Source organism: Indicator indicator, chromosome 16 (genome assembly GCF_027791375.1).
Source record: "Indicator indicator isolate 239-I01 chromosome 16, UM_Iind_1.1, whole genome shotgun sequence".
Taxonomy (NCBI): Eukaryota; Metazoa; Chordata; class Aves; order Piciformes; family Indicatoridae; genus Indicator; species Indicator indicator.
This window is the reverse complement of record NC_072025.1, coordinates 6,651,355-6,769,418: the sequence shown is the minus strand read 5'-3', so window position 1 is coordinate 6,769,418 and position 118,064 is coordinate 6,651,355. Positions and strand designations below refer to the sequence as shown.

Sequence of the window (118,064 nt, the reverse complement as noted above, 5' to 3'; positions counted from 1 at the left end):
AGACCGGATTGCACAACATGAGCATACACACACTTACAAATCAACTGTGTTGGATTGTGTCCCCCTTCTCCTTTCTCAGGGATGGATATTTATGTTACACAATAATTACAATGAAGACACACCCTAACTGCAGCCTTACTCTGTAAATGTATTTGCACTCAGAAGCTTTTTGTTAGGTTTTTTTCACACACTGGGGAAAACATAAAAACCAAACAATACAAAACACAAAGCAGTACTGGAATGTAGTGCCAGACTCTCCATTGTTTGCTTTCCTGATTATATACCTGCATTGGGGAGTGTCCAAACAGCAGTCTTGTCTGTCTTCAAGCTGCCCTTGTGCTCTTTGTAGCAAGCCGTCTTTTCACTTCATGATGAAGATGCTCCAAAACCAACTCCCTATGGCAAAAATCTCTGTGAGGTTGATAAACTCGTTTGTTTGTTTCATGCTAGGTAAAACTCTGAGAAAAAAATCCTAAACAAGATGCCTTAAGTAAATAACCTAAACCATGAGGAAACACATTGGGTAACATTGTATTGCAAGATGGCATGGAATCTTGGAGGTATTTTGTCGTCAGTCCTTCCAAGTTGTTAAGCTATCTGCATTGCTTCTTCAGTATGGGACCAAAAGAATACTCAAATCAAACCACACTGACTTGAACATTTTTTTTTTCCTGTTTAAATGAACCATGGAATTAGCACAGCTGAACCAGTGCCCAACAAAACTTTTATCAAGGTACTTACCTACTGTACAGCTGTATCCTTGCAAGACAAATCGGCTAAGACAGTTTTTGTATCCTTCTGCATCACAGTTGTGGTCACTGATTGAAGGAAGCAAAGTCATAAGGTATCTTCTGACTGGAAAAACAGAATAGGCATTTTGAAGTTTTAAAAGAAAATGTCATTTTAGCTCAGCACTACTATGAGTTTCTCAAAATTCCACACACCAGCATAAAGTAAGGTGATCTCATGCTTCATGACAAAAAGGGAATCTTGGCTAGTTTTCACATATTGGACACCAGAAGGTAGATTTTTGGTTTATATGGTAGAAATCATAGCAGAAGACCAGGAGCTTTGAGATGTACTGGAGACCTCACTGACAGCAAATATACTTTCCTTGACTTTGCTGGGTCTGATGGTGCATGTTATAACAATGGTCCTTTTGATTCTGGAATTTTGGGGGGTTTCTTGTTTTTACTGTAAGGTATAAATGCAGTTAAGTGTAGCATGTTGAGAAGAAACTCTCTGTGCCAAACCTGCCATTTGATATCAAGTGAATGCCTCCAGATTCCAAATGAACATGGATCCTACTTGCTGCTTTGCAGTGATCCAATTTCACAAGTTTTTATTGTACTGCATATTAACTGTGAGAGGCTAATATAAATTTCCAAGTAGTTTCATTGGTACTTCCATAACATTTACATTATTTCTAATACTACACATTCTATTAGTTGTGCAGATAAATATTTAAGACAGTTTGAAGTGCAGGTGTTTCAGTATTTTTCATTTTCATTTTCTCCAGATTTGACCACTATAAAAAGACCCTTTCTCCCCATTTGAAATGGAAGTCATGAGGCACAATTCTACTGTTTCATTTCACAGGAATGAAGGAACTTCGTAAGCTTTTTATGTGAGACAACAAATAGCGTTGAGTTCGTGTGATAAGTTTCTTAACCACTCCAAGTTAGGAAAAAGTCAGATCCATGCCTCCATAGATTTCCTCTCTTTTTCTTTCTTTTTGTTTTGGTTTGTTTTTTAAATCTCATCTACTGAGATATGTAATTTCAACAACTTGATATAATTCAGGTAGCAGGAATTCACATTCCAATCATTTCTGTGACTGCTAAAAGCGCTCTCGTGCTGTAGTCAGTAAAGAGGCATTTAAGATACCTAGCTAAAGGAATTCTACAGGTCAGTTGTGTCTTGAGCACAGACTTTGAAACAAGTCATAAACACATTTCTCATTATCATTGTGTTTTAAGTGGGGGCAGGATGAAAGGAGAACTAAGTATCAGCAAAAATCATAGGCTTCATGTTGTATGTTCAGTTTGTTGCAAAATCATCTTTTCCAACAAAAGTAGCAGCTGATTTGTAGCAAAGGAACAACTCCAGTCTAATTATTTAAGGCATAATAATATAGCATGAATCAGAAGATGGATTATAAACAAATTATTTTAATAACCTGGAGAAAGAATATTTGCACCAGGTTTTATTAGTACTGAGATTATGGGATATAGAGATTATGGGGCAACCTATTCTGAGTGACATGAACTATGTAATCTTTAACTCAAACAGTAAACTAAGGATTTTGTGTATATTCCTTATCTATTACTAATAACTCTCCAAGTTTAAACAGAAAAAACCCCACTTGGTTCAGAGTTAAATTTCCAGTTCAGCCAGTTCATCTAATGGCAATACTGTGAGACTATATATATCTCCGATACAGCTACACTTTCATGAAAGTCTTTGAAATTTCTTGTTGAAACTTTTTTTTTCTTTTTCTTACATCTTAGCTGTAAATACCTCAGAGTGTGTTGGGCTGACAGTCAAATTACTGTTTTAAATCCTAGCTAGAGTTTCAAATATCTCCATTAAATGTTTAATACATGACAGCTTTAGGATAAAACAAAGAATTCCAAACCACTAGTAGTTTCCAAAACTGAATGTGAACAAAACTTCTCAGAATATTTTCGTATGGAAAGAGAGTGTGTGGATTTTTGTAGTGTCTGCTAGATGCTAGAAAAGAAGCAGAAGCACCAGCAAGGTCATAAGCCTCCATTCTCATGATGGTTCCTCCTGGGTTGGCAGATATGAGAAGTCTGAATAACTCAAATGATGTTTTGAAATATGGGTGCTTATCCAAACTAACCTCCGATTTTTACCTTTTTGTTGTTTTACCCTAGACGTGTCCTCTGGCATAGAAACAAACAATGCACACTCAGGAAATACTGCTCCAGCAAGGTGCAGGTTTTGTTGCAGTCCTTCATTTGGAGGAGTGTGCACCTCTTCTTCAGCCTCCTCCTCCTCTTGCCATGCAATCTGTTGAGGTGAATCCAACAAACTATAAAACTGCCCTGATTTTTTATTTCCTTTTAATTTCAGAATATAACAACAGGTTTATTTAAAAAGCCCTGAAAATGTATTTGTTTTTCTCCAGCCCTGATTTTAGCTTCCTCTCTAAGAGTTGAGCTTATCTGCCTTGATACAGGAAGTGGGTGCAAGTTAAAATCATCACTTCACTGCCACTGCTCAACTGAAATGAAAGGTGCTCTTAGAGACCCCTTCCACTAACCTCATCCTGTGCAAAGGCCTGAAGTGCACTAATGGCCACATGAATTCAGTTTTCATCCTGCTTCTTAGGAAGCAGTTCTGGTAAACTCCTGGCAGATAGATGTTATTGTAAGAATTGTTTATATCTGCAAATTAGTTGTTCTTGCTTTTATAATATATGCATAGTATCTGTTTACATTATGTAACTGCAAAGGTATATATTTGTCACAAGTCATCAGAAGCCTCTGTTTGATGGTAACATCTAATTCCTCTGTGCATTCTCCCTCTTTACTGCATTAACCCTTAGAGTAACTTTGAGATGTGGGAGCCTCTGCACACCTTTACAGCCTCATTACCCTCTATCTTCAGTGCTTTCCATGTTTCGTGCAGCCAGGCAGTAAAAGGCTGTGTGTGGAGCTTACCTGTTTCAAGCTATTCACGTTCACAAAGGCTTTCCTCCAGTTCTTTGCCAAGAGTTCTAAAACTTGTCCTGGGTGAAGTACTTTGTTTTTTTGGGGAAGATGATTTGTGAAGGAAGAACAAGGACTGAACTCTGCATACTTAAAGCTGGCCTTTTCATTGCCATCTGATTTACTAATTTCATCAGGTGATGCCTACAAACTGACTTTCAGGTGCTCTTTTACTCCATCACACCATCCATTTGTGCATTGGGTGCTAACATACAGTCTGTCAGTGAATGGTATGGCAAACATCTGTATTTTTAACTCTTCTGGGGATGAAGCTATAGCCTTAGGCAGCAGAACATAACAGAATTATACTTGTTTACCCCAGAATATAGAATCCAAAAGCCCATCCACTGGTATATTTTATATATATATATATATATACACATATGGATTTCTATAAGCATATATACATATATATAAATACCTCTATATATATGTGTATATGGTATAGTATGTGCATGTGTGTATACATAAGCACACAACAGTGCATATGTACTACACACCAAATAATGAAGGGATGTCTGCAGAGCAAAAATAGGTATCCATTTCATTATAACTAGTGATAGGTCTGAAACAAAACCACAGATCCAAACACCATTGCATTTGGAAAGTTTGAAGCTGTGTTTTTGCAAATGGTGGTCGAGTTTCATCTCTGGTTACAACTGCGTTCAGGGGGATGCCTGCCGGCACCTGCGCTTTCTCACAAGCACATGCCTGTGCAGGTGACAGAGAATGTGTGTGCCAGTAAGTGTGCACGTGTTTACATACATGCTCCCAGCTTTGGTGAACTGTAGTGGAACTGGTGCCATCTTCACTTGTACAGTTTTGTCAGCAGCACATGAATGCTTCCATGGGTCACTTTTCAACTCTTTAAATCACTACATTGAAGTATTACAGTTGTACAGTTATATATTCATCTATTCTTGCTCTGCTGTAACTTTTTATGTATTTTGTACTGCATAGATTATATATTGTGATAATGTCCTATGCAACATTAAAAATGGGAAAAAAAAACAAAAAGGAAAAAGGAAAATTAACAACTGTAAAATACCGTCTTAACTTGTTTGCATGGTTAGTGACGTTTACATTTTCCAAAATAAAACTTATAACTATGAAATATTTGCTTTATCTTCTCTATGTAGCTGTTAAAACGCATCAATTGTTAAGAATTCTGCTGCTCATTTCAGGCTTGATATCTTGTCTGATAGTATTTTGTTTAAATTTCAGCCAGTGCTATTGCTTAGTAGGATTTTTTTTTTAAATTATCAAGAAAGTTTCTGTGGTGTTTGTTTTCTATTGTCTCTTGAACTGGTATTTTAACACTTGGATAGTGAAATTCCTTTCTCAAAGCTTGTATATGCTGTGTTTTTCTTTGCAAGAGAGTTATGGCATTAATATGCATGACTTAAAGCTCAGAGTCAACCATCCTTTCCTACAAAGCCCAGTTCTTTGCAAATTTCTGGTATCGTCTCCAGAAGTGGCAATGTCCTATCAAAACAGTAATTTAGTCTCACAGCACCCTGAAATGTTATTTCCTATTTTTGAAGATGAGAGAACTGAAGCACAAGAGACTTGAGTGACTTTCTCAAAGACATGAGGCAATGGCAGATGAATGCCTTTATCACAGAATCACAGAATGTTAAGGGCTGGAAAGGACCTTGAAAGATCACCTAGTCCAACACAAGCTGCCAGAGCAGGATCACCTGTACCAGGTCACACAGGAACACATCCAGGCAGGTTTTGAATATCTCCAGAGAGGGAGACTCCACAACCCCCCTGGGCAGCCTGTTCCAATGTTCTGTCACCCTCACAGTGAAAAAAATTTTCCTCATGTTTCCATGGAACTTCCTATGCCTCAAGTTCCACCCGTTGCCCCTTGTCCTGTCACTGGGCATCAGCGAAAAGAGCCTGACTTCATGCTTCTTTGAAAGTAACAACACAGCCCCAGGAAAAGTTTTGTATTCTCTGATGAATATCTGTCTATGGAACATTATAATTGATTGCAAAAAAAAATTTAAAGCAGTGGACTGCTGTTGAAAGATGGAAGCTAAACTATCCTTACTAAGCTAGGGGAAATAGTGGGAATAATTTCAAAATTAGTACCCTTTCTTGTACAGGGGTCATGAAAATCTATTCAGAGCAGATAACTTGGAGAGCCATTATCTTTAATAGCAGGTTTCCCCGTGTGTTCACTGCAGTCTTGAACCCTCAGTGCTATTCATTTTCTCTGACCAGGGACCAGTTATCTCGTCCATCTGTATGTGTCTATGATCAACTGCTATTTTGTACCTCACGCACTGGAACCAGCTAAATCACTGAAATGCTTAACTATGCTAATACAGTATTTAAGGGCTTGTTATCTGAGAATAACATTATCTTTGCTCATGCATTGGGTAGCCCTGATTGTTTATTAGCAAACCCTCACGGAAATGGAAGACAAAATGCTTCTGCCCAGCAGAAAACCGTAGGTTTGTTTCATTCTCTTCAACTAACATTAGCATGATGTGGCTTCACTGCTTATTCTGTGTTGTAACTTGGAAATCCCAGGCAGAGGACTCACTGAAACTTTCAGGTTGTGAGAATCCTCAGTTGAAAAACCTGGTAAATCATCTAATACCTGAGTCGAAGTTCCCTTGCAGACCTGCCTGTTGGAACTTCCTCTGTTTTAGATAGAGTTAACATCTACCCTTTGCACTCTTTCCCTTAATGCTTTCTCAGATGTGCTCTCACCTCATCTACAGTTTTTGCTCTTGAACAGACAGGCTAGGCAGCTGCTTTAGAAATCCAGCTGCTTTTTGCTAGTTTGTTCCTATGGAAAAGATATGACATGTCTAACCTGTGCTGCCACCCAGTCTTGGCCACTCTATCTGAATTCATTGTTTGTAACTAATTGAATGGTGGTGAAGGGTCTTCACTGATGCTGGAGAAAGTTGATACAGACTTTTGCTCCTCTTTTCTTTGAAGGAACATGTTTGAAGTTTCTTGAAAATACAGGTTGCACAACACTTCTAGGCACTGTTTGTGAAAATGGGTCTGAGGAGTAGCATTTCTTAAGTCTTCCTACATGAATGATCCACCTCAAGTTTGATAACAGAAGAGCAGTCAAAGATTGCTTTGTAAACTTTCTAGAAGAATGGAGAGAGAAACAAATCCTTCTAAAAGGATATGCCTTTTCAGTTTAAGTATGGGGTTGCTGTCTTGGTACTGTAATGTTATGCACCTCCCCACCCAGACACCCACACTCTGAGATGTGTATGTTAACACATTCTCACCTGCAAAAGAAACTTCTCTTGGGTTGCAAAATGTATGGGTTTCTGTTTTGCCTGTGGCTCAGCAATTGCCAGGAAATGTCTATAGACTCGGCTGTAATCCATCAGTCCAGGAGAGAATTGATAATACTGAAAGAATTAGGATGGGATTTTTCTATTTACATTTACCTGTGTATCATTTCTGGCTTCAAAGTAGTCCACCTTAAGGTTCATTGCCCCAACTTTTTAAGAAACCACACCCATGGCATGCTTTGCTAGCTGACTGCAAGAGAGTAAGGTGACATGAATATAAATAAACATCAATAGAAACAGAGAGAAAAGCAAGAGATGGAGATTGAAATTTAAAAAAAAAATTAAGAGGCGAGGATCATGAGATGAGCTGAATGTTTCTAGCAGTTGACCAGAAAGACTCATACAATATCAGAATATACATGAGGCTTCCAAAAGAATTTCAGAGCAAGCAGGCTAAGCAGCATCTCCAAAGATCACCAGAGACTGTAGCATCTTTTCTAAGAGCAGTACATCAGGGAGCTAAGTCAAACTACTTCAAGCAGGCAAGTGCACATGTCTAGCTAACTACAAGGCATTGTTGGCACAGCCAAGAGTATGAAGAGAGAGGGAAGGATTATTTTAACAGGTTTCTCAACTCATGCACTGGACAAGGGTGTCCAGGTGCATAGACATCGAGCATCAAGAGGGATGCAAGGGAATGCTGACTTTGGGAGCCAGATTGGTGCTTTGGTCAGTTCAGAACAAGATTACACTAAAGGAGTCTGGAGGAGGAAAAGAAATAAATAAAACAAGTGAAGAAAAGAGATCTGAGAAAACTTGAGTGGGATTTTAGGCGAGAACAGACCCCAAAGGTCCGCTAACAAGACCTAAACACTGAACTTAGTAATAACTCTCCCTCACCAGAAGAAAACAGCTCTAGAGTGTAACTGCTGCCTCGTCATAATTCTACACAAAGGATCAACCTGTCCTGCATGGTTGGCACTGTCAGGGGTTAGTTAGATTTGATCTTTGGCTGCTACTGGCTAGAACAACCGATCAGTAGGAAAAGAGGGCTTGGCATCAAGGGCTAGGCTGAGAGAGACTCTGAGACACTGTTACTGGCAGGGCTGTGCTTAGCTGACATTTCTTCTCTGCGTCACTGGATAAAGGCGCCTGCCCGAGCACACTGCAGCAGGCCTGAGCCTGCTGCACTTGTGAGGTACACTCCAAAGGGTCCCAAAGGCTTTCGCTAGCAGAGCTAGCCTGAGTGTTCTTCCCGAGGCCTACCCAGCACAACTTGGCTGTCTCCCAGAGGCAAGGCACAATGTGCCAAGTGGGTGGATGAGACAACATTGCGAAAAAAGGCACAGTTGAAGGACAAGAGAGATGGTGCTCATTAGAGAGTTTCAGGTGTATGGCAGCATAGTAAGAGGAACTAAATGAAAAAATGTAGGAAACAGATTAAAGGTACAATAAATGGGGAAGGTAACGAGGGGAGGGTAAGCAGAGGAAAATGAGAAAGCAGTAGAGGGTAGGGCAATTTTATGTAATTTTCTAGAGAGAAAAAGGAAGGACTAAGGTGCAAAATCCAAAAGCGGTTCCAGAGGAAGGAGTAAGAGCTCATGTGGTAGCATTCCCAAAAGATTTGAAGGTAAGGCATGTCAGTGCATAATAAACAGAACTGTGTGTCTTTAAATGACCAATGTTTGTGTTTTCCCATGCTTTCCTATTGTGGAAATAACTTTCTGAGTCATTTCTCTGATCCTGGAGACAAACTGAACAGACACAAAACATAACAAAACACAATAGCAACGGGAAGAGAGAAATTCCTCCCTCCTCCCACCACACACGCATTTTACATCGGCAATCTGAACACACTCAATGCCTCACGTGGGAGAGAAACGAAGTGCAGACCAACAACATAATTTGGTACACAGTTTTTGAATCAAGTTCAGCTTCTCCACTAACTGAGAAGGTGCATAAACAGCTGAAACATGAAAGCCACACTTCCACAGTCTGTTACTTTAAAACATGTTATCCACTCTTTTTGGTTAAAAGTCTTACCTTCCGGATTGTACACAGACAGTGAACTGCAAGAGGAATTTGCTAGCTTTTTAACACTTCAAAGCTTTGCACTTCAAAGAGTGTAAATTTTTCTCTCAAGCCTCATGCTCCACACTCTGGAAAAAAACAAACAAAAAAAAGATGTCAGTTTGGGATTCTCTTTCAAAATGCTGTGTTTGGAAGCTCACAACTAAAACCAACATCACAATTATGATCTTCTCAGAGGGGAGTAATGAGATGGGCATCCCCACAAGTGGCTGGCTCCAAACTCAAGCCGTAGCAAGACTTCCTACACCTAAACACAGAATCACCACTGATCAAGAACTGAGTACATTTTCTTTGCTTTTTCCTTTAGCCTCCATTGCTATGCTGAGAACTATCTCAAGGCTTTGATATTGCAGACAATAAGGATCCATGAAGTTGCCAGCTTTACAGGTTTGGTTTAACATGCAACCTTTGCTGACTTTAGAAGCCATGAAACAAATCCCAGGCTTTCCCACTCTGGCGCTGCGGTACAAACTGCCATTTGCAACTCACTGGGAATAGGATTTGCAGCAACGCTAAAATAGGATTTGACAGGAAGAAGTAAGTTTTGTCAGCACTGTCAGTCCTTCCTCCTCTGCCAATCCTCCCTCCTTTGCCAGCCCTGTGACACACCTGTGCAACCAAGCAGCAGGTGTGGGCTGGCTGCTGAAGGTTGAGCAGGTTGGCAGGTCCCTCACATTCTTCCCTGTGGGAGTGGAGTCACTCTCAGGGGCTGAGGGTTTTAAAGCAGCCACAGAACTCCCAGCTTTTGCAACTTTCCCTGAAGACATGGTAAGGTACAGTTTCCCCTTAACATGCCCTCACAAGCAGCTATACTGAAGCCCAGGAAATAGAAACTTTGTGGAGGGTGGGACTGCACAAACAAGACTGGGTGAATAAATCAGTCCTAGCTGTTGCCTTCCCTCTAAGAAACCTTCCATTAAGGCTCCATGGGATATTTTTGGACTCCACCTGTCTATTTTTAGGAGGGATAATTAATGCCAAAGGAAATAAGAGGAAAAAAAATCATCCAGCTTTAATTCCAAGAATGGAAAACTTGGTATTCTCCACAAAATCACTATGATTAAGGAGGACTAAAAAGGAAGGCTTACATTTCAGGAGTAAAAATATGCTACAAGTTGCTGTAAAAATTGTATGTTACACGGTGTTTGGTAAGAGAGGGGAAGCACTTCAAGAAGACAGTGTTTCACCAATTAACTGTTACTGAACAGGAGCAAAGGCACAGCTGAATGTCCAGCTCTAAAACACAGCTGTACAAGCTGTGGTTTTGTGCAGCTCTCAGCCATGCTCAGGCTGCCAGCTTCTCTGCGTGTTGTGATCTGACTTTGGGAGGGGCTGACTGGGACTTTGAGAACGACTGACACAGGCTCTGCCCAGTTCTGTGCATGAAGTTACGCAGTAAGAGAAAAATCACAGCCAAATTACACAGCACCCTCGTGAGGTCCTTTAAAATAATCTGCCTGAAGTACAGAAAGAAAAGTAGAAAGAAAAACCCCACCCTCTTGGATACAGGACCTGAAACATGATGGAAAAAAGTGGGCAATGCTTTCAAAATTCATCTACTCTTTGACTGATAGTTTAGATAGCAATAGTTTATATTCACATCCCTCAGACTTATGACACAGTCTTCAACCGGTGTTAACGTTACCAGTGCCTGTAGAACAAAAAACCTTTTCTTAATCATCTGTTTGTGTGTTCACATCCCATCTCACATCAGACAGTAACTGAGCAGAGCAGAACCGAGCCTCCTTGCTTGCCTGCTCAGCATCTTCTGCACGGCACCTTGCTATCAACACAGACATGAAGGGCATCTTTGCCCTCCTCCAAGGTAAAACACTGCCTAACTATCCAACTGCAGCATGCACTCATCATTACACACACAAATGTTCATACTACAGGAATCACCTCATCTTAGGCTGAGCCCAGCTTGTAAGTTCCTGACACCACAGGGATCTCGTGTGAAATACCTAACAGCAGTGGAATGGCAGCAGCCAGCAGTCAGTATCTAGAGGAGTCCGTCCTTAGGTGCCTCTAAAGAGAGTTGCCTTAGTTTTGGGAGTATCGTGGAGCCAAACTGGATGCTTGCTCTCTCTGTACCCCTGAGCTTGCTTGCTGCTCCTGCCTTATGTAAACGGCTTTTTCTGGTCTAGCTATGGCAAATACACTCACATACTTGCTAATTACAATGTGTTACTAATTGGGTCCTATACTAACCACTGCCATTTGCTCCACTTCCTTCCTACTCACTTCAACAATCAAGGGCTTTATTATAACTGGCAGACATCATCTAATGTGTGGCACTTTACATTTTAACAAAACATAAATATACCACAACTTACATACTGCAGAGCCTTGCATAAGACATATGGATGTTTGGGTCTGCTTTCCTTTCATTCCGCTCACTCCAACCGTTTTCAGGCTTCGTAGGTTTGCTCTATAATGAGGAAAGGAAATTCAAAATTATGCTGCACAGCACTAAGACACATGGATTTTCTCTTCTGATGGTTCTGTGACCTTCTTGACTGAATGGAGTGACTTTTTCAGTGCACACAGATAGTATTTTCATCTTGCAAGTGTAAAATGGGCCACAAGAGGGAGGTCAGTAATCTCTTCATCCCCCAGGAGGGCAGGCAGCTGCCTCAACTTTTGCATCATCAATCAGATTTCTCTTGGTTCTTATGCTGCATGTAGCCAGACGTTTGGACAAATGCTATGGTAATAATAATCATAGGTTTGTTTATTTTTCATCTTAGATTCATAGCAGCTTGTGAGTTTAGATTAGCTGTTTAGCAGTTTGTAAACTATTACTGTAGCCCTGTAAAGTCTTCTTTCACCTTAAAATCTCCATCATCCCTCTTAAGAGACATGCAGCTGGCATGTCAGCCACAGTTTCTACCTCTGTTTTAGGATCCTTATGCCCCTCTGAGTTCTCCATTCTACCTACCTGTGGCCTGTTTTTTGGTCATTTTCAGATGTGAGCTATTTCCTTGCTTTTTATTAAGAAATCAAAATTTCACTATATTCTATTAAAAACAAGCAACTATTATCAGTTTTCTGTACAGTGGTATGGGATACTAACTCAGCTCCCTCAATCCTCAAAGCAGATCTTAACTGGTAACAGTTGTCCAGGGGCAACTACAGTGCAGGTTAGTGCAGTGAGGAAGCCATCAGAGAAGGAGCTTCACCCCAAACAGAGATGTTTGACAGGATGACTCAAAAGGAAGCCATTACTTACTAACAGTTTTCCACTTTAAAACTTTCCATAAGAGAGATCAGCAACCAGCACAGTATAAACTAAAAAGCTCTTTTCCACATTTCTGGGTTGAAATAATCGTTGTTCTGAGCACACAGTGAAAAGGAAACAAATCTCTAGAACAAGCTGATGGCATCTGAATGTTCAGATTTTGGCCATGATGCCAACCAAGGCAAGGTTTCAACAAGTAAAGCCTTACATTGCTTTAATGTCTTTCCCCTGAGGAAGTCTCACAATGTTTCTTGATTGTAAATTCCAGCTTTGTAAGCAAGTCTGCCGTACATTTTCCTAAAGTCCTCCTGGAGTTGATAAAGATTCAGGAATGTGATCATACTGAACAAATTGTGTGACTATTACCTTGAAGGCAATACAAAAACATTATGCAAGAATGATTTCATGTACCAGTGCAATACAAGTAAAATAATTCCAGTACCAATCAGTCAGACACACAAGCTGAATAATCAATGCCCTTGTATTTGAGAACAACATACCTAGAAACTAATGGCAGTAAAGAACACTTCAGCAAATGCACACATTGGAGCAAGTCCATAACCTCCACTGAGGTGGGTATGCTTAGTTTCTCTTCTGTACAGTATGTTTGCACCAGAAACCTAGGAAATCCTAGGTAGATTGGTGTTTTTGATGGAAACCCTTGAGAGCTCCAGAATAGGCAGACATGTTTCACAGACTTTTTAATCTCCTCCTCAAACTATTTTACTATCTGATTTATCAATTCAAATTCAAGATGATGCCAAACAGCAACTACGGAAGGTAAACGTGCACTGTGAACACAGGCACAATAGCCAAATGTTTAATATGGACCTTGAATCAAGAATGGAAGATGAGTAAAATAAAAAAGGTCAATATTATGTTAAAAAACAGGCCCTTTCAAACCTTTTGAGAGTGCTTGAAAAGATTGTAAGTTTAACTGATAAATAATCATCAATCGACTATCAGTCACCAGGGGAAAGTGCTTAATTAGCAATATGAGATTAAATGATTGCATATTAACTCAGAGTAATCTGTACTGCTCAGTGAACTGGGTACAAACCAACCAAGTGTGTTTGATAGTCAGAATTCTCAGACATTTAGGGAAAAATTTGACAACTTGGCTGTACTCACCAGATGGAGGATTCTAGCTTAGGCAGCTCTGAAAAATGCTAGTTCAAAGAGCAGGTGAATGAGAGTTCCTTGTATGTTTTATGTCCAGAAAGACTAAAGACATCTTTGTGAATAGAGTTAGAAAATAAACTTGTGTTGAAACGGAGACACATTCATATATAGAACCTCATATAGAATTCTTACGTAGAATCTCATGCAGAGCTCTCAGATAGAACCAGGGACTAATTTGGAAGACAAGCTGTCTAATACAGTCTGCAGTAGTCTGCCTCAATTAGTTCCTATTTGAGCTATAGTGAATTGCACAAAAACCTGTCTGTCTATTTAGGTATCCACAGATCAAGGAGCAAGTTAAAAGGCTGGAGGAGACTTGAAACACAGGCATTCCAGGCACTGGAACATGCCTTCGCATCAGCTGTGGAAAGCACAATCTGCTTGCCCAACACAGTGAAGATTAAGGGTACCACCAGCCGAGTGGTGCACCCATTGTGCAAGCAATGCAAAGGCGACATCTCCTCTATTGGACAGGAGTGCAATGGGATCCAAAAGCTGCAGTTAAGCAAATTCAGGTTAGAAACAAATGTCTTTTTTTAAAAAATTGCTATTTAACTGTTTGGAACAACTTACGACGTGTGTTAACACGACTCATGCAGCACTCAGGATCTGTCTAAAGAAACTCTGTATTTCAAAAATGGTTGTTTGATAACTCTCCTGTCTACTGCCTGATTACACGTAGGCATAGATTTCCTGAGGATGGGAACAGTGACAGTCACAGCCCAGCCTCTGCTACAGCAGCACGGAGGGACCTGGTGCCTTTGGAGCCTAGGAAACTGGAATACTCTGTAGAAATGAAAGCTGAACAGGCCAGCAGTGCCTGATTTTTCCTTTTTGCCTCAGGTTGTCAGAGTCACCCAATTTATGCAAATTCATCACGAAATCAACATGAGTGAACTTCGTGGCAGCAGAAGAAAAGCTTGGGATGAACCAATTAACCCCCGCCCTGGTTTGTGGCAAGGCCCTTGCACCCTGTTTTTTTTCTAGGCTTCCGTGTTTCTTAGCATTACGCTGAGGAGAGCACACAAAGAGCACAAACAAGAATTCAAGCAAACGGATACTTTAGAAATAAGTTAATTTTATTGAATAGGCATTGTAGCTTCTCTCAGTTTCAAATAATAGAGAAGCCAATTCACACAGATTACAGAGCTATCAGTTACTTTGAGTAATCTTTCATAAAAGAAAGAAATTAAATACAGTTCTGCTATAAAAAGTGCAACAGTTATAACTGGAAGTTTCTCAAAACAAAAGCAAGTTTTACTACCTATTGCAAAAATTGGTTTAGTGCTTTAATACTTTACAAAGTAACGATCCAACTGCTAAAAACAGCTCTTACACATCATCTTTGTCAAAGTATGGATCAGATTAAAAATGACATTTAAATTGAATCTGAATGAAAACTGCATGTAGAAAAGGTTCTCAAGAACTCGCACTTTTCACAACAAAAAATATTCATTATCCTTTAATGTTAATTAATGCTCCTGTTTCTTTTGAGCAATGGATTTAAACATGATATGGCAGTTGGCTTACATTTGTCAAGTAGTTTATATGCAGATGAAAGTGACTGCAACCAACCGCATCTTTAAACTATGAACAGTGACGGGAATGGGAAAAAAATAAATTAACTCCTTTCATACAAGGTAAAAAACTTTTTGCATGAAAATGGTCAAGCCTGAAAAGTCACTTAAGCTTTAAATAAATTTCTGATATATCTATTATACTGTTTATTGAAATCCTAACTCAATCTTTGCTAAAATAGTATACATTTATAGAATACAGCAAGAAATTAAAACCCAGGCTTTGAAAAATGAGCGGGATAGTATGACTACCAAGAAGTTTAATCCTTAGCCAACAAAAATCAGTGAGACTTGCTGTATTCCTTATTAACATTCACTTAAGCCCTGGTGAGAGCCAACTGCTACCTTTCTTTGAAATATGGACTTCAAGTGCAAATACATTTGTTGTATATTTCTGTGGTTTCAATAATGTTGAGTTTGCCAGGTTAGTAGGAAGAGTCACAGCATCTGTCCAAATTTTTTAGACTTTATATAATGAACTTCAGATATAGTTGAACAGAGACCCTCAGTTAATGAGTAAATGAAATTCTGTAACTCTATTTGGTAAGACAGGCTACTTTATATGCAAACTGAATTGAGAAAACCCAACCTTCTTTACTGGAAAATCTACCACAGGCTTTAAGGATAAAGAACTTCAGAATTTGTCTAAGGAAGTAAAAGATGAAAGGGAAAAAGTTAGCAATAGCAAAAAAGATGTACAATTTGAGGAGGGCACATTACGTGCTAGTAATAGTGAAGCCACGATGAATTAGCTACATATAACTTTTGTTTATAATAATTTGGGCTGTCAAGATTTGCCTGTATCTAAGAGGCACTGGGCTTTAACAACAAAGCGTGTAACACACCAAAAAAAAAAGTATACCAATTGGCAGAAATACAGGTAAATAGCATCAATATTTTCAAGGTTTCATTCAACTCTTTCCTTACAAAAATGTTAGTCACAAGAATCAATGAAAAAGTATGAGGCTTTCCAAGGAGAACAAAGCTTTTTAGCCAAAAACCAGTCAACTTCAAGGCATTATGAAAGGTTTATAACACCATTTTACCTCTTAGAATCTGAATGCAAAATAAAAGGTCTAGATGGATCTTGGTAAAAAACCAAGAGCTCTATGTGGATTTGGAAAACTGCTTGATGGCTGAATCATGTGTAAGACTGGCATGTTACAAATGGAACAAGCAGGTAGCAGGCTAATAGCAATGGGCTTGAAAAAGACATAGAAGTAACTGCTCCTCCCCATGAAAGAGCACAAATCTAATCTAGATCATTGGGGAAAAGTTTTATACAGAACTGTCAAGGCTGGCATGGAATACTGTGTTTGGCAACTCCTAGTTGCTTAGGTCCCTGTGGCTAACACCATTCATTATTTAATCTAGGCTTAAATCCTGTTTGTTCTCCTTGGCTCATGCTAAATGGAGATTGGTATCATGTGCATGCAAAGCTCTGAGTGGCTCCAAGGGAAAAGCATTTTTTTGTACTGTACACACAGGATGTGCATTATAAAAAGACTATATTTACAGTACTCACAATCTTGAGCAAATAAACAATAAAATCATTAATTTCTGCTAGTATTAAAACATAAGTGCACATGAGTTGTAGAGTTTAGAGATGAGAGCACTTCTATCATGCCCACATGGCTGTGTGTCAATTCATACCTGATTGCAAGCCCATTAAAAAGGAGACATAGGGCATATTCTGAGCCTGAGATGCCTTGGGTTGCCGCTCTATCTCCTGCATATTGTAACCAAAAGCATGGGGAAGAGGCTTTGTATTACTTAAATCTGGAGGCAAATGACAAGAAGGCAGCATTCCACTTCATCTCTACTGCAAAACTACTGTTCAGACACTGTGGGCCACAATAAACTGTATCTGTTTTAAAGGCAAGAATGGCCAGACTTGCTCTTGTTTTGGCTAGGCTGCACATGGCTCTCAGGCTCCCAACACACTGTCAGGCTTCATCAGGTGAAGTTTATGTGCCAAGTGGTTCTAGTTTTATTCTATGGCAAAGAAGTTACAAGGGATTTCCCTAAAAAGGTGGCTTTTACTGCTCAGCTTGCCCAAGAGAAAAAGTATCTCCTGTGTAATTCCATAAATTTCAAGTTTATATTGATTTTGCAAGGAAAAAATGGGGTCACTATCACACAAGTTTACTCTTTAACCAACCCCCTCCCTTTTAAAAACAAAACTAACATTTTTTAAGGGGCAAAATGAAAATGAAACTCACATACAGGAGTCAGGCACTGGATCATATTTTTTGCAATCTTGGATGATTCTGCCACCACAGTAGAATTTGCTTTGTCTAAGGGAAGAAACTTTGCTACTTTTCTCTTCCTTCTTCCCCAACAGCAATCATTGCAACAAAGTAAAAGGCTACATTAGATGCAGAGATGAGTGGTCAAACAACATTTCTCTGTTTTCCCAGAATACAGGAAGATCTACACTAGCTACCATTATCTCTATTTTTACTCCTATCTCCTTTTTTGACTAAGGTTTCCTGACACACTGATGCTTACCAAAGAATGACAATTTTTTAAAGAACACTTTTTTTTTAAGATTAGAAATTATTCATATGCATATACATACAGTTATATGTAGACTGCAGTAGGCTGGAGTGTTTTACAGTCACGGTTAGATGAGGAAGTGGGACAGAGGCTGCATCCAGTTAAGTGACTCTCAGTCCCCAGAGAGTCATAATTTTAAGGCTGTTTGGAACATGGTGGCTTTTACCCATATCACGTGTTCCACAGTGCAAATGAGCATCAGCCATTTCAATTCTCTTGGTACAGTACGTGCATTCAGGTAATGGGAGATAAAACAGCAATCAGAACAACATATTCACTTTAGAGGAAAACCAAACAAACAAGACAGAATAATCATGATACTCAAGAAAAAAGAGGCCTTACCCCCTCTGCCCCCAATCAGTAGAATATACTAGCCCCCACTAAAATGCAGCAGTTAAATGGACAATTATGTGGTGTTTTGGTACAAGGCAAGTCTTTCCATATTCAAGCAATCTCTTTATTAATAAGCCCAGTTATTTGTTAACACATGGAAATTTGCTAAAGAGAAAACGTGAAATCCACTGACTGAAGTGTAGGCTAACAGGAAAAGCTCTGAATGTATGTTGCAGTAACACTCACTTGATTTGCTAAAATCTAGATAAAGAGCTTTTGCTCCCACAGAACCCAACACTCAGTTCACCTTGAAACCAGACTACTTACTAGGTGAAACCTAGATGCAGAATCTTAACTAGGCATCCAATTTTGAAAATTTCAGTTGCAGTACACACCTTGACAGCAATTCTTAAACAAACCAACCAACTCCCACAAACTACACCACAGAAGTTAGAGAATTTTAAAAGCTACACTGACCCCTAACTTAACACATGCATTAGTCTGCGAAGTTTTTTTTCACATAGTTCATCAGCAATTGGTATGTACAGTGCAAAGAACTAGGAAGAAATCCAATCTGCACACTCTAACCCGCAAGAAGCTAATGCATATTTAAGTACATGCTAGGACAGAATGTATCTGGCAATTAGAGCATGACACTTCTACAATCTAGAGCGATTTTCTTCCCACAGATGCTAAATGACTGCACTGGTTATTAATTCTCAATTTTAATTTTGAAGAAATAATAGATTTCCGATTCTGTTTTTTTAAAAAAGGCAAAGTAATCCTACTCCAGTGGACTCAGGTTGTGTTATGAATATCCCAGGTCAAGTAATACCTGTGCAGAAATGTTTCCTTTGGTAGGAGAACTTTCTAGATGTATGCTTAATCAGAAGCTGTTTATAAAAGTGGCCATTGCTAGGGACTGGAAGGAAGAATGGAATTAAACAGGGAGGGATAGTGTTGTACCAAAATACATAAAGAAAAATTTAAAGCTTTGCAATTAAAAAAAAAAATTGTATATTCACCTCACATTGGAGTTTGACGTACGCAACAGACAGAGCAGTCAGAAACAACACATACATTTACAAAGCTTTCTTTTCATGGTTGATTTCCACCAGCATGTCTGAAAGTAACCTGCTAAAACAATGACCCTGTTTATAATAAAGGCAAAATATTGCTTTGTAGCATATTTTCAAAAATAATATAAAAATAATTTCTATATTACAATTTAATCTTGGCTTGTAACATTCCAACATAATACAGCCTGAAGTCTGCAAACAGAACATATGTGCAAACACCTTTGTGTTGTTTTCCTCTCATTTTTTTAACAATATAGTATTTTAGTCATACACAGTGGAAATTAATGTGCAAATTAAAATACATAGTAGTGTCTGTTATGGCAATAATTTAAATTCTATGCTAGGTTCTGTTTGGAGATCCTCCAAATAAGCTGCCATACCTTAAAACAAATACTCTCCAAATACACTGACAGAGACTTAAAGTACTCTAAGCTGAAAAGCCAACTACAATCAGCATCAGTTATTTTGCTTCTCTGGACCTATGTTTATTTCAGATTATCGTGGTTTCTATGAACATATGGGTTCTCACCTGCACAAAGCACCCCCCTGTTACCAAGACCTTGCTCCCTTACTAGCTTGTACTTTACTTTCATGTTCAGCTTACAAGTATTTTGTGTGTCCAAGAAGCACCTAGTTTAAGGCCCCCACTACAAACAGAAATCTGTCCACAAATTTCAGAGGACAGGAGATTTAGCCCAAAGTGGCCTAAGGCTTCCCTTTACTCCTCAAGGAAAACTCTCATCGATTTTCTCATTGGAAGAACAATGTCGGGCAGCCTGAGGGCCACAAACACTGGCTAGTGGCTCAGGCCTTGATCCCACAAATGTTTATGCTTTTTCTTAACAGTTCTGTTAAGTTTCTGAAAATAAGCAGTCTCATCAAGTCAGGGAGACTATTCATGTTGGTGAAGTTGAGCACCAGTGTAACTGTTTGCAGAATCAGAGTTAGAGGGCAGTATTTTGTCAGATCTGTGCTGTGCATTTTTTGATATCTACACATTCATCACACGAGAAGTAGAGTACCCTGAACATGCCTGTATGGACAAGACCATGACTGCCTCAGCAGACTGCCCTAACCTGCAGCCAAAGCCTGCACAAACCTGCATTAAGCATCCCCTCAGTGTACCCTGTAGCACACAATACTGCTCACATCACAACTTCTGCAGTTGTAGAAGAGGACTTAAGGCTTCCCCTGGCCTATGTAGACTTACTGTGAAATAAGCAACACGAAGCTTTCCAGGTACAGCATCTCTGTTTCGCTGATCCTGTTTACATTGCCTTTGACTTTGGAAGAAGAAACTAACTACTAAGGAAAGCTCAGTCACACACTAAACTTCCATAAAGCTTAATGACCACAGTAACGTAGGTTAAGCCATTACTTTAAAAAGCCAAAATATCTGAAGTTACTTTTGACAGTCTACACAATCTTCTTCTGAATGAGCTGCTTGTTAGCCACATGCCACAAATGATACCCACATCTGAAAAAATACTTGTAAAGTTTAGCAATAGTTTATTAAGGCTTTATAAAGCATTCTAAAGTGTGACTGAAACCCATTATGTATTACAGGCATCCTCTGTTACAAACACACCTTTGTATCAGAGTTTATGAGCAAGGTAAAAAAATTGCATAATAGGTTTAAGCCTTTTTTAAATTAGAAAAAAATGAACATTCACACGTTAAAAAACAAAACAAAACATCTTCCTCCAACCTAAATATCTCCTGGTGATTTTTGGATTTGTTCTGGGAAGGTGTAGCAAACTCAGGATTTAATCTGCACTTTCAAAATCTAGATAACAGTGATAACTGTGGAATCACTGTTAAGGAGAGCTGGGGGAAAAGCACATGCAGATGCAACAACATGCATGAGTATTGCAGCCATTTGAGCTAAAACAAGAAATGAAGATGGTCCTCCAAAACCAGCGCTGATTTCTGTACATCCAGGACTAAGTGGTAACTATAACAAGCTCTGGAAGGTATAGAGAGGGCAGATCAGTCACAGAAAAGGACTTGCTACATAAGCTTTCAATGTAAGGAAAAACAAACCACAAGAGCAGTCAAAGGTTAGCTGTTCAGTACAACAGAAAAATACACCTGGAGATTCTTCTCTCTAGCATCAGTTAAGAAATGATGTGATTTCTTTCAGTGCTAGCTAATGCAACTCATGAGCAGTTGGGAATTCTCTCTGAAAAAAAAAGGCAGAAAATGTCATCTTACAGCTAGACTCTTTCTTTAGTGGGGCAATCACTTCCTCTGGAAGAGGCACTATTTCAGCATGTTTGGACTGTTTAAGACCAACTATGGTGTCCCTTTAGACAACTGCCAGAAATAGCTCAGAAATAAATATGAAGTCTAAAAAGTGATAGTATTAATTATCCAGGAGAAAAGGACACCAGTAGGAAAAGATAGGCAGATTTTAACTGGCAAATTATGTTGTAGGCCTGCAACTTCTTTTCAATATCAAATGCTAAGGGACAAGAGAATAGTGTGAAATTGAAGAGAGTTCTAAAAGAAAACAAATTAATTAAAAATATACCAAGAAAAGGATTAAAAAGAAACAGGTACAACTAGAAAGTGTGAAAGTTTTCCAAAGTATTCTGTCAGTATTTCATCTAACACATTTTAAAATGAGTAATCCATCAGTGGTTAAGTATTTATGGAAATATCTGAGTGACTTGAGCATGATAGTGAACACCAATGTTGGGTATCCTATACAGACAAGTTTGTTACTATTCAGAAAACCAATTAATTTTTCAAAAGACTTTAACATACAGGTATGATGTATTCCATAACTTAGAGCAAAGTACCTAAATATTGACCAGCTGTAAACCGCTCTCATTTGTGAGTAGTGGAATCTTAAAAACATTCTATAGAAACAATTCCTTTTGAAAATGGGAAACAGCAAATTCTCATGGTAATTGATTATTTTTCATCTGTGCTCTTACTTTTTTTCTCTCATTCAGAAAGGATACAACTGTCTGAAATGCATGGGCTGATGTAGTTTGCTGCAACTTCAGAGAGAAGTGATTCTCAGATCAATCAATCAATCAAATACCACTGCTACTCTAATGCTAAGAATTCTTAAATAGTTCTTCCTCTTTTTTTCCCCCTCAAAGTTTTATCCTGTCAGTTTTTTCAGTCTCAGTAACAAATAAGATCAAGTTTGAGATTGGATTTTTTCCTAACATCATCTGGTTTGTTTTAGCATAATCTGCAATTACAGATTTCTTTGGCAATGAGAGCTTACACATAATCACAACAAAAAGACACTGCTTACCAGTGTACACAAGTGAAGATGTGAGGTTTAGAATGTGCTTACCTTAAGGAGAGAAGTCACATGGAGTTGTAACCCCTCACTGCACACACCAGTGTTTCCCTTTTATGAAGGAATGCAAACTCAGTAACATTCAGAGTATGCTCAGTATACAAAGCACAGGTCTGGATTCATGCAACAGCTAACATGGCGAAGACTGTAACTGCTTAGGAGTGGCCAATGGACTGATTTTGAAACTATTCTTTAAACCTGCTGTTCAGCAAAAGAAAGGTAAAGATATGGTCAATTGTAAGTATGTAGTATGTGCTCAGTTCCTCAAACTTCACTGGGACCTTAGCAAAAGCTTTTGTGCTTTTCCAGTACACGTCAGCATAAGGTTGTGTATCTTGCTTCACAGAGTACTTTAGGCTTGGTTTCAAGGTTATCTAAGATTAACTGTACACAAGTGAAATGGTGACACCCATGTCAAGAGTAAAAACTCAGGTATAGCAGAAAAGAATCACAAACAGACTCTTTGGCAAGGCATCTTTCCTGTGCTGGACAGAAAAGTGCTATTCTATAATGAGTAATGCAGAAGTTGTGTTCTGCACCTTTAGGTGGCAGAGTAAGCAGTCCTGAGGGCAGTACTTCACCTAGTTGTGGAAAATGAGCTCTTTTACAATAAAAAATCTGGGTAGACAGCAATTGAGCTGTGCTTGCTAGGGTAACAACACTAAAGATCTATTCATACTACATTATGCCAGTTGATGGGAGAGGGGTGAAAACCAGCAAGTACTGTATTCAAGAAAACTTCCTAATGCCTTACCTCTGCTGTGACAGCATTTGCTGTGTCTGCTTTACAAAACGGTTTCTATGAGCAAAGCTTCATTTTCAAAAGTATTGCAAATACTTAGGCAAATATTTGGATATCAGACTTGTGCAAATCTCTGCTAGGAGTTGCCATTCATAGCCATCTTGGAACCTCCTAGTGGGTTTGTAACTCACTCTAGGAGAAGACTCAAAACCAGACAAAGCCAACAGTCTTCAAGATGGGCTCAGAAGCAATTATGTTTGCAATAACTATTGCTTAATAATGTTGAAAAAGGAATAAATAAATAATGATTACATTCATGCAATGGCTAAGAGATCAACTGAAGCAACACATTTGTTTTTACAAGCAGTTCATTCAGCTCTGAAATGATCCTAAATTTCCTAGTGGACTGCCAAATTTTCCAAATTAATACAATCTGAAATTTTATTTTACCATTTCTCTCAATTTGAACAGCAATGAAAAAGCTACTGAAATTCAGGTGATGTGAAGTCTTGCAAGTCATAAAATATTTTTTATAAAACCTGTTTAAAAATTCAGTACAAATAAAAGTGGCTCAAATCTACTTTTTATGGAAAATAGCTGGTAAGGACTTAAAATTCTGAAGAGCTACAGCCCTCATGAATTCAGACCTTTCATTCCCATTTTCCCAGGCTAATTCAATTTCAGACTGAAGTGAGTACAAATCTTAGTTGCAATGCAATATGCTGCCATGTTAAAAATGTGCAGTATGCAAAAAATTACTACCCTCCTGAAAAGAAAAGGCCATGAAAAGTTTAGGTTTCACTGAGGAAAAAATACTCTCACAATAGCTATAGAATTTCAAATGTCTGCAAGGCAGATACTACCCTTCTACAACACTACAGCTCTGGTATTATGACATTCCCCTATCATTCTACTACCTGAGTGATGTCAGTGTAAATTCAGGCACCATTAGTAAATTTTTGACCAAACATATACACAGCACTGACAAAGGAGTAAACAACCCTTCAGCTTACCAGTATGTGTAAAAAAGACACCGACAAAATGGAAAATAATATTTTTTTTTATGATAAATTAATCCTATTATTTCCTCATTGCCCCGGAAAAGTGAAAAGACACTATTTACTCATCAATCCTTTATTCTTTCTTTAAGGATTCCTTTTACTGCAATTCAACACTGTTTACTTTGTAAGTAAGAAAATGGTAAAACTAAGTAGTCATGAAAGAATCCTCAATGCCTGTGTCCCTTGCTTTCCCTCTCCCTGCGCTTTAACTCTTCTTTGTAGCAGTATGAACAGTAATTGTCAGTCTCAGGACGACCATAAAAGGAACAGTTCTCCTTCTTACAGCGGTTCTGCTGGATGGAGTATATTGGGCAAACTGTGCTTCTGCCTTGGTTTTTATCATTGTTCAACCAGGTCTGAGGAGCATCCTCATCGGCATATTCTAAGCAGTCTCTAATATCACCAGTATTGAATCCATTTGTATATGTCTGGGACTTGTGTTCAGTAGGCATGGCATAGCTCAGCGATTCCACAGTGTTCACCGTACGGATGCCAGATATCCGGGCTGGGCTATAGCTCTGAGAAGACAGTGACCTGTTTTGTTGGGGGTAGGTGGCACAAGTTTTTAAGGTGCCAACTACTGGCTTGTAGGTATCATCTTGGAAGCTCGATGGCTTGCAGTTGACATCATGCAAATGGATGACGCTTTGCCTTTGAACAGGTGGTGTATGGCTATAGTGGGCAGATACTGGAATGGGTCCACTTTTCTTAGCACCATTACTAGGTGAAGAAAATGACCCGGGAGTGGGACTAGTGCGATCTTTAAATTTTAAAACCAGCTGAGTTGTATGGCTTTGCGGCAAGATGGGTGATGCCCTGTCCTGAGGAGATGTTTCTAATTTTTCTTTTGAGTATGCTTCTGGCTCAAGTTTCCTATTAGATGACCCATTCAGTGCAGCCTTCTTTTCAGCATCCTTTCTTTTCTGTTCCTGTTCTGCATTGAAACGCTCCTGTGCACTGGTCAAGTAATAGCCTATCATCTCCTCATGGAACTGATGCCTATGACTGGTCAGCAGAAGGCCAGCAAAAATAAACTTTCGTTCACCCTGCATGGCAGCTCTCAAAATATTTAAGCTGAGTTTCACGTCAGTGCTGTACTTCCATGGGTCAGACTGCTTATCAGAGAAGGATTTGGTGTTCATCTTTTCAGTGGGCGAATTGCTAGCTCTGTCAGTTGGTGATGGAGTGGTCTTTTCAGATGGAGAAGTGCTTGCAGACTGTCCAGATTCCTCTTTGCTCCCTTTTCGAGACTTAGACTTCTTCTCTTTGACTTTCTCTACTGTGTCACCGTTTTTCCCATTTCCTGAATTAGCTCTGCTCATTTTGCCATGTACCAGGCCTCCAAGACCACCCATATTCTTTTTCAATTTGATTCCCAAGGTTTTACTGAGGCTTCCTATTTTATTGGCAACTGAATCCGTCCTGGTTTTGTCTTTATCTTTCCTCTGTTTGTCCTTTTCTTTTTCTTTACTGCTTTTGCCATTATTGCCGTTGGAATTACTACAGATGGAATCTCGGTCTGAGTCCATTGAGTCAGCCAGAGACTGAACGTCTTCCCCAGCTGAAGCTGTAGGGGATTCTGGTTGAGCCAAAGGGGCCTGCTATGGAAAAGTAATTACAATTAGATACAGCAAAATCAGTTTCATACAGGCACTTGGTGCAAAACAAACAAATCCAACATAGATTTTTGACATTGATTTTCAACGTACTTTTAATTTATGCACTGATATTTTAGAGTGGCTTCTTCACCAAATAAAGCTTGTCTGGCTGACTATGTATTTTGCTTGTTCCTACATTAGCTTCTGGCTCATGTCAAGCACATTTGTAGAACAGAAGTCATTCACTCAGAGGTTCTGTGAAAACTGGTGTCTGAATAATGGAGAGGTGTGAGTGTGTGCTCCTGTCGAGCGGGAGACTGCAGCACAGCCTCCCTGCTTGCCTTGACCAGCTGGGTAGCTGGCCAGCACAGAGATCAGCCCTTCAGCAGCAAGCCTCTGCAATACAGGCTGCCTCTCAGCCAGGGGGAAGACAGGAAACAGGGAAAGAGGCTGGTAACACTGATGGAAGAGAAATGAGGCTCTGCTGAAAGCTCTGTGAGAGGAGTGCAGCACACAAACCTGCAGGTAGCTACATTTCAAAACTGATTATGTTCAAAGCCCAACTTATTTAAATGGATTTCCTCACTGGCTGGCTCTCTGGTGCATGAAAAATCAAAAGGTACCACAGCTAAACATCCTGCCTGAAATATTAAACATTAAACTTTGGCAAGCAGACTGAGGGATACAATGAGATATATTCATTCTTACTGGAAATACAGCACAGACAAAACTAGTGGCAGAAGCCTGGGTTGCAATTTATGTTTTAGGTAAAGTGATATAACAACTATCTTGAAAATGCAATGCTGAAGGTCTTAGGATACTTTAAAATGCAGATCTGTTAGTTTACTCTTGCTTTCAGGCACCATAAAGCTAAAATCTGCTAGAGATAAATATGGAACATCTAACTAACCATGATGCGGAAAAAAACCAAAACCAAATCAAATAAAAACCCCCTGCTCTGGTGATGTACACACTTCCACTACAGAAATGCATGCCTGCTTCTTGTCTCTGGCTGAAATCTGTCCCTCTGAAATCCCTGTGCACCCCAGTCCCAGTCAGGAGCAGAGCTGTTGTCCCCATTTGGCAAAGGAGGAAATGAGTGTTAAAGTGACCTGACCATGCTCATGTGGCAAATGTGAAGCAGGGAAGGTAACCCAGGTCATACATGTTTCAGGCTCACAGCTTACAACCAGAGGATCGTTTTGCCTGTTCTTTTTTTGATGTGGTAGCTACCACTGTAGAAACTGCAGAAAAATGGATTTTTCCCTTTTTGCAGCTTGTTAAATGCTTTTTCCTTTTATATTCTGTTCCTCCTTTCAAATCCCATCTGTGTAGGCTGTCTAAATCACCTCCATCCTCTCCTAGCAACCTTTTGCCTCCAGACTAACCCCTCAATCCTATTCAGTAATTTGCAGAGTAATTTGCAGCTGACTAGGTGCCAGCTGGGCATGATTCTAAAATAGCTTTCTGAAAGAACCAGGCTCCAGTTCAGCACCAGTCTGTGGCCTTTTGTCAGCCGCTACACTGGGATCTGTCCAGAGGTGCGTATGTATTCTCAGAAAGACAAAGGACTTGGGATTGGTGACCCAACAGTGGCTTTAGGAGAGCAAGCCAAAGTTCTGAGAAAATAATATGGAGAAAAGGTCTCTCTTAAGGTTTTCCTGAACTACATAGACTACTCAAATAAGTAACAGGAAGATTAAGCTATGAAACACACTTCAAAACAGAGCATGAGCTGCAGAAAATATACAAGCAATTGCGTTATTAAAACAAATAACTGGAAAAATCTACAAGCCTGACTGCGATGATGAGCCAGGAATGACTTGTCCCTGCTGCTAGGACACTGAGGTGTTTCCAGGCAGCTGGCCAGTTCAGGCAGCCTACCCTACTCAAAAAGCTGTTGTGCCTTGTACCTCTCATCTTGTTGAGACCTAGGAGGAAGTTTACCTTACCCGTGTCTCAGATGGTATGCGTATCCATGTTACATTCATATAGCTGTGTAGAAGATTAAGCTTTGCCTCAAGAGACAGAATCAAACTAAGGATGAAAAAAGAAAGAAACAAACAGTCAAAAAGCCTGAAAGAAAAAGCAATACTTCTTAACAGGGATAGATTAACAGCAGCCTGAATTGTGACCATCAGCTGGAAACCCACCCATGTCTTCTCTCACGTAACCAGAAAACATGAACAAAGCCCTCTCTGTAAGTAGTTCTCCCAGTATTTCAATCAGGTATGGCTCAAGACATTTAACACTGAAGTTACAGAAAGGTCTTACTTGGCCAGTCTGGTGTTATCATTGTCATCTTTTCCCCACTCCCAGTCTTTCCCAGGATCGACTGCAAAGTGCAAAGGCAGTAACTTGTGTTCAGAGTCAGTCAGGGGGATCACCGCTGAAGCAGAGAAGAAACAAGGATTGGGGGGGAGGGGGAACAAAAATTACATAAAAAAAATCATTCAGCTGTGAAAAGCAACATTAACTGGTTGAAGAACAAGGGCAGAATTTGAGTGTGCTGCAGAATTCTCTCATTCAGAGCTCCACAAATGTTTTATACCAGGCCCTGTTTCTCTATTTTGATGGTTGTGCAGTAGAAGAGAAGAGGGAGAGGCTAAGACATGATTGCTCCTGGAGTGAAAGATAGTCACCTGTGCTGGAGGGGAGACCTCAGCTCAACGCTGCTGTTCTGTAATGCACAATAAACATTTCCTGGAGACAGAGCCAGCAGGACAGCAGAAAGTAATAAAAAGCGGAAACATCCCTGCCTGTCTCTTACACAGATGCACATACTTGTAAATTATTTTGTCTTTACAGTTTAGTACCTTTTTGTTTTCCACTGTCAGAGAAACAAACATACACTGATAGTGTTAAGAAAGCAAGCAAAACCCAGTTACAGTAATTTTGGTCTTAAACTGTAAATTCACATAATTGAGGAGTTATGGGTTAAGAGATCAGTTTGAGGGCTGTTTGGAGTGCAGTGAAAAGACCATTACTGCTGTTACATTACAGCATTAATGTCTAGCTGCTTTGGCTCTTCTGTCCTTTTCACTCTCTGCTAGGGCTCTGCCTTCTGACTCATATCTTAGTGATTCTGCTCTAGCCTCGGCATGCAGGGACTGCACTCTGATTTTATATAGTGTCTATCATTCATCACCAGTAAGAAACTAAGAGAAAACACTGTCAGCTTTAATTAAAGCCAGCAATTTGCTTTCATTTCAACAGGAAAAAAAAAAAATCTGGGTGGAATCCTCAGCATGGTGCAGGTCACTGCTGCTCCTCTGACAACCAATCAAGGAATTTAATTTTCTGAACCAGAACCCATAAGGACTTTGTCTAGGTATTCGTTCCAGCAAAACCAAGGAGCAAACAAACCTGGAGAAATCACTCAAACATCATGGTACCAAATTACTGAAAACTGATTGCACTTCCTGGTTATATGCCATTTACAATCTTTTCTGCAGTTCAGAAAACACATTGTCAAAACAAAGGTACAACATTTTTTGTTAAATATTCTTCCTCAGCTAGCAGAATGCAGGAAACTTAATCTGTGTTTTCAATTAACATGGTGAGGTCGGTATTTGGTTCAGACAGTTTGACAGCTGCTGCAGAAAGCATATAGCCAGTCTCATCTTCGCAGGCTGGAAATGAAAAGGTCAAACCTCTACCAATGTCATGGAAACATTGCCCCCTACTGCTAATAGGAGGGAATTCTTCAAATATTCTCCTTAAGTGCAAATGTAGTACAGAACAGCTAGGGATGAATTAACTTTGGTTGCAGATAACAGGATGGTGAGTATGTTTTGTCTCTTTAGATGCACTTACAGTACTGCTCAAAATTATATGATAAAAGATTATACGCTAAAGCAGAACTTCAGGTGCTTACATCAGCATTTACTCCCAGCAGGATAAACACGTAGGGATGAATATGCAGCAGTTCAGACAGCTTCAGATGCTGCTCATGTCATCCAGTTGCATATGACTGTAAGTTATGAATGGCTTGGCTGTTGGAGATGCTCCTTTTAGGGGCCCTAGGCCACACTCTGACAGTTCAAAATCTGGCTATGTACTGTGACACCTGGTCCACTGTTTTCTGACTCTTAACAATTGTGGGTCTCCCTTCCTCTGTACCAAAGCTTCCAACATCTCTATGCTGACAAGGTACAAAAAGTAGGCATTATTAGAGCATCCTTGTGCCAATCTATTTCCTGTTACAGTATTTGAAGAAGAATAGCAATGCTGTGTTAGCTGTTAGGCTGCTGCAGTCTCTAACAGCAACCAGCTTGGCAGCTGAAAGCTAAAGTATCCCCTTCATCCAAGACTCAATGCCAAGTACCCTCTGCTGCTGTACAGAACTAAAGCCTCTATGTTCAAGGCCCTGCAGTAAAACATATAGAATCAGATGATACAAAACAAATACTACTTAGATTCAATAACCCTTGTAATTAACCTGGATGAACTTACACATGAACAAAGCCAGTATCTAATTTTGCTGATGCTGTGATGGTATTTGGCAGTGTTTTCTCTCCCAGCAGTTTTCCTGTGTGACTACGTGTGTATGAAAATCTTACAGAAAGACATTTTCTAACCACAAAAAGCATATTTAACATTATTGCTAGCACTTGTTGGAGAAATCAACTATGTGACCTTCTTATCAAACCCAAGATTTTGCAGTGTGTAATTAACAGCAATATATGGCTTGTAACATTAGGAGTATTTCAGTAGGTGGCACCAAGGTGTATTAACAAATACTTTAACCCATACTGAAAGGTAGGGAGAGAGCAGCTGAAAGTCATTTCCCTCACTGCCTTTTGTCGATCCTGTTCCTTAAAGGATGCCACAACAGCAGAAGGTCTAGTGGGGGACAGTTATCCTATCTACAGAGTTAGTGCAGAAACACTTAAGTTCTGTGTATTTAATCAAGCTATTTACACACATAAGCTCTTTTAAGACCTGTGATAATGAATATGAAGGCAGATAGGTGTGCCTGAAATATATGAGGTTACTGACTCAGGACACTGATATTCCAATCCCAACTGTTAGAAATGAAGAAATGCACTCTGCCTACTCTAGAAATTGTCTTTTTTTCACCACCAACAGAACTGTGATCTAAAAGAAGATCAAGACCAAGGACAGGCAGAGTTGTTCTCCAAGACAACTCCTCTACATTTTGTAATTTAGATATACATGCATGAGCTGCTAACTTAATAGCATGCTGGCATTACAGTCCTGGTCACACTGTACCATCAGCAACCATCAACAGCATCCTTAAAAAGGCTCTACAAAACTTTATCTTCAGTCATATCACATTATTGCATTAGAATGATAGGAATTTGCTTTGCAGACTTTAATTTCTCACAAGGTATTTCCCATCACCTCAGTGTACTCTTTTGAAAATGGCTCCCACATGGAAAGCATTTTCCTAAGGGCTGCTCTCCTATAGGCTGAGCACTGGAAGACAGCTGCAGTGTCCGAGGGTACAGTGCAAAGGCCAGACCTATTGCCAAGCACCTACCTACAAATCCCTGAAATAGCTATGTGCCACTGAACATTTGCACTGGATTGATTTTATCATTGAATATGTGATCAACCTTATTCTTTCTGTCTTAACAATTCAGTCTCTCAGCAGTATGAAGTTTGCCAACACCACATGCCATCCTTTGTAGTGTCTTCCATCTTGCCCAACCTCATGTAAAAAACTCTCTGCTCCTTCCAAGAAGGATAGTTTAACTGGTTGTCAAATTCTTGCATGAAAATGTCTACAACAAAACCTGTTGTCCAAGAGTTTTATTCCTCCTTTGCCTCATTCTTTCCCTCTGTTTAGCACAGCTGCAGCATGCTGGCTCATAAGCATGGAAAGTGCCCAACACATCCAGAATCAGGTGAAATGCACATAGCGTTAGGGAATTCAATGAAGGATATTTAGCAGCCTCTAACTCTCTCTAGGGAGGGGAGCAAAACGAAATTCACTCAGGAGGTGGCAACAGCCAGCATACATTCCATATTTACATTACAGGTATATGCATTCATAAGGGGAACACCTCCACAGTGCCATCAGGCAAAACAAAGAGGACTCATACCTAACAGCAAAACTCTACTGGATAGTTGTAAAGCCTCATCACATTACTGACAAAGCACTTTTCCCTTTCCCACAAAGGAGCAAAGACAGACAGGAGTTCATCTCACAGCTTTCTGTTACTAAGCTGTTACAAATAAGGCCACTTATAGCTAGCACTTAGGCTACTGATACAGGAACAAATTCAGTCCTAAAGCTCTTGTCACTCCCAGTCCAGGAAACTCCAACTTGACACAGAAATTTTTGCTCATTTCTGTCATTGTTCCAAAGTAAAACAGAAGACAGCAAGAAGATTAAAATGCTTAAACTAAGTATTTTTAAATGAAAGAAGTGCATTTAAGCACACCAAAAGTGAGATTTTTCCATCACATGCCTTTTCAGTAGTAATCTGACTCACACTTAATCTTCTCAACACTTTACTAATCCAAGAACACAGAAGCACAGCAGGTAACTATGATTACACCTATTTATATATGGAACTGACAGAAAGAGTTTAAGTGCCAAAGACAGTGATAGCATAAGAATTAGGACCAAAGAGGTCTTGGCTCTCAGTCTTGTGATGAAGCCACTTAGACTCTTAAGAATGCAGCAATAAAATGTTAGTGGATATTGTTTCCTTTCTGATAGACGAATACATCTAGAGGTAGAAAGAAAGTCTTTTGTATGTTGTATTCAATATACACCCTTGGCTTGCTGTGTTTACAGCATACCTTGCTCTCTCTGTTGATCTTTTTGTTCCATGGAAACAAGAGCAGAGAAATGGGCCTGATCATAGGCTAGCACAAGTGGTGAGCAATGGCATCTGTTTGGTAGAACTTCAAGTGGCAAATAAATTCCTCCAAATGGTATAGGTGCAAATGCTGCAAAGAAAAATGAGATTTTTGTTATTTTTTACACTATATCAAAGAACAGACAGTGATGTTGGTTCTTCTGTATGTAACCACATACAATACTACAACAGTTTGAGAGCTCCAGAAGAGCCTAAGGTGGATTAATCAATGTAGAAATGTCATAACAACAGGTAAAATATCATTATAAAAACATCAGGAAATATCAGCCAGGTGGAAAGGGACCTGGGGGTACTGGTTGACAGCTGCCTGAACATGAGCCAGCAGTGTGCCCAGGTGGCCAAGAGAGCCAATGGCATCCTGGCCTGCATCAGGCATAGTGTGGCCAGCAGGAGCAGGGAGGTCATTGTACCCCTGTACACAGCACTGGTTAGGCCACACCTTGAGTACTGTGTCCAGTTCTGGGCCCCTCAGTTTAGGAAAGATGTTGAATTGCTGGAGCATGTCCAGAGAAGGGCAACGAGGCTGGTGAGAGGCCTTGAGCACAAGCCCTATGAGGAGAGGCTGAGGGAGCTGGGACTGTTTAGCCTGGAGAAGAGGAGGCTCAGGGGTGACCTCAGTGCTGTCTACAACTACCTGAAGGGAGGTTGTAGCCAGGAGGGGGTTGGTCTCTTCTCCCAGGCAACCAGCACCAGAACAAGAGGACACAGTCTCAAGCTGTGCCAGGGGAGGTTTAGGCTGGAGGTGAGGAGAAAGTTCTTCACAGAGAGAGTGGTTGGCCATTGGAATGGGCTGCCCAGGGAGGTGGTGGAGTCACCATCCCTGGAGGTGTTCAAGAGGGGACTGGACGTGGCACTTGGTGCCATGGTTTAGATAGTCATGAGGTTTAGGGTGACAGGTTGGACTCGATGATCTTTGAGGTCTCTTCCAGCCTTCTTGATTCTATGATTCTATAATAACAACAGTAATCACAGAATGGCTAAGGTTGGAAGGGACCTTAGAGATCATCGACTCCAACCTTCCCACCACTGGCAGGGACACATCTCAGCTAGACTCATGGCCTCATCCAACCTGGCCTTGAACACCCCCAGGGAGGAGGCATCCACAGCCTCCCTGGAAAACCTACTCCAGAGTCTCACTCACAGCCCTCATATTAGAGAACTTCTTCCTAAGATCCAGCCTAAACTTACTCTCCCTCGCTTAAAACCATTCCCTTTGTCCTACTGCTAGAGACCCTTATGAAAAGTCCCTCTCCAGCCTTCCTGTATGATCCCTTCAGGTATTGAAAGGCAGCTACAAGGTACCACCAGAATCTTCTCTTCCCTAGGCTGAACAAGCCCAGCTACCTCAACCTATCTTTATAGCAGAGGTGTTCCAGCCTTTGGATCATCTTTATGGCCTTCCTCTGGACTTGATCCAACAGCTCTGTGTCCTCCTTAGAATGGGGGCACCAGAACTGGACGCAGTATTCAAGGTGGAGTCTCACAAGAGCAGAGCAAAGGGGAAGAATCATCTCTCCTGACCTGCTCTTACATATATTTTCCTTGCTTCAGTTGTTTAATAATAAAGATATTAAGGTCTTGATGAGTCTCACACAAGTATGATACATAGATGATATATGAAATGTATGACTGATTCAATTGACAAACGTGTAGAAATTTCTTATGAAAAACTCTTACCTTCTCCCCCTGAGTCTCGTAACATAGTGTCTGCTACTACAACAATAGGTCTTCTCAAAATATGGGCTAAGACAAAAACATGGAACTCTTCTAAGCTTTCATACACTGGATCTTCTGAATTATCAACTCTGGAAAACACAACATTGAATCTTTTTGAACCAACTTGAACCAGTCATTGAAATTTTAGTGAACCAACACAGTGCAGCAGCTATTTCTTCTTCCTTGTCACTCGTATTCCTAGTCTTCTGAAACACATATGCCAGTTATTGAAATAAGGAACATAAGAAAATGGAAAGGAAAATATATTTTGGGAAGAGAATAACAGCAACAGAGAAAATGCTTTCACTTGTAGACACCACACTAGTTTAGTACTCAACAAAATTCATTACTTTCTGATATTGTTTGATAGCCTAATGGGAATAAAAAAGGTAATTCCTAGGCAAGCTCCTGCTGTAAATATGTTTGCCACAAAAAAATCGTCATTTCATATGACATCCTTAGCACACCAGACTCTACAATGAGATGTGTTTTTCTATCTCCTCTAAACAAAATACAGGTGTGTACCTTGGCAATGTAAGAAACACTGATAGCAGCTTGAGAAAGGAGGAATTTTTTTCCCTTCGATTTTTACCAAAACGTATTTTTTTTTAAGATGGGCAGGGGGTATCTCTGTAAGGAACTAGAGATCCATTTTCCTATTAGATTTTCCAGTAAGATTAATTTCACCTACTTTCAGGCATCTAAAATCAGAAGTCTAAACATTTTACCTGGGCTGCCTTGAAATTTAACTGAAATTAATTCCTCTGCTCATGTAAAGTTAAGTTTGCAAACAATGAAATCCACATATACAGAAGCATATAAATCTGTGTTGCAGAATCCTGCTCAGTCAGGGCAATCTAAATAATTTAACTTGACTGTAAGAATAAAAAAGAAAAAAAAATCTCAGTCTATCCTACAAGATCACTGATAATTTGAATCCAAACAGAGTGGTAACCTGCTCAACATTCCAAAGTGTGTCACTCTTAGGAAAAATCCAATTTGTACTGCAGTCAGTAATGAAAAAAAAAAATCCAAAATCTGAAAGGGGAAAGTCACCCACCCTGCTGTTCCACCTGGCTGTCTGCTGTCTGTTTTTCTCCTTTGCCTGTAAAAAAGTGACCAAGATCTGTTTTCATGTCCCTGTGGTAACTCTGCTCTTCTTTCCCATGCATACACTCCAGATTCTCAGTTTATCCAGTTGACTTGTAGCAGCTATTTCAAGTTTAAATTAAGTTTCAGGATTCAAGGAGAATAAGAGACCAATGCCTACAGACTGCTGAGATGCACTAAAACAACACAAGGATTAAGTTTTTCAACCTGGTGGTTAGACACAAGCATGAAGCCAGAATGAAATCTGAGTTCATATCTTGATCAGCCACTGTTCCATTTCTAAAACCTTCTCTTTTACTGCTTAAGAATTCCAAAATTAAACCAACATACATCACAGCTTACTAGCCAGTATAAACTTCTGCTGTAGGTAGGTGTAAGAACCTATCCATTGATTTCCTTACACAGTTTTCAGCAATGAGCTTCAACTCAAACAAAAAAAAAAAAACAAACAACAATCTGCACACTATTAGGTCATTTCCCTTCTTTTCTTCAGGAGGAAAAAATAAGCATACTACATTGCCTAAAAGAGACAGAATGTGAATGATTTGAGTTCCAATTTTTTAGTCTTAAAAAATATCAATATTTTTTTTCCTCAGGCAAAAAACAACATATAAGAAGCACTTTTGAAGGCATATAATAAAAGAGAAAAACTTAATTAACTTTCGCTAGGTTGTTTTGGTTTTATGCTATTTTGCATTTAATTTTGTGCGAATGCATACTTTTGTATAAAACACCTTCTGTGGTATGTGAGATGCAAACATCTGTCAAACAGGAAATATCTTGAATTCAACAAAAACTTATCAATAAGGAAAAAACAATCATTCCATAGGTACTAGCACTTAATGTGACATAATCCTGATCTCTCCTTTGTTATGAATTGTCTCTCTTTTCTAGACTCTAGGATATCCACTCTTTTCACATCTGAATAGCTCTCTGAACTAGCAGATTTGAATCACCACGGCATTTTGATTATTTCCAGGCTGTGTTTGGCTTAAGTACAATTTATATCAACTGAAAATAGGCCAGATGGAAAGATTTATTAGCCATCAAAACTTCAATAAGGAAAAGATACACTGTTACAATGAACCTTTTCCTGTCTACACCCTATAATTGCAGCATATATCAGACAACTGAAAAGAAGCAGCTCTCCTATACTAGACAACTAGATCAAAAAAAAGCAGTTTTAATGCAATGTCTTTGTTAAGTGATCTGAACTAAATTCTCTACAGGATGAAGGTCTTTGATGGACAGAGTGGTTCTGTATGAAGAATTGTCTGTTGAAATGCTCTAAATACCTAACCAAGCCCAAAACCTCAGAGATTACATGCATTTGAGAGGTACTTCCTGGTTTTCTTGCCTTAAATAAAACCCTAACAGCACATGGGAAGATTACAGCTGTATTCCCTCTCTTTTCCCCCATTTAAAATCACTTGACTTATTAATAAGACAATTCCAAAGCATATGAGGCAGCTAGCTAGAAGATGACAGTTAATACTAAATAAGAAGAGCATCCACTTTCAAGATCAGTATTAGCTCACAACACATCGTCAAGCTTTCAACTCTGCTAGGTGTTCAAGAGGTGAAGAACAAGACTGATTTTCCATTTTAGCACTAGAAGAGGTTTTGAAATCTGTTACTGACAACAAGTCTGCGAAATGAAGGAATGAGTTGGAATTTTCTCCTTAGCAGGACTGCGATGATAGGTTCTTAATAAAACCAGAGGGTATAAGACATTTACTTTTTTTTCAAAGCAGTTGCTGCAATAGAGATAAATGAAAAATTAGGTTAATCTGAAATTTAGTTTTTACATTTACAGAAAGATGTGCAAATCTGCTTCAAAACAAGAATCTGCTTAAAACTTAATTAGTTTCCTCAGCTTCGGGGCTTGAAGGATTTTACATGTTGGAAACAAGAACTTAAGAATGAGATTTTCTGTTTCCTTTTTTGTTTTTTTGACTTTTTCTTCTTCTAACTTCCAAGTCTCAGAACAAGAGAGCTCTCAAAGCAGAAATCTTTAGATTTAGTGACAACTGCAGATCTTCTTCACAAGTAGTTAATTCTGAAAGACAACTTGAAGGAACTTGCAGGTGAATGAGACAGCATAATTCCAGACTTAGGCTTGTCACTGAATTCTTTTGAAGCAGATACAATTTCTGATGCTTTAGTTAATTCTGACACCAAATGAGAAAGTCTCATCTACAATTCAAAGACTAAACTTTCTTAATAGAGAACCCACCTAGAGAATGTAACATACTCTACTGCAAAAATACTATTTTGAACATGGGTACATTAAACTGAGAAAATACATTATTCTGTCATATTCATTCTATCTTTGGCATGGCTGTAAAGAGAAATACACATTCACACATTTGATTGGCTAAGTGTCTTTCCTGATTCCTCTTTCACTATTTTAAAGAAAAAAAACCTCTGTTTCCTATTTATCCTTCCTTTATTTTGATTGGAAAAAAAATACATGGGAACCACAATGAGAACATCTAAATATTTTTTTATGTAATAGTGATGCTCTCTATTTAAGTATCTGGCAATTAAAAGATGGTTAATTGACTGGCAAATACAATATTTGAGGATATCTCTGACTGGTAGATACTGAAACTACGTTATCTGTGAAACATACAGAATGAAATGTACAGAATAAGGGCAGAGAAAATTGATGGTGAACCCCCAAATTTAACAGTGAACTGAACTGTATTACAAAGACTAAACTGTATCAACAGGAAAATATCTACAAACCCAAGAAACAAACTAGAGAGTAAAATGAAAACTGACATTTGGGGATTTTTTTTCCCCTCAAAGTAAACAAAAGTGAGACACATTATGCCTGATTTTCTAAACCATGTCCTCCTGCATTAATAGAACTGCCTATCCTAGACATCACAGGGTTAAAAGGAAAATACAGTAAGTCTTTCAAAGCCCAGAGAGTATTTTTCTAAAGACTGTGTTACTCCTCCTGCGTGCATGCCTTATTTTGACAATTTACTTATCACGACTTGCAATTTTCTTCAGAAGAAACAGTAACTAGGGGAAAAGATGAACTATGTAAACAAACACTAAATATTTTTACTGATAAACACCAGATACAAAACCTAAAGCTTATTCTGCATTTTAAGGCTGGTCAATAATTCTATACTTTGGGAATACCTGCACTGAAAGTGAGGTAAGGTTTAACATACTAGCTGTTTAAAGTAGATTTCTGTATGTGCATTGGGAGCGTTTTAATATGCTGTAGATATTATTTCTTCCCAATTTTTTTTCACAAACACGTTTCTATCCATTTTTTCCAATGTTTTGGTTATTTTCCTGCAACCATCAAATATTCTGGTACTTTTTATAATAAGCCAATTGATTGAAATGCTACCAATTGAATATAGTACAAAGATTAAAAATACTAAGCTAGTCTTCAAGAAGACAATCTCTTTGCTTACTTGCTTTTTAGCATGGGGTAGTAACTAGCAAACACTGAAGCTTTGCAAAGTGTAATCAAAGCAGCTGCTATCAGCCATACTTTTTAATGGAATCAATCTAGATAAACAGATATGAAATCAGGTAAGAATATAATCTGATGTGGTTCTTAGGAATACAGACACACCCTGTGCAGAATCTTCCAGCAACATCAGACTTTATTATGATGGCAGTGAATCATTTCACTTGAAATCAGTTTTACTTGAAAACCCTGTGTGATCATGAAATAATTCTTGTGTTTGAAAGCACTATTTATGTTACATGGGTTTAATAAAAGCTTAAAAAGTCAAAAGAGCGAGCAACTATTCCTACTGGTATGATACTAAATATGGATATTTTTAGTTAACTTTTTTTTTATAACTGTCCAAAGACTGTCATAGCATACTGGTTTTTCAGAGGAGTTTCACAAGACTACAAAGTGTAACTTGATATTCTACTTTCTATTTAAGAGGACACTACATACAAATAGTTCATCTTTTAATTTTAATGCCATAAATATCACTGCTGCCCTACCTCCCCATATGTTTAGGGTTAACAGCATTTTAAAAGTAGGAAATTGAAAGAATTACTTGGTGACTTGCCCTCCAAAAAAGATCTCTCTGACGATTTTCTGTTTGAACTACAAAGCAAAAAAGGACTGAAATAAAAGTATGACTAGTAGAAGAGGGCTTAAAGCTGTGCTAAAACACAGAAGGAGTGATATTTGGGTATAAACTACTTTCATTTAGAATGCTGTTAGAAGATGTGATGTTATTTTATCACTCCATGTCTTAGTGAAAATATCTGAGCAGTGGCTACCTTTTTGCTAAGTCTCCCTCAAAGGAAAAGCTACAGGTGTTCAATTAGATGAGGCACTTCATCTCCGTGAAGGTAAAATGCTACTGCCAACATGCTTGCTTCAGAAACCAAGGATTTATGTAACACAGTCTCTTTTGGATGCAAAGTAACCTCAAGTTAGTGTGGTAACTACAAGGAAATGTAGTCAAAGTGCTAAATAATGAAATGGGATGTTTGGATTATTACCTTCTACTGTGTGAAAAAAAATCGCAACCAGTTGAAAAGGCAGTTTGACAGTCCTATGGATATCTTAATTCATTTACAGTGCATTCTTTTCCTATTGATAACAAAACCAAAAAGGTTTTGTCATGCTGTAAACTTACCCACCACCAGTGCCTCCATTTTTGCTGAAGTGTGTGCGAGGCTCGCTTGATGCCAGTTTAAGCAGTTCATTCCACTCCCGCTCCCATTCTTCTTCTGTATACACTAAACCTGACTATGGGAAAGAATGAAACAGCTTTGACACCATGCTGGTACAAAATGTAAGCAGAGTTCTGTAGCAGTACTTCCAGCTAACTTGTTTTGGCCTTCACACATGATAGAGTTTAATGTCTCGGACTACTAGTGGTTCAACATTCCTAGTCAAGTGAAAAGTATTAACTAACCCACTAACTGTATACTGAATTATATTGCTAAATCTGGGTCTGCTGCTGGAGATTCAGTTATCACACCCATGTGAATTCCTGGCACCAGGCTTAGCAGCTTTACTGCCCATTTCTGGAGGTTTGCTTTCTTCCCTGATATCTGCTACCATGATGAATGCCTTCTTTGGCAGACAGGTGGTGCTTCCAAGAGCAGAAGGGATTGTGCTTGTATGCCCCTGTGTTTTCAGGTAGCCTGAATTAGCTGAGTCACTCACAGCTCACCTGTATTCTCTAGGCACTCTTTAGGTACAAACATCTTCAGAAAATAACACATGCTGAAGTACAACTTTAAATCAGCAGTCAAACCAAATCTGTGGATGATTTTGGTTAAGAGATATCCACTCAGCAGAATCCTAATTCACCATTCTGAGGAATCTCTCCTAAGTGGGGTTTTCTTTCTTTAGTGGATTTCATCCCCTCATGTTATAATGCTAAAGCCAAAGTATACCTTTAATTTTACAGCCCAAAGTTTTCTTAAGGTTCCAAACTAATTTTAGACTAATTTGTGGATGCAAAGCTATGTACATTTATGCACACAAAGCAACAAACACGTTTGCATTCCGATAGAAAAATGCAAAATACAAGTATCTCTTTTCCCCACGCAAAATGGAAGTACAAGGAAATTAACAGCAATTAAAACTTTTAAACCAAATTTCAGAAGAATTCTGTTGGCCCTGAAGACTTTTTTCAGGCCATACAGACCTCTTTATTCTGCTGAGTCTGTTGCCATCTCCATCTTCTTTTCAGTGCTTCTCTTTCAGCTCCTGTTCTCATCATAGTATAGAGTGCTTTACGTAAAACAAGGTCCCGGTCGTGAAATCCCCACATCCCTAAAGGAGCACAAGATGACATCAGTTTTAAAGAAATAAAGATATTGGAATAGTCAGTACTAATACAATTAATACTGCTCTATTAGCAAAAGAAGGAGAGCTTGAACACTATTTAGAACTCTCCTCAGCAAATAATTCACTCGTTCTGAAGGTTTCCTACAGAAGCACTCAATATAGATAAACTAATGAATTCAATAGGGAATTCTAGCAAAGTTTAAACTTTGAGTAAAGCATGACTAAGGATTTGAGTTGCTGCACTGCTTGCTTGCAGGCAACTTCAACTTTGCCGCAAGCAATGGAATATGCACTGCACAGGTTGGTTTCAGCTGCAGTTGCCAACAGAGCTTGCAGACACACGAATGCTAATGACAACTGCAGGCACTTTTGTGAACCGCAGATGATACTGGCACCCAAAGGCCTCCCGCTCTTATGCAGCAGGGTGGTAAATTTCCTTTGGCATTCCAGACGACTTGAAGTCTAAAAATACAACCAGCCACAGGGGTTCATGCTCAGTTTAAGATAGCAAAAGACCTTCACGTAGTTGAGAACAGTAACGTACAGCAAAAGAGAACAGAACTCTCACCAACACATGTACCCATAGACAGCCATGTTTCAGTTAAAATATTGCCAGCTATTGGCATTAAATATGTTTATTTAAAACCCTGCAAGTCAAAATAGTCCTAACATTTAGTGTAAATAATACAAAATTTCTCCTAATAAAAAATGGAGAAAGATAAAAGGATTCTTGGATACAATAAAAGCTTTTCTTACTACTTCTTACAAAAAGAAGAGTCTCTTCAATATATTTAAAATCCCAGTGTTTGTTAAAAAATCACTTTTTGACATTCTGGTGATAGAAAATTCTAGCAACTGCAACAAACAAAGTAAGTTTCCTTGTAATAGGTTAGGATATAGAATGCATAACAAGACTTTCAGCTTCACAGGTTCCTGTTTATTTGATTTGAAGAAAGGCTTCAAAGATCTTGTATTACTGGCTAATTGATCAATTGGAAATTATTTTAATTCACCCCAAACTCTGTTTGCTAAAGTTTTTAAAATCCAGTGAATTAATGCAATTTCTTGCCCACAATGAGGACAGTCCTGCAAAAGCACCTGGAATTTGCCTGTTTCAGAGCCATTAGGTTGGGTGGGCTCTGTAAGGAAAAATGCAGTTCACACTGGTGTTAATGATACATGGGTTTTACTGTTCTAATTATACTTCTTTTATTACCTGATAAAACTTTTACCTTTTTCTCTCAAGCATGCCTAAAGCAAGCAATACTTAAGTGAAAGTTGAAGATGACAGTGCTCCACAACCAGGCTTTTAACAAAAATCTTTACATCTCATGTGATTCTGAGCTTTTGCTGGGGACAGAGAAAAGCGGTAAATATTTTTCGCAGAAGGTTTTGTGTACAGACTGTCCCTTACCTAAAGATGCAGCATGCAAGAGACAGTTTCCATCACCTGTTGTAGCTAAGGGAAGAAGACGTTTACAGCTTGTACACACTGTGGACCACCAGTTTAGTCGTCCTGAAAAGAAAACATCTATTAAAATGGCAGAGTGGATACTAAAACAGGATGTATGCTGTGTGCAGGCATACAGCGATGAGGTGTGATGTTAAAGGTTAATCAGGAACATCCTTTCTAACATATAAACTTAAATGTACAATCAGAAGAGAAAACTGAAAAGATGTGAAATAAGAGGCAAATAAACTTTTAACTATTCTCTAAATGTATTTGGAATAAGAAGAGAGCACCTTTAATTAATTTGCATCTTCCATTCTCATATGCTGCATTCAGAGATGGATTTCCAGAGCTCATTGTCTGACTACCATTATGAGTCTAGGTATCAGTTCCCAAGCATAACTGACACTGGCCTCTCATGCACAGATGACAGATTATGTTACAGTAATAAAGTCTCGATGGACAAAACTAACATGAATATGTTAATTACGGTCTATTACTGTTAGGTAAGTATAGTAAACACTGTCGTTTAAATCCGATTGATTGTTTCAACAGCTGATTCTCCTCTCATTTACCATAAGCACAAATCATGATTAGACCTACTAAAATCAAACATCTACACTACCAGAGAATGAAAACGAGACCAAATGTCCTACCTAAAGTGTAGGGTACTATGTGGCTTTCATTTAAGAACGTTTAGAGAACCATTTAGCCATCACTACTACATAAAGCATGTTTCAAAGATTGTAAACCAGAGATGTATTATGATGACGACTGGCAAGAAGACATGGATCTAGATGAAGCAAAGAAAGCCATGAAGAATATCACTACCAAAGCCAGCACTGAAAATTATGCCATTCCTGGCACACAGGTGGCCACATGGTAGCTTATTGGAGTGTTAAGCCTTAGGTAAATGGTTAGGTGAACATTTCTAATACAAGGAAAGAGAATGTGACTCATGGTATAACATCTTTGGGGATAAGGAAGAGCAGATGATTAACGATGATGAGTAGAGCTGGTATACTTCCCAAGACTTCTGGAAAGTCTCTGGGTAATGCACAATTGAAAATTGAATGAATAATGTAATACACAGTCTGTGGTGACTCCATTTATTTGTTTGTCCTTTTTTGCAGGCTTTTTCTCTTGATTCCTTGTGAGCTGAGAGGAAATAGCACCCATGAACTTGTACAGTCAGTCTTGCATTTAAGCTTAAAACCACAGAAAAAAATAAGTTCAAGCAATGAAAAAAAACCTTTTCTCCATAAACATTTTCATTACAAAATTATCCTGGAGTTTCTTCATAACAGCAGGTAATATGTATTGTGGAAAAAAAATAATTTTAACATGAGCCCCCAGTTACTTGTTCTGGGTAATAAGAACTAGGAGGAACTTAAGGAGGAACTTCTTTACATGAGAAGGAACTTGTTTACTGTGAGGGTCACAGAGCACTGGAACAGGCTGCCCAGAGAGGTTGTGGAGTCTCCTTCTCTGGAGACTTTCAAGCCCCATCTGGATGCACTCCTGTGTGACCTGTGCTAGATTCTATGGTCCTGCTCTGGCAGGGGGATTGGACTCGATCTCCAGCGGTCCCTTCCAACCCTTAACATCCTGTGATCCTGTGAAATATGTAATTAAATTTCAATCAATTAACATGGGCTGAGAGTTACTGTAAAGGTAAAGGTGCAGAGCAGATCCATAACTAAGCACATTTGGTAATCCTCATATGATTTTAGCAGCTAGTTTATAAATGTCCAATATGTCAGAATAGGTTTATCGAGTTCTAAATTAATTATGCATTAAAGAAGCTCAATTTAAAGCACTATGGGACAGCCTTTGGGAAAGATAAATCTGAAGTAACAAGTTACCCTTTTTAGCAATTCTTGTGGCTGTGGGCTGTGAAATAACAACTTGCCACCTGTTTTTTGCAGAATGTTTTGGTGGTATCGTATTCAGTAATGAGTTATACACCCAGGCATTGCTCAAAGCATATTTAGAAGACCTAAACCAGACAGACCTGAGGACTTACATGAATAATGAGTGGTGTCATTTTGCAGATGAACTAGCAGTTATTGGTAATATATGGTAATATATGGCAAAATCTGATGTTAGTGAATCTTCTGAAAAACAGGAGATTTCTATAGAAGTAAGGGATCTGCTTTCAAGTAGATTATGCATAAAATGTTTGTGGGCTTGGTTAACATTACAAAGCTTATGGCTGACTGAAAAATCAGTGGAAATGCATTGGATTATATATACACATATTAAAAACAAGTGCATTTTCGTTTTTCAAATCTAGTGGTTATAGTTGATTCCTTTGGGAAACAGGAAAGTGGAGCTTAAATGAAAAATGGAAACAGTTTTGCCTCAGGCATATTTCTGTCTGCTTTGATAAGAAAATTTTTATGGACAAATTAGACCCATTTCTCACTCTCCCTCCCTCTGTTGGCGTCCTACTTGATCTTTCTTGCAAAATTATTTAATCTTAAAAATCCACATTTCCAATAAATTGATACATTGTTTTACAGCCATATTCTAGTACATTAAAAATTGATCTTAGTTTTAGATCAAGATTAGAAGTCCTATATAGGTTTATTATCTAGCAACATACAGTCTGAGAGGCAGACACAAGCACAAACTGTGGCCCTTTCTTTGCATGATACTTAAGACTTCAGGTGCAAACTCAAAATCTGAATCTGGGGTCCTTCATGGCTGAAATCTGCCAGCTACTACTGTATTGGTATTATCCTAGTCCTCTGCCACGTAGCATGGAGCAAACTTAACATATTCAGAACAGGTTGCCCAGAGAAGTTGTGAAGGCTTGAACCATGGAAGAATTCAAAGCCAGGTTGGTTGGGGCCTTGAGCAACCTGGTCTAGCATGACATGTCTTTGTCCATGGCAGGGCTGTTGAAATTAGGTGATCTTTAAGGTCCTTTTTGACCCAACCCATTCTCTAGACCTTTTACCAACTCTGTTGCCCTTCTTTGTGCAACCCTGTGCAAGCACTGGAAGTTATTCCTGGTGCTCAGCTTCCCTTGGCAGCCTTTCATGGTGCCAGCAAACCTGGGACTTCTACCTTTGCTTTAGACCCCCAGTCCACTAACCTTCGCAACATTCTGCCTTTACATGTGCCAGGGGCCCAGCTCCAAAATGGAAAACATCCAACAACTGCTCCCCCAGGGAAGGTGCCAGCATGGAATGCTGTTACTGGTCCTCACCTTCCCTTGGCAGCCATTTCAGCTCAGACTGAGTGTGGCTGTTTTTTAACAGACTCCACTGTGCTATTTACAGCACTCTTTCATACAGCTAAGTGAGCCAGTCCTGGGCCAACTCCTTGAAATCACCAACAGGGTAGACATTTCACTGAGGACAAGAAGTCAATCTATGCACAGAGGGACTCCATGTCCAGTCTCTTGCTCCTGTATGTGTGGCTACAGGTGAGACTTCTCACAGCTTTTCTTTTAGTTGTGGCTGAGTGTGCTGGATGTCTTTCCTATGTGGACACTGTAGTGTTTACTAAATAAGGTGCACCTTGCAAGTCTTTCTTCTATGGATACGCTAAAAATAAGCTAACTGCTTATTTTCATGAAATTTGTAGAAGCTTATTCACAAATGTCTGAAATGGGCAAAGTTAAACTTAAACAGTGTTACCATCTAAAGATAGTTCACTGCCACAAGCTCAGCTTCTTTGAGAAACTAGGCTAAACCTAGCCTTTCTTTCATTTCTCCAGCACACCGCATTTCCAGAAAATCCACCTCTCATCCATCCCCCAGGATGAGCAAATCACAAAAGAACATTTTCAACTTCCAAAGCAAGTCGAATTCCAGACATGCCATATATATTCTCAAAAGCAATGGTTCACCCTAAACACTCACTAACTTTTCCTCTGTAATCCAACAGCAGTAACTGCTCTGGGGTGTGCACAGGACTGATTTGGCTAAATTGAGAGAGGCTTACTCAACCCACTCAGAATAGTTAGACCATTAGAAATAGGTGCAGGAACCTCAAATACAGATTCCAGCAGAGCTACTTCTACCTTTTATGTGCTTCTTACATGACTAGCTGAGAGGATTTGTTTGTGTGGATCTTTTTTAAGTTGTAGTTCTTTGATACAATAAATGTGTACCGTCAAGTATTGCCGAGAAGAAAAGTACAACAGGTTTTCTGCAAGTGATCATTCAGTGACTACTTACTTTTAAAAAGAAGTGAATAAATAAAGCATTTACCAATATATTTTCTATACTTCAAAGAAAGGACCTTCTTTGTAGGAGCTCTCTCTTTTAGTCTAGATGATGAAATCAGCTTTGCAGTAGCATCTGCAAGGCTATTCATATCTAATGATGTCCTTGAAATGTAACATTGAGCTGTGAATGTAGAAACGAGTAAACTGAGCAATCAAGTAAATGCTTCTTTTTTAGCCTGATGCATAAGCAACACAGACTCTGTCACAGAAGCAAATGACCAGAATGTAAATTAAAGATCATTAAAGAGGAGGACACAGAAATATGTGACTAGGCCTAACTGGCTACAGATAACTGACACTGAATTCAGTTACTTGCAGAAATTACTGGTTTTCTTCATTTGTTCTTTTCATAACTCGAGATAGATGTTTTTCTATGACATTATTGCATTTCATCCTACTCTGTGATAGAATATTTTTGTTTATTCTAGACCTGGATTACACAACCATGCACTTCAAAGCTTGGAAATCAGGAAATTCATACAGTTCTCCTGTGATTGTAATGGTTGCTCTCCCAGCACCCTGTGTATGCTGTATAAAAATCTGTAAAAAAATCTGGGATAAGAAAATGTTTCTGCAACCTGAAAGGGTATCCATTTATTCTGTAACAAATCTTCATTTTTAGCAATCTGAAATCAAACAATTCCAGAATTGTGGTGGATTTAAGGGGGAGGAGGAAGAGAAGGGGCAGGAGGAGGAAGGAATGTGAGGTTCAGGCTTAACAATGTATTACTGTTTATTTTGCTTGTAGCTCTATAAAATGCTTTGTAGAAAATGTGAGCCTGAACACAGAAAATAGTGTAGAAGAGCAATGATCTTGAAGGTTCACACAGTTCACTTTTTATTTTTTTACTGAATTCTATTCCAACACTACAATAGCATTTTCTTTCCCCTTGAATTAAACGCACTATGTTGCACCAGCCATTCTTCTGCCTATACTATGGGTTCATGAACTCAGCATCAGAGCATCAGAAGTTCTTGTAATACGTCTCCTTGCATCAGCCTACACATTAACAACACACGGAGGAACTTGTGAATATAATGAAAATCAATGTGATGCAGCAAAATATTTAGAATTATAAAATTCCTTTCACACAGACTTCAGTATCTGAACCATCCTCTGTTGAAGGACCACACTAATTACTGCAAGAGCCCTCACAGAGATCAGTCTGCACATTACCTGCAAGCTGACCTCATTCCGTTTTAGGCAATACTGAACAGCTGAGTTTATAAGATACACAGAACCCCAAAATGCTTTTATGAATGTGGTGAATTTTATCCTCTAACAGAAATATTCAGGAAGCAATCACACAAAGAGTAGAGGATACATTGCAGCAGCAGGGAGTAAAATGTACTCTTTTTCTGGGCTTTTCCTCTCCAATCACACACAGCATTTCTGAGTAAATCAGGAATTTTGCTCTGAGTTTCTGTACGGCTAGGATGTAACCTGAACATACTTTCACATACAGACAGAATGGCAGCAAGTGTCTAAGCATACAAAACCAGAATATAAAAACCTTGCAACAAGTTTTTCTAGATGTCCAGTCTATATGGCCACTTTGGACAACACCCGAGACATTCTGCTAATAGTAATTTGCTGTCCCAATCTATGCTTTGTGAATAGTAAGCTGCTCTATGCTCCTAACAAGGCTCCTCCTCCTTTTGCTCAATCAGTTGCTTCTGTTTTTCTTCTTCTCTTGAAATCCGTGCCCTTATACTCAAGCTCCCATCTATTTCTTTAACAATAACCCTAACCCTCAGCTACCCAAGCTACTGTCCTTCCTGTGTTTGGTTTTGAAATAGATTTGAGGCCACCTGCAGGGAATGAACCTTATCTGTTAATGTTGTCATTGCCATTGACCAAACAGAGCACTAATGGTAAGAGACAGTTAAATCTCTATTGCTAGGTGACTTTCCTGCTAATTCATGTTTTCATTTCAGAAAACAGTATGTCTGAAATAGCCAGGAAATAAAAGGCTCTTGCAGTGTATCAGTGATAACTTCTTGATGCAGGTAGTGGAGGAACCAAGGAGAGGTACAATGCTGGACCTTGTATTAACTAATAAAGAAAGTCTGGTTGCGGACATTAAGATCAAGAACAACCTTGGAGACAGTGATCATGACATGGTGGAGTTTAGCATTATACAGGGTAGAAGGAGACCAACAAGTAGAATTATAACCCTGGACTTCTGCAGAGCTGACTTTGAACTCTTCAAGGACATACTTGCAGAAATCCCATGGGCTAGGACCCTGGAGGGTAAAGGAACACAAGAACGTTGGTTAATTTTTAAAGACCACTTCCTCCAAGCCCAAGCTAGGTATGTTCCCTTGAGTAGAAAATCAGGTAGACATGCTAGGAGACCTGCATGGCTGAGCAAGTAGCTCCTGAAGGAAATCTCAGGGAAGAAAGAAACTTATCATTCATGGAAGAAAGGAATTGTCACTTGAGAGAACTATAGAGAAGCTGTCAGAGCATGTAGGAAGGCAACAAGGAAGGCCAAAGCCCTATTAGAACTGAAACTGGCAAAGGAAGTAAAAAAGAAGGGCTTCTTCAAGTATATCAGTAGGAAAAGGAAGAATAGGGAAGGTGTGGGGTCACTGCTGAATGAGGAGGCAGCCCTGATAACCGGGGATGCAGAGAAGGCAGAGTTGCTGAATGCCTTCTTTACTTCAGTATTTACATCCAAGACTGAACTCCCCTAGGTAATCCAGTCCCTGGACGAAGGAGAGGAACCCTGGAGGAGGGAATGCTCCCCACTGGTCAGTGAAGACTGGGTTAAGGATCAGTTGCACCAATTGAATATTCACAAGTCCATGGGCCCTGATGAGATGCACCCAAGAGTGTTGAGAGAGCTGGCGGATGTTATCGCACTGCCACTCTCCATCATCTTTGCCAAATCCTGGCAGACAGGAGAGGTGCCTGAGGACTGGAGGAGAGCCAATGTCACTCCAGTCTTCAAAAAGGGCAAGAGGTTCCAGGGAACTGTTGACCAGTCAGCTTCACCTCTATCTCTGGAAAAATGATGGAGCAGCTCCTTCTGGAGAGCATCTCAAAGCACTTGGAGGAGAAGAAGGTTATCAGGAGTAGTCAGCATGGATTTACCAAGGTGAAATCATGCTTGACTAATCTGATAGCATTCTATGATGACATAACTGCATGGGTAGATTCAGGGAGACCAGTGGATGCAGTCTACCTGGACTTTGACACTGTCTCCCATGAGATCCTAGTGAGTAAGCTCAGGAAGTGTGGGATGGAAGAGCAGACAGTGAGGTGGATTAGGAACTGGTTACAAGATAGAGTTCAAAGAGAGGTGGTCAATGGTGCCAGGTCCAGCTGGAGAGCTGTAAGTAGTGGAGTCCCCCAGGGATCAGTGCTGGGTGTGGTGCTGTTCAACATCTTCATCAATGACATTGATGAGGGGACAGAGTCTGCTCAGCAAGTTTGCTGATGACACCAAGCTGGGAGGCTTGGCTGATACAGCTGAAGGCTGTGACTTGGACAGACTGAGAGCTGGGCAAAGAGGAACCTAATGAGGTTCAACAAGGACAAGTACAGAGTCTTGCATCTGGGGAGGAATAATAAACTGCACCAGTAAAGGCTGGGAGGTGATCTGCTGGAGAGCCATCCCATGGAGAAGGACCTGGGACTCCTGGTGGATAACAAGTTATCCATGGGACAGCAATGTGCCCTCGTGGCCAAGAAGGCCAATGGGATCCTGGGGTATATTAAGAAGAGTGTGTCTGGCAGATCCAGGGAGGTTCTCCTCCCCCTCTACTCTGCCCTGGTGAGTCCTCATCTTGAGTACTGCGTTCAGTTTTAGGCTCCCCAGTTTAGGAGGGACAGGGATCTGCTGGAGAAGGTCCAGTGGAGGGCTACAAGGACAGTTAGGGGACTGGAGCATGTGCCTTACGAGGAGAGGCTGAGGGACCTGGGGCTTTTTAGTCTGGAAAAGAGAAGGCTGAGAGGGGATTCAACAAATGTTTATAAATATCTGAGGCTGGGTGTCAGGAGGGGGGGACAGGTTCTGCTCACTTGCTCCCTGTGATAGGACAAGGAACAATGGATGTAAGCTGCAGCACAGGAGGTTTCACCTCAACACAAGGGGGAAGTTCTTTACTGTAAGGGTCACAGAGCACTGGACAGGCTCCCCAGGGGGGTTGTGGAGTCTCCATCTCTGGAGACTTTCAAGGCCTGTCTGGATGCGTTCCTCTGCAACCTGACCCAGATTGTATGGTCCTGCTCTGGCAGGGTGGTTGGACTCGATGATCTCCTTGGATCTCTTCCAACCCCTAACATCCTGTGATCCTGTGATCCTGTGAGTGTCTTTATGTCTTCTGTAGAGACAAAAGGTCGGTTTACATGAAATCTTAAACTAATTTTTCCACTGACTGGAAAAGGGGAAACATTACTCCCATTTTCCAAAAGGGAAAGAGGGATGACCCAGGGAACTATAGGCCAGTCACTCTCACCTCTGTGCCCGGTAAGAGCAGGGAACAGATCCTCCTGAAGGCACTGCTGAGACAGAATAGTGAAGAGCTGAGTGGGTACAATCACAGCTTCACCAAGGGCAAATTCTGCCTGACAAACCTGGTGGCCTTCTATGACAAGGTCACAACATTAATAGATGAAGGCTGAGCAACTGATGTCATTTACCTGGCACTGAGCAAAGCCTTGGACACTGTCCCACACCACATCCTGGTCTCCAAGCTGGTGCAGTCTGGGTTTGATGGATGGACCACTCAGTGGATAAAGAACTGGCTTGAGGGCCGCACCCAAAGGGTGGCTGTCAATGGGTCCATGTCCAAGTGGAGTCCTTCCAAGGATCAGTCCCGGGACCAGTCTTGTTTAACATCTTTGTCGGTGACATGGACAGTGGCAGTGAGTGCATCTTCAGCAAGTTTGCTGATGACACCAAGCTGTGTGGTGCAGCAGACAGGCTGGAGGGAAGGGATGCCATCCAGAGGGACCTGGACAGGCTGGAGAGGTGGGCCCATGACAACCTCATGAGGTTCAACAAGACCAAATGCAAGGTCCTGCATCTGGGTCAGGGCAATCCCAAGCACTGATATAGGCTGGGCAGTAACTGGCTTGAGAGCAGCCCTCTCAGAAGAAGAGGTACTTGGGGGTGCTGGTGGATGAGAAGCTCAACATGAGCCACCAGTGTGCACTTGCAGCCCAGAAAGCCAATCATATCCTGGGCTGCATCAAGAGAAGCGTAGCCAACAGGTCGAGGGAGGTGATTCTCCCCCTCTACTCCGGTCTGGTGAGACCCTACCTGGAGTACTGCATCCAGTTCTGGAGCTCCTATTACAAGAAGGAACTGGAGGTGCTGGAATGTGTCCAGAAAAGGGCCAGAGGATGATGAGAGGGCTGGAGCACCTCTCTTATGAGGACAGACTGAAAGAGTTGGAGCTGTTCAGTCTGGAGAACAGAATGCTCTGAGGAGACCTTATTGTGGCCTTCCAGTATCTGAAGGGGGCCTACAAGAAAGCTGGAGAGGGACTTTTTAGGGTATAAGGTAGTGATAGAACTAGGGGGAATGGAACAAAAATAGAAATGGGTAGATTCAGATTGGATGTTAGGAAGAAGTTCTTCACCATGAGGGTGGTGAGATGCTAGAACAGGTTGCCCAGGGAGATGGTGGAAGCCCCATCCCTAGAGGTTTTTAAGGCCAGGCTGGATGTGGCTGTGAGCAACTTGATCTAGTGTGAGGTGTCCCTGCCCATGGTAGGGGGGTTGGAACTAGATGATCTTTGAGGTCCCTTCCAACCCTAACAATTCTATGATTCTATGATTCTTAAACATTCACTGTCTGATCTAATCTCTTGAACTGAAAAACTGTTTACCAGGAAGTTCCAGTTTATTTGAGTGAAATGATTGCATAAGTAAACTAAGACTACGTAGTCTACAAGAATACCTGTGATCAAAACCACAAACTCTTCAAGTGGTCAAAACACTCTCCTATGCAGAGGCTCTAGGGAAGAAGGAACTTTTCCAGTGTGAGCCAAGTCATTGCCCTAATTAAAGTAACATGAAGAAAACAACAAATGCTCTGAAGCAGCAAATTCAGTAGTTTCTGCAGCCCTGTTTCAAGAACAAAGCCAGCCAGCTCTGTATCAGTTAGGAGATGTCAGCTCTAAATTCACATATTGCCTGCTTTTAAAGTCAGTAAACCACAGGGATCTAAGTTTGTACTCTTGCACTGACTGATGCACACAGGCCAACAAGGAGACTGTAGCAGGGCATCTTCTGAGACGCCCACCTGTCCTGCCAAAATACTGATGCAGTGCCCTGATCAATAACAAGCAACAGTTTACCAGATGGAACACACACACACACTAGGACTATGCACCAAATTCTAGGAATGAGCCCTCAGATGAGTATACAGTGTTACCAGGGCTAGTAGAGCAGTTAACAGAAAAGAGCAGCCGGCTATTTGATATTCCACAGTCAGCCGTAAAATCTGATTTTATAACTCCTTTATACCACCAGAGTTGAACATTTCACTATATAAGAGTGTTCATTTCATGGTTCATTAATGTACTTGCTATTTCATACTAATTTTAAATACATTCCTCTGTATCTTTCAAAATTGACTTAAAGCTTTAAACTACTAAAACATCTGAATTAAAATTAATTTTAGATTTCTTCAATTTTTTTCCATGGGAAAAATGAAATAGTACTTTTAAAACATATTTAATACGTAAAATACATATTTAAAACCAATGTTTTCAAGCTAAAACAGAACTTGAAGATGTTTTCTGTTAGTTATTGCAATGTAATTTTCTCATGAGAACTGTCAGTCCCCTCTGACCATCCAGACTCACATCCTTCTCTATTGTATGACTTCCCCATCAGTCCTCCTTTCCTTTCCCTTCAATTTCTTTATTAAGTAAATTTGACAGTTTTCTCCATAATACTTTAAGAGACAGAGGATCAGACTATGTGTCATTTTGCAAAGAGCACAGTATTTGCTTTTACTCTCTGGCATTTATTTCCCCTGTGGGATGTACAAGCTCCAGGAATGAAGCACAATTAGAAATGTCAACCAAAATGTCAGATTGCCCAGCTGCTGGCATCTGAAGTGTTTACCTACCTGCTTGCTCCAAAGCAACCATTGTTGCCTGCTCGATTAAGTCACGTTCAATGAAGCTTCTGAAGTCTTCACTGTACACACTAAGGTCTGGTAGCTGGAATGTGTAGATGGGCATTTCCAAAGGAAATTGTTCATTGTTGCACTCATTTGCTACATGTGATCGAGCAAGGGAGACTATGGCTGAGCTGGCATGAGAAATACCTCTGGAAAGACGCTTTTCTGTAGGGAAACCAAAGAGAGCCATTATAGCCTGCAAGACTACATAAAAGACCAATCAGCACTAAGTCTGGTGAATACCAATCCATAAATACTTGGCTCCAAGACTAGCGCTACATGTAGGGCTTTGGGTTCTTTGATCATGGCTGGTTTTACAAGACACCAGGCCTGACAGTAGTACGTGGGAAAGGCTTACCTTGCAGGGGAAAAAGGGTCCTCTAGGACAAAAATTAGCAGGGCTCATTAACAGAGCTTTAAACTAGATTTGAAGAGGGACAGGCTCATTGCTGGGTTTGCACCAGTGGAGTAGTGTTCTAGTATTAATGAAGACCAGAAGGCCTCCCAGCTCCCTAGGGTGGAATGGGTGAGCTCAACTCACTCCCTGAAACGCTTGTACACCAACGCACACAGCATGGGGAATAAACAGAAGGCATTAGAAATCTGTGTGTGGTCAACTGGTTATGATCTGGTAGCAATTACAGAGACATGGTGGGACAGCTCACATGACTAGAATGTGGTCATGGATGGCTGTGTGCCTCTTTGGAAAGGTCAACAAAGTGGGGTGGTGGAGTTGCTCTTTACATCAGAGAGCAGCTAGAATGTATGGAGTTCTGTCCAGGGATGGATGAAGAGTTAGGAGTTTGTGGGTGAGCATTAAGGGGCAGTCTAGCATGGGTGATACCATTGTGGGTGTCTATTACTGGCCACCTGATCAGGATGAGGAAGCTGATGAGGCCCTCTATAGGCAGTTGGTAACAGCCTGTCAGTTAGAGGCCCTGGTTCTCATGGGGGGATTTTAACTACCCAGATATTCACTGGAAGGCCTACTCAGCCAGCTATTCACAGACCAGGAGGTTCCCTCAGTGCACTGATGATCGCTTCTTTATGCAAATGACTTCTAACTCTACAATTCACAAGCAGACAAGCTAGAAAACAATTTAAACAATTTGTCCACAGAACACCTGAAGAAGAGCTCTCACCTTGAGCAATGTCATCCTGCCTTTGCAGGCAGGGCCGCTCAACCTTTGTCACCTGAGGAGGCTGCTCCGGCTCCTGCTGCTTGTAGTACTTGCCCTCGTTGAACACCTGTGGTAAGTTGGCAGTGTGAACCTGCCGGAGCTGCTCGTAGTCATTCAAAGCTGCTGTCAAGTCCCAATTTTTGCCTACCAAATAGCAAAAGGACATTCTGCTTACATCTGTATGTGACCAGTTTGACAAACTAGAAATTACCCTCATCTGCACTTAAAGTATAAACTTAAATAGAAATATCAGTCTTAAAGCACCAGCAAGCAAACAGAGATTCTTTGTACAAAAAGTCTTAGCAACCACTCCTCCCTTAAAAACATGCAGTTGATGAACACCTTGAAAGTACACAGCAAATGGACAAAGATAGGATTTTCTTTAATTTCTATTTTAGTTTTTTTAATATCAGGAAAGCTCTTGTCCAATCTCCTGCTGAAAGCAGGGTCAGACTAAATTGCTCAGGGCTTCATTCCGTTTGGTCTTTAAAATGTCAAGGATGGAAGCTGTGTTCCCACATCTGACTGACTTCATGGGATCTGTGCCCACTCTGAAACTCTCGTTTCAACTTGCAACCCACTGCCCCTTGTCCTCCTGCCACGCATCACTGTGAAGAGCCTGTCTCCAACCTTAATAACCTTCTTACTGGCACTGGAAGGCTGCCCCATTTCCAGACTGAACTAGCCACACTCCCCTTGGTATCTCTTCATAGGGTTTGTGCTCCAGCCCTCGACAACCCCTGTAGCCTTCACCTGAATTCAAACCAATGTCTATATTTGTATTCCTTGGACTGTGATTAGGGAACAAAATTGGACCAGGCATTATAGATGTCTAAGAAGTGCAGTTTCAAAAGCCTGCTAATGCTGAGGTAAGAGGTATCCACTGCTCTCCTCCCATCCACAAATCCCTTTTACCGGACAAGGACTTCCCTTGCTCAGATTCTGATCAAATGGCTCCAGAAACTGGCAATTTAAGATGAATATTAAATCCCACAGAATTTAACAAAAAAATCACGAAAGGCAGTAACAATGCATATTTGTATGGCTACATTAATAACAAATAATAATTAGCAGCAAGGATAGAAAGGCATGATTTGTAGTTATAGGACAAGAGAGTGAAGAACTTTCTGTTTGCAGAGCACCTCAAATACAAATGAAAAATACTCAGGTCCCTATATCAGAGAGAACTTGCTCTCTCAGAGATTTTAGAAGTCTTTTAGAAAACAGACAATATAGGACAGTGTTTTGTAACAAAATATACAGTGTGGTTCTGTGACGTTGTGAGCTGCTCATGGAACTTGCCAACACAGAATTGTCTAAAAAATTTGCTTCGAAGCTTCATAATATTGCCATGACCAGGATTAACAGAGCACAGGCTAATATCCTGTGTAGGACAGGTGGTGAAGTGGTACTTGTCACTGTCAAAAAAAAAAAAAGAAAAAAAAAGAAAAAAAGTTGACACACTTGTATGTTTTTTTCAGAACAGTTGTACATTAAAATACACAAATATCCTGCCATTCACCAAGCACTTGTTTTTGACTGGAAAACTTCAAATATGTAATAGCAAGAAAAAAGACCCCACTAGTTATAGAGACACAGAATTCCACAAGCAAAGGCAGCCTGATTCTGACTAAGACATGATTTATTACATCATGAAAGATTGTCACTTTATGTACTTGAAGAAGCCACATTACCTGAGTAGCAGTTATATTGAACTTACTTGCTTACACAAAGGTGAACAAGCTAAAAATAGTACAAGGCAGTTTTATACAGATAAAAGGAAGTCTTTTACTGTTACCATCCTTTCTGTGAAGAACAAAAATCTAACTGAAGTAGGAAAAAGCCAGCACAAATGGCTGTTACCTACAGGGTTGAACTGAACTGTTTCAGATTTTGAAGTACTAAATGAATTTGTGAAAGGACCAAAGGTATCACCAAGCAAGAACACTCCATACATCCTGAACAGTCAATAATATAAACCACCACGTCAGTGATATAGAATGACTATATGTGTCACTCTGCAATTTTCTTTTAGAAACCCTATAGGATAAAATGCAAATTCAGTGAAAATTGTCAGAGATTCTAGAGCAAGCACTTGAGTTACCACCAACATTGTTTCAGAAAAACTCCCACACAGATTCAATGGCTATAATCTAATCAGGGGCCTGCTCTAACTATGCAAAGGTTATGAAACTCAGAGATGTTCAGAGCTGATGATGTGAACAACGATTTGTAGCAGTGTAACATGGCAGGTTAGAAAGCTTCAGCTGGAAGTTACTGAAGAAACTAGCCTTATGATTGTGGAGATTAATAGAGCTAACTCTGCTCAGCTCTCCTTTAAACTTTGCATACCAAATGCTTCTGAATTTCTAAAGCTGTATGTTATTACATTCCAAAAGAAATTTTGAAAGATGAAAAAGCCTGAGGGATGCTGGGTCAGAAATGACAAAAATAAATGCATATAACATTGAAATCAAACCTATCCCAGCCAGTGCCTTGTGGGGTAAGTCCCTCCCTCCAGTTTTGCTACTTGCCCAATAAGTTTCAGGAGCCATCTGTTTTGAAGGAGACTGCATACAGTCACTGGGCCCCTAGAAAAAGACACTGTCTATTACAGAATCAAAGCTCTGTTTATATGTCTGTTCCATGTTCTCTAAAATCTCCTAGCCCTTGATTCTCACAGAAGTGCCTACACTGTCACATCTTTTTTAATCGTCATCATCTGCACAGGCCCTCAGAAGAAAGGAACAGTCTTTCCTATCCCACAGAGGTTACACCTGACATAGGCATTGACCTGCCTTCCATCACAAGCCTGAAGGAGAAGCAACAGGTAATTAATCTATTTTGAACAGTTTGATCAATGAAATTAATATCAGCAAGAGTTTTTGTTATAATCTGTTTTTCAGACTTTTTTTTTTTACTGCTACTTGTCTGATGCACCCTATTGCTCACTGACTGCTAACTTCTTTGTTTATATGACATATTACTGTCTTTAAAAGGTATTTCATAGTCATAATGGTATTTCAGTACACACAACCACATCAGATGACAAATCACTGGTAGCACCCTATCAGTTAGTAACAGAAGTTAGGAACTTCTCCAAAGCAGCATTGATACAGAGGGTTTGCATGAAAGGCTCTGAGTTTAGAAACTGTGATGGTCAGAGAACATCAGTCAACAAAAGGCTGGAACAGCACAAAGCTGGTTAAGAAACACAGGTTCATGATCAGGATGCTGGGATCAATTTAACTCACTAAATCAACAAAAAGAACACTCACTGAACAATTGTTCCCTTAACAGCTGCCTGTGCTATGTGAGTGAGCAGGTGTAAAATTTAACAGGACTGAATGGTCTCTGCTTTAGAACCAAGTGCCTCTAGTGTGGACAAAACCCAACAAAACAACAAAATAAAAAGTGCAGCTTAATAAAGAATGGAAGATGCACTCTAGCTTAGGGCTGCTACTGATGTTTTAGAGTCAGAGACAGCAGGCATCTACATGAAAGGGAAATTCAAAAATATACTCAATTATACTGTGAAGCTTCTGTCCTAAATAATAGTTGCTTGAATAGCAACAGAAGGCATCATCAGCCTGAAGAAAAAAAACAAAGACAAAACAATGCATAATTTAAGATACCACTTTTTCATTTTTGCCTTACCACCTCAAATTGGACTAAAACACAACAACAAAAAAAGATGCTGAAGAACCACAAGAGTAGGACTCACTCATCTCAGAAGCATTTGAGATGATTCAGTTTTTCCTGATCACCAGAGTGAACTGACTCTCCCACCTCTGCTCTATTTAGACAACTTGAAGAGACCAAGAAGCGTTCAGAAGTCAGTTTCCCAGAGATCTGATGCTCTGAGACCAAGCTGAGACATAAAATTTTCCAAGGCCTCTGTCCTGGATCCAAAAAACCTAGGTTTCCTGCAGTTGCCTCAACCAGGGACCTCACCAAAGAGCCAAGGGAAGAAGAAAGAAGCAAGGGATGACAGCCAAGTGTCCACTGTCAGGTTCACTGAACTCCCAAGCCCAGGCTAGAAAGAAGTTGAAACAGAGGCAGTGATCAAGAGCATTCTCTATTCAAGAGTACTACTATCTGTGGATCTATGGAGAGCACAGCCTCACACTGGCACACTGCTCTTTGGGCATCACAATGTGGTCCACTATGGGGAAAGCTGTTTGCTATTAAGTTCAGCTTTGGAGGGAGGGAAAGCTTGAGGTGACCTCATTAGGACTGACCATATTGTGATCAGAGAAGATACTTCATTCTTTCACCTTTCCCAGCCCTCCCACATGACGTTCTTGTCCTTCTCAACTTGTGGACACAAAATAAAAATTCCAAAGACCAAGATGTAATTTTTCAGCCTTGAGTGCTACTGCTTTCCTTCTGAGGCATGCTAGCAAGAAAATCAGTGTAGGCGTAACAACAGAAATTAGACAAACAAATGATCTAATAGGTTAGTCAGAAATTTATAAGTCTGATTTTCCTCAGACTACAGCAATAAAATTAGGTGCATGCCAATGAAGAGGCCAAACCAAACCAGAGTAAGCTTTACAAGACAAGAAATGTCCCCGTAGAGTCTACCACACTGCATCCATGCACTATGTACATACAGCTGGCATAGTACTGTAACAAATGTAAAACACCCAAGTAATTTCTTTATCCTAAGTGGAACTGGAAATGCCAAGAGTTTGGTTGCCCAGGGATTATTCGAAAAAATCACCACTTTGAATTTTCAATAAAGTAATAAATCGAATATTTTTTAACAACCCAAACCAATGTAACTATAGAATGCTCTCTGTTGGAAGCTATCTTGGAAAAGTTTCAGAGTGACCTCCTGTCAAAGTTCTCATTTCTTTCTTCTAATAGATGTATTTCCAACTTGCTCCACATTTTAATGAGCTGATCAGCTTGAAAGCTGAAACGTGAAAGCAGAAGAGCACTAGAAACTTCGGAAATTGCTTTAAACCATTTGCTTCAAGATGATCACATATTGTAATTCATTAGGTCAGAGCCACACTGCCTTCATACAGGTAGCACAGTTAGCACTGCTCAGCTCAGGCTGCACATTAGTTTTCCCAGTTCTTAGCTGTATTCACACTTGTTTTTCTGGAGAATAACAGCTCATCCTTTTTATTAAACTTAGCCTTTGTCTACTCAAATCTTCAACTTGACTGTGCTGTGAGGAGAAAGTGATCTATTAATGCTCTGCAGCACATGAGTAATCCTTTCTTGCTCAATGTTAAGCACATGCTTTGTCAGATCACAACTCGTACTCTCTAATAACAAAAACCAAGCACTCATTAAGCAGCCTACACTAGTTGTACTGATACCAGATTTTACGTTTCTCAGGCAGATAATATTCAGGCCACAGGGCTTCAGCATCACACTGTTATTTAGTCTTTGAGGTTTTTGCTTTTCATTGTTTTGGCTAAAACAGCATAGCTTAGTGGGGTTGTAACAGTTAATAAATCTATTATCTTTGACTTCATAATAAAACTAGAGGACATTTATCATGAATTAGTAGGAATAGCAAGCATGCAACTACAAAGCACTTCCCTCACTGAGCTTTCAAATATCCACCTACTCCAATATGTTAAAAAGAACATTTGAAAGGTTACCAGCAATTCTTGATTCAATGATAAACAAAATGCTAGAAAGGATGTAATTTGAGATGGGGAACTAGAAAATATCTAAATAGTATGGACCACAGTGAAGTACTGTGTATATGTTGCAGCAACAAGATATACACAGGACTTCAGCAAAGGAAATTTTAAAAGGGGCAGGAAATGCTGCCTAAAGCTGAATAGGACGAAAAAAGATGCAGAAGAGGAAGGTTAGACAGAACTAAACAAATGATGATGCAGTCCGTGTTTACAGTTAATGAACTGTTGGTGCATGTATCTACCAAAGAGAAGCAATTAAAATACTCAGAAAGGATTAATGTGAAAATATCACAAAACAACAAAGGATTGAAAGAAGCTGAAATGTTACACAGCTCACCGAGAAAGTAACTTGGACAAGATTACAAAATCAAGTATATCAGAAAATAAAAATAAGGTCTACAGAAGCACAAAAAGACAACAAAACTGAACAAGAAACTAAGCTGAAATTAAGAGAAAGTGTCACCATTCAATGTGACAAATATAAGAATGGGAAAAAAAAAGGTATTTTGTTGAGATGGCAATAAAATGGGCATACCTTTTGGATGTCTTAACCATTCTAATCAGGTATACAACATCTGCCCTGCTACTTGACATTTAATGCCAGTTTGTTGTTAATGAAACTCACATTTGAATACAATACCACTCAGTAAACATTTTTTTACAAAAAGAGATTACTGAAGAACCTGCACCAGCTATGTAACTTTCAAAGGTTTTGCCACCATTTTGTAAATATTTTAACAAACTTATCTGTATTTTTAATGCGCTAATTGGGAAAAAAGAAATTACAATCCTACTATTACTAAAGTTAATACAAAACATCCACAGGAAACAAATTCTCCCTCTATTAAAAAAAAAATTAAAATTCAACAAAGCATTCCTGCCCACAGAGTAGGAAAAGTCTTGCTGGCAGAAAAAGTCGTAACAACTCCTTCATCCCTGTCATTGTAATGCTTTCTGCAGAGAACAAGCCTCTGTGACCCAAATACTCCAGACAGCATATAGAAAGGTGCTCTTGGAGTAACAGCTCTTCCACAAATACAAAGCATCAGCTGTTAGGTGGGTGGCACATCATCTTCCCTTCTAGCTCATTTAGCAGAACCAGCATTTTACATGAGACTGCACTGTGGATCAGTAACAAATCAATTAATCAAGCACAGAAGTTTTCAGCAGGAATCCTTCCCTTTATGAGGTTAAAAACTGCCTGTAAGGATGTACAATCTGAGATGTTTACAAAAGACCAGACACAAATCCAGTCCTTGGCTGGAGGTATAACATACTTCTAAATAGAAAAACTAGGGACTCTATTTCTTCCGCCGCCTTCTTTGGCATCTTTCACCTTACATTTTGAGCAGTTATGCAAGTTGAAATGTAAAGCAGTATGAATCTCTACATCATGATGACTTCCTTCCAAGAACACAGGAATGAGTTCTTAGCTGAAAGTATTGGCTGCAAGGCTTGAGAGAAATGAGAAACACTCAGAGTTTTACAGTTAGGTCTGAATAAGACAAGTCTTCACTGTATTTCACAGCATAAATCTAGTATGAGTGTTATCATCTTGACTCACAAGCCACCAATTTAACTCAATGGAATACAACCATTATGGGACAATAAACAGAGAAGCCAGTAAGTTAACTTTCTGGTAGAGAAGAATAACCAATCCAAGGAAAGCACAGAAGACCAAGACATGACCTATGAATTATATCTGTAAATGTATCAGTATGAAGCCAACACATGAAGTAACACTACAGGCTAATGCATTTATGTTGATCTTCTGCTAATCTACTGGGATTCACACTTCCAATATTTTTACACTTCGATGAAATAACATGAAGTAACTGGGTCCCAAAACACTATATTAAGAGCTCCTCATGAACAGAATGTGCCTAAGACAGACCAGCTTATGGCCAGCTACAGCAAAAGAACAATTTTTGTTCCTAGGGCTACGTGGGTATTCAACTGCACAGGAGAATTCAAAAAAAGTTGTGAAAGTTGTGCACTAATACTAATACTCCCAGAACAAATTAAATCCTTTGAAATTCTTCCTTTTCCTGTCAACTTCAAATCTGTCTTGTCCAGATTTAATGTTAATTTCTGCGCACCCAATAGTCTTTATATTTGGGAAACAAAAATATTCACATTTGCCACAACAGAAATTAATATCTGTGCATGGTTAATGTATTTTGTCATTGACAGAATTCTTCCTGCACTCTTGTGTTCGGGAGGATGCTGTTTTGCGAGATGTTATCAGTTGAGAGGATTTGTAACTGCCAATAATTACATGAAATACTTAATTTTATGTAGGACTAGAAGGGAATAGTATTACCTTTATACTAGCAACATTGTCAGTCCTTCCAGCGTCTTGTCCAAATGTACCCAAAAGAATTTAAATGTCTTGGCTAAATCTACCTTCTCTGCTTCTGTCTTTTCAGCACAGCATATGTTTATGGTTCTATGTGCTGATGAAGTTGCAATTAACTGTTCTGAGCTAAAAGAGTTTAGACATTTCCCCCTTACAATTTCATAGGATTTTTTTTACTACAGGATTCTGTCCAAATATTTAAAATTGTGATTACAGGCACAAGGCAGAGTTACCAACTAATTAACTAGTAATTCCACCTTCAACTGCAAAAGCTCCGTTACTTTTTTAGCATAATAATTCTGGGAGATACTTTACTGGAAACAAGTTATTTATTAAACCTAGGAGCTTAGGGTGACAACGCTAGAAAGGCATTTGGAGAAATGATAAACAGCTTCTGTCTTTCAGGATTATTGATTAATTGTTAAGTTTTCACCAACATAAAATGATCTTCATTCTGTGCCACTAGGCCAGTGCACGATGATTACTTTTTACAAATATATATGTGCGTAAATGTAAATCCCCCAGACTTGGCAGTATCGTAAGATATAAAGTCTACTATCAGCATCTTTCCCATGTACGGAAGTCTGTTCTTACAAACCAACTGCTTATAAAACAATCCACAAGTTCAGCTTAAATACAGTCACTTCTTCCTATCTGACATGAAGTAGATTAGCAAATATTAAAAAGCCTAAGTGAAGTGGACCTCAACACCAGCCTTACTCCTTCTGAAAAGCTTACATGCAAAACCGGGATAAAGTTACACCACAGGTTTTAAAACAAGATTTAATTTTGGACCATGCTGACAGAGGAAAATAAGGTAGCAAGTTAACATCTGCCTCATTTTCTGCTACAATGCAAAGTCATTCGAAGTTGAAAAGACAGCTGGAAACGACAATCTTGATCTCTGTGTAACAAGACAGTGGTAGCAGCTCAGCTTCCTCTTCCCTTTGCCAAGTCTTCCACAAGAGAACTAAAAAAGGAACTGAGGAAGAGGAGAATAAGAGACTATTTGGGGGGAGTTAGCTTTGTACACCAAATCACGTGACAGTACTGTAAATTTCTCTCTCCCTCTCCGTTAATTTCATGCTTTTCTTTGAATTCTGCTTATATGCACCATTCATTAGGAGACATCTATCTACTGCCTCTCTGTCATTTTCCACAAGGTCAGTCTCCTTTACCGCATACACTTCATGACAGCAAAGCCAATCTATGATTTCAGCATTAATAGTGAACTACCTGTATCTCAATTAAGCACCACCAAAAAGCTGGAAATAACAATACTTTTAGGTAATGGTGAAACAATACATCAGTTACATAAATAAATGAAACCACTTATACAAGTAAAAAGGAAGTTTTCAAGTCAAATATATCACTTTTTATGCAGCTGGATGTTTATGTTTTAGTAATTATTATTGTCAGTGAATTTTACAAATCCTCCAGTTTCTGATAGTTGACTACACTGCTGGCATTTAAAATACTTAATTCTATGCCTTTTTCCTATATTCAAGTGTCTTGGCCTGCATAGCTGCTGCTTCCAGAAAACTAAGCTGTTTACTCACTGACTTATTAGTAACCTCCAAATTCATCCATGTCCACAGCCCTGGCACTATAAACCTAACACATAACTTGTTTTAAAGATGAAATTATTTTATATCACAGTTTTCTTTCTGCCTGAGGCCACATTTTTAAATAGGTTATATGTAACAACTCAAGCATTACTGCTCTTCTACGCATGGGAGACTCAAGGTGCCAGCCTAGACTATCCAGAAGGAAAAGGGACATGCCTCGTTCCTGGACACTGGGAAAGTTGGAGATCAAACACTGCTGTTTGTGTTTAAGAACGTTTCCAAAGCTTAGTGAAGTAAAAGTCTTTCCACTGATGTTAAGGTACCTTTGGGTCTGGGGTCCATTAACAACATGCTTATAGAAAGATGCTATCTGGAGAGTCCTGCAGGTGATTTCATGTTTTCCTGTGACACTAGTCTAATACACATCCTGACCTAATCCTATTCAAAGCAGCACCACACATGCCTACCAGTATGGGCTGCTTTTCAAACTATTTTGCTGAGATTGTTGTTTCATTCACCTGCGTCACATGAATTGTTAAACTGCTCTGTCAATATTAACCACTTGAACATGGGCTTTTATTTTAGCTTGCTTTTAGAGTAAAATTAGATTTTTGTGTGTTTGCTTGGTCTTTCCACTGTTATCCCCCAAATTAAGTGGCGGCTGAAATTCAAATCTCTATGTAACTAATGGAAATCTGGTAGCATCCAGGCATTCCCAACAACACATTCTCGTTTCATCAAAGAAAACCAAAAAGCAATACTAAACCTTCCCTTCGGCTCTTCCTAACTTCTGCTATGTCCACCTAGTTCTCATGTCTGAAACATCTTCAGTGTTTCTAATATAGGTGAGGGAAAAGGCTTGGGGGTTAGTACATAATGCACGACAGTGATATTCACGTTCCATTTCTTTCAGTTCTTTTGCACAGCAATTGATAGGTTAGTTTTAAATTGAAAAACGACATTTTTTAAGATCCACTTCTCACTTCCTGTCTATGCTTTAAATTTGGAAATTTATGATCCATTCACCTTCTTGAAAATCGAGGCACTGACATCAGCACATATGAGAATAAATACAAATGCTTCCTAGAACAGTCAGATCTCATCTCAGGAAAAGCTGTGCACTTTGATGATGCTACTTCAAAAGGAGTCCTTTATCTCAAGGAGTTATGTGAAAAATTGTTACAGCAAGATTTATAGTGATGGGAATGCTCTTGTTTTTAGGAAGGATGATTGAATAAATCTGCTGTGAATTTTTTTTTGGGGAGACAAACTTCTACAGTCTTCCTTCCTCTGGAATGAAAGTGCACAGAGACAAGATCTCAGATCTACAAGCAGATGTTTTCGATACAAAGTGATCTGCTTCAAGCAGATCTGACTCCTGAGCCATCACCCTGTGTAATTTCAGATCCAGCTTCCATGTCGCCTGAGTCAAACGCTACTCAAAGAGCAAAGCAACTGCCACAGTCACTCTCTACTCTATAATTTGCTGACATACATGGTGCTCATATTGTCCCCAATCTGCAATTTTATTTATTATCTGGTACAAACAGCAAATAGCTTTTGGTGCCCTTTTATTTACCCAGGGACATACTCATTCTTTGGTTGACTCATTATTATTAACGTAAAAGCATCAGGATTTATGATCTCTTGGAGATGCCACGAAATTGAGGACACTTATCTGTAGATATGCAGGCTCTCAAAAGGCAGTTCCTGCTGGGTGTTTACTTCAGTCTCTGCAAGATTAGAAATGATGGGGTAAATAGCTATCAAACAAGTGTCCACTTCCACCCTGGAGTCCTAAACAAGGATGAAAACTGTGAAGTCTTGTAATCATAACCAAGCTGAAAGAACTGTGCTTCTCATTTTAGTAATTCAGATGTAATAGTAGCTCGGAAGTGTGACAGGGCTGGCAGAAAGCTGTTCTTTCAACTGAAAAGAATGATGGAAGCAGTCTGGGTGGTCCAGGACAGTGCTCAAATGAAGAGAGCAAAGAGTGCTGAGTAGAGGAAGAAAAAGCCCTTCAGTATAAAACGTATAGAAAGATACCAAGACAAATAATCATCCAAAACCAAGTACAAAGTATTCTATGCACAAGACACTGCCTGCAACTAAGAGAGCAGACAAAGAGTACTGCAGCTTCTAATGGAAGACAGATTCTGATGTGGAGACAAGTCATCTGGAGAATTGAGCCCAGAAATAGCTCATTCAGCTATGGCTCAGGCATGCAGGCACAGTGTGGGCACATGAAAAAAAATTATACTAGTACCAAGAAGGGTAGATGACAGGCTCCTGAATTGAGACAGATAAGATGCAGTCTGAGTTAGATGTATTTAATACCCATAAAAGGCTTTTTCTCATGATCTTGGATGCTTTGGGTTCTTATCCTAGAAGTGGGCATGCAGTTATTGGAATGTTCAAAAGTAAGGGAAAAAAAGATGGACACAGAAAGGGAGAGAAGAATATTCACACTTTAAAGCTATAAAGTTATTCTAAGCTTTCATTTATCTGAGTTACTAAGCACCCATAGCACATTAGAGAGTGGAATAAGCTTCGATTACTCATATGATTGTGTATCTTTCATAGATGTGCGTGAGTAGTAGGGTAACAAACCTATGGCATCAAAACATTTGCTTCAAAACAATGCATGCTTTACAATATGCCTGTTATACAATTCTACACTATTCTAACAGTCTCTCTGCCATGCTTAATTACTATTTAACATAAACGGCGTACATTTACAAAATACATCCAGTCATAAATATTGCCGCTGTTACATTGAACAGTTGGGAAAATACCTTAGTTTTGAAACATTTCTATATGATCTAATGAAGGGAGAAAAAAAAAATCATTGAATCAACCATAGCACAGAGCTTTATGACATATCAAATCATAATCTCAAGTTTAAAAAGTTTTCCTTAACAGCAGAAATGGGCTGCTGATAAATGTACCATATTATCAGAATAAACTATAATAGAAGGGAGGTTCCTTACAATACTCAAAAAAATCTCAAGAAAACTCAAACAGTAAGACAGGTGACTTATGAAAGCATAGGTACATGTGCTACTGTTAAGTGCTAAGCCCCTTCTGGCTCCACATACCTTTCTTTGTACTTTCTCCAAGTTCCCATAGTTCTATCACATAAACAACAAATAGCATGTAACCTACCACTGGGCCTTTCAGACTAAGTAAGTAGTATTTGAAAAATATGAATGAAACACAAAATTTTGCATTGAGCACTAAGCAATTTCTAATGCAATTTTATCCACTCATGAATGGCTGAATAGATAGATAAGGCTTTTTAAAATAACAACATAGCAATGTCATGAAAATTAATTTTCTCTGCAGAACTCAGAACTTGGCTTTAGAAGTCTGCATACACATCTATTTTCAGATGTGTATGATGATGTTCTCATACTATTGAAATAATGACTAAGATTTTAAATCTGTGAAATCTGAACTCAACAGTTAAGCAACTGCATGGAATTCTAGAACTGGTAACTCTGAAACGTCAAACTGAGCATTGACTGGAGCACAAGCTCCTGTGCAATACTAAAGCAAACCTGGCCAAAGATACAAGCAGTACCATAGGCAACGTAACTGCAAAAAGACAATCTTTGCACTAGAAAGATACATAGAAAAATACCCAAAATATTCTGTATACATTATTTTGAAAGAGAAAAAAAATACATAGACAGAAAGTGAAATATGGAGCTCAGCATGTTTAGCTTATTGAAGTTAGACAGAAAAGCAATTGATTCCGGTATATTTTTAGGATACTAACACCTGCCAAAGAGAATCAGACACAAATAAACTAGAACTAATATGTGTGTATATATTGTATTTAAAAAAAAAATATCTCTATATCTTCATTTCAAATCAAGAATGGAAGAATGGATATTTTATGGAAGATATGTATCAAGCACAAGGAGCAGAATGTTTTAGTGAGATAAGCAGCTGTGCTCAACACAAAGTTCATGAGAAAAAAACTGCAGGGATTTTATCAGCAGGACAAGCAGAGTATAGAAACATCAACAGAGCCAATATTTAAGAGAGCTTCTGGCAGTTTAGAAAAATCTGTATGCAATACAGAGATTTTTTTTTTTTCAGCTACTGTAAAACAGTCTTTGTATTTAACTCACTGATTTGTTCCTGGGAAGAACACCACATACTGTGCACAATACTGTCCTGATGCATCCCACAGGACAATCAAAGCAAAACTATTAATCTATTACAATAATTGGATAAGGAAGCAGAAACTGGTAGCCTTGATGGTCTAGAAGATAGTGAAATTCAAAGATGAACAAAGGAAACAATATTAGAAATGGGTCTGAAAAAAAAGATAGTCCAGGAATAAAAAGTCCTGATAATGCTAGGAAAAACCTTCTAGTATTTTTTGCAAGACTAACAAACTAAGACAGTCTAGGCTAAAGACAGGTTGATCAAATCAGACAGAAGAGAGGTCTCATAAACATTGTGAGCCAATGATGGCAGCATTCATAGCTAGGTATTCTGAGACTTTATTGCAGATGACTTGGGAAATGCTGCAAAATTGTGGGCATCTCTGAATTAATAACATATTATTCCTTATTAGTGAAAACCCCATAGTTTAAAAAAAAAATAAAAATGAACATATAGCAGATCTAAAACTTTCAGCATACATACAATAATATGAAATTGCTCTTACATAAAAGGATATATACATACCATGTTGTATACTTTTAAGCCTGCTGTGGCTGTTCAGTAGTTATTTTTAACACACAATTTCTTAAAGCATATTAAGATTTAAAACCCCTCAAACTGTCAGGGAGAAAGACCACTAGTTATGTATCAAGGCCTCACAATTTACACAGATGTCACCACTCTTTTCTAATTTTCTATCTTCACAACTGTTGTTAGCCCACAGCAGATGGAAAAAAACCCAGAGTTATTGCGGAATGCCTTCAAATACCAAAGGTGTCTTTCCACTTATAAGCCTATAAACTTCAAACAACTACAATAAAATAAATAAAAAGATCCAGTTATTTTTCTGATATGGCTTCTTAGCTGTTTTTTAATCTAGCCATTCCACTCCCATACCATAAAGTTCTGGTACCCATACTAATCACTGGGCCCTCAAAATATCTCTGGTTTCTCTACCACTTCACAGTAAGTCTATTTCAGACCAAACTTAGTTGTTTTGACGTGAGACAAAACATATACAACTAATTTCAGGCAACCGAAAATGGCAAAACTCAGCTAAAGCCCCTCCCCTCTCTTGCTTGCATATATACCTTTAAGGCACGACTCTTAATAACAAAATACAGCAACCTAACACTAAGAACATTTTAAGGTTTTGCTGAAAACACTTTAATATAACCTATAGTCAGCTTATTAAAAGAGTTGACCTACTAAGAAATGTCTATTTTCCTAGACTGGAGTTGTCTTTTTATAATTGGTTCTTGCTTTAAGTGAGCAATGAACACAGGAAATATTTGTGACCTGAAAGCTTACCTTCCAGTAAATCTCTTGCCAGACCTGGTTCTGCCCCTGTGGACCGAACAAAGTCTGACAGGACTGCATCCATATCAAGAGTCATGTGATCATTCAGAGATGCTGCCAGACATGCAGCAGCAGGACTTGCTGGTTGACTAGAAGGCATCCATCTGCCAAGGAGAAAAAAAAGAGATAGGATTTTAGAATATACTTGAAAGTGATGTAAACCCACTTTTTTCCTCTCTTCTCCAAACAAGACTATTAAAAATGCTAAAACATTCAAGTTACAACATATTAAAATAAACAGCATTTGTCATCCATTTCTGCCTTAGCCTAGAAGCCGTTGATTACTCACACTTGAAGACTTCAATCCAGCTAAACACAGGCACCATTATATCAGTGTCAGTGCTCATACTCAAGTTTAGGAAGTATTTAAATGTTGGACTAATCTTGAGCTCTTTTGCCTTACTTAATAACACATACACAACAGAGCTTGGTATTTGTTCTTATGTTTGCCTTCCCAATGTCATTTCTGTAATTTATAGTTTCTCCTCTGTACTGGGTCTTGCTGGGATGGAGTTAATTTTCTTCATTAGTTTTCTAGAATTGTGGCTAAACCAGCACTGGTAAGACATCAATATTTTAGTCATTGCTAAACACTGTTTACACAGCTGCAAGGCTTTCTCTGTTTTCCAGTCTGCCCCCACAGCAAATAGGCTTGGGGGTGAGCAAGAGGGGACACAGATATTGTGTGCTGCTGTACCAGCCTAGAATACCAGCCTAGAACACCAACATGAACTGGAGTCAAAGGCAATTATTAAATGGTATTCTACATTACCTAAGCGTATTTCTCGATTCCTTTGACAGCAGACTGCAGGTTACAAGTTCCTTTCACACAGAGGACTAGCCCATACTGAGCTGATTGCCCAAGGGATGGAAGCATAGCATTACCATTTCCATGGTGAGATACCGAGTGAACAGGAAAAGGGTAAAGCCCCCAAACATTCACACTACATGACACCATGATCATATAGGGCAATGCAGCGAAGGAAGTGTTTGAGAAAGGGAAAAGAATAACCAAAATTCTTCTGAGAGCTGGTTTTGACATAAAGCAAAGCAAGGTCAAAGGACCTGTACAAAAGATGCAGTCTGGGGCAATAAAATGTCAAGACAGACATCATATCCCAATGGATGTGATCAATAGTGTAACAGCCATATTGCCAGAAGACGATGAATGAGAAACACAAGCTTTCCTAGGCACTGGAGCTTTCTGGAGAATGCATATTCCAGGTTGCAGACAGATTGTGTATCAAGTGAGACGAAAGAGGAACTATTTCAACTGGGGCCCTGAGCACTGATAAGCTTCTGAAAAGATCAAACAGGAGATAGTATGTGCAGTTGTCCTTGGGCCAGCTGAGCCCTTGGCCTCAACAGGAGCCTATGGTAGAAACTACTCATAGGGACTCAAGGTTGATCTCTCCATAGTTTTGGAGCCAAGAGTACACAGAGGATCCAGGATCTTGAGTCTTTTTTCTGGTTTCCTTTATTGTAGTATTTCTACAGAGAAATGTTCAGTGGAGAAGCCACCTCCACAAACTATACTAGAAACACCTGCAACAAATACACAGTATAAGCACCTGGACTGACTGAGGCCAGCTGGGAGAGGCACAAAGGAAAAAAGCTTAGCAGGACTTAACCCCTGGAATTTCTAAAGTAGTTATTATGCAAAAGTATTCTGACAGGTTATACACATATGGATGGGCTTTAGATACAGATGCAAAGAAAGTATCAGAAGTGAGATTCTTCCTGAAAATGAGTTTATACAACAATTTACACTGGTGAAAAATGTCACAGAGTATTTTATAGCCCCTTTTCAAAGGTCATAGCGACTATATGTGAAGAAGTGGCATAACAAATAGTCCCTTTGGAAAAAAAGTCATCGTTTGGAAGGAAGAATTTTTTAAAAACTCCAAATGTTCCTAAAAATGTTAATTATTTTGAATTAGTATACACTTGACAGTTGTTTCATTGATCTTTGCTTGTTTCTTTAGACCTTAGCTCTTCATACATTTGAATATTTACAATTAAATTAATTTTACTGCTTGCAGAAAGAATAGTTTATTTTCCTACCTTGAATTTAAATGGCTCAGCAATTTGATGACTACATTTAACAGAGACTTGCTGTTCTCTGGGATTTCAAAGGGGGTTTTGTGTCATACTGTCACACTAAGTCAGAATCCAGTACTTAGAGTGCAACAAGCCATGTGTCTTTTGCAGATGCGTATTTTACTCAACCACTAAGCACCACTAGAGTGACTACACTAAATCAATAATGCTTATTTATTTATCACTTCTATAATATATCCCTTGGAGAAATCTACCACAGCGATAATGTTAGATCAAAACTGAAACATGCTGACTTTCAATTCTGAAAGGGAAAAATGCTCCTTTTCCAAAGGAGAAAAATAAAAATAAACATTTTTGGAATGTGTGTATTTTTGCATCCAATTTTCCCCTGGTTTCTTTTTTTCTGTTTGTTTGTTAGTTGATTTTCAACAAGCACTAGTTGTTGAACTGTAGTACTTCATCCTGAAGTGTGATTTTATTTTTTTCTTTAATGAACTTAAAAATAACCTGGAGGAAGAATTCAATTTCAGAGAAATCCCAAAGCAGAAGCTATATAAAGTGAAGTCTTTCAAAATTGCAGCCTGACTGATGGCAGCTCTGTCTGACATTATTCAACTCAAAATTTGAAAGGAGAAATTTTCTGGCAAATTACTCAACAGCATCTCTAACTAGCTCAAGCTGCATTTTACTGAGTTCTACTAGCACAATGGCAGATCACTCCATTAAGAGGCACCACTTAATTATATTATAAAAGGGACACAAAGTCGCAAGTAATAATAATCACTCAGTTCTGCAAAATCTGTAAAAAACGTTTTTAAAAGTTGTTGGATGGGTAAGATCTTGATAGCAGGTGTAGTTATGGTGATGAATTAAAAGACATTAGCTGAAGCAGCCAAAATGATGGTAACTACCTAACAAAAGGCAACATGCACTAGACCTGATGGCAAAGTGAGGTATTTGTACATTAATTATAGAATGTGGAGTCTCAAAACATGTAGGATAACAAGGCAACTTTTAGTAATTAGTACAAACATTTGCCATCTACCTTCTCAACTACAAAATGCAAGATTTATGGCAACAAAAAGGTGAAGAAGACAAATAAAAACAAAGACAAATAAAAGCTCCAGTCAGGCATTATTATGAAGGTTTTGTCTACATAATGGAAGTCAGGAAAATTAACTCAAAGAAATTTAACTGGATTTGCCATGTCTATTAAATTCATTGCAAACACCTTTTATCTGGGAATAAAATGTGGCCTTAATTTGGTTTGGCTCATCTTGCCTTCGAAGTGAATTAAACTAAATTCATTGGAGGCCATTTTAATTACGGACGGGAGAGTGCACACAGGGACTTGGTGAGATTTAAGCTGCCCTCTTTAAATTACTACACTTAGTTGACTTGCATCAATTTTCTTCAGTATCTTCTGTAGATAAACCCTGAACATTAGACAAGGTGAAAAAATAGAGAATGAGGTAAGCTATGTTGAAGAATCCTCAGTCAGCACACCAAAGCCCCATGGGAACCATCAAAAAAGAGCTATTATTCTAGAAAATACAATTGTTCAACTATTTTAAGTTCATTCAGAGACCAGCTAGGAAATATTTTTAAAAACCACAACTATATCTGATTTTTCAGAAATGCTACTTACTTAAAACATCTACTACTTGCTTACTTATTTAAATCATTTGAAGCTGGTACTATTGATAAAGGACACCACTAAATCATAGAATCATAGATTCTTAGAATGCACTGTGTGGACAGGGACCTTTAAAGGTCATCTAGTCTAACCCCCCTGCAGTAAGCAGAGACATCCCCAATCAGATCAGGTTGCTCAGAGCCCCATCAAGCCTGACCTTGAATGTCTCCAGGGATGGGGCCTTCACTATCTCCCTGGGTAACCTGCTCCAGTGTTCCACCACCATCTTAGTGAAGAGCTTCTTCCTAATGTCCAAATTAAATCTACCTTTCTCTAGTTTAAAACCATTGCTCCTTGTCCTGTTGCTACATGCCCTTGTAAATAGTCCTTCCCCAGCTTTATACAAAGCCCCCTTCAGGTACTGAAATGTTGTAATAAGGTCCCCCACCAGAGCTTTCTCTTCTCCAGCCTGCACAGTTCTAACTCTCTCAGCCTATCCTCATAGGAGAGGTGCTACAGCCCTCTTGATCATCTTTGTGGACCTCCTCTGGACCCTCTCCATTAGGCCCATGTCTTTTTTGTGTTGAGGGCCTCACAGCTGGACACAGTACTCCAGGTAAAGTCTTACTAGATCAGGGTGGCAGAATCACCTCCCTGGATCTGCTGGCCACACTTCCTTTGGTGCAGCCCAGGATGCTATTGGCCTTCTAGGCTGCAAGTGCACATCTCTAACTTTTCATCCACTAGTACCCTCAAGTCCTTTTCCACAGGGCTGCTCTCTATCACATCATCTTCCAGCCCAAACTGATGACCAGGATGTTCCTGACCCAGGTGCAGGACCTTGCACTGGGCTCTGTTGAACCTCATGAGGTTCACCCAGGTCCACTTCTCCAGCTTGTCTGGGTCCCTCTGGATGCCATCCCATCCCTAAGGCATACCAACTGCACCAGTCAGTTTGGTGTCATCTGCAAACTTGCTGAGGGTGCACTTGATCCCACTGCTTCTCTCACTGATGATAATATTGAACAGCATCATCTTTTGAGGTGAATTATTTCAAAATTAGAAGTTATAACCTCTTACTGGAGTCTAAGATAAAATAAAGTAGAAAAGAATTTAAAAGATACTGCTGCATTTAAAAGCTATGGTACACTCCTACCGAAGAAACGGTATGGAAAGCTAGAGACACTCAATACCTTAAAATACTTGAATCCCTGTGAAAAAGTTCTGAAACACCTACAGTCACTGCTAACACTGGTAACGACTGAGAGGTCCTCTACTTGCACTTCATCACCGATGACAGCCTAGCAAAATGTCCCTAGGTCCCTATAGGACCCTAGCAGCACTGGGTCCGATATCAGATGCACACGCTCAAGGATTAATTCATCTGCTCGGATGCTCTGCTGGAAGTTGTATTTTCATAGTGCTTCAGAAGGTTTTCATCATGCTATTGTTCTTACTCTAGAATGATTACATTCTCAGAGGGAAAAACTGTCTAGATAAATGAGAAGTCCACAGAAATAGGGGTCTAAAACTGAAATAAACCAGCAAGCAAGAGATAGAGACTTTCTGGATAAGGATCCTCTACATCCCTTCATCAGTACTTTTTCAAGATAACACTGTTGCTATAATGGTTTTGCTTTCTTACAGGACAACAGATCGAGAATGAATGTAAGGCAATTACTGTGCTTCCCTTACTTTATTCACAGGGTCTCTCAGAGGGTGTTAATTGTATTCTGGCAGAACGCAGCAGTGAAAGAGGTAAGTGTAATGGGACCAAGAAAACTGGAATTGCCCTGAAACAAAGACCTTCATTTAAAATAAAATTCAGGCATCAATCAAAAATGAGAAGTACTCAGTACTGTACTAGGCTGTACTGGAAATCCAACAATTAGGATTTCAAGGATAAGTGTGGAGTACTGTACTTGGGGAGGAATAACACCATGTACAAGTACAGATTAGGGGTTGACCTGCTGGACAGTAACTCCACAGAGAAGGACCTTGAGTTCTGGTTGATAGTAAAGTTATTCATGGGACATCAATGTGTCCTGGTGGCCAAGGAGGCCAATAGTATACTTGGGTACATTAAGAAGAGTGTGTCCAGAAGGTCAGGGGAGGTTCTCCTCCCCCTCTACTCAGCCCTAGTTAGACATCTGGAATATTGTGTAGAGTTCTGGGCTCCAAAGTTCAAGAGGGACAGAGAACTACTGGAGAGAGTTCAAGAGAGTGATTACAAAGAATGATTAAAGAACTGGAGCATCTCTTTTACAAGGAAAGAGTGACAGACCTGGGGCTGTTTAGTCTGGAGAAGAGAAGGCTGAGAGCGGACTTTATCAATATCTACAAATATTTGAAGCGTGGATGTCTTGAGAATGAAACCAGTCTCTTTTCAGTGATACACAGTGATAGAATGAGGGGTAATGGACATAAACTCCATCACAAGAAATGCCATCTCAACATGAGATTTTTTTTTTTTTTTTATTGTGAGGGTCATGGAGCACTGGAACAGGCTACCCAGAGAGGTTGTGGAGTCTGCTTCTCTAGAGATCTTCAAAACCTGCCTGGATGTGTTCCTGTGTGACCTGTCCTAAGTGGTCCTGCTTTGCAGGGCAGTTGGACTCAATGATCTTTAGAGATCCCTCCCAATCCCTAACATTCTGTGATTCTATGATTAAAATGTTAATCTAAGGCCTCTTCTTAATTGCATAGTTCTCTTAAGTTACATACATCTCTTCCACTAGAATGTAGCTCTAAAGAAACAAGAAATATGAACACACTAGATCTTTTTCCTCATTCAGATTTTTTTCCTTTTGCCTTCATTTTCCTCATTTATAATTTCTTCCTGATGCTACAGAAAGATATTGTTTCCAAATATTGAACATATTCCTCCAAATGTCACCCTTCTTTCAAATAGAGAAGGAATGCTGGCCAAAACTCTTTTATCTTACCATTTTTATCTCACAAAAACATGTCATACACTCTGCATAAAATTTACTTCAGTACAGAAAAAGCAAGATGTTTGAATAATCACTATAGGATATATAAAATGAGAAGTTTCATTGTTTTTCTCAAGTCTGCATTACAAATGAAACTCTTGGGCCTACAGGCACCACAAAATGCATGCAGCTCAGTGATCAACACAATGAAGACCTGCTTAACCACTTGCTGTTTCTTACCTTTTTTGAGTTCTTTAGCCCCCTATTTCTACATTACAAATTCTGAAATTAATCACTATAGCAACAGGAGTCCAAGTCCTCATTTACAATGCAGATAATCTTTTCAATCATGTTATTCACGCACAACCTCACAGCCTCTGATCTGTATCACAGTCAACTTGAACAGGGGATGGGGGGAGAGGAACAGAACGTAGAGGTATGACACCCTGGCATGCAGCGGTCAGGAAGCAGCTCAACCTCAACCTACGCTTTAAGGCAAGCAACGTCCTCCTTTACTTTCACTTAAGAACAAATAGCTGCTGCTGAAAAGCCAAACTGCTAAGATTAGTTCTCCTGTTAAGGATACTTACTCCTGAGCTGTAAATAGATACACAGCTGAGTAAAGCTACCTCTAAGCAAGATTTTAATTTGAATTACTTACAACAGACTTTAAGTAAGAGTTCCTTGAGGTGTGTGTCAGATGAGCATTATGCTGCTGGTTTTTGGTGAAGAAAACAATCCATTTTTGCCACAGTAGAAGGTATGAATAAGCAAAATTTTGTCCCCTGAGAAATCTGGAAAAAAAAAAAAAGAAGTAGTATATAAATCAGTGTGCTTATTCCATGCTGTCAGAATAGTAACAACTGGAAAAAATCAGCTTCACCTTTGACCTTAGGAGCCTACTGAATACTACTATCAATGCAGATAAATTACCATGTACAGTAATTTGCATCAAGAAGATTACTTGGGCACAATCCAGACAATTAAAATAAACATCAATTTTTTAAAAGTCTGGATGTACAAAAATATCCTTAGGACTACCCTATCAGGAAATGGTAATTCACACTTAAAAATTTCTTAAGATTCATCAAATACACCTTTGGAAGTTTTCCTTCTCATAAGCTATCAAAATCTAAGGCAATGAACTAGCAAACAGCTATCCAGGAGAAGACTCAGGAAAGCCATTTTCCTTCATGGAAAGAAAGGTCAAACATATGGAAAAAGAAGGAATATGACTTTATTTCACAGGATTTTTTTCATTTTTAAAGAAACAGCATTTCCCTTTGCATATAATCTAGTCATGTCTCTTAAGTGTAAATCCTGCTGCTTGCAATACAAAATCCCATTACTATAGACTTTACTATTTAAAAGTCACTTAAAAATCAGTTGTGCTGTTTATGATTTTTTAATCCACTTTAATCCAAACTCATGTACTTTTAAATGAACCCAGCATTATCAAAACCAGGATTTAAAGGTATTTTCCCAAATTCTTTCATCATGTATATCATTCCTTCCAATGATTCTGAAACAGGTAGAAATTTAACAAGTCTCATAATTTTTACAAATTTGTGAGAATTATTATACGAACTCATAATATTATATTATTTCTCAATATTTCTTAGATTAAATATGGACATAATTTTAAAAAGTCCCAGTTGTCTGTGTAGTAACTCCACTGTAACATGAAGTGAGTTAATATATTATACTTTAGAAGATTCCTAGCTTTTTTTTTTTTCCTCTTATCTGGGATATAGTTTTATGCAACAATCACACATCTGACCAATGATTTATTGTCAGCTCCCTGTTGAAGCTTATGAATGTGCCATATCACAGATATCCTCATACAGAGGCAAACTATTATAAGTTCATAATAACATAAAAAGAATAATTTCTTACATTAAAAATTAAATATAAGCAGCAGTCAAATTGCATTTAGCTGTGACTCTCATCTTTATCACCATCTTAGAACTTAAACCACACAACAACAACAAAACCCCCACAAGCCAAAAAAAACCTGTAAAACCCTCATCAACTTACAGACGTAACTTTTAATAGCTCTAACACTTCAAAAGCTACTTCATCTGCAAGGGATAAAAATAACCATCAAGTGTCAATATGTCTCAACATTTCCATGTATTAACAAACTGAGATATCTATACTATGAAACTCCTATTAGCTATGGGGAAATAACGAAAAACTCCATTACACAATCTTCAAAAACAAATGATTGTGTTTCTGCTAAGGATCCATAACTTTTATCTCTGCCCTGGAAATAACCAAACAGTCAGGGTAGGGTACTGTTTTCAGCTACATTAACGAACAATGATTGAAACATTTGTATAGCTCTGTTGAATGCATCAGTGGTGCAGGAAAGCAAACTCTTTCCACCTAGCAACTTTCCATCTAGTAACTGATGTACTTCAGTTGAAAAAGGACTTAATACATGTGCTTGCAGTACACAAACCACAATGTACCATTTAAACTATTCTAAAAATTATTCCATTTAGTTCAGTGTTGGATGTAAGGGATCTAAGGGATTACTGTGGATACTATGACTGTTAGGGTATGAGGAAATACGTATAGCTCAGCCCTTCTTGGTATTTCTCTTTCACACACACACACACACACACACACTGCAGCTTCAAGACTTTGGTTTTTTTATGATTAGCTATCAAAAATTGCAGGATATAATATCAGCTGCAATTCCTTTATCATTCTGGGGACAGATACTGAATTCTTGTTTTACATTTGTATGGTCCTGGCAACATCTTCTGTGCGAAGTTAGCAAAGAAAATGAGGAAACACAGATAAAGATACATTCCAAAACAAAGACCTTGATCTCAAACAGGGTAAGAAGGAGTCTTAGTCACATCAACTGGGGACAGATGGCAGACAAGTTCTTCATTAAGAATGAATATTCACAGTCACATTCCCAGTTTTTCCCTGCTTTTGTCTGTCATTTCAAAGTAATGACTGACAAGGAGCTGCAGAAGATTCCTCTACTCAGTCTTCAGAAGTATCTCAATAGGTCTCTCATGCAATCCTTGTCCTAAACTCAAAAGGGATCCCATTTTCCATTCTGCTTTTGACACAGGACTGAAATACTTCCTACAGGCTTCCCAACAGTGTAGGGCCTGACACACCGTACTGAAAATCTTTTCTGCTCATATTCTGCTGAACCTGGATCAGTGTCACCCCATAAAGTCTCAAGTGTGTGTTCACAGCCATTAATTTTGTTTTGTGCAATCTGCCGTGTCCTGCATATGTCTGTGTTGAAAACTGTGGGGGAAGGGTACAAAATCTGACACACAGCATCTGACCTTAGCTTATCCGCAGGATATCTATGACTGGCTAATGGTTCTGTATTCTTGTAGGCACCTGTGACAGTTATGCAGTTATGTACCTGTTCTGCAGTGTAAAGCAGTACTTCAACAATCTAACCTTTTAATGATCGGTTCTTGAACACAATCTGAAGTGCTAGCACAAATAGAATTTTTCTTGTACTGAACTTTCATCTCAAACTCTCTTTGTATCCACTGCATGACAAACATCTATTGCTCTATTTCCTAAGTCTCTATAGTCTGTCACAAGTTACTGATGATTGAAAAGATTTCTTCTCTAGCTAGAAAAGTTCTTATTTACCTTGACTAACGGTTCTTCCATGTGAGAAATGGAGCACATTTCTCCTCTCCTTGGCTTATGCTGGTTTGACTCAGAAAATATGTGCAGTGGATTGTGCTGACAGGGATATGAAGGCAGAAGCTTAAAGGACATCAAAAGTATTAGCATCATGAGCTTTGTATAAACAGTCTTATTGATACAATTCTCCAAGCATCCTTTATCTTCTTGTACACAGAGACTAGAGAAAGACTCAAATGCTTAATTGTATGTAAAGTGCATAGTCGACACATCAAGCACTAGAGTCTTGTAAAATAGAATCTTCAGAATATTCATGCCTTGAGGTAGATAATTCAACTGCTGTTTTAAACACAAGGTTTGGCTGTCTGTTACTCTTCACTTTGCATTATTCTTCACCTCAAGGCAAAATACATAATGGTGATTTTTCCATGTTCCCCTTAAAAATACTGATTCCAACCAATTGGTTCATCCCACAGATGCTGTGTCAGACTGAGAGGGAAGTTCCCTCTCTTACAAGTTCCCTAAAAATAATGGTAGAATTGAACTTCTCAATTTCAGATTATATACAAAAAGCAAGTCCTTCTAAGTCCTTAGATGCATATAAAGAACAGCAAGTTACTAGCTTGCCAAGCATTCATAGAATGTGCTGAAATTCAACAGAAAGCACAGCACAGCTCTGTATACAGCAGCTAAATAAGCTACAGCAGGAAAGAGCTCACACAGACACATTATGCAGCAATCCAGTACTGGTAATTTCCCCTAACCCTGTGACTCCCACCCTCATTTCTATGAAACATTAAGTTCCTCAGCAACTACAGTTATTTGGAAAACTAAACCAAGGAGAACAGAAGGCTTAATTCCCTTTCCTACTAAAAACTCTGCTTTAATGTGATCTCTGTGCTTTTAGAGCAACTAGAGATACATGGAGAAAATAAAGAGGAGAGGCATAGAATCTGGAATGATTCATTTCACATTTTAAAGATGTATAATTTAAGTACAGCAACTGTGTTTTCTCTCACTGCAAATAAACTGTAGCTACCACTAAAGCAATAAAAATTTATAATCTCTATGCATTTATAATTTTTCTTGTAATTCAGGCAATATTTAAAAAAAAACAATTATCAGGAAATACTCAGGCTCAACAAGGAGAACTTTAAGCTAATGTATCAAGGAAAGTGCTATAAAGAACCATGCAAATGAACTGTACACACAACAAAAGTACTGTCAACTATCAGACGTTCAAAGTCTTATGTTAAAATAGCATAACCTGATTTTTAAGGCCTTTTAAATAGTTTTTGACCAACGTCAACAGGATTAATGGATATTCAGCATCTCTAAGAAACAGGCCATTAGTTCTAATTGCCACTGTCATGATCATCTATTATTACGTTCTATGAAAAGCAGAACACAGTTGGAGTTAAATATCAGTGTGTGAAACAGGAAATTTAGAAAGCCAGGGGAAAAAAAATAGCTACTGACTGCACAATAAGCCTGGGCATGGCAGAATAAAAACCTTCACCAATACTGCAACCCTCTTTTGTGGAGCTTACTGCAAGTTTCTGCACATAAATATCTTTCAGTTCAATTTACTGCAGAAGAAATTATTTATACATTCTATAAGCATCACCAACACACAGTTTTAAGAAACATCTGTATTTTTTTTCTGCTTTTTATCACAAAAAAAGCCCTGGAAATCAGACAGATTTGTACAGAAATTTCCTTCAAGCTATCCAAAGAGACATCCTCTTTCACACATTTAATTTTTCTGTCATTGTTTTAAAGACACATTGACCAAACTCCTCTGCTTTGCTGACGATCTGAAGCTAAATGCATAGCAAAGCTGATTATTTTTAGAAACAATGTATCATCACTATGGACAGAACACACTGTCAATTCGTTAGAAATTTTTCAAAGCAGCATGGCAGAAAATTGCTCTGCCTGACTAGTAGGTCTGCTTAGTAGCAGACAAAAAACAAGGAAGAAAAGAAAGAACCCTGTTACTGTTGTTTCAAACAGAGGTGGAGCAGGAATGATTTCAGTTAGGTGCTATATGAAATACAAATGGCTGAGGGAGGGAAAGAGAGAAAACCTATTGATGCAGGGAGTCGATCCCTTAACAACAGGTCAGCAGTTTTGGTACAACAGACGTTCAACAGACAGGTGAGACTATGGACCACAGAAAAGGTAAAAACCACAAACCACCCAGACAAAAAAAGCTGAACACGCAAACCCAAAAATTACAAACCAACCAACCCCATAAAAATATTCACATAACACACACCCCAAGGAAAAAAAAAAAACCAAAGAAAAGAAATAAGTATTTTGCTTGAAAACATATTCCTTCACATGCAAAAATGCAACTACAGGAGTTGATCCAGATGATGGCTTAAGGAGTGACCAACCACAGTGCAAGACGCAGAGAAACAGGGTTACTCTTTTCTACAGAAATATATTTGAAAAATTATGAGGTTACTGCTTATGTCAGTCACTTTCAACTAACTCAGTCAGTTTGACAGGCAGTAAATACAGGCAGGACTTGCTCCACTACATCAGCCTTTCCCTTAATTACAAATGTTTTGGAAAAAGGTCTTGCTTTTCAGTTTGCAGAATCAGTCAATTAACCAACAGTGTTCTCAGAGAACTAATTTCTTGCAGCCACAGTCAATAGACACTGAAAAGCAAACCACCTATGGGGAAGTTCATAATACTTTAAAATGTAAAAAGGTACAAGCTGGCCTTTAGTTGGTAATAATTTAATTTTTTTTCAAGCACTAGCTTCAAATTAAAAGTGATAGTTTCAGAAAATAAAGGGGTCACTACCATCAATTAGACAAATATTTGAACTTGGATCTGAACTAAGTTTTTGTCACCAGTATTTGTATTTTAATTAATACAGACTGGATCTGGTTATGTGCAACATAATATAAGGAACTCAGAAACTACACAGCAGCCACTATTTCCTTATGTATAACAACTCCTAATTTCCCACGTAACACACGTTTTCTATGATCTCTACAGAGAATAAAATCCACCACTTTCACAGATTTCATCCATAAAAGCTTCATCTGCAAAGAACTTCTTGAGCAATTTCAAACAGTCTTGATTCTGACCTGTGATTTTTTTTCACACAGCTCACATGACTACGTATCTAGTACCAATACAAAAATCCACATCTTCTTGATTAAATAAGACTAAAAGTCTCCTAAAATAAAGCCACAGCCAAAAGGCCCAAAATTATGTAAACAACCTCCAACAGGAAGCCGAAAATCTGGCCCTGTATTTTATCTATAATTCAAACGACAGAATTAAGAGCTGAGTAGCCTGGCCTCAAACAGAAAGACATTCAGAGAATTCCCATCACTACTTCCAGAGAAGCCGTAAACTTTCCCATAATACCTTACCTCTTGAAAGCCAGAGACTTTACACAATGTCACCCCTGAAAGCTGGCCTTGGAAGTGTTCCTGACCAGTAAGCCCTTCTCCAAACCACTTCAAGAATTTACTAAGTGACAGATTTCCTTGCATAGTTCTCTGTTCTTTCCAGGAACGAATCCATCCATTAAACACTACTGAAACGAAGACACATGCATCTGTGGAAGTCAAGACTTCAGCAAGGGCATTTTTTCCCATATGAGGACAAAAAGTTAAGGACTAGCATAGCTGAAGTGTATTAAGTTTCCTACTGGAGAAACTTGGCTGAGGATAGGACCTGAACTGTTAGTATTGTATCGCTTTGCCTTCCTAACATGAAGAAGCTGTAATAAAGTAACACTTGTAATGAAAGGATTGAGGACAAGTCAATAGATTCGCCTTGCTTGGCTGAAGGCAGAGAAAATGCAGCGTGTATCACTCTACAGAGAGCCAATGAGGGTAAGGAAGAGCACAGAGGAATTGCACTCATTTTCCTTCTCCCACACATGTATTTGAAACAGTCTGAAAAAATGGAAAACTTTTCAAGCTACCTTGCTCAACTCTATATAGAGGTGTAAAGATGACACTTATGGTTTAGTTTCTTTGGTGCTCCTGCACTCACTTACAGGATTGGCAACATTTTCCTGGACATGACTAAGCTGACTAAAATAGCAAACAGCACAACATTATACTATTTATTCCAAAGAGAAACCGTGAAGAGAAATACTTCCTTCCTATACTGAGAAAGATGTGATAAAACAGATGAAGTAACTGGATAGTCATCAACTTTGTTATTTTTACTGCTCTCTCAAGTGTTTCCAACCTCAGCAACTTAGACTATCCCTGTTTCACATGACGTATTGTCGATGTCAGACACAAGCATCCCTAGTATTTTTAAGGTCCTGTCATTTCCTACTAAAAGAGCTGTTCTTGGTAACTAGGGGCAGTGACTAGTACAGTTTGCATGGCATCTCCCATTTGTGACGGTTTAATCATCACAAGAATCAGAAATGTATTTAACAAATTGCCTTGTTCCATCATAGGGTTCAGCAAATGCTTTCAGAATAAAGCCTGTTTAATAAGACATCTGTTATTTTACGACACCACCAGTGCACAATTCATTTTTATGATACAGCGAAAACAAATAACTTAAGAACACAACAGAACAAATGGCCAAATCTCAAGAGCCTCCAGTGAAACAATATATGGAACATAATTACATGCAGTACATATTTTGCAAAGGAAGTTGACTCAGCTCCAAATTTAGCAAAATCTGACCAGGAAGTAAGTGTCTGGAACTGAACCACGGTGTGTGTTTGACCCTTTTCAGTCCTGAAACCTATTATTTGTGAAAGATATTTCAGCTTCTAAAGCATTAAAGATCCTCTAGTCCCCTGTAAATAAGTAACTGCTCCATGAAGAAGTTTTAGGATCTTATTGGTTGAACTTACTCAAAATTGGTTTATTCTCTCTGGATAAGGTTTCCAAGGATTTTTAATATCCATGAGAAACCTACATTGTCAGCTATTCATGCTTGAAATACATGCAGGTAGTTCAAAAATATGTGAGAAGAGGTGGTTTACTTGGAAGGGGGTCATTTGAAACTATATTAATTTACTTCTAAAAATGTGAATCCAAATGAATTTAGATTGGGCTATAGTTTGAGTCTGAAATGCTAAACATTTATTACATCATCTACAATAGATGATATTTATTTTGAATTGTCCTAATTTTAAAAGTTTAATACATTACAAACTTGGTGTTTCTAATCAACTTACCTAAAACTTACCACACTGAGAGCCAAAGAGCATACTTGCATTATGTAACCACTCTCTAGTACCTTAGTCTGTAGACACTACGCTAATATATGTGTTATTCTATTAACAGTAAAAACAACAGAACAGAAATTCTCATGGACTTCATCCTCAATAACTATAAAAGGAGTGTTAGAGAACTTAGTCTTTACAAATTGTTTCAGCTGTATCCATCTATTGCTCTATTGCTCTGTATTGGGTTTTGTTGTGTTATAATATATTAAGGTCTTCCTAGATTAAGGTGGATCTCTTCAGAATAACAGACACTTGCTCTAAACTGAACCAGTCAGTATCTTTTCTTCAAAATACATCCTGATGATTGGACTGTCTAATGAGAACACAGTATTTTTTTAAGTATACATTTAATTGTCTACATCCAGGTCTAGAACTACCTACCTTGTAAAAACTTTACTGCAAAAAGGGAATCTTCAAACAAGAATTTCCTGGAATTCCATGAGAACCTATCTTGGACAGAATTTACTAAGACACGAGCTTCTGTTTGAATGCACTGGCTTGAAGACCCATGTGATGTTACTGCCTTATAGACATGGCTTCTTTCAGTGGTGGAAAACATTACTTACTCATTTTGTACAAAAGAGGATGAATCTCATTTCTCACTATGGAATAGGGCTTAGAATTATTTTACTCTACTTCTGGTAATTAGCTGTAACAGGTTAACGCACAGAGAACAGGTTGATCTGTCTGTTTCCCCCAACATAGAAGTGAGGGAAAATTAATGCATAAAAAATCCCTCCCAGATTGAGATAAAGAGTTGAGATAAATAAGAGTTTACTGAGTTAATGAGATAATAATAATAACAATAACAATAATATGCACAATTACTGTAGCCTATTTGCAGAAAAAAGCAAAGCAGAAAGCAGCAGCAAGCAGAAGCAGGAGCTTAACCACTATATCCCTCCCACTCCAGTTGCCATCCCAGACGAAGAGAGCCAGCACCCAAAAACCCAGAACCCAAAAGCAGCAACCAGAACAGGAAGCCTCCCAAGTTACAATCTGAACTTCAAGCCTCGCAATACTTTGCTCCACTCAGCACTTTCATTGTGAACCTTGCATGAGCTAGGATAACATGAACAGCAGCAGATTCAACTTAATCCATGACATTGGCAAAAGCATTTTGATTTCATGAGGACTAAGTAAATTAATCTGCTTCACACTGTTAAGTAAGTAATGAAACCTGTAAGGTTTTCCAGACATAAAGAGCGTGAATTAGAATGATTGTTTTTTACATCTGCAAAAGCAAAGCTACATGTTTGCACTCACCAACAGTATGTACTTCACACAATTACAATATTGCTGTTATTATGTAACAAAATTGTGTCATAATAGACAGTTGTTAAAATAACTATTCAACTAACAATTAAATCTCAAAGTGATGGAGCATTGCCTGTAATTAAAACACACTTCTACTTCCACCTACATTAGACAGAGGAGCCTAACTATCCCAATACAGCAGTTAGTCTTTATTAATTGTATCTTAATGAGGATTCCTGAGACAAATATGATATTGAAATTCAAACTACCATCAAATGGTACATAATCTTAAATTAACCTAAAATTAATGGTAACTGCCAAGTGATGAATTCAAGAGTAAGCTGTCTGTAGTGGCAGGTAATGTGCCTCAGTTATTTGCAAACCCAAATGCCACTGCTCCATAATACGCCAACTCACTTCTGTAAAAATACCACCACAGCAATAGCCAGTGGAATATCTCTGCCTGAAAACTCTATCCACAAATTATAGTAACTGCATCAGAAAATCAAATGAGATTTGTTTTCTATCAAGAACCACCTCCACACTACCAGAAAGTACTGGGATATTGCTTATGTCCTGTGGAAGACACTTTCCTGAAAACTTGTAAGCAATAGTTTGTTATACATTGTTTGGTATCAGCAGCAGCCCAGGGAGAGACAGCAGACATCTGCTGTAGGTGCATCCAGCAAACTTTCATTATCAGGTATCTCTGCAGAGGATGCAGGGGGTGTGAGAAAGAGACACTTTGTACTTGGCCTTGTTGAACTTCATGCAGTTTGCATGCACCCTCAAGTCTGTTGAGGTCCCTCTGGATGGCATCCTTCCCCTCCAGCATGTTGACCATACCACACAGCTTGGTGTCATCATCAAACTTGATGAGGGTGCCTCAATCTCACTGTCTATGTCACCAGAGATGCCAAACACCCCAATACTGACCCCTGAAGAACACCACTCACCACTACTCTCCATTAGCCATAGCAGAAAAACAAGACCATATCTGCCAAAGCACAAGAAAGCAGAATGCACAAACAGTCTGTTCACAGTTGGTATACTTGAGGAAGAAAAAGGAAAGCAGTACTGGTCAAGGATAACTTCTTTATCTCTTTGAGAGACAATTCACAATAGAGACAATTTCAAGCATTTGCATTGGCATTGTTCTTGGATAAACAGGATTCATAGCACTGAAAAAGCCAAGCCCCAGCCACCAACACTGAAGAGGAGTAGGGAGGAATCTTAGAACAGCATCACTGCTGCTCTTTATGAAAGTATTATAGAACATTTCCTGCATGTCAAATATTACAACCACAGATTACAAAAAAAGTTAGAGCCTCCAAAGTCACAAATATGCACAAAAATCTTCTATGTCTATATGAGGATATTATAACACACTGTTCATTCCAGCAAAAAATGCAGACAGACTTAATCTGCACACTGCATGGCCTTGAGGCTATGGCTCCCCCAATAGTATGCACAGCCAAAGCTGACAGAAGAATATCCTGACCCTAACTTCCTGTAGGTCAAATTTAGTAAATGTAAGAAGGCAGAATTGTCATTCAGTTCTCTTGTGCATAAGCATTACCATACAGTCTTAAATAATATTTCTCCATCTGGTATTTTCTTTCAAGATACTTTCTTTTAAACATTTTACAGAATCACAGGATTCACTTAATCAGCATTTTTTCCAACTGTTCACAACCATGCAAGTGTGGTTCTAATAATGTGCCTTACTGTAACCTTCTGAATCACTTGAAGGGAGGTTCAGGATTTTTGTTCTTTCAGTGTGCTAATATCTCACAAAATATTAATGAGCATAATTAAGAATGTGCCTGTAAGGTGTGCAATTGCTATACTGTTTAAAAGAATAGAGCTAAGGAAGACAGAGTAGGTTTGAAAAAGCATTATTAATTTTGAGTTCTTGCACTTCATTACAATCTTAGAGGGTATTTAGCAATTCAAAATTAAAAATCTATTCCCCATGTTCTTAATTTTCAGCATAATGTTCAAGACAACACCTGTGGTGTCAAATCAAGAATACAGACCACAGTTTTCTCACATATTTCTCGTGTACATGGTAGCAAGTAATTATTTTCAGCTTCATTTAGTTTGCTGCTTTAATTTATTAAAGGTCCCCTCAAACACTTTTATGGACCTAATGTGGCAGGGGATGAAAAAGAAGAAGGGAAGAACTTCTCAATTCAGCAATACTGCCAAGAAGCGTTACAGATAACATACTTCCAGAGAAGAAAAAACATTGTTGTGAAAAGTTTGGATTAATCAATGTATTTAGCATCACTGAGAAATTCTGTAACAGAAGCAGAGACAAAATGCAACTCACCATGGTAAATTCTATTTGCAAAAATCTCCCTTCTCTCCTGCATGCCCTATCTCATTTTGGTGAAGCAAAGGAGGCAGGTGTTCACTCAAGCGAACTCACTTTCTCCCTAGAAAGAAGACAGAGAAGTCAGCAAGTAAATGGCTGATAGTTTAGAGCAGCTGATAATCAGCTAAACATCACTATTAGGAAACATTGTTCAGTTCACAGTTCTTAGCAAGGTTATTACTATGCAAAACTTCCACTTAATTCTCACAATGAGAATGAACATTTAACAAACATTAAAGGAAAGAACTAAGCCCAAAACAGTGCAGTGACAGATCAGCTGCTGCAGCAGCTTAACATGGCAATGATATGGACAGTTTTAGAAATTTATTTAGCATCCAAGCTTTAGGAAGCACAGCTAAGGATTCATTTAATGAGTTACACTGCATCATCCATCAGCTCCATGTTGCCACAGGCAACAGGCAAGCTGTTAACTTGTTAATAATTTTACTTGGTTTCTTTAGTTGGCTACAGTTAACAAGTTAAAACAAGTTAAATTCTTGTTGTCTTTGTAAGGTCTTTATGCTCATCATTTCAAAACAACCAATGACAGATGTTAATTTGGGGGGGTGCAGGGTATGTTTATAGCTACTTACAGCAATGAGGTAGGTAGGCCCCTGTTTCTGTTTCTAATATGTTTACCTATTTAGGAAGACAGGAGGCAATTGTCCAGATGATTTTACTTGTGATTTTGAAGTTCTGAAGTATCATGTGTCTGTAAAAATGGAGAGAAGACCAGAACATGGTTTGCTGTTTTACTCCAAAAGTGACACTGTAAAGTACTGTTCTGCAGCCATTTATCATTCCCATTACACACTCTGACCCTGGAATCTTAATCTGCAACAGTTTCTTCCTTTCTTCCAGTTTTGACCATTCCCAAGATTGTACTAAACACTTCAGTATCTCATTGTTGAGATGACAACAGCTTTTCCATCAAGAACTTCAGCCAGAGCCCAATCTAATTCCCATTAAACAAAAGCAACATTCATTATCAAATCGAGTAATAGAAAGCAAGCTTTTCAGAGGGAAACACTGTCTGACCACTGTCCCACATTAACCTAGACATAGAGATTCTAAAAGGTAACATGATAAACACAAACTGTATGCCCTAAGATGGAGATTGCTTTGCCATTAGAGAGGTATGTGTTCCCCTTACCTGGGAAAACAGCTATGGTCACCTGACAAAAAAGAACTCAATATCCTTCACATTCGCACGAAGAGTATTTGGTGGTTGCAAAACCAACTTATGTCAGGTGTGAATGAACACAGAAGTCCATGCAGTTGTGAATTTACATGCATGTTTTTACACATGCCTGCTGAAGTGCATGGGCAAAACCATACTTACATTTTTCACTAAAGATATCACATATCTGAGTCTTACAATTATATGAAACAATCTAAAATGCCAAATTATGATAGGTTTGTGAGAGACTGTCCCGATACTTTCTTCACTTCTTCACATGGTCTTTATTTCAGACTTCTAACCTAAAACATTACCCAAACATCACTTCAGTTTCACTCTTGTGTTTATACTGTTACACACAGACCGTACACGAAATTACACTAAAATTCTTGTAGCCAAAGAATGGCGCTTGAGATCCTTGAGCTTGTCTGGTTCCTTTCCACTAGCAACATTTCTTTCACGACACACATTACAGTCACACACACATAAGTCATTGAGGGCAAGTGATGCGTCAGTAAATGCTGTTGGTGGAAACAAAGAGAGCCTGAGCCTGTTGTGCTGTTCTGATGCCCTCACATCCTGCTGAACCGCTTGACCCTGACAAAACTCAATTAACACTTCTAGAAACAGCACACATTCAAGAACTTCTCAGAGTATCACTGTTCACCAAAGTGTCCATTTGTTTCTCTGAAGAGCCATTAAAACAGCTGTTTCAATTTCAGAAGTTCAAACTTAGCCAGAACAAAGCTCTCTCTACATAGCAAACGTGGCAAGTAAAAAAAAAAAAAGAACTGTGGAGGAAAGTTTCTCCTGGTTACTTTGCCTCCTGCTAAAACTGTCCCTGGACATTTGCATGCATCAATTGGATAATAAAACTGGTTAGTGGAATGGAAGGAAATACATTTGTCTTAACTGGGTGAAATTCATGCAACAGCACAAGCAATGGAAAAGGAGCAAAAGCCATCATTATCTATGAGTGTAAACTACAGTTTTAAATGAAATTGTAATTGCTAATACAATGAATTTATTTGAATTCATTATTCAATACTATACTCAGCTACCTGGTTAGTCTATCAAAATTGTTCATACATAATGAAAGCAAAACAAATGGCACTAGATTAAAACTGAAACGATCTCAAGAAAGTTTTTATGGAAAGAACATCAAACATAACCAGCATGTTCCTAGAAAGGTAATAAATATGTTCAAAATTCAGCCTGTGTCTTGTTCATGGCATAACCAAAATGTGACAATGATTCATGAGGTTTTGGTGTAATAACACCTTGACATGCTTACACTCTAATAATTACTCTATGTTCTTGGAGTTCATTATGCAATATATATTATCAATAGATTGTGTTATAGTTTAAGCTCAGATTTACAATTCTACCATACAGACACTTCCAGACATGCAGATGAAATTGCATGTGGGGTTTTTTTCTTTAGTCCATAGAAACATACATTCTGAAGATTTCTAACTTCAAAATACAAACAGACTTTTGTGAACAAAAGTTCACCATGACAGTCTGTAATGGGACAGTAGGGGTGCACTCGAAGAGCCACGTTTGAGGTTTATCGCAGACCTCAGGCTTTGTCATAATCAGGTTCTAAAGCAGCATTTGCAAAAGCTCCTGTATTTGAATGCTGACAGAAACAGTATCACCAGGATCTTGGAAAGCTTTCTGCAGTTTCCCTGTAAGTCTCAGCAGTGTCACTCAGGGCAGCAGTCTTTTTTTTCCAAAGGTCTAATTTAAGACATGATAAACTTGGTTATGTTGAGTGCCACTGACTTATAGCACCTGCACTACAGCATGAAATCATCGAAAATACTGCAATTGTTTGGTCAAAAGCTAGACACCTTTTTACAATGGAAAATTATCTTTTGAATTAAAGATTTTATGTACAACACATACTTCTTTATCACATAAAGCTGAGACACTTTTCCAGGCCCATGTTAGAAAGCTACCAAATTTAACTCACAAGTTTAATTATCTACATACATCTTCTGAAATAAAATAGATAAAATCTGAACTGAAAATGATGGATGTTACCCCAAATTACAAAGCAGGTAACATGAAGCAAGTGGGGTAAATAATCTCTTTTCTTCAGTGCCAGTGACCTTTCTCCTCTTTTGTGTATCTTCAGTGTACTGCAATTGAGCTACTGAGTTGCAGGTCAGCCCACTGCAATGGTACTAATGGTACTGAGGGGAGATCCGAAGTCTGCTCCCCACTGCTGCTGCCCTTTTAGCCCTGAGAAGCAGACAGGGACCTTCTGACATGGTGACAGCTGAAACACTAACCTTTGCCTTTAATAGTAGAATGGTGAAATGGGTTGGAGCTTAGGTGTTAGGGCTTTAGCTGCATGTTGTACACAGGAAACCTGTTGCTGAGAGCTGTGCAAACTTCAGCAAATAAATTGAGTGCATCATAATTGCAAACTAAGCTCTTTTCTAAAAGAATATAAAATGCAAGCAATTCATACTATTGCTTTGCATTCCTCACCAATGGCCTACTGTGCTGACTTTGCGGGAAAAACACAACCACAGTTTTATCCTTCGCGACTGCTTTACACCACTTCATCAACTTCATAGGAACAGCTTCACCATCACAAACTAACAATGCTATTTCTTATTTCAAAGAATCATACTTTATTAACTATAAAACACATATCTAGGAAAAAATCTGACAAGCTTCAAAGCCCACTAATGAGGAACAGTACTACACCGTATTTCAAATGATCTGATACAGTGGGATAGGGCCTTTCTGCTCCCTACTGGATGAGAAAATGTCAAAGAAGAGTACACAGTACTTACTGATGCCTGAAGACTCACAGCATGAAGTACAGTCTTCTATTGATTTTAGCTTCATCTCATGAGATCTATTTTCCTTTAAATTCTACTTCACCAAATAAAGCCATTTGCTAGTTGCCACTCACCGAATAACAAGAAAACAAACAAAAAAAAACCAGAGAAAAAAGATAAAAAGATTGACTTGGATGCTAGTGAGAGCTTTCTGTAAAAACTGGGAACCTGTTATTGCTTTATACAATCACAGAAGCATTGTCTCTCCTCAATCAGCTTCTTAGAACTGAGGATTGAGAGAGAAGAAAGGCAGACTATGGCTTGCCTCATCATCACTGTCTGGCCAAGCTATGACAATTCCAAGGGGCTGCATTCTCAGACCCCCTTGACTTGCTGCCCATCTGTGCTTCCATTGATGCTCCTCAAAGGTGAGGGGTGGGCAGGAAAAGAACAGGAAGCATCAAAGATACTGAAAGATACACAAGCCTGTGGTTTGCTAAGTGATTCGTTCTGCATCGTGAAATGCCAGCAAAGCAAATATGACCTCTGTACAAGACAATTGAGGAAAAAAAATTACAGGGGGAAATTCTCTGCATGATTTAATGAGGTGGGGGAGGCAAAATGTATTTTGAACCATAGACAGTAACTCTTCTATCACTCAAAATATGTATCTATAGCCCAGATATCAATGAAGGTTTTACAAAAAAAAAAAAAAATTTACTCCGTATCTCTTATTAGAAAAAGATAAAAAAAGAATTAAACCATCTTTCATGTTTTTCTGAGATCCTTTAAGTGGAAAACATGATGATTACATGATGAGCTGTCACTCAGTTACAACCCACTCAGTTCTATTACTGCTCACTACAGCTGCTTTAACATTCAGGCAGCTCAGTTACCTTTTATATCCATTACATGCAGAAATTTTCCAATCTTCCTTATTGCAAGGGCAATCCTCACCCTCAAAGTCCAAACTGATTTGATTTCTTCTTGCTTTACTGGAATTTAGGGATGAATTGTGAGAAAGAGTAGGAACCTTGTTTCTGTATCATTTGAATTCCTGCACTACACACATTGTTTTCTGCCCTTGCTTCTTCTCTCTAGAATACTGAGGTTATATGGTACAGTGCATCATTTGCATATCAAAAGCAACAGCACTTTACACAAAATGAAAAGCAGCCACTTTTCTGGTTTCGGTGACTAAGAGCTTAAGACATGAAAAGAATTTCCTTCCTCTGAATCTCTAATTCCAAATTCAGGTGTAACTTGCTTCATCAAGACTGGTTCAGATAAATACCCTAAAAAATGAAGAAGCTCCCCCATTGCCACTGTTACCTGATACTTAATTGCCAAGGACAGTGTTTGTTTTCTTTCCAGACTCTCCTTTCAGAGCAGTTAGAGACTTCACTGTCTTACTTGAAATAGTAGAAGAAAAACATACAAAGAACCTCAAAGTTAATAAAACAATTCTCATTTATCTCATGTTACATACAACTACCTAAAACTGCCACAGGTCTTAATGGCACTACCACACTTAGTGGGGTGTTCCAAAGTCTTTTTTCAGTTGGCCACCGTGGCCTCAGACACGTCAGAATCTGTTACTAAAACAAGCAGGATGGCTCTCTGCTCTACCTTATACAATTTAACAAAAGAACATATACAGGACGCTATTCCAGGTTATTGTATCTTCAAGCTAACTCAGCAAAAGTTGCTACATTGAGGAGCTTTCTACCGAAGCCAAATGTCTGACGCTGATGGTAAGAACATACACATAAGCTAGTAGCGCAGAATGGGTAGCACACCACCAACTCTAAGCTAATTTGTGACCTTCATCAAGCTGCAAGAGACGCAGCCTGGATACTATACAACGGCACCTCACTCCTCAACAGGAGGCAGAACTGATTCAAGTACAAGCCACATTATCTGCTGAAGTTCAGCACGTTCCTAACCTTATCACATCTAGCCTTTACAGCCTGAGTGCATCAGACCAATCCCCATTAACCTAAAACTTTCATCTACCCATAAGAAAGGAGATAAATGCATTTGAAGTTGTGCATTCTTTTAGGAAAGACCATTCCTGACTCTTAATTTGGGTTTGTTGCCTAATGCTAACAGAGAAAGTTAGTGAGACTAAAGAGAGTAGCTACTGTATCCTTGTGAGGCACAGTAACTGGCCATCTATATGTTGACCCCTATCCTTTTTACTGATGGTCACATCAGGTAGATGAGTGCATAAACGCTTTGAAATGGCTAAGAGAAGGATGCAACCATGTCCCCCCTCTCCCTCTTAACATGACTATTATTTGTGACACCAATTTTAATGACTTCCTTGCCTAGAAATGTACCTGGCCACCCCCACACCCTAGACAGAGTAATGAGGTGGGAACAGCAGAATGAATGACTCAGAGAAATACCAGCTGTTTACCACAGTGTCTCACTACTCCCAATATCAACAGCAGTGGGTGGTGCTTGAGCTGTCTGACCCCGCCAAATGCCTCTTCAACTACTTCCCACCATTAGAAACATTGATATGTTTCCAAGTCCAACCGTGGATGCATTGCCTGTTTCATAAGGAAGACCTGGAAAACAACGGACAACTCTTATGCTCAAAAGAACCACACCATACTGTGAGTGCACTGGATTACACATTCACTGGACTTGTACCAGCCAATCAAGTCAGTTTATCATTCATGAGTCACCTAAAACCCTTCTTAAATCCTCTGTTTTGCTACATGTCTTCAGTTGGAGTCAAATTATTTAAAGACATTGCACTGGATCAGAAACAATAATCAGTAAAATCAGTCTCAGCAAACTTCCATTTTTCATCTATTTCTTACTTAATAAAGTACACAGTGCAATGGCATACTCGTTTAACATTTAAAAAAAAAAAGTGTTTGAGTTTGCGTAGGAATCTTACTGCTGACTTATTTTAAAATACACTTTATAAAATTCTCCAAGACATTTCAGTACTAACGCTCTGTGCTTCACCTGAAGCCACTCATGCCAGTATGATGGTTTTTACAGAGTAGTAACAGGATGGTGGATCCACAAACACTGACTTCTCAAACACAGGGCAAAGCTATTGCCACCATTCTTTGTAACCCTTATAGGATTACAACAACATATCCCTTTATCACTTTTCAAGTGATAAAAGGGAGAACCTCTTACAAGTGTGCAGTGAATTTAGCTGCTGAAGCCATAGTTCTCTCTTTAATGATTGCCAAAGCTGAATTTCTGAATAATTGTTTGCAGGAAACTACATCTATCTTTCTAGGACTTGCTCTTCCAAGACACCAAAAAGCCTACATTCTACATTTAAAAAAACAAAATAAACCAACCAACCAAACAAAAACCCCCACCAAACCAGATTTTTGAGAACCAGGCTTCCCCGTATCTGATCGGACTTGTTTAGTTGGAAACAAGTATGAGAGAAGTAGCCATGTTAGCAGCATGTACAGACGTACTCTGGCAGTCTACACAAAACACAAATGAAGGAACAGGATCTTTCGGTAAAACTTCATAAACTGACGAGAGATAAAATGTACATGGAACATATAAAAGTATTGACACCTGGCAAAGGCCAGCATGATCTAAGGTAGCTTAGCTAACCACTGACAGGTTGACAAGATTAGTCCAATTTGAACCAAGGCTGACTGCACACAATGCATTAGAAGTGAGCACATTTAACAGCTCTATTTCTCCTGAAGAAACTTAAAATTCCCAATTCAAACAGCATATATAAAACTCTTCAAAAAGATCAGAAGTCAGCTGTCAAAACTAGCTTTTTTTGTCCTGCACTGCCTTCAGTCCAATCTTGCTGTTCTGCCTCCCTGATATATTCAGAGGTTGTTGCTGGGTTCACTTCCTCTTGCCTGTCCTATTTAACTAATGTAATTCAACAGAATAAAATAAACTATTTCTGCAATAGCAGGAAGGCACACAGTGAACTGTGGAATACCAAATATACCAATTCATTTTATTCAGTGAATCCAAATTTTACCCAGAATACCTCACTGTAACTGACTGACACTAAAACAGAACAAATAATTCAGTAATCACACCTGCACCCAGAACAGTCTGTCTTGTTCAGGACTGAGGTCATCCAGAGAGGGGAGTTTGCAGTGCAGCTGCTGTGCTTTACATAAACACAGAGCTTCCACGGAAATCTGAATGCTTGCTTCTTCCCTTCTCCCCCTCCCTCCTTTCTTTTAACAAATATAAACCTTTCCTATATACTTCAGGAAATATAAATTTCTATTCCTTCTGTGGACAGCTTTTTTCCTAATTTGAGCATTAACCACACAAAATTACTTTCTATTGTAAACAACGAAATTGTCTGATGATTTTAGTATGATATTAACAGAATAATATGCTGGGTTTATAGCATAAGAAACACAATTTAAAACCATCTAATTCCACCTTTTTGAGCACAGGCATGAGAAAGTTTGAGAGGACAAATGCCCAGCAATTCAGGTAAGTGTGACAAACCAATGTTTTATGCTTACAAGGTCACAGCCTTTTGGTGGCAAAAGAGCCCAACATGCACTCCTTCACAATGCTAAGTTCCTCTCCAGGACTGACCTGTGTCCTCCATATCTGCAATTATACTAAAGAAACAGCTAACAGTCCTGGAAAATGGTTACTGCTATTTCTCATGTGCTAAACATATATTCTCTTCACAACACCCTTAGTGGTTCCCATTTATCACAAGCACCAAATTTGGTAATTGCCAAAATCACATTCTAAACAACTCCCAAACTATGCTGGTAAAGTATGAAATTCAGATTTAATCTAACCAGTCTTACATTAATACCTAACATTTAGTAGAGACAGACTACAAATTTTGCAATACAAATAGCAGTTGAGTAAACTACAAGGTAACTTAATCATAATATATATTAATGTATATATTTATAATCATAATATATATTCCTGTATCATTAATCTACATCAAAACAGATTCAAGCTCTCATATTGTAAATAGCTCTGTAAGAATGCACCTTTTTTAACCCATGTTCCTGAAACAAGCTGCAAAAGATAAATAGCAGATATTTGAGCACTGGCCAGCCAAGCCAAATCCCTTCACTGAAGCAAGATGGAAATCCTGCTTCAATATGTGTTCTCAGTGCAACCCATTTTTATATTCTCTTATACACTGTCAGAATAAGCAGGAAGTTCAGCAACAGAAAAGGAATTTTATTTGCACATTTCAGTGCATTTAAATAATTGAGGATTTCCATTCTTCTCTACTCAAGTTCCTGTGTACATGTAAAGTGGAATGAAGAAGTAAAATTTTCCACTTCAACTACAGGGTGCTAGAAGCAGCATCAGAAGACAGAAATATGTCTCTACCAGACCAGCTGAATGTCATCCAGTCAACTGTTAAAGGTACTCACTGAAATGAGCGGCAGAATCACTGCCTTCAACAACAAAGAATCTTCTCTGAAGCTAAAAAAAAAAAAAAACACCACAACGTGGCTGGTTTGCACTTTTATTAAGAGATCTAGTTCTTTGCCAGTCTAAATGAGTCTATGATTATACGTGTGCTTCCATTTACATCAGCTTTTGCATCAAAGCTGGAAGTGCAAAAAATAAAGCAAAGCCAATTCTATGAACTGACACAATCAAGCCTAGCATCTCTGTGGGTTTTTTTTGTTCCTATGGTCACAATGACATCAGACTACTTATTAGTGGAGGCCAATGACAATTCTTCACCTCTGCTCACACAATTCTATTCTGCTGCTTGCACATCCTGAGACATTAGGAGTCAGCTTGCTTTTCAGTGGGACATGAAAGAACATTTGCTTCAAACCCTTTTTCTCCCCTGACCTTTCTCTCAATGTTTCCAGCCATCACCGATAAAGGTAAAACTTTACTTAAGTGGAAAAGGGTGGAAGGAGAAATCTCAGGAATTTAACAAAGCACATCTAAACACTGTAAAGTAGGTAATGAATTTACTGGAACACACACTTTTCAAGTAACAGCTGCATTTAAGTGTAGCAGACATTTATCCATACACAGAGCTGACCTGAAAATGTTAGGAAGCTGCTTGTCTGTCTGGTGGCAGGGGGAGATGCTTAATTGGTACTGCAGCCCCACAGACACCCACACTGCAGTTAAATTAATAGGCTTGGTACTCTTAGCTTTCTGTTTTGCATGAGTTTCAAAAGGTTCCTTCAAACTTAGGTAACGTCACTTTTCTGTATCAGTTTCTACACCTGTTAAATGGGAATAATTATACCAATCTTAAAAAGAACATATCACCTGAAGAGAATTTTATTTCCTTTCTTTTCACATAATCCAGCCCTAGAATTCCTCATCTAATTAATTCTCTCATCTGAGCCACAACATCCAGGCCAGACATCTACACTCAGCCCTGAAATTAGCTATAGCATTTTAGAGTACAAAATATATAAACATACAGTAACAGCTCTAAGAAGCATATTTTGCTGCTCTCATTTGTATTGTAGAATGCTTGTGAGCAACTTTCATATTTGACCATTATGGGAAAAACAACTTTTTCATGAATCGGGTTCTTACATGTCTTTATCATCTAGAAAAAAAAAAAACCACGCAATTTCAATAGATTACATATATACACACACACATATACACATGAAAAATACTGTAACACTTATTGACAGATATAATCTGTGACTGAAACCTACCAATAATATACACACAGTGTATTTTGTAAGTTTTCTTACTAAGAGATCTGCTCTGCTGTATAGGACGCTAACATATCTGTACAGCAGCCGATATCAAAGCACATCTTAAAAATCAACCAACCTATTAACCAAACCAATCTCCTAACCCCACCCTCTTCCTTCATGTCTTAAACTGCTTGGAGAAATTAATTAAGAGAAAATAACAGTATGTTGGATACTCCACCTCCTGATATTTTTGTCTTCACCAAATTACATCTTTAGCAAAGTTTAAGGAAAGCAACACTATGAAGCACTGAAACTACAATAAAAGTAACCTTGCCAGAGACTGAAAAGACCTAAATGTCATGCTAGATAGTTAGGCACATAAGATTATCATCACATCTGTGCCAGTCGCTGCCCAGCCTGTATCAGTGCTTGGGATTGCAAGACCTTGCATTTGGTCTTGTTGAACCTCATGAGGTCGTCATGGGCCCACCTCTCCAGCCTGTCAAGGCCCCTCTGGATGGCATCCCTTCCCTCCAGCGTGTCTGCCACAGCACACAGCTTGGTGTCGTCAGCAAACTTGCTGAGGGTGCACTCAATGCCACTGTCCATGTCACCGACAAAGGTGTTAAACAAGATTGGTTAAACAAAATAGGTATTATCTGTACTGCATCTATGTTATCTACACGTCTGTATACTAATGCTGTATTTATATAGATACAAACATACATATTTTTATCCCTAAATAATATAGATACCTAACTAACATCACTAACACCACTTTTTGGTTTGTTATGTTGTAGTTTGTTTTTTTTTTCACTTGGCATAAGCTGTCAATTCAAAATACAGAACTTGATATACATCCATCATTAACTCTGCTGTAAGCCATGCACTTAAAGCCCGAAGGATTTATTTAATATTCTTACTAGCAGCTGACATACATCTGACAATGCAGAAATGTAACATTTCATTTATTTATCCACAAGCTTAATCTGCTGAGCCCCAGATGTTTTAGCAAAAAAAAGAGGAAAGAAGTTCCATAATTTGAGGGCAGGGGATGCGAAAGCTGTTTATAACAAATGCCCTCACTTTATTAATTTCTACCAAAAATTAAGAGGCATTCATTAAAACAAACCACCACACAAATTAAAAAGTTATCTTAGGTAGTAAACAATTCATCATTCGTTTCCTTGCCTTTCTGTTTGTTTGTTTGTTTTTAAAATACATGCAATAAGGTACCATGTGCTGCAGAAACCAGTAAGACATGTTCTAGAGAATATTCCCTGTTATCAATCAAGCCTTCTTCCCCCTAAACTTATCAATTCTCCTCTTTCTCTGGCAGAAACAAGTCAAATTTAAACACAGGACATGTATCACACAGAATACTTTGGGTTAGAAAAAACCTTCCAGATCATCAACTTGAACCCTTAACCCCGCACTGCCAGGTCACCACTACACCATGTCCTGCAGCACCACATCCACATGGTTTTTAATCCCCTCCAAGGATGATGACTCCCCCTTCTAGTTTGTGTCACGTACATTAAGCAGTATAGCATAAAAATGCAACTAGAAAAAAATAATTATCCATAAAATATATTGCAAGATAATTAAGTTTCATATAATTTCAAGAGCCTTCCATCACCATTGATTTCCTGCCTTTATTTAACCCGCAAGATTTTGAAAAATTACTAATTTTATTAACTTTTTTACAGACAAAAATACAAAAGCATACTGGGACAGAGCTTGAGATGACAAAAGGCAAGAATTTAAAAAATAAAGTCACACCTTCCCAACTCTTTACAGTGGCTCAGATGTATCTGTCACACATGCCATTGACAATATGGAGAAAAGTAACACTCTGCCAGGTATCCTGAACTTGATTCCCACCCAGGGTTGCTCCTTTGCCAGCTGCACTCAAAATGTATATAACTACCATCAGGTGTTCAGAAGCACTTTTGAGGCACCTGAGATTGCACCAAGGAAGTCTTTCAAATAACCAAATACAACATTTCCAAATACAGTCACCTGTTGTAGTGACAAAATAATGACCTACAAAACGCTGTACAGAGGTCAAATTAGAAAATAAAAGACCTGGGGAAACTGGTAGAAGTGTAGCTCAAAGTAATTCAAAACCAGTGAGAATATATAATTAACAAGCAATTTAAGTAAGCTCAACTTTTCAACATAACAACTCAGCTAACAGCAGAAATCTAAACTGAGTATGATGGTATGTATTATAGATAAATATTTACGAGGATTTTTGCATATCAGTTTGCTAAGGATTTTTTTTTTTTTATCCTTCCTGACTGAAATATATAGTGTAAGCATGACTGTTGGGGCAGTGATGAGTTATGGACTATTTACAAAGAACAAAAAGTGTGATATAAACCCACTATTGTCTGATAACACAGATACCATAATCACAGAGAAAAAAAAAAAAGTTGACCCTGACTGTAAGTGACTGAATTGGGCTCAAAGACAAATACATTCCCAGAACGTTTACCTAGCAAATTTCATCAACTCTGCCTTTTCACTGGAAGAAAACTAATCTTGCATGCTAGTTAGATAACGTTTACATTGTCCACTGACCAATGAATCACACATGCAGCAACTTACATATAATTTATAAACTTCAGCAAATTGCATCATCCTTCCAGGAAATATAAAGGCGTTCCACAACAATATCGAAAGAGTATCTTTACATATGAATAAAATGAAAATGCATCTACAGTGCATACAGCCTAACATCCAGCAGAAAGACTGTCATCCTGCAGAAAAGCTGTTCAAGTTAAGAACAGAACAGAGTCTCTGCCTAAAATCCCCAACTGAGCAACTGCGTTATTGAATGACACGGGGCAGCACAGGAAAAACCGGACTCAATTTTAGCAGTGAGAATACATAATAGTGCTTGCAACTGAAAATGAATCAAGCTATAGGCTTGAGTCAGAGCAGTGCAAGTGACCATAAACAGAGTATCAAGTATTCCACAGTTACAGTATTATTAAAGCAAACAGTACAAAAAAATTTGCAATGCTGTTTTAAAAAAATACCCTTTATAACAAAACAGTAACAGCATCTGGCAAAATGAGCCCTGATCTTCAACTAGGTACATCTCTGACATAAGGGAATGGTAATGTTTCCTACTGACACTCAAACAGAAACAAAAAAAGAATAGAACAAGATATCCAATACAGAAAATGAGAAAACAAAATCTAATTGTTGTCTATTTTCAGATGTTCACCTACCAAAGGTATCAAACAGGTAATATGTCAGGGCAACAACGTGGCAGAAAAGGGATATCACATCCTAACCACCTGCTTTGTAACTCTGCTTTACGTGTTGGACAACTTAAGGACTAAATTACAGCTCACAGTCTAAACTGAATAGAAAAAGTTTTAATGTACCATGCAAAGCAATAAACTTACTAATAATCCAGCAGGCTTCAGGACACACTGTAGATCATCGCTGGGAGAGCATTTTAAAAATCAGAAATAGCTTCAGAAAAGTCCTAGCAGAGATGTACTGTGCAGGACAGACAGATTTTCCTTATGGCTGGTGCTGCTCAGTGCAGACCGAGTATTCAGAATAAAAAAATAGAACAGGAAACCCAAAATTGTGCATATGATTTGAGCTGTGCTTCTCAAGAATCTGTAAAAGTTTTTTTCCAGATATAATGGGTTTCTAGTTTCATGTGTGTTTTTTCCACCTCTGAGAATAAATCTTCGCTCACATAACAGGGTAAAGTAAGTTGTTTATTTGGGGGCGGCGGGGGGGGCAACGGGGAGTGCTTTGGGGGAGGGCTCATAATCAAATGATTTCACAAAATCACCATCACAAAATGGCTGAGGTTGGCAGGGAGCCCTGAAAGTCATCCCCTTGCTCGAGCACGGACAGCTAGAGACAAATGCTCAGGACTATGAGAATCTCCAAGGATGTAGACTCCACAACCTCTCTGGATAACCTGTGCCAGTGCTCAGTCACTCTCACAGCAAAAAGGGGTTTCCTGATGTTCAGACAGCATCTCCTGTGTTTCAGTTTGTGCCCATTGTCTCATCAGTTTCTAGTCACTATTACTTTTACAGGACCCTGTCACTCCCAAAGCTTTAAAAATCCCCAAGAGAGAAATGCACAAACCCCCATGTTTTCAAAACGGTTAAAAACAGACAAGAATCATTATAAAAACTCAAGGAAGCAAATGAGGACAATGACATTTAACCTCAGCCAAACAAGAATTCAAAGCTTAAAAGGCCACAACTCAACTAGAACCTTATAGACTGCAAGAAAGGGCTGTCTCCCTGAAGAGAGACATTGGTCTAGGGCTGGCTGGTTGGTCAGTCACCACCACCCACATGGCTATGCAAGCAGATTCAGTTTCATTGCTGCTTTGCACTTACACACAGCTACCTGATCATCTCCTTAACATTTGCTGTCCTATTCCAGCTGGCACCAAGCAGAAGACTGACTTGGTTCATATGCCACCTTCTGCACTCACTGTGTTTCTAGTTAGTTTCTCTAGAAGCTGTTGCACTGAAATTTGAATATGGGAAGAAACTTTTAACAATGTCTTACGTTGCTATTTAGTATTTTCCTGATACAAAACCAAACAATGTTTAGGTCAGATGGCAGGCAAAGTTCTGTGTCTCGTGCAAACTGGATTTACTGGCTAAGTGCAAGTAACTCCTACTGCACACGCACAATAGATCTGACCCAAACACATGCCATCAAAACACCTAAGATTTCTATGCATCTGTAGCTCCAGAGGAACTATGACTCTAACTGAATGTCCCATGGTCTGATTAGAGCCACTACAGGAATTCCCAGGCAATCATCCAAAGGCCTCACAAAGCACCCAGACAAGAACCAACTGCCAGACACACAGATCTACAGTATGCCAGGAAGCAAATAACTGAAACAGGACAGAAAGCCCTTCTTAGGTAGAAGCTGAACTTTATTATTTGGTCACTCTGACATTGGCTTCAGGAGGGAGGAACTGTCTCTGTAGGACTTTGAAGTCTTCAGAACACAGATGGCAAAATCTATTTATAATGCTACTTTTATTGGGATTTAGTTTACCTTAAACTTTAAAGCTTTATGTGTTTATCAATGAGGAGAAAAATAAAGCATAGCTTCATCCTCAAAAACAAATGAGGCAATGAAGTCAGTATTCTCCTGATTCGTCCAAAATTTTCACTCCACATAAATTTTTTTCTTGCTGAAGCAGGTATTAACCAATATATTCCAAGAAAGAATGAGCTCCCTGTTCAGGTTATCTCCATCTCCCTTGTATTTGTTAACCACAGGACAGTATTTCTTACTGGAGGAGACAAAAACTCCAAAACTCTTTACCATCTTTCATGAGGAATTTCTTCTATGAATTAGCTTTAGTTTTGTGTACATTCCTGTATCACAGATTTCACAAATATTGTCGATGTGACAGTAAAAAGAAAACCCTGCTTCTGAAATAGTGTGTTCCATCTGAGACACGAGAAAGAAAACACAGTTCCAATTCTTTGATGGTTTTATAGGGGCAAATCAAACATTATGAATCACATTAGAGAAGCAAAGACACCAAATCACTGACTCACTGTTGTAACCTGCTCAAAGCAAGGGTCCTATGTAATGAACAAACACTGAAGAGATGTTTGGGGAGAAAGGTAGCGAAACTGTAATCCTTTCTCCCTAGAACAGTCTCCAGATGGCCAGAAAGAAACTTAAACCTCTGAAACAAGATTTTTGCTGAATTTGTGTGAATTCTTACAGACTTCCACCACAGAAGCTATCCAAACAAGGCTTTTACAATCCACCCTAGTACATGCAATGGCATTGCTTTATATACATTTATCCTCTCGCTTTGCTTTACCCAAAACTAAAGGGTTTATTTCCAAACATGAAATAGCAGAGAACTGTCTAGCAGCATAACTAAGGCATTTGCCACTGAATTAATACAGATAGCAAATATTAATACCATAGGTATTTGTACTCAGAGAAGGCCAGGATTTACTCCATTGGTAATCCTGTCCCCCATGGACAATTCCAAATGCACAGACAATCAGAGCCAAATAGAACAGCTTGCAGACTCAGAATCTACCTGAACAATGCTTCACTTTCTTGACCTTGAAGGCACTTGTCAGACCCAGTTGAGGGATGTAAGCACTTACATCCGAAAATACTGCAGTGCTACCTGTCTTGGACAGGTCATCTAAGCAAGTTACTGAAAATTGCTGATCAGTCACTAGGTAGCTATGCTAAAGCTACTATTAAAGAAATTTACATGCTGCAATAAGAAAAACAAGTCATCTTGAACAACTACACAGAAACAAAAAAATTAGAACTGAATTTCCCTCAAGCCTGTGTTTCCTTCCTTTTGTTGACTTAGTGTAACACACGAAAACATAACAAAAAATGAAGGAGTTTTTATCTAAATAGGTAGCAAAATTCCTCCGTCAGATAACAAAGTTGAGCTGGCTACTCACAATCATATAAAATTTCCTATGGAAGAGCCCTGCTTGAATAAGGTTTTCAGTGATGATCTCAGCTGAACCTTTGAATTTGTTTCTAAAAGCAGATAATTAGCACAATATAAATCTTTATATATAACTACATATAATCTGTTTTCTATGTTTTTATATTAATTTCTCAAATTTTCTTTTTAGATGCTCTAGGATCTCTAAATTCCTTGCATTCAGTTTAAAACAATGTTTAGCTATTACAACACATTTAAAGAATTAATATGTTATTGGTGAAAAAAATGCTTAAAACATCCTTAGCATGTATAAGAGCACCTGATCAGAAAACCATCATCATCATTTACTGTATACTGTTTATAGCTTACTGGAATTTTCCCCTGTTATTATACCTATGCAGTGTGCCAGCAGACAGATGGTAGAAGGTACAAAATACGTAATGGACATAGATCAGCTGCATGACAGAGAACTTGGATATTCTTCCGTTGTTCCCATATTTATGTCAAGAATTTAGGAACAGTCACTCACAGTATCATAGACATATGAGCTCTTACGGAAAGCAAGTATATTTACAAGCATATATATAAAAATATGTATTATTATATTCCCATGTACTTCTACAAATTTTATTTTTTAATGCATGGGACAGGATTTTTCTTCTTTTTTTACAGATTGACAGATTAAATTGGGTTGGAAAGGTCATCTTGTCCACCCCCCCTGCAGCATGCAGGGACATCTCCAACTAGATCCTACTGCCCAGGGCCACATCAAGTCTGATCCTGAATGTCTCCAGGGATGGGGCCTCAACCACATCCCTAAATCTACCTTGCTCCAGTTTCAAATCATTGCCCCAGAGCCTATCGCTACAACCCCTTCTAAACAGTTCTTCCCTAGCCTTCCTGTAGGTCCCCTTCAGACATTGAAATGTAGATATAAGGTCTTCCCAGAGCCTTCTCTCCTCTTGGCTGAACAGCCCCAATTCTCTCAGCATGTCTTCATGTAAGAGGTGCTCCAGTTCTCTAATCATCTTTGTGGCCTCCTCTGGACCCACTCCAGCAGGTCCATGTCTTTTTTGTGTTGGGGGTCCCAGAGCGGGACACAGCCCAGACGGCAAAATCTGAAGGAATTTAAAAATACTGAGAACACAAGGTTTCTGAATTCATTGGTATGGTTTTACTTAAGGAAGAGCTGTTGAGTTTGATGAGAGGTCTTTCTGAGAAACAATCAGCCTTCACAGAGGAAATTCCACATAATGGAGAATGAAATATGGTAGTTAAAACTCAAGAGTTTAAAACACTGTTGGCTAAAGTGAGAGTTGATTCAACAGATATCTAAGTAAAAAATCTTTAAATGAAAGCAAATGCAAAATGTAAATCCCTACAATATCTTGCACCCTAGCTCTCTGAAAATATGCCCTATGGAAATAGTAACAAAATGTATTCACAACAATAGGAGAGATACTTCAAAATAGAAGTATAAATGTGTGGTTGAGTACCATCTCTTTTTCTTTAGGTTTCAAAACCTTTTGTATGTTTTGAAAAATGTTCTTGCATAGTATGTCATCCAGGGTTTTTGTTTGTGTTTTTTTTTGTTGTTGTTGTTGTTTTAGTTTTATTTTTTTGTCAATGTTATTATTCAAACCTGAATCTCATTGTAATGTGACTGTTTAGGCTGCAAGTTTGCATATGGTAGTCCAGTAAATGCTGTCTGGTGTCTCTACAGGAATCTGTGCAACTGAGCAATTGTATACAAATCTGATAATTAAATGAGACACTTATTTTGCTGAAATGGTTATTGATCTGTCCGAATTTTTTTCTTTCTCATGTACTTCTTGTCGACAGCATTTGAGTATGTAATTGCTATAGGATGTCTGAGAATGTGTTTTTGATTTTTTTCAGTTAGTAAAGCAAGTAACTATTGATGCGATACTCTAGAAATTACTGTTCCCGAAGAGGGAGGTGGAGAGAGACTCTGCTCCTCCTTTCTGACAACGGGCTTTGCTTTTGCTTGGGAGAAGTCACTGAAAAAAAACTCATACAGCTTTCCACTGCTCAATCTACACTTGTAATTGTCTCTCTCCAAAAGCTGAGCTAAGGCTGTGGTCAAAGATGTACCTCATATAAAAGAAAAACAACACTGAGATTTTAGAGACTTTACCTTTTAGCAGGGAAAGGAATTTAGCAACTTACTATTTAATGAAAACTTTATATTACTGCAGTAGCTATTAATTTATTTTATTAAATTAATTTAGTAGCTGTTCTGTTTCTGGCAGTTATTCTGTTTTTCTCTCTTTCCGGGAACTGGATGAAGGATTTCCTATAATGTCATTTCTGATAACTTTCATGTAATTTCTTCTCCCCTTCTCTGCTCTTTTGTTTTCTGTATCTCAGAAGGATTATCTGTCTTCTCAACAATTTGATTGACTGAACAAGGGCCAAGAGGCATTGGGGACTGTATGTCGATGACTTGGTTTGGTAGTTTATCTTCTGGCGATATTTACATCTCTGACAATATATTATCTGATTCTGTATGAATTACTGGTTCACCAAGGCAGCAGCTTTGTTTCTTTAGCTGTTTTAGTGTTAATTTTGGAAGATGTTTTCTTATCTTCAGGCTTGAAACATATTTTGCCAGCTTAATATCTCTCTAAATGAAAAGGCAGGAAAAATTAGAACATGACAAGGAACACTGCTATAGTGTGGTGTGTTGTTTTGTGGAATATCAAAGTCCAAACAGCCTTTGATGTGTTTCCTTCCTAAAGATGAGGGGAAAAAAGGCTTTTTAAAGGGGTCAAGTAATTAATTGTATATATTTCCAAAGTTTTGAACAAAGGATACAAATTACATATTTGAACAGCTGGAAGACTCCTTGTTAATTTTTTTCCCACTGTCCTATGTACATGTAAATAGCCTCTTCAGTGTACAGTCTCTTGCTCCTTACTGGGAAGAGGAACCTTATTATTTGTATCTTATATATTATTTACATTTTTAAAAATTATTTCTACTTTTTTTCCAGGGCTGGTTTTCCTTGCAGTCATTATCATATTAATACTTGCGGAATATTTTTGCCTGGCCCTATTATCATTTAAAGGAAAATAATTTAAATAATCCCTCTATGAGTTATGATCATTAAACTTAATTTGGAATACTAAAACACAAATTTCCCTCCAGGCTCAGTAACAGTTGACTTTACAGCTTTCCCAGATAGCCATGTCCACTCCTAGAGAAACAACTGATTCTGTCATCTACTGTACAGCACACTAAATGTTTTTATATTATTTAGATACTGGAAAAATCCAGTTAAACTGGCTTGAATATGAAGCCCCTTCACAAAACTCTGAGATTTTTTTTTTTTTAAGTATATGTGAGATTTGAGATCTGTGAAGGCTCACAGATCTTGCAAGTGTACTTATAACTGAGGTTTTTTTTTTCTCATCAGCCTTAGGCTGCCCTTTATGAATGAAAAAGAGATTGTACTTTCTTATGAGATGTACTACCTACTTCCCAGCAAAGAAAATGGCTTAAAATAAAAATCTAGTACCATGCATGACAGCTCACAGTTTTAAAACAAGCAAGGTGAACACAGAACTCTGTTTAAGGGTCCTCAACTGTCAGCGTGCCACTGCCACTGAGCAGAAGGAAAAAGTGGCAGTGACTGTGGGGTGTGACTGCCAGGTTCCTTGTTCTGAGTGCCCAAATGTTCTGTACTACCATGCACTAACCTGCTGGCAGCTTGCAGCACCAAGGCATGACTGCATCGAGCTGTAAAAGTCTGTATTTAAAACCAAAGGGCAATATTTTTAAAATATTTTTTTTGAGAGCAGGTTTTTAACACTTTAGGAGCAGTGATCTGCATACATGTGACAAAAGAGCTGAAATTAAGTTTCTTTAATCACCTTTTAGAAAATAAGCTTTCCAAAACTCAAAATAAACTATTTACTTTATGCAGAAGAAGGATAAGAGGAGATTTAATTATTGTCTGAAATTACCAGAACAGAGGAAAAAGCTCATAGTAAGAGTATGTTTTCTTAAGTTTAGCACAGTGGTGGTATAAATAAGATCCATGACTTGGAAACTGGACCTAGATAAAGCAAACTGGAAGCCAGTCTCCCAGATTTTCATTGACAGGTCTAATTAACCATCTGGAATCTGATGGGTTTTCCGTCACCTCAACTTTCTAAATCAGTGCTTCCAGTCTTCCTAAAATTAATTGTATAGATCAAATGAAAGCCATAGGCTTGACACAGAGATGACAGAATTAATTTCTTTGGCCTATTGTGTAGAGTAGCTAGACAACCAAGAGTCACTGCATTACACTACCATCCTCTAAATTACTTAAGTGAATGACTTAAATATTATTCTGGATTTATAAGAGGATAGAATAGCAATTTTTATAATGATGCTGGCTAGAATTGGTTGAAACTGGGTATAAAAATACCTTGTTTAAATTTTCTCCATTTATTTTTATGAATAATTTTACTAATATTTGGAATCTCTTGAAGGAATTTAAATAGTTGGAATGAAAAAATTCATTTTTGCTTGACCAAAACATAACAGAAACTACTTGGTTGTTGTAAGAAAGATCCTATCTCCTATGAGGATAGACTCTGGGGGGGACCTTATAGCTGCCTTCCTAGCTGAAGGGAGCCTACAGGAAAGCTGAAGAGGGACTTTTCATGAGGGTGCCTAGTGACAGGAATAGGGAAAATGGGTTCACACTGAGGGAAAGTAGGGTTAGACTAGCTCTTAGGAAGAAGTTCTTCAGTAAAGTGTGGTGAGACTCCGAAATATGTTGCCCGGAATGATTGTGGATGCCCCTTCACTGGAGATGTTTAAGGATGGATTGAATGAGGCTTTGGGCAACCAAGTCAACAGGTGTCCCTGCCCAGGGCAGGGGGGTTGGAGTAGATGACCTCTGAGGTCCCTTCCAACCTAAGCCATTCTATGAACATGCAATTGTGCTGAGCTATCACTGAAAACTGAATATATCAAAGATTATTTCCCCCTCAAAACACAAGTATCTGTTTGTCAGTCTTTCCTCTGCATAGATGTAGTAATTCCCTCTTTTATCTGAAAATGTTTTCTTGGTTATGAAATCTAAAAGACTCATTACATGATGTAACTTTTACTTTACAACCCCAGCATTGATAGGAACATGCAAGTTAATCCCAAAATGAACCTAATGAGCAAATTTGCTTTGCATCATTTCAACATTTCGGAAACTATCAGTAATAATGTGTGTAGCATTATGTTTGTATTATTCATGTTCTGCTTTATTTAAAAAAAAAAAATCCAATCTTCACTTACTATGAATATTCTTCAGGCTTTTAACTCAAACTCCCTTAAGTAACATCTAGCTTGATAATATACCTAATAAACTGGCCCACCTAAAGTGATTTATCAGCCCCATTTTACAGCTTGCTTGATTTTTTGAAGACTTTATTGTCTTTCCTCAGACCCTGTTGCAGCACTTGGACCAGTTTCATTCCACGACTGGGCAATGATCATCATACAATAAATACGCTAGTCACGACTTTTGCTTTCATAAACAACTTCCGATAAAAAAGCACTTCACTTGGGAGAGTCACTTCTTAAGCTGAAAGGATAAATAAGTAAATAAATTGTTTTCATTTGCCTGAATAAAAAAAATAATTCCAATGGATTTTCAGTTATACTCAAAATGTCCCATTTATGTTTTCCATTTCCCCATGAGCTTTAACTCTTAATCTACTTCATGATTGAAAATTTTAGCACAGCTAAACAAATGCACAGTAAGCTCCACCTACAGCAGCCAGTTGAAAATTTCTGACTATAAGAGGAAACTCTCCACATTCCATATCTGATTCAGAATTTGATTTTAGTAACACATGCCTTCTGAAGCAAAATGAGTGAAAAATGAGTAAAGCAAATTGAGAACATCTCAAGACAGAGAGAAGTGCTATTAATTTCAGTGGGAGGGAGAGGCTCAGAGAGATGATAGTAATGCAAGCAGGGACAGGCCGAAGCTCTTGGGTTCCAGTCCAAACCTTTCAAACTCAGTGCTCTAAAAGAGTCCAAACTCTAAATTTAGGTGTCTAAAATTAAAATGGCCTAAGGGGTCAACCATCTGTATCTTCCAGTTAATTTAAGAGAGAGTATAGTTACTTAGTTGCGTGAACAAATAAATCACTGTCAACAGAACTCAGGTCCTAAGTTTAAGGGTACAGGTTTAACATACACTCAATTTTCTGGACTCTATGCATCAGTTTTCCCCAGAGTTAAAAATCTCTCTCACAGCTGATCACAGTATTCTCAGTATCAAAAACCTTCTTCCAGAACTAACGAAGCATGCTTATTCAGGCTAATCAAGTCAAATTATTCTTTTTTCCATGGACAGTAATACAACTGACTAACACATGTATTCATAAATTTTATTAAATTTGCTATCAAGTACACCCTATATGCTCCCTTACTTTTCAGTTAAGTGATCTACCAAGGGAAAAGTAAGGCACAATTCAAATGTGAACATAAATCACCCAAATATTCAGTAAACTACATCTGAGAATGATTGGAACTTGTAGAACTGCCACTGTTCAACAACAGGTTACCTCCTCTCTTCTCAGTCTTTTGAGAAATTCTTAATAGAACCATAAAAAAGAAAGCATCTTTTTTCCTTTCCCAAGGAAGAAAGAAACAGCCTCAGAGTCAGATTACAAAGATGGCAACCATGAAATCTATTTGGGACTTAATTTCTATCCTCTATCTGCCATGCACATCAAAACACAATCCACTGTGCACTCTGTGTTTTACCCGCTTTTAGAAGATGAGGAACTACTACACAACCTAGCTACAGCACCTGACTCTCTAGCTCAAGCTGAGAAGAGATGTGTTGCTAAGTATTTAACATCTGCAAGTCAGCACCTGATGCCTCAGTCAAGATGGTGATTATCATAAGATCATTTTACAAATATTCTTTATGAGGCAGGAAACATTTTAATAATAAGAGATCCTAGACAATAAGCCAATAACCACTCAGCAGGAACCTAATTCCCCTTGATTTTGGCTTGATTTTCATCTGCCATTTTGTCTAATGCACTAAATTATACACAACACCTATAAAGCATTCTACTCACCATTAGGAAGTAGCTACCATTAATACATTCTCTAATTTTGACTGATGAAGTCATCCGGATGAGCTATTACTATATCCCACAATTTTCACATTTCTTGTAATTGAACGACAAATCAATAAAACATTTTGGTATAGCTGTAACTGTCAACACATGCTGACTCTTTCTTTATTTCTAAAACTGTACATGAATCCTAAGCAAAAAGTCACTGGCATCAAAACATTCTAAGAAACCTCATATTTAGATGCTTTACCACAACCAAGATAAACTATGTGCAATAGCTTAGTTAAAGCTGCATTTTGCTAAGAATAATGAGACTGTTTATTTGAAACAATAAATAGCCCATATGTTGCTTTGCTGCTTGGTAGTCCACACTGAAAATATCTCATACGAAAAATGGCTTGAGATCTGGGAAAGAAATGGGGAGATGATTATGGCACTCATACCAGAACATTGTAGTGGTTCCAGAATTGAATTATGCTTTTGTGGGAGAACAAGGAAAAAAACAAACAAACAAACAAACAAACAAACAAACAAAAAAAAAAAAAAAAAAACCAAGAGAGAATCACCCAACCCCCCTAAAACAAAACATGGATGGTGCAACATTAAAACTAACCCAAATAGGGTAAAAAAAACAACCAAACAAAAAAAAAAAAAAAAACACAAAAAAGCCACCACACTGAAAATCAGAAAAAAAAAAAAAAATCTTTGCATCATTTAGTCCCTAATAATCTCACAAATCTTCTCCCTTGGGGAGTCAGTAAGGCCATAACTTCACTATATGCTACGTTCTTACTACATTTTCTGCTGCAAGCTTAGGACAGATAGCTGAAAGAGAAAGCTTATGTTGAACAGCCGAACCAGGAAGCCATACTGTTCTAGACATACATGCACACACAGAGGTATGTACGTGTCAACATAAACACAGGCATGTACACACACACACACACATATATATATATATATATATATATGTTTCTGAGGTCCATTACCTCCAGACATGACATAACAGCCAGCCAGATTGCTGACTCTGGAAAGGGAAGGGAAGGGAAATTTGACCCTTCCCCAATTCAGCAAAGGGACACCCTCACATTAACCATCCAGGAGGCATCAAAGAAAAGGTCAGCAATAAACAGTTACATGCAAAGTTAGAAAGGAATAGTAAGAATTCACAAGAAGAAAAACATTTTCTTGCTCTGTAAGGCCATCTTCCTTTTTAAAAAAAATTTACCTCCATGTTTCTACAACATATAGTTTACAGGGGATTCTTTTGCACAATTGAAGGACTGTAAAGCTACCTGAAATTTGTTGTGTGAAGTACTGCAGCATGTGAAGTTCCCACATTATATAAGACTCCAAATAAACTCCGAAATTGACATACGAAAGGTAAAGTGACAGTCATATGCTGTCCCTCCTGTTTCAGCACCAGTCCATGTTTGGAATCTTTCCCTATCAAGTAATCTTAGAAAATGAGTTCTTATAATAATGACGCAAAAGCTAGATATTCACATTAGTCAAGAGCAGAGATGATAACGAAGTTTTCCTAACAGCACCCAACATACCTCTTAGCAAAAGTACATCAGCTGTGGTCATAGTGAAAAGAATAGTTTCAATTGCAAATACTAACAGGCAGCAGATCAGTGTTGTGTGTGTGTCTGTAGGTGAATGTCTGCAAGTGAATTTTGAACTCTCCAGTAAAAGCCTAGTATTTTCTTGCTGCTATCAGCACAGGGTGCTTGTAAATTGTGATATCACCTGGACTTAACAGAAGGATCACATTCTGAAACCTTCAATTAACACAGATGCAGAATGTGCACTGAAAAGTCTGTTCATACATTGTGTTTCTGCACACTTTAGATTCAGGGCAAAAAGAAAGTTGCCAGAAAGAAGTCTCAGAAAGGAAAAAAAAAAAAAGAAGGTACCAGGGAAGGGGGTAGCAAAGATTATAAGGGCAGAAAAGACTCTGAAAAGAGAGGGAAAATCCTAGAGATCAGAAATGCATGGAGACGAATGCAGAGACTGCCCAGGGCCACTGGCCAGTGATGTCAGATTGGTAACTAAAAAGAGATGCACAGCAAAAAGCAACACAACTTTCTAGACAACCTTCCCAAACCAGCAGTTGTCTCCTTGCAACTGAGATAGTATGCAAAATGAATCAAATACAAAAATAAATATTGTCGGTTCTTAAACAAACCTCAGAATGTAGCTCCACTATGCACTAGCTTTATCTGTCTCACCTCTGACAGCTGTAATACTCAGCTTCCTGTTAGTTCTCAGCATGCTGTGCCTTATGAAGACTGCTACCTATTTACAAAAGTTTAAGCACATTTTAATCACCATTTACAAAACAAAAATATAAAAGGAAAAGAGTAAGAAACGCAGCTCCCTCAAACTGAAAAATGTTCACACAATTCACAATTCAACTTTGTAAGTGCAGATCTCAAATGGAAGTTTTGCATTGCAACCACAAAAGCATTTTTGGTAAAAAATGGAAAGTGTTCTTTAAATTTAAAAAAAAAGAGAGAACTTCATACTGCTAGTTGTTGCTACCTCCTGGAAAAATGCAGCCAATCCAATTAAAAAACTAAACACTAGTCTAAAATTGCAGTTCACAATTAATAATACAAAAGTTATAAATCCGTGGAAGGGTATCAAAGAACTAACTTTTATTTACGTATTTCCATTTCATGTATCATGAAAGGAAACAGGCAGAAGTATAAAAGCTTGGGGAAAAAAAAAGAGCATCTTAGTCTTTTGGGAGTTCATTTTATACTGAAAAGCCTCTCTAAAAAGGTTATAAATGCCATATTAATTTCATTAGGAAAGCTCCCATGGCATATTAATTTAGTTTCTGGCACTGGTATTGCATCTTTTCAGATACACAAAATCTTAGGAGGTAATTTCATTAAGCAGTAAAGATCTGAGAAAGGCAACCAAAATATTTTAAACAGATTGGTGACAATTCAGTTTGGAAGCATGCATGTTTATTAATAGACTATCATTCTCTTCTAATTAACAACACACTGACACAGAAGAGCTAGCAGGCTCTCTTATTGAAATTATTTTATCCTCAAGGCCTCTGTGTGTGCAAAGATTGCATGAACAGCTCTCAAGATTAATGACCTACTCCTTTATTTAAGGCAGACATTCATCCTCAGTGATCACATATAAAATCTGAAGCTGAGCATGAAATTCAACAACTGTCTCATTTTATGATGCTAAAAAAGCAAACTTCTTTCCCCCAACCCACTGGACACAGGAGGTAATTCTGGATATAAAATATTTTAGTGCCAGTTTGTACAACAGCATTAGCAGCTTCTGGCATTAATTCTGTAACCTGACTTAGACATGCAGGCCTCTGAAGCTACCTCTCATTTGTTAGCTTGGTTATCATACAAAAAATAAATTATTTTCTCTTAGACATGTTTTAAACCCAGGCTATTCATGCAACCTCACTTTTAGTCATGAGAAAGGGAATACAAAGGAGCTTCTTTAAACTACAAAGGTCCAACCTGTGTGATCAAAGCTGCTATTTTTTATGCATTCATAGTATTTATCTAATGAATCAAGAGTTTTTAAATCAGGAGTGTCTTTCTGTAAGGGATGTTATAGTAAAACTAGACCTATAGATTTTTAAGTAGAAACTCCACCATCGAGTTCTGTAGCTTGACTGATATCAGGAGATCAGACCACAAAACCTCATAAATGTCCCAGTGGACTCAAATCTAATGAGTCACGTCCTAAGCATCTCTTCATCAAAACACTAAATTCCCACTCAAGGCAACAACAGATGCAAAGTCTCTGAAGAATTTACCCATTAGTATATACAAACCATACTGGAATAAAAAGGAGACTTCTTAGCCCTGCTTCCCTGAACGCTACAGCAAATTTTATTACTCTTACTACATTTGCCCATTCTTTGAACAGTTTCATTTTAATCTTTTCTTGAGAGGTACTGAAAACAATTTTTTCAGAAAATATGGTTTATGCCTTATCATTCATCGTTTACAGACCAACATAAATCCTCTGTCTGGCAAGCATGGGATTTGTAAGACAACATGTATTTAGAGCAGTTGATCCAAAGTGGTAAGAATGAAATGTAACCATTTGTTAATGAAGTATTTTTGTCATTTTCAGGAAAATAAATAATCTGAAAGTCAATTTCTTTAAACTACAATCAAAACTGGAAACAAAATAAACATGATAGGTGTTACTAAACTGGCTGCCTTTTAAACACAAAAGAGTAGGAACAGACAGAAAAGAAAGACAGTATT

General features: G+C 38.6%; 1 protein-coding gene across 2 annotated transcripts; it reads right to left on the bottom strand.

The window, feature by feature from the left end:
* Positions 1-24,279: 24,279 nt before the first annotated feature.
* Positions 24,280-70,518, bottom strand: OTUD7A (OTU deubiquitinase 7A). 2 transcript variants are annotated; one of them, XM_054388020.1, is made up of 11 exons: positions 70,398-70,518; positions 55,273-55,455; positions 54,077-54,295; positions 42,704-42,805; positions 41,147-41,274; positions 40,124-40,236; positions 34,335-34,462; positions 32,578-32,727; positions 28,075-28,189; positions 27,753-27,837; positions 24,280-25,800 (listed from the first exon to the last, which is right to left on the bottom strand). In XM_054388020.1, exons 1-11 carry the CDS (start codon positions 70,480-70,482, stop codon positions 24,370-24,372), a joined length of 2,739 nt encoding a protein of 912 aa, XP_054243995.1. In that variant the 5' UTR covers positions 70,483-70,518; the 3' UTR covers positions 24,280-24,369. The 2 variants fall into 2 exon arrangements, with proteins under 2 accessions (XP_054243995.1, XP_054243994.1); XM_054388019.1 differs by having other exon boundaries at positions 24,280-25,803; positions 70,398-70,497.
* Between the last annotated feature and the right edge of the window lie 47,546 nt (positions 70,519-118,064).

What these genes read in the sequence shown, in the direction of transcription:
- OTUD7A (XM_054388019.1), bottom strand. Translation starts at nt 70,482, where the DNA reads ATGACTCTTGATATGGATGCAGTCCTGTCAGACTTTGTTCGGTCCACA. An exon ending in GGCAAGAGATTTACTGGAAG is followed by an intron (nt 55,456 to 70,397) that starts GTAAGCTTTCAG and finishes GCTATTTGGTAG; the next exon opens with GCAAAAATTGGGACTTGACA. An exon ending in AGACTCAGCAGAATAAAGAG is followed by an intron (nt 40,237 to 41,146) that starts GTCTGTATGGCC and finishes TCTTTCCCATAG; the next exon opens with TCAGGTTTAGTGTATACAGA.